The sequence below is a fragment of the Pocillopora verrucosa genome, chromosome 9 (assembly GCF_036669915.1).
Source record: "Pocillopora verrucosa isolate sample1 chromosome 9, ASM3666991v2, whole genome shotgun sequence".
Classification (NCBI taxonomy): Eukaryota; Metazoa; Cnidaria; class Anthozoa; order Scleractinia; family Pocilloporidae; genus Pocillopora; species Pocillopora verrucosa.
Window position 1 is genome coordinate 15,207,674 of NC_089320.1, and position 114,737 is coordinate 15,322,410.

The 114,737-nt window shown below is 37.7% G+C and overlaps 5 protein-coding genes across 6 annotated transcripts; 2 read left to right on the forward strand and 3 right to left on the reverse strand.

The window, feature by feature from the left end:
- Positions 1–16,872: 16,872 nt before the first annotated feature.
- LOC131779110 (runt-related transcription factor 1) lies at positions 16,873–25,063 on the reverse strand. The gene is made up of 4 exons (XM_059095646.2): positions 24,614–25,063; positions 24,239–24,343; positions 20,001–20,207; positions 16,873–18,403 (listed from the first exon to the last, which is right to left on the reverse strand). The coding sequence occupies exons 1-4, from the start codon at positions 24,942–24,944 to the stop codon at positions 17,526–17,528; spliced, it is 1,521 nt and encodes a 506-aa protein (XP_058951629.1). The 5' UTR covers positions 24,945–25,063; the 3' UTR covers positions 16,873–17,525.
- Positions 25,064–25,159: 96 nt separating this feature from the next.
- On the forward strand, positions 25,160–39,045 carry LOC131779121 (transcription initiation protein SPT3 homolog). The gene is given in 18 exon segments (XM_066172478.1): positions 25,160–25,955; positions 26,221–26,333; positions 32,970–33,003; positions 33,006–33,077; positions 33,779–33,811; positions 33,813–33,866; positions 34,546–34,605; positions 34,608–34,634; positions 34,780–34,835; positions 35,719–35,738; positions 35,741–35,782; positions 36,188–36,259; positions 36,522–36,566; positions 36,569–36,612; positions 36,614–36,640; positions 37,537–37,830; positions 38,269–38,379; positions 38,786–39,045. Coding segments are annotated over 18 exon segments (1,230 nt in total). The 5' UTR covers positions 25,160–25,874; the 3' UTR covers positions 38,831–39,045.
- A 362-nt stretch (positions 39,046–39,407) lies between these two features.
- Positions 39,408–44,967, reverse strand: LOC131779142 (dnaJ homolog subfamily B member 13). The gene is made up of 9 exons (XM_059095684.2): positions 44,854–44,967; positions 44,668–44,771; positions 44,251–44,316; positions 43,451–43,534; positions 43,028–43,179; positions 42,170–42,302; positions 41,793–41,887; positions 40,433–40,509; positions 39,408–39,818 (listed from the first exon to the last, which is right to left on the reverse strand). The coding sequence occupies exons 1-9, from the start codon at positions 44,919–44,921 to the stop codon at positions 39,659–39,661; spliced, it is 939 nt and encodes a 312-aa protein (XP_058951667.1). The 5' UTR covers positions 44,922–44,967; the 3' UTR covers positions 39,408–39,658.
- A 129-nt stretch (positions 44,968–45,096) lies between these two features.
- Positions 45,097–106,087, forward strand: LOC131780070 (midasin). 2 transcript variants are annotated; one of them, XM_059096689.2, is made up of 94 exons: positions 45,097–45,270; positions 46,746–47,687; positions 48,200–48,435; positions 48,547–48,664; positions 49,362–50,223; positions 50,461–50,710; positions 51,163–51,267; positions 51,749–51,862; positions 51,946–52,017; positions 52,304–52,379; positions 52,977–53,245; positions 54,135–54,313; positions 54,492–54,583; positions 55,091–55,207; positions 55,342–55,488; positions 55,851–55,998; positions 56,136–56,421; positions 57,011–57,152; positions 57,421–57,699; positions 58,346–58,472; positions 58,626–58,695; positions 59,036–59,436; positions 59,700–59,911; positions 60,160–60,282; positions 60,791–60,853; positions 60,955–61,089; positions 61,514–61,621; positions 61,839–61,946; positions 62,068–62,148; positions 62,642–62,740; positions 63,375–63,515; positions 63,889–64,017; positions 64,319–64,484; positions 65,000–65,116; positions 65,829–65,985; positions 66,221–66,337; positions 66,431–66,515; positions 66,967–67,075; positions 67,880–68,016; positions 68,897–69,314; positions 69,834–69,954; positions 70,669–70,784; positions 70,947–71,077; positions 71,897–72,054; positions 72,454–72,601; positions 73,377–73,557; positions 74,137–74,374; positions 74,915–75,044; positions 75,420–75,742; positions 76,258–76,562; positions 77,252–77,400; positions 77,648–77,881; positions 78,553–78,831; positions 79,392–79,487; positions 80,161–80,275; positions 80,423–80,486; positions 80,600–81,159; positions 81,415–81,503; positions 82,187–82,351; positions 82,782–82,877; positions 83,415–83,509; positions 84,038–84,162; positions 84,452–84,595; positions 84,935–85,044; positions 85,325–85,429; positions 85,799–85,936; positions 86,710–86,884; positions 87,733–87,785; positions 87,933–88,023; positions 88,523–88,646; positions 89,436–89,544; positions 90,150–90,265; positions 91,149–91,251; positions 91,942–92,130; positions 92,654–92,769; positions 93,450–93,542; positions 94,074–94,225; positions 94,510–94,662; positions 95,160–95,641; positions 96,228–96,503; positions 97,045–97,126; positions 97,524–97,769; positions 98,181–98,380; positions 98,970–99,032; positions 99,391–99,591; positions 99,936–100,055; positions 100,619–100,828; positions 101,391–101,591; positions 101,918–102,126; positions 102,782–102,956; positions 103,594–103,667; positions 104,040–104,154; positions 104,611–104,745; positions 105,221–106,087. In XM_059096689.2, the coding sequence occupies exons 1-94, from the start codon at positions 45,109–45,111 to the stop codon at positions 105,479–105,481; spliced, it is 16,638 nt and encodes a 5,545-aa protein (XP_058952672.2). In that variant the 5' UTR covers positions 45,097–45,108; the 3' UTR covers positions 105,482–106,087. The 2 variants fall into 2 exon arrangements, with proteins under 2 accessions (XP_058952672.2, XP_066027746.1); XM_066171649.1 differs by having other exon boundaries at positions 98,973–99,032.
- An 82-nt stretch (positions 106,088–106,169) lies between these two features.
- Positions 106,170–112,459, reverse strand: LOC136283512 (E3 UFM1-protein ligase 1 homolog). Its single transcript, XM_066172479.1, has 13 exons — positions 112,453–112,459; positions 111,968–112,111; positions 111,264–111,439; positions 110,911–111,087; positions 110,559–110,694; positions 110,451–110,527; positions 110,198–110,299; positions 109,647–109,723; positions 109,130–109,281; positions 108,627–108,757; positions 108,071–108,151; positions 107,868–107,963; positions 106,170–106,996 (listed from the first exon to the last, which is right to left on the reverse strand). Coding segments are annotated over exons 1-13 (1,731 nt in total). The 5' UTR covers positions 112,454–112,459; the 3' UTR covers positions 106,170–106,615.
- Between the last annotated feature and the right edge of the window lie 2,278 nt (positions 112,460–114,737).

The window sequence follows — 114,737 nt, forward strand, 5'->3', positions numbered from 1 at the left end:
AATGTAAGAAAAGGTGGTTCACTTGTAACCGAACTGTACCCCTGATGGAAATTTACAGGTTCAAGCCCTGGTCGGCTCATTGTGCAGTGTTCTTTGGCAAGACACTGTACTCACAGTGCCTCGCTCCATCCAGGAGTGTAAATGGCCTGGGTACGGAGCGAATTGTCTGGGAAGCGTGACGAAATCTTGGGGTGTTACACTGCGACGCAATGGCATCCCGTGTAAGGGGTAATACAGCTACTTCGAGTCGCTTCATGTTGAGACCGGGTTAAGCTCCAGCAAAATAAGTCATCTGGCTGATGAATATGGACCTAACTTTTCTTTTTAAAAGAAAGCTTTTTTAATTCTCCTCAGTAATTAAAAGTGTCATGTATTCTATGGTTATGCCTTATTGTCACATTTTAAGATTCTATCGTCGAAAACCTTTTCCATCTGTTAAATAATGCACAGTAAAAACCGAAGACTGTGAAACGAGACGAAAATATTTAAACTGAGAAATAAAAGGAAACATATTTTAGAAAATTGACACAATTTCGGAATTTTCGAGTGACATTTGAGGATGAAAATAACCTCCTTCCCCCCAAAGCTGTTTAGGCAAAGGGGTTTCTCATGAAAATTTTAGCTTAATCGTTGGCGAATCAAAAGCTGTGACGAAGATCATGATAATTACATTCAAGACAGAAAACAACCGCGATCGAAGCATAACACTTCTGGCTGTTTGTCGTGTCATTCAGCCGAGAGTTTATTGGGCGACTATTGCGTTTCACCATTGATTGAAAAGGAAGGTTATAGAGCTTGCTGTGACAATTTGTCGACTCTATAGACGACCTTAAACAGAAATAGTTGTCGCGAAAGTTTGTTTCGGTTCGATTGAGGGATAAATTTACAATTTAAATCTCCGGCAACGGTGAGTCTATTTTTTTTGCTGTGAACTGCCAGGATGGGTCAGACGGAAAGTCGTCGGTGCAGAATTTGTGCTACAAAGTTGAATCCGAAGAAGAAACAGGACATGGAACAATCACTGTGTTCAAAGTAAGTAGCTATTGTGACATGAATAAATCACTGTGAACGTGGAGAAATTTGTGATGTTTTGATTACCGTATATCTAAGCTTTGACACATGGATATTTTAAACCAAGATTGTCGTAAAAGCTTTTCTTTGCCCAATGTACTATGTAAATAAATATATTTTCCAACACTAGGCAAAAATATCTAGTTTCTAATGGCTATCAAGGAAGCACCTTTACTGCAAATTCGAACTTTACAAAATTTGTCTTTGATTCTGCTTGAGTTACCATTCATGCTAAAATTGATATGTCCAACAGAGAAAAAGCAAACAATGTAATCTTCGCAGCAAAGGCAGTCATTTTTACCTGAATGCATGACCAAATGGTCAAAAAACAGACGAGAAAGTTCAGATCTTTGCCAGTTGCCGTTCTTTTAACTGTAGTTCTAAATATCATGTATTTGTTGGGGAAGCATTGCAAGGAAAACGCGAACAGCCAAGTTGTCTCGTTTGTCGGTTTGCAATCGGCGAGAACATGTCGATAAAAAAAATTCATCAATTATCTTACAATATTGAAATATTTCGCCCTGGTTAGTTTTTAGCAAAACAACGAACCTGCTAATTTTGGAATGAAAATATTATGTGATAAGTTTTACGTCAGTATCTGAAACGAAGATTTTCGTTTTTTCTTCTGTGAATATTTGATAGTTTTACGTCATGCAGAACGAAACCATTGTTATAAACTGTGGTTGCGTTAAAAAGAAATACGTACTCTGTATTCAACCAAGACGAGATGATTTTTCGGTAGAATTTTTTAGAAAATTACAGATTTTTGGTGGGTTTGAGAGTTTGTTAACAAAAAAAATGCTTAAAATGCTTGGACCAAAATTTAACCATCAGAAGTCAATTCTTAAAACATTTAAAAGAGAAATACACAATCCGCAGGTGAAAAAGATCTTCGAGGCATTTTTCGAAGGTCGTGTTTCAAAATTCTGGCGGATTTCATGATTATGATTTCATTGAAAATTTGACAGAATTATGTCCCTTTTTGATTTTGATTTGCTTTGATATTTGCTCAATAATTAGAACACTAAATCTAATTTTTTTTTTGATTTGTTCTATTATAAGATAATAATTTTAGGTCAAAACCCATGACTGATTAATTTTTTATTTGAATAATTGTCGATAGCCATAGAATCGTCCTCAAGCGCCGTGTTTGAAGTGTTCCTATAACGTGGTCAACTTTGCGTGAGAAACATTCGTGATTCAAAACCGAAAAGGAAAACCAACCAGCCACTATTTAACCCTTTAGCTCCCAAGATCTCATTGGTAGTTCTCCTTACTGTCTGCCATATAGTTCTTGTGATGTTAGTTTGGAGAATTTGGTATTGGATCAACTAATAATCTCCTAATTAGTATCTATCTTTATTCTCATCATTTGTCTGCTTGATATTGTATTGTAAAGAGAAATTCTGTCTTGGTCACTCATGGGAGTTAAAGGATGAACAGATAAGACAGACCGAGAAACTGTCACCTGTTACCCCAAAAAATGACTTGTAGCTGTTTTGCCTTATAGTTATCGCGAGCGGGGGTTGCACTTCGTTTGCCTGTGTCTAGGTTTTCAGGAAACCATTTGGTGCCTTACTCATTTTTATGAAGTTAAAAAGAAATGCAACACTGAAAGGGTTGCTGCAACTACATAAGAAAGGGAAAAGAAACCTTTTTCGACGATTATTGCTCCAATTTTTTTTTAATAAAACAGACGCTTTCTCAGTGTCTGGACACCTTTGCCCAACCATCGTAGACTGAAATGCGTCCATTCAATAGATCATGTTGTAACAACTTAAAGTGAGAATATTATTTCTCTAATCAAGCTTATTCTTGTCAAGTATGAAACGGTGTTAAATTCAAAACTAGGCAAGCACGTACGAAAAACAGATGATGGCGCGTTTTGGACGCAATCCCTTCTGTAGTTCTGTTTTATGAGCATTATTTTGACTTAGCCACATTAACAAGAGCAAACTGTGGTTGGCAAATGTTAAGCAGTAATGAAAGGGTTAAATCCTTAGCGGTGTTCTAGGAGCGAATTCTTCGTAGGTTATCAACATCGGCAAATTTTGTCGCAGAGAGATCTCCTTTTTTTAGAAGTGGTTTATTATTTTTTTTGGTAGGGGAATTCTTGTCCCATCTTTTCAACCACTCTATCGGATAAATTGGTGAAGGATAAAGACATGGGGTTGTAAGTGCGATTTTTAAATCAAATTAAAATAAGACTTCGTTTACTGGTAGACTGCATGGTAAATTTAAAATGATTTACTTTGGTGTTTCAAAGGTGCAGGAAAAAGGGATCAAAGGCACTGTGGGAGAACAGGTCAACTCTAAAGTCAATTGTCTTTGGAAAAGGAAAAAAAGAAAAAAAGAAGAAAAAGAAAGGGAAAAAACAGAAGAAGAAGAACAAGAACAAGGGAGAATAAGAACGAGCGGCATTCTTGAACGAGTAGTAAACTACGGAAATGTTAGTCTTTCCTTGTTGATAACAGTTCATCATTAAGGTGACCTCATTGTAAATAGAATTCCCTCACAGTATTGTAACTGCGGTAAATCAGGGAAACTTCGTTATTTGCAATTTATGGATTTCAGATACCTTGTCGTGGCTTTTCACGGGAAAGTTTGCTTGTATTGGAAAGGCGTGGTTTCTTTTAAGTAATAGTCTCGATGACGTTTTCATTGCAAGATTTAATTGTGACGAATTAGCCAGAAAAAAGTCTGGTTGATTTTTTGTGGTTAAAGAAACAAATCAGATTTCCTGTACAGTAATCAACGGAATTTCCAATTAGAATTCTATGGATCTGTGCTTACATCTACTTGCAAAGTTACAATCCTCGTCACAATTGTTTAAACATTTCCTCCTTTTTCGTTTGTCATTGTTGGTAACAGAAGATTGGACCTCCTGAAAAAAATTAATCTTTTGGAGGAACTGGCGTGTTTCAATCAAACTTGACGAGGGTTGTATTTTTTATTGTAATTATAGTGTATTGTAATGTTGTGACGGATTCAAATGGCTCAGGGTCCCAATAATGTTAAATACTTTGCAACTGAAAATGAAAAACTAGACAAGAATTGGGATTAATTCTTGAATCAAGGCACTATCGGCATGGATCGCAAACTACCTCCCACTTCTTCGCGTCCCACGCTCGTGACAAGACAAAAAACATCTTTCTTTATTTCTTTACCGAGCTCAAAACTTACCATCTCTCTTATTCTATTTACAAACATGACGCTATCTACATTGCTGATCCTAACAGTATTCGTCATAAACTTCGCTCACTGCGGAGTCTCTGTGGCTCAGTGGTAGAGGATTGGAGCGCGAAATCTTAAGATCTGATATTCGATTCCACATGGGGACTCAGAATTTGTTATTTGTCCCACGTTCGTGACAAGACGAAAAACATCTTTCTCCTTTTCTTTACCAAGCTCAAAACTTACCATCTCTCTTATGCTGTTTACCTACCTCCAACTTGTTTCTCCATTCCGGCGTCACCAACTTGATGGCATGATGTACCCTATTGAGAGATACTGTGCGTCTATAGTTTTATTACTCACTGGACCCGTTATTTTAACAAAGTTTAGCCGTTTTTCAACAAACCACGTTCTAAACTTTCTTGAAATTGGGATTAATTCTTAAATCAAAACATTTATTTTTGAGAACAGCGCCAAGAGGGCCGAACGCTAGCAGTGGAAGAGTATTTATTTGATGACAGCAACCCTCTTGTAGAGAATACGTAAAACCCACTGTTTGCCTAAAACCTCAGTTTGGGTTAGACCCTGTGTAAATAACCGGCCCATTGTTTTCTTCAACGACGCCCTGCAATAGGTTCGTTGAGGAACGGTTGAAGAACATACCACTTTCGTGTAAAACCGTGTAAACAAATACTTGACAAATAACTGCAGCGTTCTACACGTACCCCTCTGTAAAATGGGAGGGTAAGTAATGGGGCCAAGTGGCTTACCTGGCTGGAGCCTATCCCACTTTCCGTAGCATGAAGCGGCCGTGGGTATTGTTACTCCCCCTGGATGAGATGATGGTCTATAGCATTTTACCTCCCAGCATTTCGTCAGGTTTTTCTTCCAGTTGGATGCCAGTCATTCTTACATCAGGGTGGATAGGGAAAGGCACTCTGAGAGTAAATTGAACACAACACGATGGCCCTGCCCAATCTCGAGCGCGGACCTCTCTAACTAGCTTCCAACCAATTTCTTCAGTTGAGAATTATCCTGGTTAAGTCTCTCAACGGGAACAAATCTCGTTCCACAAATCTCGTCTTCTCGACACTGTCGTGTCATATTTTAAACAGACGGAGACTTTTCGTATATTTTCCATCTCCAACGTCTAAGAAACCTTTTAAGGAAAACGTGTGGGTTGTGAAATAATTCAAAACGGAGAAGAAAAATTTCAAGTTTTCCTCAGCTTGGGGAAACGATTGTTTCACAGCTATGGGCAAGTAGGTGTCTTGTGCGTCTTTAGTGCCTCGCCCTATGGTTGATCAATAGACTGATCAAACCAAGGAGAACTCAAAATTAGGAAAAATAAGTTTGTAATCATTTGTGGGAGTTTAAGGATTTAAGTTTGGTTTACAAGTATGTTGCTACGAGGAGCAAAAGCTTGCGTTTTACAAGTATAGAAATAAGTTCCTAGGCTTATGCGTGCGCTTTAACATGTGGGCAGACTGGCAGAGCCAACATTTGCGTTTCAGTTGGTGGTTATTATCACAGAAATGAGCACTGGACTCTAAAATGATGCTAACCCCGATTCCTGTGCGTAAGCCACACCCATTTGCACATAGGTTTCTTGTTCTTATGCATGCTGACGTGAAACGCACCCCGGAATCAGAAGAAGCAATAAGAGGTCACACTGTTGGACGCACGAAGATCTTTTGCAGAAGCTCACTTTTGAGATATTTGAACGTAAAATTTGAAAACCATGACTGAGAGATATGACGCAGATTCTTATCAATAGTCAGGAAAAATATTACGACGCTACCAATCACTTGCATAGGAATATTGATTTCAAAGAGTGTTTTTGGGTTATTGTGCAACTTAAAACCCTATCTTGTAGGAACTTAAACAAAGCGCAGAAAACCCAAACGATATTGTTTTGTGCGTCTCAAAACGGAGAAGAAAAATTTCAAGTTTTCCTCAGCTTGCGATCAGGCATGTCAAGGTTGGGCTTGTGCATAATCTGGATTTTTGTGGGTGTGCTCGCCTTAGCAGTAACAATCAGCAGTGAAGGACCTTTGCTGATGCTTGCACTTATGCGTACCTATCATCAGATCCGTTTTTGCGGGGATTTCACGTGCTGATGCCAGCATTGATAGATGGATGAAGAGATAAATTTCTTTGATTTTGTGGAGCAACTATCATAGAATCACCGACTAGAATTAATGCCCACGATTGTTTCACAGCTACGGGAAAGTAGGTGTCTTGCGTGTCTTTAGTGCCTCGCCCTATGGTTGATCCATAGACTGATCAAACCAAGGAGAACTCAAAATTACTCCAAGTAAACTGCTTCGATCTCAAAGAAAATTAAACCAAATAAGAACTGTTCAGAATAACTTAAGCCTTCCAATTGAAAATTAATTTACAAATAAATTTTGCACAGTTGAGGTCCTAGCATGGCATTCGAGACCGATCATTCTATAGGAAGTTGTTTTGCGAACGGTTACGTTTCTGCTTCTCTTGTTTACGACTCTGATAAAGAAAACATCTTAAAATTCTGTATCTGAATGATAAATGCTGATTTTTTTTATTTTTTAGAATCAGGAGCACTGTAAATTAGAGAGCGGAGGACAAAACCTTTTTAGTGTTGATGTTGTCAGGATTTTTTCTTCTTGCTGTCGTTCAGATGAAGAGCTTAACCAGAATGGAATAAGCAGTAGAACCTTAATAACCCATAAATAATGACATTTCTGGAGCACATGATAAGGAGCAGAGACTGACACCACACCCTCCTTGAGAACTGTTCATTGAAAGTGTAAGTCACTACGCCCCGTACTTGACAATCTTTCGTTTTACCCTCTATCCTGAACACATGGACTAAAATAAGGAGAAAAAAAATACAACCTCTTTTCTACCTTCACATGGTTGCCTGAAAAGTTTAATTTGTTTACAATGCAGTGTCTGAAGGAATTTTTAGCAAATCATGTGTTTGAAGGCGAAATAAAAAATTCTAGTGGAAGAAGGAAAATCCTTTTTTTTTTTTTTTACCAATTCTATGTGTTACTCTGCGATATTTACAAAACTCACTTTTTCATAAAAAAAGTTTTTCCTTAGTCTGTCCTTTATAAAAGAGGCCACGAGGCTGAATGTTGGAATTCTCTAGGTAAATGCAATTGTTACGTTCAATAAAAGCAGCATTAACAACGATAATATAAATAGAATAAAAACTGGCTCCCAGCCCATGCAAATCTTCAACCCTTATGTACGCCATGTGTGTACAAACAAACCACATGTTATGAAATAAGTACGAAACAGACCGAGATTTTGGTATGAGGTTATTGTGGTATACCACAAAGAAGGGTGTTGTGAGAGCCATGCTCTTGACCCCGCCCGACACGATCTCTTTGTTACCAGGCTGCGAGAGATTAAGCGCTTCCCCCTCCATTCATCTCCTAAAACTTGCAAAGCAAACATGTGTGTAAACGTGCCATTTCCGACCAAAAAACCGCTACTAATCTGCGTTGATTCAATTACTTGCAGAATGAAGTTAACTAAGCCACTGTAGTCACGTAAACTCCCGTTGTGTCGGAATCCTTTTCTACTGAGCGTACATACAGCGGAGCTGTTAACAAGTATTTTAAGTTGCGGTACATTCCGAGCCTGCATGGGGTGTCACAAAGCGCGAAGACTGACTGAGCTGCAAGAGTTTAGACCAAAATTACTTCCTTAGCTCATTTGTGATTTTAATTAAAAGGAGATGTTTCCTGTAAGCTCGGCTTGAGTTTGATCAAAGTGAAAAATCGTTTGTTAAAGTGCGGGCTGTTATCGTGTGATCTAGTTTAAACATGAAAAATTAATATTGATCAATCTTAAGGAAATGAGCAGACCTTTGTCTGAGTCCATAATTAGGTTTTCTTAAGCTTTATTTTCTTTAAAACTAACAAAGGGAGTTGTTTATCTCGCTGAAGTTCGTGAAAGAATTACATATTTTTTTCGGTTTCACTTTATGATGTATTTGTTACACGTTTCGTTAGATTTTTCCGAATCAAATAATACTGTTTATTAGCCGAACCGATAAAAGCTTCTTATGATCTAAAAGAAGATATTGGGTTTTCAGTTGGCGCCTCAGGAATGTCTTCAACGGCCTTTTTTTACGATTTAAAAGCTTGCGCCTTTCTTGTGTCGGAAGCGCCACTTTTATACAAATGTGATATTTGTTCCGGAAAAGCAGATAGAGTGAAAGATAAAACTAACAAATCCGGTATAATATAATATAACCCGGCAGGTAACATGCTTTCAAATGGGTTCGTTTCCAAGTATTTGAGGAGTGTCGTTGAAATCGAATATACCATAGATTGCTTTGTATTGCATTAATCAGCGACATTCAAAACTAATTTATCTTTGAGAGACATGTGTTTAGACAATGATTAGTGTTCGCCAGCTATCAGCAAATGTTATTCTTTAGCATCGTTTCCTGGGAGTTAAAAATGAAAGAGAAGCTTCCGTTTTGGCGAGATCGCGTGTTTCTAAAAAAGCACGTCCGGCTTCACCGACTGTCGAGATGAAATTTGCTAATTTTTCGAAAAATAAATCCTTTGTTTTCTGAAGAAACCGGAAGGAAAACATCCTGTTAATTGCTAAGAAATAGTTTTCTTTTTTTTCTTTAGTAATGCGAATTGTTCTCTGGAATTTTTCGTCTCAGCTTCATCACGCGAGCGAAAAAGAAAAGACAAGTTTACTTCTTACATTATCTGGGACAATCTAAAGAAAAAAATATGCATTTTTTTAAAATATAAGTTTGTTTCATTTCTTGAGCTATCTTCAACATCAGTTAATCTTCTTGATTGCATTTCCCACATTTTTCAATTTGTGAAATGGTGCTTATGTCCAAATGAATTTCTTCAGCCGTGCTTCCTTTTCCTAGTTACAGAGAATTTCAGGTATTTTTCAATCTACATTTTCAAAAATTCGTACGTGCCGCAGTTCCTTTGATTCTACAGCTAACGATCAATTCAATCAATTTTTTTTAACGTAACTCGGCAATTATTATAAGGTGACTTTCGAACACTTGGTCCTTAAAACTTACCGCGCGTTTTACATGATCCCATATCAAACCTCAAATGCGTCATTAAGTTAATTTATGACCCATGATAACAATAAATGTATCATCATTTTCACGGTTAGTATAGTATGATATTGCTGAGTTCGACCGCAGGACATATTTGATGTATATATTCAATTATCAGTGATTGAAGACCACGAGGTCGGAGCGAATTCAATATGTGTAATAAAATTTAGCAAATACAAAATTCAAGTGTTTGAATTCGGGAAGAGAGTGGAATGAAGACTTTCCTCTGAAGCACGACAGAGATGTATTCATATAATAAAATTGTAAAACGGCATTTTAGTACTATGCTTGTTTCCCACTAAGTTTAGAAGCTTTGGAAGCGGTTTGCTCGTGTCAATAAGTCTCGGAAACCTAGTGGTAATGAATGTTTTCTTTTTTAAGTCAGCCTTTTCCCTTGTGGCTGGCGTTTGTTACTAGTTCATTCGTGTCCATGATCGTAGCGACACGGCGCCCACATTCGTACTTGTTTCTCTTAGGACGTTAAGTAGAAATGGAACTGTAGAAGCACAAAGGTTTTTCCAGTGAATTGTTCCAAATGCACCAAATTATAAATGAAAGGCATAGTCACACTGTAGGAGCTGAAACTGGTTAAACCAACTGAAAGCTGTGGAAACGGAAGTATATCCATTAATGAATCGAACCCTGAGACTAAGCAATTCAAGAGACGAGCCATACCATGTGAATGTAAAACATTTGAGTACAGAAATAAAACAACATTATTATATACCACTGATCTTGTTTTGATAAGCAGTGCTGCAATAAGGGCGTTGCTGAAAAAAGTGTTATCTTGCAGAATATTCTAGCAAGCTATCAGTAATAGGGGATTAAACTGCGCTTTAATTCGGTAAACAGGCTTCTTTGGCCTCAACCACTGAAGACTGAACAAAACGAACCAAATTTCGTGAACTTGGTCTCAACATCCGCACAGGTCTTTTCGGCAATGGGTTTTTTTAAATGTGGTAGATCACAACTTACTTAAATTGCTAAATAAGGGAAACGATGTGCAATTTGACTGTTTGGAGGTTCATATAAGTTAGCTTACGTAGACGGACTCAAAAATTAGGTTTGGATGAAAAGACTTTAAGTTCGAGTCAGCGTGAAGTCGAATTAACCGAGTTCAATTCGAAATAGAGAGTTCAGCTTGTGTCGTTAATGAAACACGAGGTGGTAGTACCAACAAATTTGTTAAATGTTATGTGCAGCTTTTTTCTTTGAAAGAGCCATTTTTAAATAACTAAGGGGACCAGATTTCTTGTTCCTTCAGCGTTAGGTCATAGATTAAGTTTCTCTTTAGAGACACGTTTTGGTAGCTGTATAGTAAGTGAATCCTAACTGATGATGTATTGGTCCCCGTGAAAGTTTATTGGATTTTTCTAATACTCCCGTCATTGACAAATACTCACGTTTCTTCCAGCCCATTAAAGACTCATTTGCTACTTTACGATTATTGACTTTACAATGCACCAAGTCAGTCAACGTACTTCAAAAGAGTTTCTTTTCCAAGCTACGTAGTCTCACTTTCAAAAAAATGTTTTTACGCATTTCAAAATGGTCATTAATGCGAAATCAAACGGTAAACATGTTTGTATGAATAGAAAATTCTTGCCTTTTCCGGCGTCCCTACGTCGTGCATTCAAGAGTTTAACGTACGCATGGAAACCTCTTAACTACTTCCTATGTCAAGATACATTCCTAATGCCTTAACATTCTCAACGCGTTTTACTACCTTCGTTACCGTTAATTCAGTCCTCTTGAAGGAGGAAAAATTGAGCCTTATTCAAATGCAAGGTATTATGCCTAAGGCTTATACTCCCTTTCGAACGAGAACGATCAGAATGTTCCAATTTTTTTGTTTTCTGAAAGCATCATCTAAAGGAAAACGTGAGTCTTTAACGGTTGCGTAGGCGTTCTCCGTCAGTAGCCTTGAAGTTCAAGGCCAATAGATTAGAATTACTATGGAAGGATCTGCCAAGTTACTCGTTATACTAGTTTGGTCGGCCAGTAAACGCGCTAGGTTTGAAAAGCTCTTTCAGTTCTGATGAGCCAAAAAAGGATTTTACACTCAAGCAAGGAAATTCGTAGAATGCTTTAGAATGCAGCTAAAGAAGAAAACGTTTGAGTTTGAAACGTGCCATGAAGTGGGTGTACAGCTCTGATAACTGAACGAACTTGTTGATTCCGTTATCACCGGAATATATGGGTCGTAAAAACTTCTGTCTTATATCAAATGTTTCACAGCGTAAATTGCAGTTTTTTAAAACATGACAGCGCAACTTTCCGGCGCCTCCATAACTGTATTGGCATACGAATTGCTTCCTAACTGAGTTCACGGTATGTGAGATGTAAACTTGTTCAGTGAAAGTATTTTGTATTAGCTTGAAGAGGATATTACTGATGTAATTTAGAAGCATCGCAGCCAAACTAAATGGTCAAGTCCAACCTAACGAAAATTTTCGAGACTACTTGGCGTGTTTTGCGTCCTTGTTTGGCGCCATGTAAAGTTTCGCAATCTTGAGAAGAACAAGGTTGTACTTTTGTGTTGATATAACTGTCACATAAAAACTATAGAACATAAAACGTTTTTGGGCCGTAAACTTCTTTTGTTGTCTTAAGATGAAGTAGCGCAAGTTTTTTCTCCGAGAAGAAAGAACATGGAACGTTTTTGACCGTCAACTTTGATTCAGTTGTCGTTTTGAGATGAATTAAGAGGTATAAGATTTTCTCACAAATTAAGTCATAGAACGTTTTTTGGTTGTATACTTTTATTGTCGTTTTAAAATGAAGTAGCGTAAGCTTTTCTCCGAATTTAAAGAATCAGGCCTTGCGAACTTACGTTTGAACACGTCAGTTCGTTTTCCAGAATCGAATGAGACGTGACTGGCTCCATCCTCCTTCGGCAACTTAAAGCGCAATATAGTAAGACCTAAGTATTTCTAATTATTTAAGCCTTTATATGAATCTTTGAGTTGATAGATACGGTGCGACACTTTTGACATAATCAAATACTGACATAAAATGCGCTTAATGATTTTATGTGCAAACAATTTTTCATTGAAGAGGCGTTTGACACGTTCACGTCGAAACCGCACCTAACAAACATGGCGGAACACGTATTGTGTTTGCTTTGTGTCGCACGGGGGATAATGCGTTTTGTTTAGGTTTGTGGAGGTGTTTTATTTATATAAACCACACACAGGCAGTTTAGGAATATTTTAATTTGAACGTTACCCGTCATTAGCACCAATTTGCTCTTTATTTTCTCTTTAGACGCTATCCTGGAAGGAAGGAATTCATTTTTACAGTGATCGTTGAAAGGTTTAGTTGACCATGAGGTGCACAACTGTGAGAAATTGCTAAAAATACCATTGTGTTTTGTTAGTCTATAAACTTGGAATGCCTACACTTGTTTTTTTTTCTTAAAGTATTGTTGTTTATGTGTCGTGAGACAAGAAAAATCAACTTAGTAACATATTTTCTTGATCGTCTGCGACTTTTTCTCTCTCGGCCAGATTCGAACTTTTGCACAGCGAAAGAAGGAAAGGAGAACAACATAACAAAGTTCAATTAAAACTCGACAAGTTGCAATTTTTTTGTCTACGATTATCAAATGAATAGCCTACAGTACAACGCCACATGGTTCAATGAAAAGGCTAAACTGATAATTGACGCGCAATGGTGGGTGCTACAGAGTAAACATTTTCCGCTTGTTTAATTGGCATCCTTCTGGCAAGTTCTCCAGCAAAAATAACATTTCATCAAAGTACGAAATCCTGTGTTTACTAATTTAGTTAATATGATTTTTCCGTTAAGAAAACAACTGTTGGTGCCGGGATCTGAGAGGTTCGATCTTAAATATGAATTGTGACTCGAGGACCATCATCAGCTCATTGAGTATTTCGCATATTTTCTTATCCATTACAGTTGTTGAGCTTCGTTCACTGATGACTGCTACTTAAAGAACTCTAACAAATCCTCCATTTTCGTAATTGCATGCTGTTAAAGATCTGTTTCATTCACTGATTTCGTGTGACATTTGTTGACCTTTTAAATACAGTTCGTGCCTGTATGCTCACGTGAATTAAAAAAAAAACTGTTAGAGCGTTGTTTTTGAAACATGCTAATTGTATATCTGTAGGCCAAATTCACGACAGTATTTCAAAGTAAGATCAACATACTAAATTGGGAATGAAGTTGTTATCACTGAGAAACTCAAAACTCAGACAGACTGCAAGTATGCCCAAACTTTGAGCGTCATTTAAGATTCCTGCCGAAAAGATCTCTGATTTCACAACTTACAGCACACGTTTTGATGTTTTATTGCCAACGACAGATGGAAATTGTAACTTAGTCTCAGTGTTATCAGTGAAAGAGTCATCTTGTTTGGACCCCATAACCATCCTGGCGGGAGACTCCTTTCAACGTCAACGCACCTATTTTTTTTCCCTCTTGTCAATGTTTAAACTTCTGTCTAAAAATACTGACCACGTCAGCTAAAATTATCTCAGTCTGCTCGCTGCGAAACAGAACAGTAATGCTGCTATTTAAACGTTTAGTCTACTGAATGGAAGATTAAAACCTTTGACAAATCAAAAGAGTTAAGTAAATCGATGACAATGTGTATAAATGCTTGATTTTATTGGAAAGGAAATCACTAGAACTCAAGAGCAAATTTAATTGTTCCATAGGTCTCTTGGCACTTTCGTCTGTCGTCAGAGCTGAAACGGAAAAAAGAAAACTTGACGAAACGTCCGCTTAGCAAAATGGTGATCAATATTAATCGTAGGACGAACTCGGAGAATCAGTCCTGAAACCCCCTCCCAACGATCGGCTTATGGGCTTAATGAGGTCCTCTTTCTACTTAAAAACAAAAGAGTATATAATTTACAACAAAGTATTGACCACATTTGGCCCCTATTTTTGTAACCAGATACAAATAACGAGAATGTTTTTGTGTCTAAAATAACAACTCTTGATAAGTCGTCCAAGCACACCGACCCCCTTTTAGCAAAGAATGTGCGTTATTCGGTCGAGATGCGCCAGGAATCCTTCGTAGAGATATAAACATTTTAATTCGACGCCTTTCATTCTTAAAGATAGCGTAGGCGCTTAAAGATAATTGACATTTCTCAATGGGGTGAGGCGATTTTTTGTCAAGGCGGTCAGCGACACTTTGTCTATCGTGTCAATAGCGGGTTGTTTACGGACTTCATGGGCACGTACGCTGTTTCAACGCAAACACGATTCTGCTACTACAGATTGTCGTGGTGGGTGGAGAGGGTATCTTTAGTCAGAGTCGGCAAAAGCGAGCATAATGACTCCGGTTCCCTGTTATTGTCCTTTGTTTTCCTTTAAGTATTATTTTTGTACCCGTCAGGACTTCCCGTGCACTTTTCTAGCGATATCGTTGTTATTTTTATTAAAGTGTGCATCTTTCTTTTTACGACAAAGACACCACTACCCCCTCCTCGCTATCCATAGGATTTAGTTGCCTATATCTTTTAATTGGCGGTTAGTTTTGTACTTAAAATCTCCCGCAAAAGCATAAGCTGCTTTGTATCCCTCTTTCAATCACTCGGTAATGCAATTTAGAAGCTTTGTAGTGAATTCAATCAGACACAGCGAAGTTCATCGATCGTTTTTAGAACATTTTGGTCTCGTGCTCAAAAGTTGCACGCGAAAGGACACGTAGCAGTCAAAGGGTCAGCAATGTTTTCATATCATGAACATCAACATTGAATAATCACAAAATTTGCCCGTGACTTGCCAACATTCAAGTCATTCCTTCCCGGAAAAAGTTTCTGTGGAGACAAAACAATTGTTAAAGGAAAAACCTAGAGGGATCCATTGAAGCGAGTGCGTCAAATAACAGCTATTACATAAGCACGTTAATTTAGATGCACAATCCTATTAATTCCTTGTTGAACACTTCCAAACATACCACACACTCTTGAAGGTTCATGAACTTATAAAACCCAAGTCACGTTTTCCTATCGCGATGAAAATCTGTTGTTATCATTACTCGTCAGGAATGAGAACTATGACAACTTCAAGACGATTGCATGTTAGTATTTAATAGCGCGATTTAATGCTACCAAAAGAAGGTCATGGCAATTGTGAATTTCACTTTTAATCTTCGTCGCAATTTTGCTACAGCAGTGGTGTTTGATGTTTCATAGCTCGCTTTCGGAGATTGTAGAAAACAATACTTCCGTGCTCCCGTAACGAACAATTTAGCATGGCCTGACGCCCAACTGAGAGACAATAATAATAGCCTTCTTTGTTAGTTTGGTGTTGCTGCAAGGACAGATTATAGATTTAACACCCTAGATCACGCACGGCTTAAACAAGCTCAAATCAGCTTATACAACGAAGAAAGTCATAGAATTCTCATAGAATTAAAAGTAAACACTAAGTTATATAACTTTCCTTGTGTTGTGAAAGCGACATGGGCAACATTTAATGCCTCGATCACGAGGGACGATATTTCAGAAACGATGGGAAAGATAGAACCTTTAACCTGTTATCAAGTGGTGGTTTTGGTTTTTTAAATAATTGGGAATGTTTTGTTGGTTTTCTCAATCATTTAAGTCGATCATCAAATGTTCGTGACTTACAAGTTCCACGTGAATGATTTTATCGCGTGATCAGTAATTTCGAACGAAAACAACTTCCGTTTAAAGTTGAAATCAACAATATCACCGCGCTTTTACTTACTTAACCACTAAGGGTGTTTTTATTCAAGATTCTGTTTCTTTAAATGGTCTCGAACAGTTTTATTTAGTTCACTAAGATTATAGATAAGTGCTTATGCATGACTTTTACAACAACGATCACCGCTAATGTTATGGTTGTCATTCTTTAATCGCAAACTTAATGATGCGAAGTTATTGCGGTGTCTGCGGCCGCCTCGATTAATTGTTGTCACTATTATCAACACTACAATAAGAATCCTGCATCTTAACTGCAATTAATCTTTCTTTCACAAGAACAATAATTAATAAATACCACTAGCAATCGAACATACTTTTTAAAAAATTATTAGATACTACAGTTTGTTTTTATATTTCAGTACACGATGAAAAATTGGCGTCACCTCGCCTAATTTAATAATTTATTCGCGGTTTAAATACGAAATATAGGGACTTAAGTTATCAGTAGGTCTTTATTTTTTAAATTTTTACTGTTTGTTTCATTATTGAGTTCGTTAACGGCCTAAATTTCAACGCAAATATGTAAACAGTAATATTGGGTGCGTTGCTTTGTCCGTTAATTGAAGTTGAATTTATGTAGTTTTCACGATTCTAGAACAAACGGCCAAGAAGCTGTCCAGTGGTACGAACAACAAACAGATCAATTTTGCCAAAAAAAATAAACGTTTAAGGACAAAAATAACACCAATTTACGGTCAAATGGAAATTGGTTGTACAGTTATACGAAATTCACATATAATAGATGTCATAATAATGTTAATAATGATGATGATAAAACAATAATACTACTAATAACAATGAGGTACAGCATCAGTAGCTTCTAACAATTTAATCATCAATTCACGCGCAGCATGTGAATAATTCTTGAAATCTTATTTCATTTCAAACATATTATTTCCGAAGGGTTTCAAATAATACTTGTGTATAAATATCAATACTATATTCTTTAGCTCTCTTTCCATATTATGGTACTCTTCCTCGCTTAGTTAATTATATTTTAATTTCATTATGGATTATGCCTCAAATGTTTTCACATATATTCACCGGAGGCAAGTGAGAAATAAATAAATCGGAAGAAAACGAAACAAATTTGCGAATATTAAAATCCGCACCCTAATTTTTAAGGACAAGAGTGCGTTGTCAATTTTGTCACGGATGCTTTCTACGATCTGAATTTGTGGGCCTATCAAACTCCGTGTTATATTTTCATTAAACTTTTACGAGCGATTGGAGTCTAAATGCAATGACTTGCAAGTTAAAAAAAAAACATGGCTAATTCGGTCCAAAATGAGTCAAGTTCAACGGCTTATGATATCGAAATCTATGTTTTAAAACAAAGGGGTTCTCGACCTAAAAATCTGCCTTAAAATTTGTAGATTTCCGCACATCTTGGCGTATGTTAAGTTAAATTTAAATACCAGTGGATGGTTTCCATTGTCTAGAATTTTCCTACAAACTCCTATTCGCTAATAAGGTCTCCACACTCCCTTTGGCGTTGTGGTACCGTTCCGTTCGTGAAGGACCGTGTCCGCGTGTGAAACCTCGAGTCCTGTGTGGTGATTTACAACGTGATTTGACATATTATCAATAGGCTCCTGCTTCAACGAGATCATTCCGTGCCCGTCGCTTCTGGGCAGACCGTTAAAGCTACCCACGCTGTTCAAATCCACGTTTCCAAGAGGTAGCGGTATCCTCTGTGTAACAGCGGGGCTTCCTACCCCCATGCTTTGTCCCACAAGGGGCATCACACCAGGTCTCGACATGGGGAATGTCACCCCCGCAGTGGTGTTCGCCTGCGTGATAGCTCCCACTGATGTAGTTTGAGTTATTGGCATGTTTACCTTAGTCATTGCTGTTTGTTGCATGAATGGTTGTGGACGAAAGGTGTATCCATTGTTCACCATGCCATTAGGCAAACTATTGTTGTTCAACATAGAGTTGTTAACAACGGAATTCGTTCCGGGAGACGTGTTCAGCTGCTGGCATTGTGAAGAGAACATGCTGTGAGCAGGATCCATGGGCGGTGCCGGGCACACTTGATTCATGCCTCCGCCGATACCGTCTGATACTGTTGTCAGAGTCGTGTTCGTTGTAGCTTGCGGCGATGAACGAAATGGAAACTGCGCTATGCCCTGAAATCTTGGTTCGGAGTAATGAGGAAGCATGGGTACATTACCACTCGAATTCTGCAAGTTCACTTGAGGTCTAGGCGCTGAGAGTGGGTTTAGTGCCGTTAAGTTTACTTGAGCATCTGGTGGAGCGTGAGGCGGCAAATTCGGGCCTAAAAATCCCGGAAAGCCAGCGTGGAAACCCCACGTGGACGGTGAACGGATTTGATTGCTATCTGTAAATAAAAGAAACAAAACATATTGCACTTGTTTTGAATAGCACAGCGAACTCCCCACAGGTTTATAATGATACTAAAGAGTGCCTCCAGAGGTTATTTTGATAACGAAATATGGGAGTAAAGCTTAGGAATTAGCAAAGAGCTGAATTCCTTCTTTGTTCACTACATCGAACAATGCTATCCGCGCGCACTCGAATAAAACATCGATACGTAGAGCTTTTTCCGGTTTTAAAAGAGATAAATTCTTTTGTTATGGCATCTTTAGATAAAGAATACTCCAAGATCATCGATATCGAGCTTTCCCATAATCATTGAATCTAGTAGATACAAACCACATAATAAGAGGTAACCAAAAACAATTAGTTTGCTAAGTCAACTCCAATTAAATGTAACAAAATTGGTTTACCGCACGTTATCGAGGGCACGTAGATCTCTCCTAAGTTTTGAAACAACATTTTCAAGGTAAAAAGAAACTACGACAGAAAAAAAAAGTAAAAAGCTTTCCTCGGCAGCTCAAGATACCCATTAAAGATCGTCGGCTGGCGCCATTTCCTATTTCCGATTCATTGTGGCACTGTTTCAATTCCAGAACATTTGAATTACAAAAAGCCACATTTGGTTTTGATTGAAATCTTTGATTTAGTCTCCTTGGATATTTTTAGGACACCATCGAAACCTCATTGTTTAAAATGAAGACTTGTATGCAGCCGAATCTCACGACTGAAAAGGGGAACATTCTTAATCCTGATTTAAGATCACTTAGATGGAAATGTCTTGCGAACGAAATGAGGAGTCCATCGCGACACTTATGAACGCAAACTAAGTCCGTCAAGTAAATATTGACCGAATACCCGATTTTGCACATTGTTCACTTGATGACACTATCTTTACAAAGGGTCTAAGATTCAACCATGCAACAGCCTTAAAGATTCCGTTTTTACGAATGATTATTGAGACGTTGGTATTAATGCTTTCGTTCTCCTCAACAGTTGTATCACTAGTCTATAGGAAAAGACCAGTAGAGAGTGTTAGTTTAATTATCGGTTTCCTAAAAGGAAATTAGGAAAAAAATTTAACACTGTGGAAAGGTGTGATCTTGAGGAGAGTTTTTCGTTGTCTAGACGGGAAAAAAGGGCGTTAATGTTTCCGTTTTGTACGAGTTGCATTAGGCAAGTCAGCCGACGTCAAATAAGAGTTTCAACTATTTCTTTAAAAGAACTATCGTAAAAAAAAACCTAGATGGCTGGGTGACCAGTATTAGAAAAATTGCTAAGTAAAGATGGCCTAGGATTTTAAACAAAAGTAAACAATATCAGCTTATTAACCGTGCCTGTACGAAAAAGAGTTGGGAAAAAACGAAAAATTGCAGTCTTGTCTCTCGCGATTTCAACTAAACAAAAACAGTGCTGTGCTTATGACGAAGCGGTTCCGGAAACCAGATTTTAAATGTTCCTTGTCTAACCATTTCCTCCACCCTTTCGCAACATTCCTCTTAAGCTGATAGCAGACGGAGAAACCAGAAAACTCCAAAAATGGCCTTTTTTCAAAGCTTCTTACAAAGTAAATGAAGGTTTTAACACATAGCTCTACTTACCGGGAGCGAGCGCGCTGAAGGCTGATGTACCGTCCGGGGGTAATTTGACGGGTTGCAAAGGACCTGGGTGAAGCTCTGTAAACGGGCCGAAGCTGTTGTCTCTAATAGAGCGACGGAGGCCTTCAAATCCCAACTCTGAGAGACGATCTGAAAAATGAAATTGGTCGTAGCCTGCTTGGTCTCTCTCGTCTGAACGGGTTCTGTGTCCTATCAAGGAAAAATGAATTTCCTGTCATAAGAGCAACTTGACGCCAGCCCAAGTTGTTGTAACTTTGGATGCGTGTAAAAAGCTCCCATTTGGGAAATATGCCAAGAGGCATCTTTCTATTCACAGAAGTCGAAATAAATCGTATCAAGGATTCCCACGTGTTATTATTCCTTAATCATGACTCGGTACTGAATTGGGACTAGGGTGAGATTTGTTATTAAATTCACGTCGAGTGCCATCTTGTATTTGCAACCGTTAGCAAGTAAATTGAGGGAAATTTAAACTGGAAAGAACGAACTGTATTTAGAATATTCGGACAATTTCACCCTTAACACAAGAACAAGCGCTCGTTTAATAAACACTGGCCGCGATTTCTCCCCTTCACGAAGGAAGCAATGAATAAAAAAAGACTATTAGGTTGCCTTCATTCGCTCAATAACTATCCTTGCGACAGAATTTGAATATGACCGCGATCCTAAATCCCTAACATTGCTTCATTTGGCTGAGAGGATATAAACGTCATGAGAAGATTAAAAAAGCTAAGTTTTCGAAGTACGGTTATTTATAGCTTTTGGAAAAGAAAGGGGTTATCGGAAGAACTTATACGGAAATTTACCATTTATAAAATGCTGCAGGCAAATGCGTCGTGTACAAAAAACGCTGAAGAGCTGAAAACTTTGTCGACAATCTACGTATAAAATCAAGGAATGTTTGCAAAGCGCTGGATATTGCTCGCTTAATTGAGAATTTGAATCAGTCACGATCGGTAGTTCCTTTTTGCTATGAAATTCTGGGTTAAAAAATCAGTGAAAAATTGGAAATGTAGCAGGGAAAGGCACGATGTTCAACCACAGGTTTGAACAGCTCTTTTTTTTCATCAATTTCGACAAAATGAAGCCTAAGTAGCAGCGTGGTTCTCTCTTGGAAAAATCCACAAGTTCGTTTCTCTCCTAGTGTGAACAGTTGGACGCTAAAAGAATTATCAACAGGCCAAGTTCGGGGACTCTTTGTACGACTATTAATTACATTAAAACTGCGGTATCGGAGAACCCAGTTCAGCTGAGAATCCACTAGCTTCGAATTATAACATTGCATGAGGTACACAGCAGAAGATCTGTAATCGTCTTTGCAAAAAATTCAAGCTCGATCTTGATAATTTACGTCACCATGAAGCAGAAGCGAGAAGATTTCTATACATCAGTTTACATTTTGAAATATCAAAATTAAATGCTCAGATCTTCTATCAGCTATATCATTATTATTGCTTTTAAATCAATGTTTGAATTTTCCTGCTTTAAAGGTCTGACAAGCTGCTCTTTGAATCTTGTTATTTTAATTTTTTTCTAACTATTTCCTTTGGAATTTAGAGTAAATGATGGATACTTCTTACATCAGAGACCTTAAATCATATGATTTTATGCTATTCACCGAGTTTTGCTGAGACTGAAAAGGTTTCTCGACAATTTGTGGATTTTCCGGTTTAAGAAAATTACATAATATCACTCAAAACTTATGGCCAATTATTCTATTGCAAGCCATTTAACAAGTAGGCCAAATGATTTTATGCCAAAGACGGTGGATTTAATAGGAAAGATAAGAGAAAGAGAAAATTTGGTTTTAGAAAGGTCGTGCTTTGAAGTGAGTCCTTTATCGCTGACTACCCACGCTTACATCAGATGCTAATGAGAAATAAAAAAATGATGTGGATGCAAATGAAGAAGAGTCGCATGTTCATCATTTGGAAAAAATTTTCAAGTCTTTGTAAAGACGGAGAAATCTTGCGATAAGAGTTGCTTGATGTTGGTTTCTTCGCGAAATTTAATGGTTTTAAAATTTTAGTGAATTCAATATAAAATTTGAGGTTACTTTTGGTAAAAAATGTATTGCTTGGTGAAGTAGGTTTATTGCTTGGGAGACAAAGTTCATGATTTTTTTTTAAATAGAGAGTTATAAGAGAATTCTCCAAGCTTGATCTCTCTGACAGAATAATTGCTATTTTGTGGTTTGAGGGTGAACTTCTATGATGGTGAGGCAAAATTGGGACTCCAAAAGATTCAATACAATGACTATATATGTGGTTATTACCAAACAAACTTCTTATATTTCACTTAAACCTTACCAAAAGAAACCACATTGAGGCCAGTTTTGGCAAGCAACTTCAATATGTTTGGAAAAAATTGATCTAATAAGATTTGCCCAAAAAAATTATTTAATGACTTGATTGATTTTAGAAAGGATTTATCCTTCTTTGAGCTTCACAAACTCCCTTCTTTATGGATGTAAATAATATTTTTTTTTTGTCAAAAGACATATTGAATTCCCTGAACATCTGGCTTTTAATTGAAATATTTTTGTCCAAAGGGGCTTCTGTGTTTGTCATAAAATATTAAAATGACACAATACCCAACAGTGACAAAAATCTTCATAATCAATAATGAATCTGTCATTTTCTAGTAGGCTTATATGCATAGCTATGGTCTAGTTTCAAATTACTTCTTTTGTTTATCTCGAACCAAAACCATGAATTTTGATTTTTGGACATCTATATGATTTTGGTGGTTTCAAGTTAAAAGTTTCATTTTGACCTTGCCACCATAAAATATAGATTTTGTTGACGCTGGTAGGGTTTTGGTTTATTTCCACAAAAATCTGGACAAGTTTTGGAAGAAAAAATTTTAATTGACTCATGAAGAGCTGAAAGTCACACTAAGGGATTTTGGTTTTGGATGAAATTATGTTCTATTTTTTTCTTAACTATCAATAATGACAATTAAAAGCAGATCAGCTAAAAATCCCATTTTGAGGCCTAGCCAAGAAATGTAGTATTATTGCCTTTCACCCAGTAAAAAAATCAGAAATAAATACACAGAAGAAGTAAATCAATTACTGTCCTAATTCAATTAAAAAGGAAAACCAAAAGTAAAATTGAACTTTCTTCATAGGGCAGGATCAGATAAAACTCAAAACTAAAAACTAATTAGTCAATTTTTACTTCAACATATGTTTCTCTCCAGAAATTAAAAATAAACTCTATTTATTTGACTACATAATTCTGTTTGCTGAAACCCTTAGCTGAACTGCACCAAAAGTACACTTGATTGTTTGCTTTCAATTTCTAGTCTTGCCTTGCTCTTTGTCTCTAAGACATCCAATTTCGGAGTATGTTTTATCTGATTTATTAGCCTGATTAAGACGAAAGAGAAATGCTATTAAATTAACAAATGCATTTCTAAAAGCCTCGCGAAGACAGGTGAAATGGCATTACAACCTATTTGCCACCTGCCCTGCCACCTGCATCTGTATTGTATGGATTCTTCAAAACATACGATAATAAATTCAATTAACGCAGCAACCAATGGGTTTCGCCCGTTTTATGAATCATTAATTGCAAATTAAACATTAATCATGTTCCCGCGTATCGCTTGAATCACTTGTCCCCGCTACGCGTGGCTTCGGCATAGAATGAGACAACGGGATGGCTGTATTTATCTAAACACAGCGTATGTTTATTTGCGGTAAGGCGGCCAGCATTCATGAATCTAAACAACATAGCAGCACCCGTTTCAAAATGAACCCGCAAATTTTTTATCTGTTTTAGGTTTCAACAGTATCGACAAAGTCAGGCCACTGCGGCAAAAACACTACAGACTTGTATGTTTCGGAATGGTCTTGTTGTGGCCGCGAATACCTCGAGATATTAAAAGCTACAAGGAATTATGAATTTGCCCATCGGAGAAGATGTTTATCTCTGATTGTACATCAATTTTCAAAATCAAATCAACGTCGGAATCAGAGTTTTAAATTCTTTGAAAATACACGAAATTTTTTTCTTTTCACTCAGAAGAATTTTTTTTATCCAAAAATTTTAAAGAGGAATAAAAAATAAAAATCAAAGGAATAAATGAAAAAATATGGAGACACTAAGCTTATTAAAAATTTCAAAACCTTCTGGGTTACGATGAGCTCGGGTGAACCACAAATACGTTTGTCAAACAACCCAAAAATGAGGAAAGATTTTGTGAGGACTTACTACGCGGTTCCCGCGGTCCGTCTACGGTGACTTTAATAGCTCTGCAATATGTGGCGACTTGAGGTGGATCTGTCTTCACCGTTATTGTCAATGTGAACGTTTTACCTGAGCACAGGTGGAAAAAAAGCAAAAATAAAATAAACTGGATGTAAACAAACCGGGCAAAAAATATTCAACTTACTACATGCTAAACCCATTCAAGCCTTTCACAAACAGACATTTGAAATTGACAACCAATGTGCAAGTCCCATATAACATATGACATGTTTTCATGAGTGCATGTCGTTTTCCAGATGGCTGATTCCATACCGAATGCAGTAAGTGAGTCAGTCTTTACAATACGCGTCAATGCGAACTGGTTGGCACGTATCTTACCTCTTCCGCTACGTCCTACGAATCTAAGATCGTTGAAGCGCGCGACTTGATTTTTCATGACGGCAGTCGCGTTTCGGAGTTCGGCCGAGAAGTTCTCGTCATTGCCTGCAGCGATCGAGACGAGAACTCCATCGGGAATATCACCGAGTGCAACAACCTTGAATGCAACCGGTAGCGTCTTATTACATCTCCAGTGCGATGGCAACACGCTACAAACAAAGTTCGGAGAATCCGTTTTTACGAGCTCGCCTGGGTATTCAGCCAGTGCTTCAATGAGCGATCGCTCCCCTCTAATTTTTCGTGGGACCGCATTTTCTGTGGCAGTGGTCATGGTTCTCCAATGTGTAAACCACAAGAGTGAGCCACCAGAATATGTGTGGCGAGTTTGGCACACTACCGGACGGTTGAATCAACTGAAATGCTTCTGGCCAACCACTCCCCTGAGATTTGACATCTGCTGAGCCTACTTGTTTTGCGTTTTTGTGATGTACAACAGATGAGCCAATAGCGGCGGGCGACTTAACTAGCTCACACGCCCACCGCTGGCATTTATCCAATGAGCTCACGTACTCCGCATTCCGATGAATTCTCTCTTGATTTCTCGAGCGTTCCTGTGGTTTAATGTCTTCGCGAGAATCATTGTTTGATGACATTGAAGAACTGAACTGCGGCGAACCTTCGCCAATTAGCGGACTCGTTGAAACACGTGGGAACTACAAACGAGGAACCCGTCCACTCAGTATTGTCTCAGCGATCGATCGTAAACGGCTGTGTGTTTAATGTTAAATCATGCCTAGGTGTGTAAAATTGCTCAATGTCAATGACTCTTTATGCGTAATCACGAGTTTCCCTTAGGCGAAAATTTGCTCCCACTCGACGGAAAGAAGGGAGATGACTAATATCGAAAAATAATGAAAATAATTTCGAGAACACTTGAACTGTGAGTCATTTCACGAAAGGAAATATCAAAGCTTCGAAAAATTTACAAATCGCCTATTCCACTGTTTACTCAGGAAGACTTAATTCCGGTTGTAATCCGAGATATCTAGTCATCATCAATCGATTTATTTTTGTAATCGACATGTCAATGCAGGTTTCAGCCGTGAAATCTACATCCCTCTTACCACGGCGCCTCTCTGTTGATTCGCTGTCAAGTTTCGCGCGCTTTTCGTCTAGGCATTATGGGAAAGGAAGGTCATTTCCGGATGGAGTGGGTTGAATCGCTGTCAGCTCTATTTTGGTAAAAAATTTTGAACTAAATATGACGAAATCTAAATCTAAGAGCAAGAAAAGCGAAAAGGGGAAGGAGGTCAACAATTCTGCCAACGCTGGCGACAGCAGAGTGAGTAAAACGTGTGAGGTTTGCTTACGAATTCGGTGGAAGCGATTTCTTTTAAAGCCGCCATTTTGTATGAGATTTTAGGTCGCAAAACCTACGGACAAATGAATTCAGTAAATCTCTTGTGGGTGGAAAGGAAGTTAAGCATTTCGTGACAAGTATAGCTAATAACATGATCTTGTAGCGCGTCGTAAGCATTTAATTCCATTTTGAACTCGATGAATACAACGGTTATTCAAAGAAATAACTGATTGATTTCCGGTTTCAGCCCCCTAGCGCTTGTGACATACGTCCTCCTACTCCGGCTGTTGTGCAAAGTCCGGTGACCCCAAGCTCCAGACTTCCAAAGCCATGGTTTCAGAGTGAAATTCTTAATATGATGTAAGTAAAGAGAGAAAAGTTATTTGGGATTGGTGTTATAATCCTTCTTCTGCTATGATTAAGACAAGTGTCTCAACTCGAAGGAAATTCAGTCTGTTCAAGTGACAATGACCTCGAAGCCGAGATAATTGTTTAGTAGCCGTGTCTTAGTTGAAGTTTAAACCGATGTAGATTCGATAATGACCTATCTATACAACCGCACGTCGAAAACAATGCTCTCGGTTTACAAACACATCATCGTTGGAGGTCGAACACTTCGCGTGTTTATGATCGCATTAAGAAGTTGATCTTCTGCATATCGGTCGGCTTTGCTGCTGTGTGTGTATGACTACGATGCGGTTCGTTTGTCGCACGTTTTTGTATCGTGTGCGAAAAAGGCTGCCGAAAATGTGCCGAATTGTTTGATAGTGGCGCATTACACGGCGGTTTTGTCACGATTTCCTGAGGCCAATTGTGTAGTTGAATAATAGCCTTTTCTCGTGTAATACTCCGCGACGCGATTTTTGACAGGTCGATGATAATAAGAAGCCCTTAGGCCAGGAAGTGTAGTGGCCTCGAGAGAGGTTACACAATTGACAAAATATTTTTCCCACGAAGAAGCCGCAAAGCGTTTATGACAAGTGTGATTAACACCACAATAATATCGTCGCGGTTTTACAGAGAATAGAGGTTATCGGTAAAAGCACCTTTTTATGTGAGAACACAATTGCGTGAGAAAGGTACTGTTTACTAAATCAATGAGCTGATTCGTGCAATTAGGGCCACGTGTAGAGGGGCACAATTTAAACGCCGCTAAAAAATTCCAAGGAGCAATTTCACTTGGCGTTATTGTCTGTTTCCGAGTTTGAATGTTATCTCTTTATCGCTCTTGAAGCGGGCCAAGTGCTTCTCCATGCTTCTTATCAACTGCGCTAGGTCGAAGGCTCTCCTGTTTGTTGACAAATGACGCAAATCTCGTGAAACATGTAAATTGAGGTCTATTAGAGAGTAATTTTAACTGCGAGTATATTTTTAGCCCTCTTAATACAGTGTTTGCGGATGAACAAAAGCAAATTTGCGGTAAGGTCATTGTTGACCAATTACTCTTTGTTGCTCAAATAACTAAGTGACCTCGCTGATGTTAAAACGTCGGTTTTTGAAAGAATTAAGTCTGTGTATTTTTAGTTCTTGAAGTATAGCCTTAAGTTCACACGTTAATAAGTTCATTAGGACGAAGTTGTAAATGATAGATTGTTATGACAAATGAGCACATGCTCAATATCATGGACATGCGAATGTTGTCCACTAAAGAAATCTTTGTTACAAGGAAAACAGAATATTTTTCATTAGACTAACTACATAACATACAAGGTGTTGCCAACTTGCCAAATCCCTTAGTCCAGGGTGTCTCATGAACTAAATTTTATGCTTGGCTTATTTTTTAAACAAATTCCAAAAAGATAATGAAAATTTAAAATAGTCCTGCTGTGTTACACAATCAGCCAAACTTTTCAATGATATGTTTTCAGTGAAAGTCACCTGGAGTTTTCTACGAAGTTGTTGGGGGTGTTTCATATGACATGAACTTCTGTTTGACATAAGGATAATGAAACAAATTATCATAAAGATCACCCAGGCTATTAGAAAACTAGCCTGGTTTTTTTTGTATTTTATGACATCTTTAAAGTAGTGTTTGGAATTCATTTTTAGTGATAACTATTTTTGTGGACAGGTGTGCATGCGATCAAGAGAACAGCTTTCATTTTAATGTTTTTGGTCCTTTAAAATGAGTGTTTGGTCCTTCAAAGGTTTTCCTGAATAAACCATGGCAGTGGTTTGGTGTTAACCATAATTTTCTCAAATTTGAGGTTAACCTTTGTGGTGTTTGCACTTTTCATCATACTACTAATATCTAAATATTTAATTGCTGTTAATTAGTAAACATTTGATAAAGTAAAGCATTACAACAAAAATTTAAAGGCCAAGGCTTAAATACATTTTTTGATTCTTCAAACCAATACCATGATAATTCTATCCATGTGAAATCTGATAGTTGTTTTCTTATGCTTGCTGAAAAACTGCTGTGTGTTGTTATGACACCACTCATGAATAAAGAAAGAACTCTTATTGGTTGGTATGACAAAACAAAAACACTCCTGAGTAGAAGTGGCTGTATACTTAAAGCCAATAAGAATTGGAACAGATTACTTATATACCTTTGCTTGAGAACCTCAAGTTACTATCCACTGAAAACTCCCTAGAGAAGTGTTAATCTTATATCTGTGACAATCAAGCAGAGAGGGTTTCCTATTTTGTTGTGGGAGTAGTTTGTAGATTGAGTTCTTAATTGCTGAGGTACCAAACAGGTTAATTTGCAAAGGTTGATCCTCTTTAACCTGTCTTTTCTCTTGCTAGGAGTCATAAATACAATAACATGTGGGATTGGCAGAAAATGTGTAAGATAGCAAGCAAAATAATCTTGAGCATGTGCAAATGACCTTCTTAATGACAGTGAATAAGTGAGGTGTGCTTAACAGGATAGCAGGGGAAGAAGAGTGGGGAAGTTGGGCTTACTCTGTAAAATGTTGAGACCCTCTTATCACTGCTTTTCATGTTAACAACAGGTATTGCCATCTATCTCAGGACAAAGGTCTCATCATTGTAGGTGGCCTTGGTCAAAGGTTTTTTTAAATTAGATTATGAACAATATAGCATGGTATTGAGAGATCAGCTTTCACTCATAGAAATCAAGAGCTAGCAATCCTATCATTTTAGTTTAAATCTACTACAAACTACTACTAAATCTACTAAGAAACAGGCTCAAGCCTTTAGTCATTACCCAGCTAAAAGTGGGAAATAACCAATTTTAAAGTCTTGTGTTCAATGCAAAAAAAGTCTTCCTTTGAAAGTTAAGGGAAGTTGGGAAAGTTCTGTGCATTTGTAACAGGAGAAGAGGAACTTGTTTGTTCATTATTTTGCTCTGAAAAGTCAACATCCATGCTGCAAAAAGTATTTGCAGGATAGTAAACACAATAGACTCCATTTAGCTTGAAAGTTATGCTTATATATTTGTCCTTGGAAGTAATCTGTTCCCTGAGCTTGGCTCTGAGAACAGTGATAGCTGTGGACAAATATGCCACCAAATAAGGGTTGCTGTTTGGGTGTCTATACCTGACCTATCCACAGTATTCATGATTGAATTAAGTTGTGGCTTAACAGATCACCCTCACACAAGATGCAATGCAATGAAACAAGTATCATATCTGAAGGAGTGATATACCTTGTTACTTAGCTATGTGTCATCCACCAATCAGGCTTTTCTGGGAGTAAATGCGATATCTCCCTGTACCTCACTGGTACAGGGAGTTGGCAGATTTTATCGCTAATGAATGTGTACAATTGAAATTGTATTGTGACTTGAGCTGCTGTGATATTTTACCTCACTGGTACAGGGAGTTGGCAGATTTTATCGCTAATGAATGTGTACCAATTGAAATTGTATTGTGACTTGAGCTGCTGTGTATATTTTACCCACTGGTACAGGGAGTGGCAGATTTTATCGCTAATGAATATGTACCAATTGAAATTGTATTGTGACTTGAGCTGCTGTGTATATTTTACAAATATACTGTAAGGTATGTCAGAAGGAATCTGGGTACAATACAACTCAAATATTTTTACTAATGTAGGAAATTTATATTTCCAAAGTATCACAATTTGAAGTATTTCCGTGTGCAGCTCGTGAGGTCAAATATTGTTCTTGTTGTTTTAAGATGGTACCCAGACCAGCTACAATTCCTATAGTTCTTCTCATAATTCGACTGATAATATTGTAACGTATCAATGGTGACTGTTGTTTAGGATTGATATTGATTGTAGTGTGTCTGTGCATGATGAAAAGAAGTACTCCAGAAATAAACACTGCACTATTTCAGAACTTTTTTGGCTTATTTCTCTAAGTTGCCTTTCAATATGATATTGAATATTTGTCAACATTTGTATTGTTATTAGTCAGGTTGAATCAGATACCTTGGGCATTTCTTCATTCCCCTTTGTTTGCTACATTGTATGTGTATTGCCTTAAGGTTTCTCTTAAAGAAACCTTTGAGTGCATGTAACAATATGTTACTCAATAAGGAGCCCTTATATCTTTTCATATATTTTGACCTTGATGTGGTTTTGATGGAAAACGTTGAGGAGGTACTTGAACTACACAATACACTCGCTAATGTGCCGCCTAGCTCTTGAATAGGTTAAAAGTGAATTTGTCTATTAGTATGTTGAAATAGATAAGGGGAGGAGGGACTGAAAATTTTTTTTCTCAATTAAAGTAATTCCTTGCTGAGGTTGATCAGTGGTAGTAATGATTGAGATGGGGCTGCAAAAAAGGGAAACTATAAATTTGAATAACATTGGTAATGACCCTTTCAAGTAGCAGTTAACGTCTTTCAATGACAAGTGTTGTTACTGTAACAACTCTGGGTGACGAAGAAGTGATATGATAATGAACTCTTGTGAAATTAATTTCCTTTGTACCTCTCACCAGTATTGTGGCTCAATACGGGTACTGCAAGTGACTTTATCAACTTAAAATTTTGTTTTAAAAAAACTCTTAAAGTATGCACATCATGGCATGTTTTTTTTAAAATATGTTTTGAGTGTTGAAGACATGTTACAGCTTGTGTATATCTTTGGTTCAACAATTACCAGTATTCTTTTTCCTTATGGTTTTGCACATGATAATAGTGTACAGCTCGATATTTTAATGAAATTTAACATGAGCCAAAGAGTTAACAAATCAGTAATCACTAGTGTTTCTTCTCTCATAATATTTCATTTATTACGATACCCCAGTTTATCTGTGGTTGTGACGGAGTCTCCATATCTCAGTGATCATTGGTAGATTGATACTGTATTTTTGTGGTTATTAAAGTGCATTTAAATGAAGTGTGTTGAAATCAGAACTGAAGTAACCACAAGAAACAGGAAAAACAAAAAAATATCAGTCTTAAAAACCCTATCGGAAATTAAAGAAGGAACTGTTGAATGGGTGGTAAACTGCAACTGATCAAGAATTCAATAAAAAGTCAGTCCAGAGGAATCTCTGTATTTTTTGTGTGCATATGAGGCACACAGCAACTTCCAGTCATAGCATGACTTAACATGACAGATTTAAATGTTCCCCAAACAATCCCATCAGCACTTGTGTGTCACCTTTGCATTCCCAGGGTATCACTCTTTTCCAAAAAGGAATATTGGTTTTTAGTTTGTCCTCTGATTGGTTGAGAGGGTGGTTTCTAGACCAATAATGAAGTGAGTTAAAGCCAAATGAATGCAATGGATTACTTTTAACGTTAAATTGAAACTAACTCAATTATTAAACTGTAATGTGGTTTAACTCTCCACTAACCTTCTATCTCTTAGATTTGTGTGCTTGCTCAATGCTTGTGGCAAATAAAGCAAGCACCTCTCGTTGTAGAAACAGGGAGACTTGATGGCTGCTATGGCGTGGTGCCTGGAACTATTAGGCAAAGTTGTTTGAAGGCAGATTAGCATAACCCAGGGTTATAGTCTTGATACTGGGTTCTTACTATTTCTTTGCAGAAGCCTTTTTCAGATAATTTCCTCTTACTATTCTTCTATAGGAGTGTCCAAGCATTTCAAATTGGTGGACAAAACAAAGTTACTATATTCTTTTTAAACTTAAAATTCTTTTTAAACTTTTAGATATAAGGTAGATTTCACACTAACCCTAGGTTGTGTTAACCCTTGAACCCCACATGAGTGATCAAGACAGAATTTCTCTTCACAATTATCGATACAAAAATCAAGAACGACAAGTGATGAGAACCAAGAACAAGTACTCAATTAGGGGATTATTAGTTGATCAATTACAAATTCTCAGATGTAACATCAGAAGACTTGTAGAGCAGGACAGTCAGGAGAATTACTAATGACATCTTAGGAGTTAAAGGGTTAACCTAGCTTTGAACAACCTTGCCCTGGAGTTGAAGGCTTCAGACGTAATCCCTGGCTTGTTTATTCATCTTTTGTTGTGTTTCAGGCAAGACACTTAACCCTGTTAGTCCCACTAGTGACCAAGACAGGATTCTCTCCTTACACTAATCAATACAATATCAAGCAGTTCCAAGTAATGAGAATAAAGAAAAATATCAAATTAGGGAATGTATTGGGTGATCCAATTCCAAATTCTCCACAACTAACATGTACGCATGGAATTGTTATAGCAGACAGTAAGGAGACTTGCTAATGAAAATCTTGGGAGTTAAGGGTTAATTCTCACAGTTTCTCTCTCCAACCAAGGGAGTATAAATGCAATGAACTAGGCATGCTGTGTAAGAGGAGAAAAAGATTTATACTGCATTATGTTGTTCCGCAAAAAAGATTGCCAATCATACAGTATTACTCTCATACCAGCGGAGTATCATGTGTGTTCCAGCAGACTCTCAGGGAAACAGGATGAATTTCATAGGGAGAACCGAGTTGTGGGAGGAGTGGGGAATTTGTGATAAATCAGCATCCTGTTTAGAGATGTAACTATACTCCTAGTGGATTCAGGCTATTGAAAACAGGCCAGTAGGCTTGTAATACTTAAACTCTAAACCTTTTCAAACAAAATGTGCCTTTTTTCACCAGGTATGCTTTTGGTGACTCAAGAAAACCATCAAACAGAAATCAGCTCTTCTTATTGAGAAAGAAATTGTCCATTCACAGATGGGCTAGCTTGGTATTTCATTTTTTATTGTTCTTGCTGTTTTTTTCTCCATTTGAACCTTCCTTTATTGAAAGTAGGGCAAAAGGCTCATATCTTACAATTATAAATTTAAAATAGTTGAAGGTGTGGTTAGAAGTAGCTTTTTTAATTTAGTTTTTGGTTATGAGTAAGGTTACGGTTATAGATAGAAGATTTTTGACTCTTATTGCATTGAAGTGCCTATCCTGATGTCCTTGATAGATGAAGTGACATCAACGAATTGCCTCCCTTTGTGAATGGGGTGCTAGTTCATTGCATGTTGTGCCCTTCAGTAATTCATCAGGTTTTCTCACCAAAATTGGTAACATCCATTTTATACTGACAGGAAAGATGGAGACTGGTTGTGAATGAAGTGCCCTATCTAAGAAAACAAGGAAACTGATGCCGTATGCACAATAACCACTCAAACCTCTTAAAACCTTTGAGTGAGAAGTCCACTGCATGACCCCTAGGCTGTTCTATCTCCTAAGTATTTTGTCACTCTTTTTTCTTTTCTTGTTTCAAGAATTATCTGGGTGAGGAGAGAGAGTTTACAGCCTCCTTGAGCTTTTAAGAAGGGGTATACTCTGAAGTTTTGATACTGTATGGCCATTTCACATTCCATACTAGCCCTGATCTTGACTATGAATACTTAAAAATGATGTATTGATTAAAAAATTGCTCTGAGTGGTGTATTACCCTTATTTTACAGGTTGTGCGGGCTGCAGAGGTCACAAATATGCGAGGGGGGAAGGGTCATGAGTGTGGAAGAACATTATATTTCTAATGAGAAGGACAAAGTAAGTGGAGGGAAGTGACGATGGATGGCATGGTTCTCTGGACACTACTTAAACCTCACAGGCTGCGCATTCTGTGCACTCAATTCTTGTGATCTTCTTGTTGTAATGAGATAGACAAATATTCTAGACTTTCATCCAGTTGATTAATATTTTGACTCAATAAGAGAAATGAAGACTTTCCCTACATATTGAGAACAGTACACAGTTTCAGCTCGCATGATGGGCTTATAATGCTCAGATTGGATTGAATTGAACTAGGACCTCCTCTGTCCAAGATCAACCCTTGCTATGTGTAGACAGGAACACTCTATCAGGAGCATTTATTTTTTTTGTTATAAAGGTAATGTGGTATTCATCAAGTGAGTATATAATGCCAAATTTGGCCACTGGTAAAGAGTTGCAAAGTGATGGTTCCAGCATTAGCCCCTCATCAGAGCAAACATGATGAATGGTTAACACTGAAAATGTCAAGCTTTGAAACTCTTTATTGGTAGCTAATTGAAGTCATCACTAATCAGTTGATAATACCAAATTACCTTGTTATACTCCCAACACATACAGTGCCACAGTTTCTTTGGAAACTTATGCCCTTTATTTATTTTTGTATAAGTTTGTTTGGCCTTATAGAAATTGTTACATGGTGTTGCTGGCAGGAAAAACTCAAAAGCACTGAATCAAGTACCTTCAATTTCAATAGGACGTGAACAGCAAAACCCAGAAAACACAACTTTCTCAAGAGATGACGATGAAGTCCTAGAAGCTGCACCGGTGAAACAGTATTGCAATACAAAAACCCCTTGAAAACTATAAGAAGGGATATCTGTGTTCTGCCTTTTTTAAAAACCTAGGGAGGGTAAGAATTGTTGATAAGAGTGTGTGCTGGATTAAGTGCTGTCATTTTTTGTTTTGACAGGCAAGGATGAAACCAAGGGTAGCAACAAAACCCGAAAAGGTGATTTCATATGACTTGTGAGCACGAATTAGACCCAAAATGGTAAGTGGATGTTGACATTTGTTTTTTTTATGGCTGGGAAACCGCCCGTTCCATGAAAATCGCCACATGTGTGAGCGTATAGCAGTGGGAGACAGTGGCTTATGGTATGGACACTGAACTCACAGGTAACCCTTTCAATCCCAATATTTCAACAGAGATTTTCTCCTTACTGTCTTCTGCCATATGATGTCTCATAAAAATTAGTTGGGGAATTTGGAATTGAATCAGTTAGTAATCCACTGATTGGATAGTTTGCTCTATTCTCATGACTTGTCTGCTTGATATTGTATTGATATTGGGGGAGAAATTCTGGTGTGTCACTTGTGGGAGGTTAAAGGTTTAGAGGTCCAGGTTCAGGACCTAGGCCAGGTCATGTGTTTTGTTCTTTGAGGAAGACAAATCAGCTATCATACTGCTTCTCTCGCCGTATGGCAATATAAATGTGGTACTGGCGTATTGGCAGGGGAACCTGATAAAATGGGGGGGGGGGGGGGGGGTAGGTAACCTTGGGATGGACTGGCATCCTATTCAGGGGAGAGTAGTAGTACTTTCTGGTCACTTCCTGCTAACATGGAAACTGGGAACAAGCTCCTGCTTGGGGGATCAATAGACTTAAGTCACAGACGGTCACCGTTCTTATGAGGACTATAGCAGTATTCTCCAGGAAGCTACCAATAGCCAGTATTTTTACTGGTTATTGTTCCGAAACAGTGTTGAGCTACTTTGATATAAACAGAGCAGCAAAATACTCCGTGCTTAATCTGCAAAAACTTTGTAAACTTAACAGTTCTATCTAACAGTCTTTTTTCCTAATCATACAATCTTGATAGTGAACAATTTTTTCAGGTGACCTTGTAGCTTTACCTGTGAGGATGATGACATGTGATTGAGCTGAAACAAGAGAGGAATGAGGTAGTTAGAGGTGGTATATTTTTCCCCACATTTACATTTACATCTTAAGCCAAAAGATGTTTCATAAACCGTAGCATGGAAGTTTTGACTCTTTTTTTTTGTTAGGGCGTCCCTGCTTAACCCTTGGACCGAAAGAGTGACTAGCATTAAGTTCTCCTTATGTTATTAACTGTGACTCACCAATGAAGGTCAAGAATATAGAAATGATCACCAACTTAAGGAGGCTCTTCATTGTTAAGAAAATCTTCTGTTAGCATCTTAGGAAATTTATAGAGGATTATGAAGAGTATTCATAATGATGGTAGGTGTAAGGGTTAAAATTCCAGTTTCACTTGATGTTTTGACTTTCAATGCCAGTGGTGTTCAACGTAATGGATTTAGAGGACAACTTGTTCCTTCTAATGTTCCATGAGAGCTGAACGTTTATCACGAATACTTGACCCTCAACAATATTTAGAGTTTACTGAATGCTCGACAGGCGAAATCAGTGAGTGTAACGTGTTTTTGTTGCATTTTCATAAGAAAAGAGCTTCCTGCAGAGAGAGGTATCAGATTACATATTTTCTTATCCAAATCATGGATCAACATGTGTTTCACGCATTGCTTCTAAATCCTGAAGCAATGCTTGGTAAATCTCTTCTGTGGGCAGCATACATGTTATGTCTTTATTTTGTTTCATTACATTTTATTGCCCATTTTTTCCTTTTTGTGTTGCAGAATGTTTATAGCTAATGTGATTTTTCTTAAAGATAAGAAAGCAGGAAAATTCAAAGAGTGGCGGGACTGTGCATCACTGCTGATATGAAACCCACTACACCTGGGATGGAAGTACTCAGCGTCCTTAGCTTATGAGACAGTGGGGCAGGGGGTTTCACGAGGAGTACAAGTCTTGATTTTCTCCATGGATACTGTCTTGACAGTTTCACCAGAGATCATTCACCAGTGGTATGGACACAACCATAGGAGGTTTTGGTGTATATCTCCAGTATAAAAAATTGTGGGAATCACATGAGAACCAGCCGTCATTTAATGACATTTTGCTCTTACTGAGGGCCATTGCTCGAAATGTCAGCTTCAGAAACTCCTTAAGGGGACCAATTTACATTTTCAAGCAGTTACTTAAAACCAAACTGTCTGTAATGACAGGGTAATAGTTTTATCAAAATGAGTTGATAACATAATTAGTCACGGTTAAAGAGTTCCACTGCTGATTGTTCAGCGGTTAGCCCTTCGTCAGAGTAAAATGGAGGAATGGTGGGCTTGTGAGGTTGTTTACATGCAGAAAATGGAGCCATGCTATTGGTGGGAATATGGCAACAAGAAAAAAACAAGAATAAATTAGTTGAATGAAAAGTTCTCTCTGATACTGTAGGGATTGAAAGTGTGGATTTGAAAGATAAATTTTTGTTCTAGAGTTTTGTGGCTTTCTAAACTGCCTAGATGTTGGGAAAGGCCACAAACTGCCATATGCTGGCAAGAGTGATTAGGAGAGATTAAAGTGTCTATTGATTTGGATGCGTCCTTGTCATTTCTTTCTATGATGCAAAGGTGTTCTTGGAATCAGTCACCAAATCGTCTTCCTGTTAATGACACTTGCACAATCAACCTGGCCCCCCCAGCTGGCCTTGTTCATGTCATTTGGACTTTCCTTGCCTAGGTTTATTTTAACTCAGATGATGAATGCCAACCCTTTTGTTTTTCCAAGTTATTTGTATGTTAAAGTTCCACTAGTACTCCATAACGACAGGTTTCTTATGTTGGTAGATAGTCGACTTGGCATTACTGGTAAAGAAAGATTTGGAGGCGTGTGATGTGTTGACTCAAGCTATGCCACCTGTATCTATCCTATCAGAGAGCCAATCATCCGTTGTTACACCTGGAAGTGCAACATCTACCCCCTCTACTCCCAACCACACCCCACCTGGAACCCCCACCACACCCACAACCCCTTTCCTTCCTAGTCCCACCCCAAGTGTATCTAGTGCCAGTGGAATTTCATCAGCTCCACAAAGTGCAACTGTGCCAGCAAAACCTAAGAGCAAAAAAAGGAAAATTAAAGTAAGTTTGGTGTATAATATGCTGGTGTCAATAACATTGCTAATTTTCAGTGTACTGTCCATTTCAAGACTTCACTAGGATTTCTGGTCACAACTGCATGTCATAATTGAGAAAAAAATTGTTGAAACCCTTGAAAAGGAGACAGAAATGTTGAACAGCAAGCTTCAAGGTTTGTTTATCATTGCCAAAGTGGTTTCCCAGGAAAGACATTAGCCTGAATATATAAATAGCTGCTTTTTGTTTGTGCCCCAGATTACACTGGTAATTTTTTTAATATGTAGGTGGAGATACAGACTGAAAAATATTTCTTTCAAACTTTTCTCACATCTGGGGATTTTAGATCTTTAGCTAAAGGTCAGAGTAGCTAATTTTAAATGGTCTACCTTTGTTTTTTTGTTTTAAAAAGTCTTTGCAGTAGTGGTGTCACTTGTATTTCAGGGATCAGCTGCAAGCCTTTCATACAGTAGTGATGATTGTATTCAACCTCAACACATTAGAGAAGCTATTAGGAGATATAATCATTACATTGGACCCATGGCTCCTTTCTCTGTAAGTTTGAATTGTTGCCAGGATTGTTGTTGCCTGAAATAGTAAGTTTAAAAAGAGACAATGGTTATGTTTATCACACATTTCCTTGTTAGAGGTCTATTGGACCTGACCATGTAAAATGTTAATAGTGTTACAATCATGGTGAACTAATATACTAATAATTGAATATACTTTGGATTTATTGAATTACAGTTTGAGAAAAATAAAGAAATATTGAGACAAAAATAGAAAACCAAAATGTGCATCATTTGGAAGCAACTAACCCAAATTTCACTGCTGACATTTTCATTTTTTGTCATCTTCCATCCTTCATAACCATCCTACCCTTCTATGGTCTAGCTACCTGTCAAGAAAAGGCTTCTGCAGCTTTCTGATAGTTATATGTATTTAAAACTTTTTTCCTCAGTCACACACAAAGCCATCACCTGGCTACAGAACATTGTGCTGCTAGATGGAAGACAATGAATCAGCTGTGGCATCTGAACCCAAAAAACACTTTGCACTGACTGGACACAGTTTTTCTTTAAGCTTCTTTCATACACTGTACAGTTGAAATGACAATCATTTATTTAATTTAAATTTCTATTGAGAAATATAGCTACAAGTTTGTGTATTATGTGAAAAGTTTATAAATGTTTTTGTTTCAATAAATAGAGCTCCAAGACATATTTGGCTTTTAATTCTTGTCTTAAAAAGTTATTATCTACTTCAGTTCTACGAGTATGAACAGTCTCATTGTACACAGAATTGTTCAAAGCACAAGTGGTCGGAAGGGAAAAACTAAGTTTATTTTCATCTTGGGTGGTTCTTGACTTTCCAATGGGAAAATTGAGAAAATCCAAAAAGGGGGAGATGATTGTAGAATGTAACAAACAAAGGTAGCAAACAGAGATGGCATGGGTAGCCTTTGATTATGAAATACATCAATTCCAGAATGATAAGAAGAACCCCTTTTTAGTTTTTTCCCTTTACCTCTAGGGTACAGGCGTTAAGATCAAGCTATATCAAGATTCAATTGACAACAACTATTTGAATTTTTGACAATGTTTAATTCTTTATTTTCAATTATTTACAAAATATAAAATTTCTAATGCTTGGTTTCAACCTCCAGATACTTCTTGTTTACTACTGATAGAGAGCAAGACCTACCAGTGTGACTATCTGATTAATAGTAATGAAATAGTTTGGAACATTATCAACTCTGAATAAATAATGTTCATGTCCTGTACTGTGTTTGTACAGTGAACAATTTTGTTATGATCAAGCGGAGAAGCACAGCTCATGGAGGAAGCAGTAGTGCTTCTTTCAGCATTCTCTTTTGTTCTGGGTTGAGTTGGTTTGGGAATTCAATGTTGAATTGAATTATTAGATCTCCTTTTGTGTTCGGATCCTTGGAGATTGGCATTCCCTCAGTAGGAACAACTTTTTGATAGCCAGGTCTGAAATCAAAGTAAAGCAACAGTATCAGTTTCAACATCATTAGTTTCATATTATCATTTTCATAAAAATCAATTGTTATGGGGTTAAGTCCTAGAACTGATGAACATGTAACCTGCCAGCATTTTGTCAGATTTCCCTGACAGTTTGCTGCCAATTATCAATACTCCTGATTGCAAAGGGGAATTGAGGGAGGAATTGTCTTTCTAAAGAACGCAACACAATGACCCAGCCAGGGTTTAAACCTGGACCTCTGAAATTTAAGAGATTGAAAAAGGCAGTAAATTTTAAGCTCGCTTGTTAAGAAAAGAGGATGTTATGCCCCAGTCACCAGCATGGTGTTCTATGGCAAAGTATCAGACTGAAAACTCAGCAAGTCTTGAGGTTCGAATCCTCAGGGAAACCCAGGTTTTCTACCTGCTCCTAGTGCTCATGTGAATGAATAAAATTTCTATTCAATCAATGAATATTTCTTTAAAAATCAACCTAATGCACATCAAAAAGTGTTTTTCTATTTCATAACTGGTAGGTAACTTGATCACAGTGTTATTTTTACTTATCCATGTGAGCATGATAAATGTATCATATTGGAAAAAAGTGAAGTTAAATTACTTACTTAACAATGTCATTGATTGGAATGCTTATGAGTCGACCATCCAGTGTTGGAACATCCACTACACAGCCAGTCAATGCCTGATGGTGAACAAAAGCATTTTGTCTTGAAATTTTAACGACTAGTACTCCGCTTCATCTGTGGTACCATGAGATAATAGTCCATTTTACAGTTGTATGCTTGGTTGCCAAGCCTTTGAACAGGAGTGAGGCTAAGGGTGACCTTGTTATGATACAAACATTGCTGCTTTTGAAATGCAAATTAATTTGTTATCATGCTAACTAGATTCTGGTCTCTAACACAACAAGGTCACCTTCAGCCTCACTCCAAATCAAAGGCTTGGCAACTAAGTACACAACTGTAAAATGGCCTATTGCCTAATAGTATCAGCTTTTAAAAGATGTACTTCGCTGGTTACCAAAACCACCATCACACAAATACCAAACCAGAAATCTAATCAGTTTGTTGCATATGGGTGGATAGCACATTGCATAAGGTAGATTAACCCTTAAACTCCCTTAAGTGATTAACATGTAACTTTCCTCTGTATTTTACCCATAAATCATCCAGCAAAATGTAAGAGAGTACCCAAATTTTGAGGTAGATGATGTCCTCTTGATCTAACACCAAATTCTCCTAACTAATTTACAGGGAAATGTGCAGCAGCTAGGGGAAAGAATTAACAATAATGTCTTGGGAGTTAAAGGGGTTAAGTAATAAGTGAAACCCTGCATCCCCTTAACTATTTACACTTCCTGATGTTCTGAAAACTTGTTTGCCTTTGGAATAGATCTGGGGGACCATGATTACTAACAAGGGCCTCAGTCCAGATTTTGGTTGAAATGTTGATGGATAGTTGATCTATATGTCAATATGGTTGACAGATGGTTTGAAATCAACTTAGAATTGGCTTTATCAAGATGTCCGCCGGCTGATTGATTGATTGATTTGATTGTCTTCAGGTTGGCAAGTTCTTGATCAGTTCTTAATCTGCAGATTATCAACCTAGTAATGATTGACTATTGACCTATACATCAATATTTACCACCAACTATGTTATTGACAGAGGCTGCCTAAATAGTACTCATCATGGGCTTTGGACTGAGGGTCAAGGAGTGACAAGGTGTATTCTTTTTAACCCTTTAACCCTTAGGAGTGACCAGCACCTAATTTCTCTTCAGAATACCACCCCTGAATCACACATTAAGGTCAGAAGAATAAAGGAAATGATCACTAACTAACAAAGCTCTGGATTTATTTTACAAATTCCCCATGTCAGCACCTTAGGAAATGTATAGAGAACAGTATGGAGAATAAACATACTGGTATTAGGGTGTAAATAATGATGAATATGTTGAGTTACCTTTCCAAGAGGAACAGTAGCAGTATAGACAAGGTTATCATTATCACGCTTGAAGACTGGATGAGGCTTGTCTTTCACAATGAACACAATGTCAGCTGGTGTAAAAGAAGATAGCACACAATAAGCCAAGGGAATAAAGTTGTATTATTGAACAGAATTATAACATCACATTCAGTTGCTTTATTTTGTGGAAATATTCTGTTTCGTGTAATCAATGAAGATAGTTCTGAGAGAACTGAACTAAAACACTGAACTCAGTTCGGTCATCTTATCACTGAGCTACACCTTGTATCATTTGAGATCATCTCATGGAGAAATTGATAATATTCATGTACAGTAACCTTATATCCTGCAGGAAAGGAATACACAGTATTTACCTGGAATGTTGTTTGGACCCTGATCTCCTTCCTTAGGAAATGTAATTTTTGTCCCTGCTCTCCAACCTGGTTTGACATTGATGGTCAATATTTTGTCACGAATGTTCGACGTGTGCCCATCTTCATTCATCACCTGTTAACACAAATTGTCTTTTAATTGTATATAGATAATTTGGTTTTATTGGCTGACTTGATAAATAAAGTAAATTGCCCAATGCTAAGAGTTTTTAGGCTGACAATTTGAGTGTTAACCCCTTTATCAGAGGGAAAAAAGGAAATGTGTGTTGTGTATGGTTTGTAGACAGGTACCAAGAAATAGAGCTATAGTATTGGTTGGAACATGGTAGTGTGAATAACACAAGAATAAATTAGTTGAATGAAGAGCATTCATTAATATGGAGGGGATCAAGAGTGCTGATTTGAAAGATAAATCAGAGTTTTGCAGCATTTTGTGGATGTCAACAGGACAGTCTAGTAGATAACCTAGGTGTGACAATGTGTGACCCCCTTGTTTGAAAAATCTTAGCTATATGACTGGTTGTGATAATTTTCTCTCAGATCTTGGAAGTGAGAGGGTCAAACACATGAAAAGCAGCTAACTGTTGTGCTAAATACCGTATATAGTGAATTGTAATACTAGATCCTCATATCAACACTGTAGCAGTTGAAATGTCACAATCAACAATTGGTAGTTTCACAATATACAGGACTCATTGTTTACAGATTTTTTTTCAGGGTTGAAGTAGATGCCCAGAGACACCCTTCACAAAAGAAACACCCTCCACTAAAGTATTTTCTTAAAATGATATTGACTCCTTCCTGCACAAGTAAATACTGGCCAACACTCTTATTTCTTACCCTTCTTGAAATTTTCATTTTTTTGACACATCCTTTATAAACTTCTTCCAGAGTGAGGTAAAGTTCTCTCTCAATGGGTGGATCTTGCTTACGACGACCTCGGCCATGAATTCCACCAAACCCAACTTCTGGATCATATGAGTCAAATAATTCTGAGAGTAAAAGCAGGGGTTATTTTCCAGGCCACTTCACTTTATGTATGAACATGTTCAATGAGATCATGCTTTTTATATTTTTTCAAATACTATGTTGTTTTAAATAACTCAACAAAACAGTAATTCAATCAAAATTTTATCCTCTACTGATTAAGATAAATCATGACCTCTGCCTTCAAAACTTGAAAAGTAAACAGATTTTTAAAAAAAAGTCATATTCAAAATGGCAAGTTTTTCTTCTCATGAACATATACAAAAACAAGCATACCAGCAAAAGGATTGTCTCCCCCAAAAAATTCTTTAAAAACTCGACCAGCATCTCCATGGAATGTGTACCCTGGAGTCCATCCATCTACAATGAAGAAGATATCACCACATCTTTAGGACAAATTATTATTTACTAATAAATTAAGTATTTTCTAAAGTTACACTCTTTAATTCCTAAGACCTGATAGCAATCCTCCCTACAATCTGTATTATATATGCATGACCAAGCGTGAAATTGGCTAAGTTCTTTCCTTGCACTTTTATGGATCTCATCCATCTTGCCCACCCAAGCCAACTAAAACTTTGTCTGGTCTCAGCATCTGTCAGCTAAATAGTACCATAGAATTGCAGTAGCAGTTACATGTTAATTTCTAGGGGTTATGAAATCGGCATAACTCAAATGAAAAGGTGCAGTGACATGTATATCGTACCATAAGTACAAAGTAAACATGTTTCATTGTTATTTTTGCACCATCTCTGTTATGTCAGTTCTTCTATTTTCCTTCTTAAATTTCCTTGCAGTTTAGATGCCCCATTCCCTTCAGCATTATTTCACAGGAATACACAGACATCTACAGTTTCCAAGTAAACCTAGATGTGCAAGTCATTCATACAACATTAATATGTCTTATTTCCACACATAAGATCATCATAACCTCTGCTAATGTGTGCCAATAAACCTAGATGTGCAAGTTATTAGTATATCATTAATATGTCTTGTTTCCATGCATGAGATCATCATAACCTCTGCTAATGTGTGCATGTTGAACTCTCATCTCAGTCTAGGTGTACGTAAGCTACCTTTATCAGGAACTCCGCCTTTAAGTCCTTCTTCTCCAAACTGGTCGTAAATTGCCCTCGTCTTAGCTGAAATAACAATTATATCTTGACTTGTTGAACACTTATGAGTACTGTCAGTAATTAATCCGTTACTATCAAATTCCAAGTCGGCTCCACTTAACTGTACAGAAGTAAGAAACATTCATTATGTTGAGCTGTTTAGTACTCAGAAAGAAATGAAGAATCTGGATGTGTGGGTCAAACACGAAATCAGTTACGCAATAATACTATTTAAAAGTGATCAGTGTTTTGCAATGAGCACTTATCAAGCCTTCATATTTACCTTTGAGTTCAATTAACAAAGAACGACCTAAACTTTTAACAGTTTTTTTTTTACATCGCAGTAAATCCAAAGAAGCATACTATTTTAATACTTACGATCCCTTAACACATCATACGCCTCTGCAACTTGTTTAAATCTCAGATCTGCCCCTGGCTCCTGGTTCTTGTCTGGGTGAAATTTCAGTGACAACTTGCGATAGCTGGCGATGGAAATTTTGACAAATCGTAAGTTCCCTTGGTGAATAAAATATAATTTTTAGATTTATAAGTCACTAAACTTACGATTTTTTTATATCTGCATCCGTAGCTTTTCTTGTTAGGCCTAAAACAGCGTAGTAATCTTGACCCATCGTGACAGCTGTGTAGAGTATTGCGAAAAATATGGCGATCTGTGAAACTGGTTGTCTTGGAAACGACACAAGCTAAGGGACGAGAAGGACTGAAACTAATGATGTAGAGTGCTGGTGATCTGTAAAGCGGGCTCGTTAACACACACGTGGTTGAAGAGTGAGAGATTTATCTGCATCTTTGCTCTTTATGCGAGTATGTTACGTGTGGAACATTTATCCACGAACACATTCATTTAACGGCATGATGGGTTGCAAGAACTTCCGCTTTGACTTTCTGAGCTCCTTGAAGTACCTATGTGACTGCGACGTTCGTTTTAAAAATGAACTTTCATACTTTTTGCAAGTTGAGGTTTGTAAATTTTGAATAGATCATTCGTGTTCGGTAGTTAGATAACGGCGTAATGGGTGACTAACACAGTTTATGGACCGTACGATTTTACGCCATTGTCTGCGTCGGTGTATACACTGGAGATTGACCAATGGTAGGTGTGGGTGAGAGTACAAGTCGTGTCGGTAACAGTTAACAATTAATGGTTAATAGTTTATATTTAATAATAATAATAATAGTACCACTACTTTTAATTAATTATTGTTAAGTATAGATTTTTTTGGTATAAATGAGTTGAATGAATTATGTATTAATTATGTGTAAGTGAGTCAATGAAACAGTAGTCTCACCGAGCTGATGCAATGATATTGGAATAAACAATATTTTACAGTTGGCAGGAGCCTATTACTGGCTCCTGACAGTTGGAGAAGGGTTGTCTGATTTTTATACATCATGTCATGTTAATTATGTCAACTTAGACATATGCATTGAGGATGGTAAAAGGAGGGGGGGTTTAGATCACTTTTCACGAAAAATAAAATGGCCATTCATGTTTCATGCAATATGAAATAGCCATTTCACAAAATGAAGATAAAAGGTTTTCAATTACCTGTTGGAATAAAGAGTCCTGGGGTCCAGAATGATGATTAGCTAGCCATAGTCATGCCTCTACATGTAGTCTGGTTTTGAGACACTTACTGGATAATTTTTAAAGGAAGAGAAAACAATGATGGTTTAAGTCACGTTTTGCATTAAAAAAATACAGTTGTTTTGCAATTTCCATGAAAAAAAGGTGATTCATCATTCACGGCTATTTAACCAAATCACATTTCACAGGAAAAAAAACTGTTCCCCTCTATAATAACAATAATTAGTTAAAAGTAGTAGTGCTATTAATATTATTATTATTAAATATGAATTATTAACCATAAATTGTTAACTATAATGGACACGACTTGTACCTACACCCACAACCCACAACTTGTACACACAACCCACAACCCACAACCCACAACCATTAGTCAAACTCCATAAACTGTAAGATTTTAAGCCGTTAACTAACAACGCAAAATCTTACAGTGTATAATATACTGACTGGAAGAAATAACGCCTTTAGTTACAGGCATAAAATCTTGCATACATACATCACTGACTGAAAGAAATTACACCATTAGTTACTGGCGTAAAATCTTACATATAAACACCACTGACTGGAAGAAATTACGCCCTTAGTTACTGGTGTAAAATCTTACTTATAATTATTACCAACTGGAAAAAATTGCACCGTTAGATGAGATGGTGGTGTAAAATCTTACAGTATATAAACTGTGTTAGTCACATATTACATTGTTATACATATTCCCATTTGTGTTTGCTGTATTGTTCTTAAATTGATGATTTGCCATGTTAAGTATAATTTTGCAAGTTTGGATCTTTTAGCTTTTTTTCCATCTAAATATTTTTTCTACTGTGTTTCTGTTATCATTTTATTTCAGAGCTGGTCTTCTGATGACAAGCAGCTATTATTGCAGAAGTTGGCTGAGGTGTTTCTAATCCAGGATTTGACTCCCTTTCTGGTAAAACACTGCAAACCAATACTGCTGGAAATTCTTGAACGTTGTGCTAAAAACCTTCAGCAAGAATCTTATAGGAATGGTTCTCACGTAGAAAGATTTTGTTACACTCTTAGTGAGCTGTTAACACTGTCTCATTTGAAAGACTTCATTTACAGATTTATTAAAACCTGCAGTTTGTTTTCAATAATTTCGGATGAGGAGCAGGTTAACGAGCAAGAAATAGAGAGAATTTTATGTGTATTGAAGACTTGCTACAATCTACTTAGTTATAATTTTGAAACATTTCACAGAATCTGGGAATGGAGTCCTATTTTTAAATTTCTGCAACATAATCATCCTGAAGTGAGATGGTATGCTTTACATATTATTTCAATTTTAACAGGTATATCAGAACAAATTAAGATTGGTCTGCTGGATAAACTTTTTACAATTTCAGAGAGAACCTCATTTTTAACACAAGAGTTTACACATAAGTTGCTTAGTCATGTAAAAGATTGTAGAGATATAAATGATCATCAGAAATTAACTTCAGATTCTATGGATGTCAGTGGTGATAACATCAATGGAGCATCTATCAATAAGGAAGATTTGATTGGCCAATATACAACCCTTTGTGGGGTTATGCTGCCATGCCTACCTGGAACATTGAATCTTGTGGACCATTCATATGTCATGGTACCATCAACTGTATATAATCTTCATTTACTAGTACTATCGGTAGCCACAGGAAATGGTGTATTATTAGAAGGACCTATAGGCTGTGGGAAAACAGCCCTGGTTGAATTTGTGGCCAGAGCAACAGGGAGAACACGCCCACCAGAATTTATGAAGATTCAACTTGGAGATCAGACAGACAGCAAGGTGAGCATGTACCATTACAATTGTACTTTTCTTCACATGAGGTTATAGTGTGGACTAGGAAATTGTATGGGAGATCTGCAGTAGGCTAACATCTTATCTTAAGAAAGTAGTGATATTCCTACAGTGTGTGGTTGCTTCATGCTTTATAAACCAGGATACTTGAACCTGTTCACTCCCAGTAATGATCAAAAGGAATTAATTATTTTATCTCTACCTTATTGTTGCATTATAATAAACATGTGTGACAAGAAGAGGTTAAAGGATGAATCAAGGGATTTTGTTCAAAATCAACACCAAATTCTCAGAGCTAATGTTATAAGAAATGTATATCAGACATTAAGGACAATTGAAATTGATATCTTGGCTACAGGGGTGTAATTCAATGGCTCATATACAGACTAAGTTACTATTGACCCTATAAAGCTCACTTGTGATTTGGTAAATTAATCATATTAATTTTTCTGGTAGCATGTGTTTCAGCACGCTCTAATGGTAAAGTTTTTCTTTTCAAGTCTTTGTTAGGTACATATGTGTGCACAGACACACCAGGAGAATTTGTATGGCAGGCTGGGCCACTGCTACAGGCTGTACAAGCTGGGTATTGGATTCTCTTGGAGGATATTGACCTGGCTCCTATGGATGTGATCTCAGTGTTAATACCATTGCTGGAATCTTGTACACTGTCCGTGCCAGCACATGGTAATGTTGTGAAGGCATCACCAGGGTTTCAGCTATTTGCCACTCAGAGGTAATATGTTTTGTATTTGTAGTAGGTCAATCTTTACTTGGTTTGAAATTTTTATAACCAGTGTGATTATTATTTTATTTTTATTGTATTTTGTATTAATTTTTTATCTAGGTCATACAGTGGTCATTGTGGATTCAGTTATCATGTTGCTAGTGCTAATTCTGCTATCTTGGAAAAGCTATGGTCAAGAGTTAAGATTGAACCCTTTTCCAAGGAAGAACTTACAGAGGTATCTTGAATGATAAAATGTATCTAACAAACATAATTTAATTTAGCTGTAGAATTTTCAATGTCATTTATAGGCATGAGCACTTCTCAAGGAACCTTGCAGAAATAAACCTTTTGAACCCTTAATATATTTCTTCTAAAAGTGATTTACCTTTTAACTCCCGGGTCAAATTTGTAATTCTCCTTACTGTCAACCATACATTTCTTATAATGTAAGTTCAGAGAATTTAGTATTGGATCAACTAATTATTCCCAAATTGTTATTTTCTTTATTCTCATTACTTATGTGGTTGATATTGTGATGATATTGTAAAGAGAAATTCTGTCCTGGTCACTCATGGGAGTTAAAGGATTAACAAACAACTTCTTAAATTGCTCTCTTCAAATTTATGCTAAATTGCAGAAAAACATTAACAATCAACCCTTTTACCCCTACAAGTGACTAGCATCTAATTTCTCCTTACAATATCAACCCTGAAATAAGCATTAGGTCATAAGAATAAAGGAAATGATCCTCAGCTAAAGAAGCTCTGAATTGTTAAGCAAATTCTCCTTACCAGTACCTTATGAAAGGTATGGAGAATGTGCATACTGATGTTAGGGTGTAAAGGGTTTAAAAGTAAATCGCTAACTAGTTTGCACTGTTCAAATTGAGTGTAAGGAAATTCTTATTAATCATTAACTTTAAATAATTTTAGGTGGTTGTCCAGAAGTACCCAGACCTTGAAAATATTGCAACAAAGCTGGTGGATATCTACTGCATGTTATCTGCAGATCCACACCTTGTTTCCAGTGAAGACACAGCAAAGTGCACCCTTCCTTATGATAAGCGGCAAAGCTCTAGTAGAGATTTAATGAAATGGTGTAGTAGAATAGCTGTAACAGCTTGTGGTGCACCTACGTTGCTTGATTCGAAAGAGGTTTTCCTTGAAGCTCATGACTGTTTCAGTGCTCCTTTACCAAAAACTTATGATCAAAATTTGATTGATTTAGCAGTTGGTGCCAAGTTAGGCTTGACCAAAGAAAAGATTGAATTTTTCTTCATGAATTACAAACCAAATGTTCATACCTCTCCACTGTCAATGACAGTTGGTAGGGTCACGCTGAAAAAGAAAGTTCATGAAAGCCTGGCAATTTCTTTTGGTCAAAATAACCTTTCAAAATTTGCTCATACAAGACATTCTTTAGTTTTGCTTGAGAAAGTTGCAGCTTGTATTAGAAACAGTGAGCCTGTTTTGCTGGTTGGGGAGACAGGAACTGGGAAAACATCAACAGTACAGTACTTAGCAACACAGTGTGCAGTCAGTTTAAAAGTTGTAAATATGAGCCAGCAAAGTGACAGCTCAGATCTACTTGGTGGTTACAAACCTGTGGAGATGAAACAGATTGTGGCTCCCGTGAGGGAAAAGTTTGAAATGTTGTTTTGCAAGACGTTCTCAAGGAAACAAAATGTGAAGTTCTTGAGTCATGTTCAGAGATGCTTTGCTCAACAACAGTGGGAGATCTTGTTTAAGTTAATGATTCATAGTCAAAAAAATGCCACAGAAAGAGTAAAGAAAGGTGAGCTTTGATTGAAATGTGTTCTTGAAATAATCAAACATCTAAGTATTTTATATAAATATAGTGACCTAAAAGGGAAACAAAACTGGACAGAGATTAAGTAGCTGTCAGTGAAAACTCACTATAAATTTATGTTGAGGGTGGCTTGTTGTGAGCTAGGATCCTATTTACTAGGCTCATAGCATTTAACTTTTTTTCAAACTTTTTTCTTTGTAAACTGCAACTGTGTATATGTAGATAAACAAATGGAGAAGCTTTTGGTTGAGTGGCAAGGTCTGATTCAGGACATCCAGCAGTTACAAAAACAGCAGAAAAATGCAGAGAGTGCATTGGCGTTTAGATTTGTGGAAGGAACACTTGTGCAGGCTTTACAAAATGGTGACTGGGTTTTACTGGATGAGATCAATTTGGCCACACCCGAGACACTGGAATGTCTTTGTGGTTTGTTGGAGAGTTCATCTGGATCAGTGGTGCTAATGGAAAGAGGGTGAGAACTTCAATTTGCATTCAGAAATAGAATTGATCTAACTTAAGATGGTTAATGCATTCAGTATATGAGTAGGGTGAAAGGGGGGTCCTGCATAATTTCACACACATCAAAAATAAAAAATAACAACACATCTCAAAATCGAATAAACAAGGGCTATTGAGCTTTGTCAAACTTTCATAACTATAACTATGTATCTTGGATGCTTTGCTTTTCAGCCAGGTCCTTTTTAATTAATTATCAGCACTAAGCTGTCTCTCTTTCTATATTTATTTTCCTATAGGTTTAAAGGATACATGGTAATAACAACTGAAAGTTTTTTTCTTCAGTGGAAGTTTTAATTTTAGCATTGAGAGGTTCCTATCCCTTTTGTTTCTGATCCAATTCATCACTTATGAGAAGTAGTTATCATTAAAATAACTGTGATCTTGAATATGGTTTGCTGATTTTAGGGATGTTACTCCTACTGTGAGACATGAAGACTTTCGCCTGTTTGCCTGCATGAATCCAGCTACTGATGTGGGGAAGAAAGATCTGCCTCCAGGAATTAGGAACAGGTTATTGATTTAGAGAGAAATAAAAATGCTTGATTTTATTTGAGCTGTTCATGTTTAAGATGGATAGTTATTTTTTTAGTCAAGATAACATCTTTCATAGTTGGAAATTTTTAATTCAATACAATGATTGATAAATTCTTTACATCTTTCATAGAATGACCCATGTTTTGGATGTGTCTGTTATCCTGGCAGATTCTGTCAGATTGTTTAACTTTTATATTGGGGATATCTCATAATTAACAGTTTCAAACACATACAAATATGGAAATTGTGATAGTTTAAAAGTTGTTGTTGTGGACTGCTCTCTTTCCTTGTTTTATGATTTCATGTACCCCACATGCATGTTTATGCGTTTGATGTCATTTCAATTGACTGTGTAGGCTGTTTCTGCTGGTCAAATCACCGATAAAATCAACATTTCTTTTAGTCTTGCTAAGGTGAACTCAGTTATATAATTATATTTGCTTTTTTCCTTTTCAAGGTTCACAGAAATCTTTGTCAGAGAATTAGAGAGTACAGCAGACCTGAAAACCCTGGTTGTGGATTACTTGCAAGGATTGTCACCCAATTCAGCCATTGTGGATGGAATTGTTAGGTTAGTATGTTAGATTTTGGGTAGCACTGTTACTGTAGTAAAGTATTTTACAGAGGAGTAAAGATATTGATCACTATTGCCAGATTTTACCTCACAGTCAAGCATGAAGCAGAAGACAAGCTGACTGATGGCACAGGACACAAGCCTCATTACAGGTCAGTATCAATCCAGTTTTTGATCAATAATCTCAAAGTTAAGCTTTTGCTATGTGTGTCTTTCACATGGAATCTTTTGATCTCTCAACCTTTTAAAAGTGTCCAATTTATCAATGTATTAACTGTTCAGGTGATTACTGTTCTAAGAACAATTGACCAACAAGTCAGAATCACTGCATGTTCAGTAACCTTACTATCAATAATTATTGCCTTGTTGTAGTGTAGTCCTTTCCCGATAATAATGTCACTCTTATATTGGACGTTACCCTTTCCATTTTTCTTTTAGTTTGCGAACTCTGTGCCGTGCTTTAAGATATGCAGCTATAAATCCCCATCAGAATGTTCTGAGGTCTATTTATGAGGTAAGCCACTTTTATCTTACTCTGAAACAAATTTTTGGTGACTGCAAGACTGTTATGAAGCCTTTTACTCTCACGTTAGATAAACATGAACTTCTTGTAACTTCTTATAACCATACACTATTCAGCAAACAGATGACGAGAATACTCAAACTTAGTATTAAATAAGTGGCTATCTTGGCCCATCACCAAATTCTCCTAACTAATGTACAAAGAAATGTGTCAGAACTGAAGGGGAGAATTAACAATCAGGTCTCGGCAGTTAAAGGGCTATTGTACTGTGACTTGATGTTTACTGTCATGGGCTTTCTATGTAGATTAAAGGAGGTGATTTGCAATACAAAATTTTGATTAGGAAGAGGTGGCCTATTCGTGAACACTTTTGGTACTCATACACAGCAACTCAAACCTGAGCTTTTTATCTTATCCCTTTCTCTCCAAGATCTCACTAGTAATTCTCCTTACTGTCTGCCATACAATTCTTAAGATGTTAGCTCCAAGAGTTTGGTATTGGATCAGTTAATAATGCCCTAATTAATATTTCCTTTTTTTCATCACTTGTCTGCTTGATTTTTCACATAATTTTTTACTCTTGTGCAGGGATTTTGTTTGAGTTTTTTGACACAATTGGATCGTTCATCACACCCCTCTGTCCAGTCTCTCATTAAGCATCACATCCTGGGCCATGTTAATGCTGCCAGTATGTTAAAGCAGCCCTTGCCTAAGCCACAAGATTCTGGACACTACTGTAATTTTGAAGGATTTTGGATTGCTTTGGGAAGCAAAGAACCTGTGATGTCAAATGAGTATGTCTTAACAGCTTCAGTGAAGGCTAACTTGAAGGATCTTGCTAGGGTTGTATCTGCCAGGTATTTGGTCCATTCTTTATCTAGATTGTTCTTATTAAAGGTACTAAAAGTGTCTGCAAAATAATTTGTTATTAATAGCAGAGGGACAAGAGGGGAGGTAAATAACTTTCAGTTACATGATACTGTTATTTTTTGCTGTAGCCACCATTTCCAATAAAAAAAATTCAATGGAGGAAGGGTGTGAATTTTACTGTATTAACAGGAGAATTTGTGCATCCATTTAGGGCTCCTTCAGCCAGTAATCACCCTAACTTGTGACATTAATGTTTAATTCAGTAGTGAAACTGTCAGGAGAAATTCTATGCAATGTACTATTAGGGGATAAAATACCAAAAAAGGTTGAGAGAATCCACTATTATATAACTATGTAGCAGTGCTACAGGGTAATCTAGCATTATCAACTGAGTTGATAACATAAATTGGCCACCATAAGTGTTAATGGCTGACATTTTGAGCATTACTCTTTGTCAGAGTGATAGATGAAGGGTTAATGCTTGAAATATCAGTGTTTAAACCCTTTATGGTGGCCAGTTTATGTAATCAACCCAGTTAATAATACTAATAAAATTACCCTGCTATACTTTCCTACTGAGGCAGCACCACAGTTTCTTTAGGAACTTGCCCCTTTATTAATCATGTAGCTGTGTTGTTGATGTTGAGTTCAGGGTGTCCAATTAAGGTAATGAGGATTTGGGAATTATAAGTCTTCTAGAAAGATGGCCCCACCTTCATTTCAGTGGCCAAGGCTACTTTTATTCTGTTCACCAGCTGTCACATTTTGTGGTGAAAATGTATTGGAAGTTAAATGGGCTCAAATGTCAGTAGGTTGATGGAATTGGGGTCAGGATCAGGATCAGCATTTTGATATTTGATACAATTTTGTTTCCAGGAAGCTTCCAGTTTTAATTCAGGGAGAAACCTCAGTGGGTAAAACCAGTTTGATTCAGTGGCTGGCTAAGGCATCTGGGAACCATTGTGTTAGAATAAATAATCATGAACACACTGATATCCAAGAATATCTTGGCTGTTACACTTCAGATGAGAATGGCAAATTGGTTTTTAAAGAAGGTAAGACTTGATTTTAACTCTTATCAGGAACCCATATTTTTCATAGTTCCCCACTTGTTATAAATGCGTATAACAAAAATTGATTTAACTGAAATATAGGCCAGCAGATTAAGTAGACATTAATGAGTACAAGAGTGAACATCACTGACAGTGCTAATAGGCCATATACTTTTTGTAGGTGTTTTAGTTGATGCCATGAGAAAGGGCCACTGGATCATTTTGGATGAGCTCAATCTAGCCCCTTCAGATGTCTTAGAGGCCCTTAATAGGGTAAGTATTCAATGTTTTAGTGTATGGTCAAGATACCAAACAAATTACTTTAAAACTGAAACAATTATATGAACATGTTCCTGTTTTATTCCAGTGATATACTTTCTGTGATTGTTGAACTGGGGATCATAGACACATAGTGAATTAAATACATTTTAAAGTAATAGCCTTCAAGTAATGTTTCTAAAGAGATTTTGGTGTGAAACTACCAACTTGTAGAAGAATGAACTGACTTACTAAAAAGTTGTTCTATAATGTCACGCCTGATTATAATAACAACATTGATAATAATAATAATTTTACATGCATAGGAAGTATTAATATTAATCATGGTAGTGCTCAGTCTTTGCAAGAGTATGCAACTTTGTCTGTTTTAATTGACTTGTAATACGTTGAAAGTTAATTGGTGGTCTTTGCAAACTTTCTTGAAGAGTCAGTGAGTGAAAATTTTGGCTGAAGTTTGCACTGTACTTATTTTTCATTTTTTTTCTTTTTATTATTCTGTAGCTGTTAGATGATAACAGAGAGCTGTTTATTCCAGAAACACAAGAAACAGTTGTAGCTCATCCAATGTTTATGCTCTTTGCTACACAAAATCCTCCTGGACATTATGGTGGAAGAAAGGTTTACACTAGAGTTGTTTAATCTGTTATTTAAACACCAAATTCACACATTTTGGAATCATGAAGATTTTGCATTGTTCTCTCTGTTGTGTATATTTCTTTCACCATTGAGAGTTAATTTATTTCATTTTACAGGTGTTATCAAGAGCTTTTCAAAATCGCTTCGTAGAACTTCATTTTGATGAGCTTCCCAGCCAGGAACTCGAGGTTATTCTTCACCAGCGCTGTAGATTACCACTGTCTTATGCTAAGAAACTGGTGTCAATAATGCTTGCCTTACAAGTATGTGTAATTAAAGAAGAAGTTATTTACAAAGGACAACCATTGACAGTCAGAGAAACACTGTTAAACCAGTGGCCCTTATTAAATAAACTTTAAGAAATAAACTAGATCAAACAGTAACATCACTTAATACCCTAACTAGTAGGAAGCAAACCAGTTGGATATGACAAGTGTCACAGAGGAGTTGAATCCAGGACCACTAAGAAAGAAATTCATCTGGTGGTCAGAGCAGGACTTGCACTTGGGACCTCCAGATTTCAATTCTGCTGTTTTCACCTCTTCATCATTGCCTCAATTTACATAATTAACAACAAGATTCTATTGACTTCAGGAGTATTAACTTCTATTTTGTACTTTTATAGGCACGGCGTAGGAGTACCAATGTATTTGCTGGTAAACAAGGCTTTATCACCCTACGAGATTTGTTTCGCTGGGCAGAGAGGTACAGCAAGACTCCTGATGTAGAAGGAAGTGGCTTTTATGACTGGGATCAGCACATTGCAGAGGATGGTAAATATTCATAACATCAAAACATGTAATTCATGAGATGTATATAGCCTCATCTGTGCTGTGGCAACTTTCTTTAAATTATTTTAGCTAGTTTTCTTTTTTTCTAATTACTAAAGACAGATGTGTTTTGTTTACAGGTTACATGCTACTTGCTGGTCGATGCAGAAATCCCTCAGAGTGCAAAGTCATCCAGGAAGTTATTGAAAAGCAAATGAAGCGAAGTTTTGATCCAGATTCTTTGTTTGGGTATCCTTCTTTGCAAAAGCATTCTCACAGGGTCTCTTGTCTCATGGAAGAAGTCACAACAGCACCATTGGAGGGATTCAAACACATTGTCTGGACTTACAGTATGCGTAGGCTTGCTGTCTTGGCTGGAAGAGCCCTTAAGTTTGGAGAACCAGTTTTGCTTGTTGGAGAAACAGGGTATTGTGATTTAGTAGGGGTTGGCTTTAAGTGAAACTGTTAGAGGAGTTGTGGATGCAATTAATAATAAAATGTGTAATCATTAATGCAGTAACATGAAAACAATTGATTTCCATATAATCAGTGACATGTGTCAAATTATGATCTTAGTACCTAAGTTGTATACATACAAACCATTAGACAAAAGCAGTGGTTAATTAAGAAGGCCAAGGTAACATATGAGACATGCTTCCATAGCTTTTTGAGTACATCCCATCTCTTGTGTATGGCTAGAGGAATTACTATCCCTGGATGTTACCATTCCATCATGGGCTCTTAAAAATGTTTTCAAATTTCCCTGATAACTTTCATGCCCTGATACCATTCATGCTCTACAGTGGAGAGATTTACTGTGAGAGTGAAATGACATGCATAAGAAAATGTTACAGTTATCGTGGTTGAGCTTCTAAATGCATCTTTTGATGAGTAGTCCTGCCTGCTGCATCTTGAGGAACAAATCCATGTTCAGTTGCACTCATCACTTTGTGCCAACATATCAAACTCATGGAATCCTTTTTATAGTATCAATGTGTTTACCATTGCCTTTTAGCTGTGGTAAGACCACCATTTGCCAACTGTTTGCTGCTCTGTGGAAACAGCAGTTATTTGCCGTCAACTGTCACATGCATTCTGAGTCTGCTGATTTCCTTGGAGGTCTGAGACCTGTGAGACACAGAGGCCAGGAGGAACAGGTTAGAGGCCCTGCTAGCCCCAGTAGTAATGGAAGAATCTACTGCTCTTTCCATATAGCCAAAGCCCATCCAAAGAATTTCTTTAATTTTATAAGTGGAGAATTGGAAGACATAGATGATTTATTTTGTTGGTCTTTACTCTTTGTTTTTTGATAATCTTAAGTTTCTTTCACCGGGTACAAGTTCATTTAAGCTGCATAAAAGTATATGCTTTGCACAGATGGATTTTTTTCATGAATAAGACAAGTTATGTTGTATCATTTCAAAGGATGAGCAAGTTACCAAGCTGTTTGAGTGGTGTGATGGACCTCTTGTACAAGCAATGAAAGATGGAGCAATGTTCTTGGTAGATGAGATTTCTTTAGCTGATGACTCAGTGTTGGAGAGACTCAACAGTGTGCTAGAACCTGAGAGGACTTTAGTTCTTGCTGAAAAAGGCAGTGATGGTGGAGATCCTGTTGGAGAAGATGTTGCCATGTTGGTTGCACACAAAGATTTCAAAATCATAGGAACCATGAACCCTGGTGGAGATTTTGGCAAGAAAGAGGTAAGGTGTGTTGGGTCCTTATCTGAGTATCTGAGCAAATACCCCTCCCGTAACCCAACAACAGTCAACTGATAATAAGTTAGGGTTCGTGTTGGGTGAGGGGAGGGGTAAGTGTGCAGTTGCTCAGATACTGACATTGATCTGATGTTTTTCCTGCAATTTGGCACTAAATATTGGCAATGTTCCTTGCTTGTGCTATGTGTTTATTAAGACATTTAATAATGCATCTTTGAGTGTAGATGTGGGAAGAATAATTCTTAGAAACACTGTCACTAAAATTGATGTTGGTGATAACAATTCAAAACAGTATTGTATGTCATGGAGGCAGGAACATGGCAGTACATGTGAACTATGCCATGTACATGTATATTCATTGATGACCTCCTAACAAAGTGAAAACTTACAACATAGAAGGAATCTCACAACTGCTTGTCATATCACCACAGCAAATGCCATCAATAGTACAATGGGTAATCTTACTTAAAAATTATCCTCAACTGGCTGTTTCTAGGAATCAGCATCAGGGAAAAACAGCACTAATTATAAAATTAGCGAAACAAAACAGCTAGTGAAGTTGTAAATATATAAGGCAGCTTTTACACGCTTGGAAAGTCAAACTATGTTTCTTTTTTTTTTTCTCTGGCAGCTATCTCCAGCCCTTAGGAACAGGTTCACTGAGATTTGGTGCCCACCTTCAGATGCCAGGGCAGACCTGGTACAGATTATAGAACACAACATCAAGCCTGGAGTTGTTCTGAAATCAGCCTGTCAAAGTAAGAAGGTCATACTGGATGCCTTCATTTGTGTCATATTTGGTGGCATGGTGCTATGAAGGCCTTCCTTAAGAGGTGCTAGAAAAACAAACACAAAATGTTTTCCTAGCATGCAAGTTGCCATCTTTAAGGAAAAGTATTCTTCTGTTATAGGTACATCAGGAATTGGAGAAGCCATGGTGGACTTCATAGAATGGTTTCATAGCTCAGACTTTGGAAAGAGGTAAGTTCAGTCTTTAATTGTGATCCCACATGTTCATTGCTGGTATTTCAGAAAGAATGAATGGATCACAGGGAAATGTTCAATAACAATTGCCTTGTGTGTTTCAAGAGCTGATAGACCTGTTTTATGGCCTTGTTTGATGGATGTGAAATAGTTGAGAATATCATATTACATTTAGAAAACGGCAATTACTGTAAGAATTATAATTCCATTTCACATGAGCTCTCAAGGATATGCTGCATAATATTATCAACAACCAAATATCACAGATTTTATCATGAGCTTGCAATATTGAAATTTTTTGTTATTAATAATAACAATGGTTTAACTTTTTCTCTAGATTTGTTGTGAGCATCAGAGATCTGTTGTCTTGGGTGAATTTTATAAATACATGCAGTTTCTCAACAACTCTGAATGGTGCAGATGAAAATACAGGTGACAAAGTCTTACTCTCATCAGCCTTAGCTTATGTCCATGGTGCCTGCCTTGTTTTTCTGGATGCCTTGGGTGCAGGGTCCAATATCTTGGTTTCATCATCGTTATCAACATCAGCCACAATTACATCTGCAACATCAAGTGGTGTAAAAGACGCGTACCAAGCTTGCCTTGAATTTCTGAAGAGACAGGTGGAACAAGATGTAGAGGAAATGCAGTGTTGTGGATATCCTAACAATGCACAAATGAAAAATATCAATGAAAGACCAGATTTTTTTGGTATATGGCCATTTTATATACAAAGAGGTACATATGGAAATGATTTTTAGTCAGCCTTTTATGTGGATGTGCATGAAAGTGCCATCCAGGTGTAGAAGTGATACTTCTTGGTTATGATGAGCTAAAGACACAGGGACAGTGATCAGTACAAGCAACCTGCATTTGAAGAGAATTTGGATCAATAATGTCTTCTTTTCCAATAAAGGACTTGTAATGGCCCTCTCATTTTATCTTCAGTCTGAATTATCTATATCATTTGATACTGAATATTGTAAATGAATCCTCCTTAGGACCACAACCTCTACCAGAAGATTTTGGTAGCACCTACACCCTCAGCTCACCAACAACTTCACAAAATGCACAGCGTATCTTGCGTGCCCTTCAGTTACCTCGCCCCATTTTGTTGGAAGGGTCTCCTGGAGTTGGCAAAACGAGTCTTGTCCATGCCATTGCTAAGGCATCTGGCCATGAATTGATTAGAATTAACCTTTCTGAGCAAACTGTAAGTAAATTGATTTATCATTGCTGTCTTTTACTAAGTTATTTTTGTGACCTTAATGTTTGATGCTGTTTGAAGAAGTAAGATGCTATTCATTTATATAGTGGTTAAGGGGTTGATAAGAAAAATGTGGGATACGTTCCTAACTTTGTTTGTTCAATCAGTATCAGCTTCAGGTAGGAAAGTAGTGGCAATTTACATGTAGATTTTTTTTCTGTATTCAACTTCATGCTCTTTCATTGTTGTTTAAGGATGTGACAGACTTATTTGGATGTGACTTGCCTGTTGAGGGTGGGGAAGCAGGACAGTTTGTATGGAGGGATGGTCCACTCTTGAAGGCACTGAAAGCAGGTTCCTGGATTGTCCTGGATGAGGTATTCTGTTTTGTAATTTTTTTGTCTTTTACCTCACGATGACTTCCTTCAGAGACCTAGATTTTCAAGAATTAGGTCTGCAAAGCAAGTCTGCAATTGGAAATAGGGAGGTGATGCAAGGATTGACTTGTAAGAATGAGCCAGCTACAGAGGTATCAGGGCATGATCCTGTTTGCAAATCTTTTATTTAATTCTATTTAAATGGCAGGAAGTGCATGTAAATATAGCAAACAAGATGTCTTCAAGCTAGCTTTCAGTGCCCTGACAAACAGGTGACCAATCTTCACTGACACTAGCTCTGTAGTTTTACAGATATAACTATTATTTAAATCAAAAATCTAATAGGTTGCATTACATTAATTAATTCAAGCTATATGTATGGTAGTGTTATGGTAGAACTTAAGAATAGATGAAACACATATCACCATTTACATAGTTGGTCACTTAGGTAAAAAGTGATGATTTTCCCTCAGGAACTATTAATGACGTCTTTGGTTTTGTGATTCAGCTCAATTTAGCATCACAGTCTGTTCTTGAGGGACTCAATGCATGTCTGGACCACAGAGCAGAGGTGATTCCTTTTTTGTGTTATTCTGTTCTCAACTCAGCCAGTCACTTTGTAAGTTTATCTCAGGAAAAAAATTCAATAACATTTAGTTTAATTTGTTACAGGTTTATATCCCTGAGCTGGGAATGACTTTCAAAGTCCAACCTGACCAGACAAGACTGTTTGCCTGTCAAAATCCTTTAAACCAGGGAGGAGGAAGAAAAGGATTGCCAAAGTCTTTCCTTAACAGGTTCACTCAGGTAAACTGATGTTATTCTGTGAAAGAGATTTAAATCTCTTCCATCAACTAAGGATTCTTTGTCATCTGCAACATTTTTAACTCAAATGATCAAAAATTAGTTTTCCATTACAGTTGTTTATCAAAATATTTCAAGCAGAAAAAGCAGTAAGAACAAAGAGAAGACAGAAAACATCAATGGAGGAATATGGTTTGATTTGAAACCAAATTCTGAGGACTAAAATTTTATCAAAATGTATGCAGAGATAGGAGATATAAAGACAATTGAAGAGACATCTAGATCTTGGGAGTGAAAGGGCTGTGGTTGTTTGTCATAACCACTCATGTTTCTCATTTCCTTCACAGCCCTGTGTCAAATGCCATTGGTTTCTATTATGTGTAAATGCTGGTACATATTAAATGACTTAATTATGGTTTTTTATCAGGTTTATGTTGAGGCACTCTCCAAAGCAGACTTGCTGTTCATCACACAAGCTCTTTATCCACAAATAAATCAGGACATCTTGGAAAAGATGGTGACATTCAATCAGCAGGTAAATGCACGGTGTATCACAATATTGTATTTTAAGTGAAAAAAATGGTGTCAGTTCTTCTTGTAAAAGGCTAATTGGCTGAGGGGATAGTCTTATTTACCAATCATTTCAAAATATCTACAGAGCCTGATTATTAGCTAAACTTTACCTTTCACTTTTTTGTTTTTGTTGTTGCTTCTTTGTTTAAGGAAGGTTTTATTATTTTCTTGTGGGCTAGATTCATGAGGAGACTGTTGTGGAAGGACACTGGGGAAGGAAAGGTGGCCCGTGGGAACTTAACTTAAGAGATGTGTTTAGGTGGTGTGATTTGCTCATAAAATACCAGGTATATTTTTGTAAGTTTTCTTTCTGTGACCTAATTATTGACACAAAATAGGTTATGTTGTTGGCAACATAGTTTGTATTGTTATTTCAAAAGGCCTGCATATAAATTCTTTGCTTCCTAGAATTGTGGCACTTGGAACCCTGGTCAGTTTGTGCATCTTATTTACTGTGACAGAATGAGGACGCTACAAGATAAACAGATGGTAAGACTGGTTTCTGTTTGCTTCTGATAAGAGTAAGTTTACCTTATTAAGCTAAAGTAGGCCTTTAAAAAAATTTCCTAAGTACATTAATTTAGGAGCAGCAGTATGTGTACATGTGTAGTAACTTCTTATTAAGTGTTTATGATAAGATTTACAAGCACGTACCAGAATTATATTTTTAGAATTGTTTTCCAGAGTTAGAATTGTTCTACTTGTGTTTCAGTTTTACGGATAGTTTTAAATGCTTTCCTATCCAAGAAGAAAAAGAAAGAGAAAAATGATGGGTTACCCCACTTGTCTCACTTCAGTGGCAAGCTCAAGCTATAGAGAAACAGCCCACATTTATTGGATAGGTGTTTATGTATAAGTGCAAATTACACAAAAAGTAGTGAAATTGTGAAGTTGTGAGAAAGAGGGTTGCATACCACAGAATGATCTTAAGAAAACCTACCATCTTTTCATCTGTTTTTGTATTTGCTTATGGATGGATTAGGTACTCAAGTTGTTTAAGTCCGTATTTGAGAATTCAAGACAGATTGATAAGATTGGTCCTGTGCAAAAATCATTTTACATCACACCAGGCTACGTTCAGGTGAGTCTGTAAGGCAAACTATCAACTTTGGTGCAGTACATGAGGATTAACTCAAAGTTCTCCAACAAAAATGATCTCAGATTTGTCTTCACATCTTATTAACAATCCTTTGCTCAAGGTGAAGTAAATGTTGTTGAATAATGCCCATGCTAGGTTGAAGGGATTATTCAACAATATTCACTGAGCCTGAGGGGAAGAATTGTTTCAGTATAATTGCATTATTACTTTTGAATTCTGTTGTAAATATATATTTTGATGCTAAAAACCATTCTGTTTTAGTTGTTCCGATTACTTGTATCAAAGAAAAGAGCCAGTTTCCACAATAATTTAACAGGTTCATTTAATTCAATCAGAAAAAACTTTATATCTCTCTTTTGAAAAGTGTTACTCCAAACTTAGTAGCATCTTTTGGGCTCCAGGGAATTGAATTTTTTTTTCACATTCATCAGTTCCCTAGTAACACTGATGAAACACAATTTTGAAATTTAGCACTCCTGATCCAATCACCCCATGCGAGGTGATTACAGTGAGGTATAATGCATTCCTTGACCAATCAGAGCATGTGTGAGCATCTCTATAATCACTGGTCGGAGCAATGTTATTATACTAATGATTATTACTGCTCTCTTGAAAGGGTGGCCATTCATGGCTTCCAAGGTGTTCCTTAATGAACCAGTCACCAAATGGTGGAAGGCCCTTACAATTGCTTCATCATTGTCTGCCAGCCATGGAGTCACTCATGACCTGTCTAGACATGAACTGGATGGCTGTACTGGTGAGTATCAATGCACCACATGGATAATCCTAAGAATAGTGTTCAGGAAAGTGCTTTATTTTGGGACAAGACTTTTAATTTGACATTCCATTTCATTTTTGTCCTACAATTTCGAGGCAGGTTCTCTTGTTTCTGCTTAATTTCAGTTGCCTTTTAGTACAGTAATGTTAAATTACTGAAATTTGGAAACTGAAAAAAGTCAGGGGAAAAAAGTATCACATACAATTCTATATTTGTTTGTCGCAGGACATTCTTGTGGTGGAAGTTTTCCATTCCCCAGTGATAAAAGATGTTTGTTGTATGTGATGTGTGAAACATGACTGTTTTTAAACATAACAAATTGTGCCCAAAATTTGTCTTTTTCATTAACTAGGTTGGTCCAAGATCTTGTGGAAAGACATCCCTAGTCCATCTAGTTGCCCAGCTGACAGGAAATAGACTTGAAGTGATGGCCATGAATAGTGCCATGGACACCACTGAACTTCTGGGGGGATTTGAACAGGTACAACATAGTGTTTAAAAATCTGGAATTCAGCATGCTATTTGCCCAGTAGGCAAGGTAGCATGAAAGTTGCTTGTCCAGCAGGGAGATATACTAACCTTTGACAACCATATGTTTTTTCAAACATCATCCTTTTGTTCCATTAAGTTAAATTGGTCCTAGATAAAAATAATGAAAGGTTGGCTGGGTGAAGATGTAACAACTATTAGTGTGTGTGGTTTTCTCCATTTATGAAGAGACATAAGAGGGAGTGATAGTAATTTTCATAATTTTTGCTCAGGCTTAATTTTTTTGCTCACAGGCTGATCTCGACAGACATTTGAGAGATATCATAGATGAAACCAAGCGGCTTATCCCTACCATAATAAAAGAGATTTTGATCTGCAATGATCAGATGAGTACATGTTTGCAAGAAATATCATCTCTATATAAGCTGTGGGTATCCTTCTCAAGTAACGACTCTGAAGGTATACATACAGAAATTATGTGACTACCAGGGAAATAAAACTCTTTGGAAAGGCTGTCATGCAAAGGTGTGAAAGGCTGCTGCACATTTCCAAATGGGGTTTGTGGGCAATGTTAAATTACTGTGGCTTGTATTTTTTTTGTCTTTTCCCAAATGAAGTAGAATCAGGCATGATTTTGCATTGTCATTTCTTCTCCCTTTATCCCACAAAGGTATCAAGAAGTCAACTTGTTCAACATTAAACTAACATAATATTACCCTTAAAGTATTATTGCCTTACATGAAGAATATTAATTGAGCTCACCATTCTGTGAAAAGTAATTTACTTCATATGGTATTGTCCAGGGGATCAAGGATGGAGATGGTAATGGAGAGGGATGTCTACTGGGACTGTGCAGAGATATAACAACTATACTTTGCCTACCACCTGTTTAAATAAAAGTTTTCCTATGGACTTTCTTTCTATATTGTAGTTACCTTTACTGAGGCTAATGGTATTTTTTGTTTTTTGCACAGTTTCTGAAGATGAAAACACTGCAATGCTATCTCACAAGAGACTGGATGACTTGCAACATCTCCTTACAAAAGTCAAGGAGATCTGTGATAACTATGAATTTGATTCTTTGGATGCAGGTTTGTTCTATCCCTTAGTAGATTCTTTTGATAGCTCTTGTTTATGGGGTCTCATCATGTACTCATTTGCTGGTTGCTCCAGGGCTTAGTTTAAATGCTCCCTGTTGGAACCTTTTAATCATGTTGCATGTAGACTAACACATAATGATGCTGATGATGTTTTGACTGCATTGCTTGTTGAGACAATTTTCTTGGAAACTTTTCTGGCCATGACAAGATGACAGGCTAGGTTTTTAATCCACTCTGAGTTTGCAAATGAAATCTAGTTAAATCATGGATGCTGTCTGCACACAATGAACATCTTGACACCAAATTACTAAAGATGAACAAACTTATATTCTGTGAAAACTGTACCAAATAATGTCACCCTTGGTTGTCAAGTTTCTCAAAGCTTTTGTGCTGGAACTTAAACTTACAAAGGCAAAGTCTTCTCTTGAACTAATAGGCTACATAGCCTGAGCTAACCTCTTCACTTTAGAGGAACTAGGAGTATTGTTAGTCCATGGCAGGTCTTCCCCCAGCATTTTGTCACATTCCTTGACAGAAGCTAATACTCTCTTATAGTCCTGGGTGTGGAGAGGCTCTGCATGAGGAAAGTATCTTGTCAAAAACACAATATAATGGTCAGGGGTGAATTGCACAGTGGGCTTATCTCTAGGCCAGTGGTCATGCAAGGTCTTAATAGTTGGTTAATATTTTCTTTTTTATGTAGTTAAAATCATGGAGATGGTTCAGTCCTTACAAAAGAAACTCAGAGCCAACAAGGACAGTTCCCACTGTGGTGGGCAGTTTGAATGGGTTGATGGACAACTTGTGGAGGCCCTCAAGTCTGGTTACTGGCTTCTGATAGACAATGTTAACTTCTGCAGGTAACAGAAATAATTGTATGAAAATAAGAATTTGGCTGTCCTTCACCTGCTAATCCCTAGGCAAATTGAAACATAGCATCCCTGGGTGTATATTCTGTTAAGCAACCACTAAATATCCTATCTAATGTTGATGGTTGGTGAATGTAAGGAAAGCCAGGAGTTGAACAATTTCACTTTCATGTTAACTTCAAGAGTTTTTTACTTTTGTTAACTTTCACTTGTTTTCTTGTTCCAGTCCATCTGTCCTGGACAGACTGAATGCTCTGTTGGAACCTGGAGGTGTCTTAACCATCGATGAAAGAGGGGTTATTGATGGCCAAATCCCCTCCATCAAGCCACATCCCAATTTCAGGTTAGATTGTATTTATCATACACATGCTTTGTATTTACCAGAAAGCTGTTGCATTTCTTGTGATTTGCCATGTGGGTTTTTGTCTCTTTTTAGGTTGATTCTTGCCATGGATCCAAGATATGGTGAGATCTCAAGAGCAATGCGCAATAGAGGAGTGGAAATTTTCATGTTGGGAGAGGTATGTTAAAAATGAGATTAAACATGATGACCAGTTGGAGGTGTGGTAGCCCATGGGTATGCCATGCAAGACATTTCAAATAAAGAGGTCCACTTTTTGGCCTTGTTTTGGGGTAGAATTCTTTTCTCCCACACATTACCTGCTACCTTGGAGTATGAATTGACTGGGCAGTCTTACAAAATTTCAGGGGTTATTTGTGATAGATTAACAACCCATCCAAGAGGTGGGGTAGCAATGTCTTGAATGGCTTGATGCAAACAGTTCCTGTAGTAAGACCAAATATCTAGTCTCAGACTAAATATGAGGCTGGACACAACAATAATCAGCAGGACTCTTTTAAAAAATGAATGGCTGTAAAACTTTTCTCCTTGAAAGCATGGAAAAAGTTTTCACAGCAGCACCACTACTGTTTTCTTGAAGTTTTCTGAAGTACACTCTTGCCTTTTGTAAGGAGGATGAGAAATATGATGACTGTGATTACCAAATGATGCTTAATGGCCTTGGTATTGAAGACAAAAGAATATGTGATTGTCTTGTAGCTTTTCACAGAGACAAAGGAGGTAGGCTTCATCACATATAATGTATAGTTTAAAAAAAGTAAAGCCTTTATACAGGCCCAAGTGGCCTATGGGGCCAGTGCTTAACTCTGGTTTCCTTAGCATGAAGCCGCTAGGAGTATTGCTACTCCCCCCTGGATGGGATGCTAGTCCATCGCAGGGTTACCCCCAGCATATTTGCTGGTACCCATTTGTACACCTGGGTGAAGAGAAGGACTGTGAGAGTAAAGTGTCTTGCCCAAGAACACAACACAATGACCCCGGCCAGGGATCAAACCCGAACCACTTGATCTGGAGTTGAGCACACTAACCATGAGGCCACCATGCCTCCACCAATGTATAGTTTAGCTCTACCTTAAATTTTAAGAGAATTATGTGTTGGTGATTCACATAAGTGAAGTTGGAAGGTCTGAGATATGGTACCTCATAGGCACTCAGAAGCTTCCCTCTGTCACTTGTTTGGGACATCAGTATTTAAAAACGCAGGAAGGTACATCAGTATTTAAAAACGCAGGAAGGTACATCAGTATTTAAAAACCCAGGGAGATGTCATTAACCCTTTAACTCCCAGGATCCAATTGTTAATTCTCCTCTCTGGCTGCAACACATTTCTTTGTAGGGTAGTTGTGAGGATTTGATGGTAGATCAAGATAACAACTTCTACCTGATAAGTTTGGGTATTCTCATCACCTGTTTGCTTAATAATGTATGGATATTATAGGGAGAAGTTACATGTTAATCACTTCTAGGAGTTCAAGGATTAAAAAGAACTGTCAAAGAACTTATTGGCCATGTTACTTTTTTCAGGTTCTTTCCTGGATATGCTTCATGCAGCCTCACTAACAAAGCAACTCCTTCAGGGAGGAAGTGAAGAATTATATGCTGTTGCAACTTCTCTGAATCAAGTTTATGCCAGAAATCAAACTTCTGTGCAAAGCAAACAGGTATTAATCTTTAAGAGGAATAAGTGCTAACTCTGTAGTATTTGATTAGGCAAATAACAATTTTTTGTGTGGTACATGAATTTTTCAGTGGCTTTTCATAAATATGACTCTCAATTTTGATCAATGTCTAGGTCGTTATCTTATCATCACTTTGGATTATAAATAATGGTAATTGAACTGAACTAATTTGGTCTGAAATCACATACGTGAAAATTGCACAACACAAAGTTCAATTACTACTTTGTTACATTGATTTTGAAATTGCAAAATTCAGTTGCTCAGATACAAGATTTTTTAGTCTGTACAAATGTTTTGTTGATCCTGTTGTTAGCTGGTTTGCAGAAAATTCTAAATGTGATTTTTCTTTTTCCTGGAATTTGATTGGTTTCTTTAGACAAGCAATTGGTTGTTGTATTTTAATTAAGCCTCACTGGCTGGGAAAAGGATACGATTTAGAGCAAGAAATGGTGCGTTTTGTGAACAAACTGGACTAATGAGAGCCAATCAGATTACAATGTTTACTAGTGATTTCAAAATGGGTGTAATTAATCTTGTAATCAAAAGATGTGAATCAAAGAAATTCCAAACCTATCAAACTATTGGCAGTTCCAAGTGGGTAAAGAAAATTGTTGATCGGCAGGAAGTCTTGAATTGGTAGACGAGTGTTATTATATTTCCAGGCACCTTAAATGGTCTCAGAAAGAAATTTATAGTCTACAGTGAGTGCTAATGGGTAAAAAGATACAGGCCTTCGCTTAGAAGCTTGCTGATGCTGATGAGGCAACTTATTAAACAATCTCGGTTGCTTGGATGTTTAGTTGTTTAGATAAAGTAATGAATATTGTGTCTTTCATCTGCGACAATGATTTGTTGTTTTCAGGATGTCAAAGACCTTATTAGCAAGCACACTAAAAATTTGGGAAGTGCCATCCAGTTTGAATCTACTATACTGCACTTTCCATCGGCCCAAGAATATCATGCAAACTCTGTTGTGTCAACAATCAAACAACAGTCCTTGCCATTGTTGCGCATTCTCCAGAATGGCACATCTGTGCATCAGCTGGAGTCTGCTGTGCTGTTGTTTTTGGAAAGAGCATCACATTATGACTGGACGTCTAGGCTGGGTTATTTGCAGTCAGTGGTGGATGTGCTTTGTGCTAAGAAGTTATGTTCCCATCATCTAGGAGATGTTGCCTCACTCTTGAAATCTTACCTTAAGAGTTTTGGTGTAATTTTTAGCAGTCAGCTTATGGATAAACTCAGAATTGGGTTCAACGATATCCAGTCCACACGATTTGGTAGGTAGCAAAATGAAGTATACATAAATCAGGGAGAATCAAGGCAAAAAGTATCAGTTCTAGAGGCTAGTTCTGTCACGGGGGTATCCCAGTTTCTGTGGAATGACTGTAAGAGCCATTGAGAATGACATGCACACAGGTCTCAGTCTCCATCGCAATCAATTGGCCATTTCCGATTTACCTTTGGCCTCATTTTCAGAGAGAGTCTTGAGGCTCATCCTTTGATATGATTATAACTTTTCATTCACTTGTAAATTAAACTCATTTTCATACGAATGGTCGAACACCAGGCCTCGTTTTCAAAAAGAGGCGAAAGGTAATTCGGAAATGGCCTATTGGAACTCAATGGATACCCCCCAATTATCTCTGGTTATTAAGAGTATAGTTCATCATATTTTCCTTGCAGACCTAAGTTGTAAAAAGTTCCTTTGACGTTTCCTTTTATGTATTTTTGTACGTATTATGCATCATGATTTGATTTGAACACGAGTTAAACAGTTATGATTGGGTACTTTACAGATTTCCGTATGCTTGAACATCTCCCTTATGACCTAAGACAGAACACATATCTTTTCAATCATCTGAGACAGTTTCCAGTTAATACTGCACCATTGGAAAGGGCTTCAGGCTTGGCAAACAGGTACCTCTATTCGCTTGAAATAAACTTTAACAGTAACTTACTTACTTACTTACAGCCCGTCGCACCTCTTGGCTTTTCTTTATCCTGAGCCCGCTTCTGGATCCTTCCCAACTTCTAGTGTATGGCTTTCATCTCCTCCTTGACTGTCCGCCGCTTAGTTTTTTTGTCCGGTCGGCCTGTCTTTCTCTTTCCCTCTGGGGTCTGGTGGATGGCCACTTAAACAGTGACATCCCCAATTATGACCACATCAGCTGGGCCATTAACTTAAAGTTGTCGGGATTGCCGCCACTACCAATAACAGTTTAATTTTCCCAAACAAGTCACTATTCAAAAGGTCTTTTTTTTTCACACTTTTGTACGATATGCTTGATTGGACTCACGTGCACAAGTCTGTCAATCAAAAGTCTTTGGTGTGTTCGGCCCCAGTCTCTGACCAAAAAAAACACTTGAATAATTATTGATTATCTGTGGCAACCTCACAAACCAACCTTTCAGTAGAAGTAGGATTATGGGCTTCCGTACATTTGCAGAGAGCTGGGAAGGTGTAATTTTATAACGTATTTGTTCATCACTATTGCTACTAGTTCATTCATGCAGCTACACTGTCTTGAGAGAAAATTGGTATATTTTAAGTTACAGTAAGAAAACATGTAGTGCATGTAAACTTGTGATGATTTATTTGTATAACTTCTTGTTGTGACGATCTTTTTGTAGGTTGTCTCTGTTAGAAGCTAAAGCCAGACAGTGTTATTCTTTTGAAGAAAAGATTCATTCATCTGGAACTTTACAGAGCGGGAATTTGATTCAGCTTTGCAACGCTTTTCATGCTGGTAGGAGTATTGATAATGAGAGATAACATTACCGTGGTCTCTATCGTAAGATTCTCTACCAACCTTTGGTTTAGTCTTTCATTTTAATTACAGTGTTATTATACGTTGCCAGATATCTTTCACCTATTCCCAAAGCTCTACTCACTGTTCGTGTCTTTGTAGGTCAGTTGCCGTTAGAATCGCTTCCTCACCCAGTTGTGGTACATCTGTTACCCTTCTTTAAATTGCTGGGCTCTGTTATGGACAGTTGTATCCATCAAGGAGAAACCTTCAGTGACAGCAACTACTGGATGGTAAATTTTTTTGTTAATTAAACTCAACAGAACAGTCCTTTTGATTCAACAAAGTGACTAACAGTAAGAAACCTGATTTACAGCAGTAGCGTTCTTCAGTCAATGTGCGTTGTATTTCTTCACCACAAGTGATGCTATCCCTGGTTATATTTTGCAAGAGGAAATCAAAGAGGGGAGGGTGGGGGGGTCCTAATTTCGTTTCACGCGTCACGAGCACTTTACACAGTATTTCACGCGTCACGAATTTAAAACGAAAAACTTCAAATCTCACCTTACCTTGCCTTTTGTTAACCCTTTAACTCCCAAGATCTGATTGTTAATTCTCCCCTGTAGCTGCCACACATCTCCTTGTAAATTAGTTATGAGAACTTGGTGCTAGACCAAGATAGCAGCTTCCACCTGATAAGTTTGAATATTCTCATTACCTGATTGCTGAAGAATGTATGGATACTGTAGGGAGAAGTTTTATGTTAATCACTTCTGGGAGTTAAAGGGTTAAAGTTCATGCGTCACGTATCAACTTTGAGCTTAATAACGCGTTACGTATAAACCCTTAGCCATCCTGTTGCAGTAACCACATGTTGCCAAGATAAAGATAACCATAACATGCAAAAATCATTTAGCGTAGGCTCCATGATCACTTTGACTGTAACAACTGTTGCTATCAGAACTGGATTGACACTACTTGACACAGTGTCATACATTGGATGTCTACAATGATATCCCTCTGTTAGGATGTTATGGTAGTGTTTATTAAGTTCTGTTTTCTGGTTCTTTAACCTCTGATTTACAGAAAATTTAATTCCTATTCTACCACAGGTGGTGGAAGGACTTACTTGGTTGGACAGGCTGTGGACCATGAGCGAGAAACAAACCAGACACAATTTCTCACTCTCGTTTCTCTCCCTTCATTGGGCCTGGGTTGAACAGTACACATTACACTCTGTTCAAACAGCATTTGACAAATTTACTGACAGGTAACGGCTATCACCTAACTTTCAAGGTTAGGGTTTTAAAGGGCAGTTGGAGAGTAGCACAATTATTTCCAATCACTGTTGCATTCATGATTTACTAGTTCGTTTAAGTTCTCTTTTTTCAAAAGCAAACAAAACTAAGTGATATGTTATGAACCGAAGACACGTGTTAACATTATCATCATAGATTGATTCTTCCCGTTGGTTGTTTATTTATTTATTATAAGGTTGGTGATTTGAGTGCTCTCTGAATAATTGTTGAAAATATTTGATTTGGCAAGAGGTACAGATTTTTTTTCTGGACTTAGTTTACCAAAGCTTGTGGCTGTAATGTGAACTTTGAAAGACAGAAAAATTGAATGGCCTGTTTTGCATGCAATTCTTTTTGTGATATACCTGCAGAGAATTACCAGAAGAGCTTGTTACAGTTGTAAATCACCTGCAAACGGTTCTAGCCACAGACAGGAGAGTGACTGAAGCCTACTTGCGAATCCTGGTTGCTTTTGGGCATCCTGCACCATTTAAATCAAGAAGTGCCTTTATGGTCTGGGTAAGCTATTTTGATTCGGTTTAAACATTTGCTAATTAACAATTAGATAACTCAGGCGATTCAAATATGGTGAGCGAGGCGCCAACCAAATTGTACCGTTTTGATGGAATGCTGGGAGATTTCTACTAATCACAAAGCGCTACGTCTGCCCAATAGCGAGTGCATCGGACTTGACATCTATCGAAAGGCTCAGGTCTTAGCTTCCATTGAGTTTTGCCGAGTGTTAGATCTCTCAGCTAGTACGTGCGCTATGACTGGTCAATTTGGCGGCCGCATTTCACTGTACAACCTGCAAAATTATTTGAACTGAAATCATGCCGCCCTATTTGAACCCAAGCTTGCAATAAATATCTTACTAATCTGGTTTTCTTGGTTTGTACCGTAAGTTATGGAACCTTGTTCTTCCGCTCGGATTTATGGCCTGTGCGCGTCGCGCTCCGTAACTTAGTGCACTGACCTTGAACCCGGTTAGTAAGAGGTCTGCATCCTTGGGTATCTGGTCGAGGTGCTCATGGCCTCTCAGGTTTTGCAAACTTCCAAGAAAAGCTGGAGAAATTGTAATCCGTAGGGGATTTGCGTCCTATCCAGGCGAAGTATCCATGCTTGCAGTCACTTTAAAGTAAATAAACGGGGATAAGCTGTGACATCTATGCAAGTTTGCATGTAGAACACTGTCATGTTAAGGCACAATTGTATATATGCTGTTGTCTCAATATGTTACCTGTTTCATGTTTTCAGTATTAAAACTGAACAAGCTATTGTTTTGACTATCTAGGAAAAAACGCAAAGTCTTTGTGAACGGTTTGACAATTACTGCAACAGATCATGGAATCGTCGGTTTGAAGAGGAGCAGCAAAGCTGCAAAAATGCAGAACTGAAAGGCAAGCTGGCAGAGGTTTTGAAAATAATGCTGGACAACACGATGAATTTGAGTGAAGAAGAATATTCACTATTTGGTGAGTATTTACTCTGTTTTGTATTGTGTAAACCACTTGTCTTCGTTGACAAGGCAGATATAACACATTGATAGATCAAAGAAAACTTCAGAAAATTGAGAGTTTAAAAATACATGCATCCAAGAACGCATCCTGTCTAGCAGGACTTAATTTCATCGATCAGACATGCAAAGAAAAGAAATCTGGTCTCCACGCAACGCTCAGCTAAATCTAAACTCCCAAGATCAGATTCTTAATTCTCCCCTCTAGCTGCCACATATTTCTTTGTAAATTAGTTATGAAAATTTGACGTTAGATCAAGATAACAACTTCTACCTAATAAGTTTGAGTATCCTTATGATCTGTGTGCAGGATAACGTATAGATATTATAGGGGGGAAGGTGCATGTTAATCACCTCTGGGAATTGAATATTACTGTTTGTGTTAGTCTTACTTTTCACTTCTCATGGGTTCGTATGAATTATAGAATTGAGCAATGAGTTTGACCATGATTTTTCCACCCAAGTCAACTGATAAGTGGATTTTATTTTTTATAATTCTACTGAACTAGTTGACGTCTACATTTCACTTTTGTTTTAGACTCAATCCTTTCCAGTGTGGAAGAGACAACTAGCAGAAACCTGGAATCTACACAAGAGATAATGACGTCAGATGACAACTCCTCTGAGCCAGACCAGGAAACGAGCGTCAATATAAGAATAAATGATGTGGCACTAAAAAAAATTATGTCGCTCATGTTTGGGGATGTTTGTTCTTTGCAAGAAGGTCGTGTCCTAGGGTCTTTGATGCTGGCGCTGGTAAATCAAATGGCTAGAGGGTTAGTTTTTGTGCAACAATATTTTCTTGTCTCATCTCATTGGTAGCACGTTAACGTTTTTTTTTTTCCTGAGCGTTGTAATTGTCTTCGGATCAAAGGTAGAATCTGAACAACTTGGCAACTACCCCTCCCCCCTAAACGAACAACAGCCAACTTATAAAAAGTTAGGGTTAGAGTTGGGTTTGGCGGGGGGGAGGGGGGCGACTAGGTGGGCAGTTGCTCCGATACTGACATTGATCCTTGTCTTTTAGGAGAGATTGATTTGTTTTAACTTCATTCTGCAAGTGTCTTTCATTTCTTTTTGGTTTCAACTTCCTTCGATTCTTCCCTCCTATTGTCGGTTTTAATTTAAAGAATATGTCTTGGAAATATCGATAATGAATGAACTTTTGTCAAGGCTTCACACCCATTCCTAAAGTTACTAATGAGAAATACTCTTCAAGAAAAGGTAAAACCAAGGCAACTATTCTTTATGCACTGGTAGCATGCTTGTCACAATACTTATTGCGTGGCTATGCAACTGAAATAGTTTCCTTACAGGGCAACTTCCTTGGACAGCGGAGCCTTAAGAGATGAGATAGAGGCACTCACAACATATCATTTGAAAAAGAGAATTAGAGATCCAGTAATACAGGCGATATTCTGTCACTTGGGAGATACTCTGAGCAAGGTATGAACGGTTGCTTAGATTCTATTCCACCCATCATGATTGTTCATTTTTAGAGTTGAGTTTTGTGTTTTAGCACAAGTCGCAAGCCTGAGCAAGGGACAAGGGACAAGGCGTTAATTATCGTCGGGGGGGGGGGGGTCAAAGGGTTTTTGGAGGGGTTGCATGGTTTTCAGAGGCAACGGAGGGGGATCAGTCGTCGCTGACAGAGTATTAAGGGCGGACTAAAGGAAATTAACTGTCAATTTTGGAGGATCGTTAGAATAATTAAGAGGTTTACGGGAGATCAGGTAAATTTTATTGTGAAATCCCCCCCCCCCCCCCTTCTGTCTATATATAATGACCAGTCCTAATACTGCTTTTTCACTGGCATTGCAGGGCAACAACTTAAACTCACATTTCTCGTCCATATTCCGTCTGGTGGAGTCTGAAATACTCACAGAGTGCTTCATGTTGGAGAGCCGTAAGCTTTGGGTGCATAGTAACGAAGGCAAAGAATCAAATGTTTTCTCTGTTTTGGGCGGAGCGCGAAATCTTTTGGATAGCGTTTCATCACGGAAGTTGGTTGAAGAGGGATATGGTAGCTCTCTCACTTCTTTGACAATTCACAACTACCACGAAAACCTCAAACACTTGGAAATATTATCATCACACTTTTGGGTCAATGGTGACTTGCTTGATTCCCACAATGAAGTGGATCGGTAAGTACCACAAGGGTGGGGTCTCTCTTGTGTACAATCTTGTTTCCATTTTATACTTAAAAATGTACCTCGTTTACATTTAATGGTCTCTGCTGGTAGTGGAAGCGTTTGTGTTTCAGAATTGTTTGGAGGTCAAGAGAAGATTGTAAATTTTGTCTCCTATTTTGGCTTTGGCAATCCAACTATTATTTCTTCACATTACGCTACAGTGGTACCTTATAAAATTGTAATGCGGACTGCGTTCATGTTCATTTGTATTCTCTGACGATTCTTCTCTGATTTTGATTTTACTATTTTATTTTCAACATAAGATCTCCTGGTTGCCCTGCTTACATTTTTATACTTCCCCAGTTGTGGACTTTATTAGGTATTGAAATGAATGAAGCACAAAACCATCAAAGTACTTCAGTTGAACCTAATAAGAGTTTTGTTTTACCTTGGGTGGAGACTTAGAAACGTCTGAAAGAAGGGTTGGTGTAGTTGTTACTTTCATCAATTTCTCTTTTTTTCTGTAGGAATTCAAGTATAAAGTTGTTCATCGCCAAATGGTTTCAAGTTCTTTTGTCAGTCAAAGAACCCCTCTTTCAAAGTAGAGATATGGGGATCGCTAGTGTCATTAACAGAATATTACCAAGTGTCTATGAAGAAGTAAGTCTTTTGCGTGGCATTAACTCTGTGGTGGATGTTTTGAAGGAAGTTGTGCAAATTGTGGCCAATGCTTACAAACACTGCACTGGCAACGTTAAACAAGCAGATTCGATGTGTAATCTTCTGACTGCGTGTCTCGAAGGAGTTTCTCGGCTTCCAGAAGAAGCTCGGGGTAAGTAATTGTGTCATGTAGCAGTAAGTTTTTACAATCACTGTTCATTCATTTGTCCGCAGTTCGTAACCGGATGGTATCATTAGTTAGAACAATCTGCTCTTTAGGTGTAGAATCAAACTTTCAACTGATCAGCCTTAAAAAGGTCAAATTGGTTTTAGAATTGAATTTTTGAATGGAGTCTTGCGTCAAATTTTCAATCCTTCGGCTTTAGAGTGTATTGAAGTCAATAACATTGTGAACATTACAGTGATCAGCTGAAGAGCTGGTTAAGGAGGGAAATGTTGAAATCAAAATTGCATTAAAGAGCCGAGATTTTATTTCATTGACTCATTTGGAGATCGTCCAGAAAGATAAGATGCACATCTGATCTCAGCGACCTGCAGGGCCCAGTTATTCAAAGGGTGGATAGCTCTATTCAACGGATAACTGTTAACTCTTTAGCACCCACGAAGGACCATGGTAGAACTTTTCTTTACAATGTCAATACAATATCAAGAAAGCAAGTGACGAGAACAAAGAAAAATATTAGTTAGGAGAAGTACTAGTGAGATCGTGGGAATGAAAGGTTTAACAACGTACTGCAGAGTGATAGATGGATAATGCAGAGCTATTCACCCTTTGAAAAACTGGAGCCAGCAGTTTATTTACAATTGCCATGTTCTCAAAAGACAAATTTTCTTTTGTAGCAGATGACACAGACATGTTTTGGGACTCCATTTGCCTTGGTGACATGTGGACTAAACTTGGCTTGGTTCAGTCATTGATTCTGTCTCCTGTCGGACCCGTGGATCCTGTTGAGAAAACTAGAATTGAACTTGAGTATGTTAATAGCGAGGTAAGTGTACGTGTTATGCGCAGTCGTATTTTTTTCAGAAAATAATTTTTATGTCCTTGTTCGTATTGTATCACGTAGTCGTTTATTCAATATGACTATTTCGCTCTTCTTCTTTGGCAAACTAATTCTTCCAAATCTTTGAAATTCCTACATCCCAAATGCCTTCATATGCAAATCTTTCAATTTTGAGCAGATTCTAGTTGACACAAGAGCATTCGGGTGTACACATTCCGCATTTTTTTAACAGATTCAAAGAATCGAAGAGGAGTTAAAAGTGAGATATTATGCAGAGGAAATATGGAGAGGAGTGAAGACTTCTGTTGATGATTTGGAAGCTCTTGTTTGTGATGAACACAGGAGTGAATCACAATTAACATCTAATCCAGTACGGGTGGGGCGATTGTTAACAAAACTTAAAGATCTCAGAGTGAAAGCGGAGAACCTGAGTAAGAATGCCGCTATCAGACCAGACATCTCGCAGGTATGAAAAAAAGGTGTTGAAAGAATGGACGGGAGATTAGCTTTTGATAGCAGAATGCTACTCTTGTAAACTTGCCAACTACAACAAAACTTATATGAATGCATGAACACTTTCTTGAAAAGAAATCAACCTGGTATGTGTGGTGGGGACAGCAGCCTGCAGTCAGTTTTTTGGGCAGATTGACGAAGTTTGTAGAAAAAGATAGCAAAGTACTTGTGATTAAATTTTTGTTGTTGATAACTTATCGTTCACGTTGTTTTGTGTAGACTTACAAGAAGTGCCCTTTTATTCTTAGCTGTCTTCGATGCTTGAGCATCTGTCGTTTTGTTGCATAACAAACGGGTGCCTCTGCTTCCTGCCAATTTTTGTTACAATGCTTCAAGGACCTTTGTTGATCACTCACGTTTTGCAATGTTTTTTGTTTTCAATCAGTTGTAATTAAGAAATTTGTGTCCTAAATAACTTGCATAGCTGACAATGTCATTGGCACTAGATGAAAATAAAGTCAATAGGTCGCGAAAAATTCTCGTCTCCACTCCTCTTTCGGGCTCGCCACTTCTTTTGGGGGCTCGGCTGCTAAAATCTTCCACTAAAAGGCCATAAACGTAGGCTTTAGTCTTAACGGTAGCTTGAGTTCACACATTTCTGTTTCAATTAATTTTATAATGCAGTTTGATGCTATTCTTGATGAAGTGAAACACTTCCTGCACACTGTTGGTGAGATTAACACTGTTACAGACCTAACAACATCTATGAGAGAGCTAGCATCACAGCTTTATGACTCACCGAAGAAAGGTGTTAATGGAAACGTTTTGGCCAATTCTGTCACCTCAGCTGTTCATAAGGCAAAAGCTTGGTATACTTCTGTGGAAAGGGTTATCCAAAAGCTGAGGAAGGACTATCCACTGTACTGTGATATTTTAGGACCCTTTATTGCTGGTGTATCTCAGGTAAAGGAGAATGATAATTTTTGTTTGTAACTCACATTAGTGTCTTTTGATAATTGGGAGAGTACGCCTTACCCTGGGTCACTCTGTTGTGCTCTTTGATAAGGAGACCATCATAACCACCAACCTTACCATACTCTACCCTACACTACCCAACCTACCTTGCCTTACCCTGCCTACCCTACCCTACTCTACTTTACCCTAACTTACCCTACCTGACCTACCCTACCCTACCCTACTCTGTTTTACCCTTCCTTACCCTACCCTACTCTACTTTACCACACCTACCCTACCCTATCCTACCACACCTACCCTACCCTATCCTACCACACCTACCCTACCCTATCCTACCCCACACTACCCTCACCTTACCCTGTTTGACCTACCCTACCCAACCTTTCACCACCTAGGAGTGGATTCGGCAATTGTGTTCTCCAGATTAAATTTTGGGGGAGTAAACTGGATTGAGTCAGCGTTCCATTCAGTGACATTACAAGCCCTGCTAGTTCAGGCTGCACTTGACTCATATACTGAGTTTCACTTTTCTGTTACGATCAATCTAGGTCATGTATGGTGTGTCCCTGATGTCATCAAACTTATCAACATTGTTTCAATATTACTTATTTCGGGCTCAGCTTACAGTGGGCACAAATATGCAGGTAAGTTCTGTTTATCAGTCTTCATGTTAACTCACCAGAAAAAGGGTTTTGGCTAACCCAAGCCACCAGTATTAATTTTTCATCAAACAGTTAAGAAATATTCCCGTAGCTCTCTCTGATACTTCTTTTGTTATTAAACTTTTCTCCCTTTTATGTAAATGGCTCGTTACTAGCATGCTTTTTAAATGTGCACAGATTGGACAAGATTAAAACTGTCTGCAAATAGGTGTTACTTGGTAAAACTGGAAAAAAATTGACCCACCATATCGCGTTGCTTTAGTTTCTATGAATAAATATTTGAGCAGATTTCATAAAGAGGCCTAAAAAAGCACTACGTAGCCCCTTCCCGCCCTCACTACACAAAAAGTTTGACATCGGATTATGATAGGGGGATACCCAGAGATCACCGTAAGGTCCGTCGTGGTCACAAATTGTGGGGTCAGTGTCTTGCCACACACTGATTGTGAAGGGGGGTCAGTAATCTCAGTATGCATGAAATAAAAAGTTAGACACCATCCTAAGCCATTATGTGGTTAAGATTTGCCAATAGAAGACTTTTCCCATACCCATTTAACGTTCAAATTTAATATTTGATTCAAATAAAAGGAACTGAACGATGTTAAAAATGGTTAAAACTGCAGTATTTTTCCATATTATCATTCAATCGTAACAGTGTAGTGGACCGGATGTGATATTGTCATTTTGTGAGTTTCCTTTGTCAAGTTCCTTGTCCTGTTTGGATGCTGCAGTTTCTTTAATGTCCCCTTCTGTCGATGCTTGCATACAAGGTAATGAATCGTTGGTGTTACTTTATTCTTTTATCAAGCTCTAAGTGTTTGGATCGTCAGCTGATGGCAATTGTACGACTAGGAAAGGCTTTTGTTTTAAGTTTTTGTTGTTTGTATAGTAAATAAAATGTTTTCTTTTGGTCGCAGGCTTGGTTAAATATCTTCAAGTTCGTGAAACAGCGGCTCGAACATCTGCATTTCTTTCCTTCAGGTACTATCAGTCGACCCTTTGCACCGTAATATCATTTTACATACAAAACTCACCATAGATGAAACTAAATCAAGAATAAACCGAGTCATATCGTCTGAATTTATCTGTCACAGGGCATTACGGCTATCAGTTCTCCATCTGCGTAACCACTCCATACAACATGGCTTCCTCGATGAAAAACTTTACCAAGCAGTGATTACAATTCTGGAGATTTTCCTAAACAAGTGGAAAATCTTCAAAGAGGAAGAACGGCAGCGAGAGGAAGAGGAAGGAAGTTTGTTCAAATTCAAGAACAAAACACACGGCGTGAGTCTCAGTGACGATGAGGAGAATAAAAGAGCCATAAGCAAGGCGTTCCCACGTTTTGATGACGACTTCAAGGATTTTATGGCTCCCCAGGATTTGAACGAGAATACTTTTGTCCCTCAGGATGAAAATGCTTCATCTTCCTGTGTAGTTAAGTCGGATGCTGAACTATTTATGGAGAACGTTCCTGATTTCTCAGAATTGAGGAGGCTGCATGAAGAAACTTTTTGTCGGCTTCGACCTAGTCGAGATTTCGCTTTACATGAAGCAGACTGTTACCGACCAAATGACTCCATGGAGTCGCTGTATTTGGAAGCCTTCAAGTGGGGTTACGAAACAGCGTCAGTGATGAATGCTCTTATACCATGTAAGGAACCCATAAAAATAGAGAACTTGAGAGAATTTTTTTTTGATTACATTGAATTTGTACTCAATTTCCCCTAAGACTTTTTTCATTGTAGGTTATAAGATTTGCCTTTGGCTTTTAAAATGTTTAGTTCATAGTCAGGTATTACTCATACTTCAAAACATCCTATTTGTTGTTTGTTTTACGTCAACTTATGTACTGTTAAATTTGTGACTGAGCAGATCAATTAACAAGGAATGTGTTATCTTGCTGCAGGGTCGCATGCGGACATGAAAACATCTCGATCACATCTCTTGCAAAGTTCCTTTTTGAAGGGTCAGTTCCAGTCAGACAGGACAGTGAAGGTAAAATGTTACAACAATCGGGCAATTTCCGATCGAGTGTCGAAAGCAATCCGTGATTGCTTTGGTTTTCCTTTATCTCTTGCTGTTATTAGTTTAGAAAACTCGCGCCAAACAATCGTGACTTTGTAACTCGCGGTTGTCACTCGCGGTTTTCTCACGTACTCCAGGCGGTTTTAGCGTTTTCATGGCTTATAACGGTGGTAACCTTTGTTCTGATTGGTCGTTGACTGGTGTTGGTTTTACGACGCTCGATCAAAAAGCTCTCTTTGTATTTTAAAATAAGGTAACGTTGGTAAAACATCTTTGTAGTGAGGCCGATACAGGTCTTGATTTTGTTGAAGTAAATTAACCTCTAGGAATGAAAAGAGAAGTTAAAACAGTAGAAGATGTTTAAGCCTTAAGAGGTTTTAATGTCATAATGAACTTTCATTTAGTTTCATTGTGTAGCAATTTATTTTAGTCTTTACTGTGTAGTGGATGATATCACTTAGTTCCTGCGCAAACACTGCGCTGCAAATATTGACCTGTTCTATCAGTATTTGTGTGCTTCTGGTTTAGAACTGGGTTATACTTTTGGGAAGTACCGACACACCAAATGTAAGAAGTGGTCTAGATTAGAAAGCTGCATCATAAATATTGCGTACTTTCCCCATGCTCAAAGTGAATATATTCTTATTCCACAGCAAGAAATGCTATACCAGAAAGGTTTGAGTGACAAAAAACCTTTTGATATCTACCATGACTCAAACATTCAAGAGGTTGTAAGAGTGAAACCAATTCTTGCGGATTTTGCTGCTCGTGTTCACGAGCTGTTGGCAGAATGGCCTCGGCATCCTGCTCTAATGCAGGTGAGACCACTTTATTTGTTTGTGTTGAAATTTATATCTATAAACACGAGAAATGGTGTCCCATCATATTTTTATTCATTAAGGAAAGAGTTGAACATTTGGCATGTAATGACTTTTTTTCCCAAGTTTTTTGAAACTTGAATGAAACATGTTCTCAAACGTGTGAAACATCCTCCAGAGAAACCAAATTTTAATATTTGACTGATATATTATCCAAAGGAACATCTTTAAAAGGGTACATTTGCAAAATGTCAAGTCTTCTTGTCATATTTGTTTCGTACAGCAACGTTTAATTTATTTGTTAAATTTCAGATGATGTACGAAAAGAGGACAGATTTTTAAGTCGACTTTCCGTCAACGCACGAAATGAAAAAATGCCTCTCGTTTGAACAGAAACAGTGTAATTTTTAAAACGTTTGCTCTCTTTCAGCTTTTGGTTGTGATAGAAAGGATATTATCTTTTCCCGTGACCAGTCCAGTGATGAAGATTTTGACTGGCCTTGAGGTTTTACTAAGAAAAGCCCAGGTAAGAAGTTCAGTAGCAGTGCACTTGTAATCAAAGACTCCCATGGTCCAGTCTCGTGAAGTTACGGTTGGAAGTAAGTGAACTCCTTAGATGTTGGGGGTATTTTAGTCTTGTCAACTGAGTTGATAACGTAAATTGGCCGCCGTAAAGAGTTAAAAATCTGATGTTTCGAACGTTATCCCTTCGTCAGCTTTTAAACTCTTTACGGTGGCCAATTTATGTTATTAATTCAGTTGATGATATTTAATTACACTGTTACATTCTCCCACCGACGTAGCACCACAGTTTCTTTAGTCATTGCCCCAGCGCGTTTTCTTTTGAAAGGTACCCAGTCCCTTTCCATGGTATTGGGACTGAGAGGCTCAGTATGAAAGTGATTTAACACCATCACTCCCAATAATTCATTTGTAATTCTTCTTACTATCCGCTGGACAGTTCTTACAGAATTTTGTATTGAATCAGTCAATAATCTCCTAATTAATAGTTTTTTTCATATTCTAAAAATTTTCCTGCTTGATATTGTGTTCATATTTTTAGGACTGGGAATCAAATGCTGCAAAACATGTCAGCCTAAGAGACCATTTGGATAATGTGACGCATCTGATCATTCAGTGGAGAAAAATGGAACTCAAGTATGCGGTTATATTTGTTCATAACTTTAAGATAAGCCGTGCGCACAACTTGTATGGGTATTTCTAAAGATTGACGTGAGGGTCCTTCTACCAAACTCAGTTTCTAGTTCCAATTCCAATATGTTCCTTCAATTTTGCAATCTTATTGTTCCAGAGTGGCATTGTGGAATCGTCGTCGAATCAATGCTTCAAAACCAGCTTTCACTCACGCGCTCCTTTTCGCCTGTTCAAGAGAGACGGTCAGCAACGTCGAGTTATTAATCCTGGCAGGGGTCCCGTTGGTGTGGCCGCTCTGATTTTGCAAATAGCATCTGATTTGCCATTATGTGCTGGGACAACGAGAAACATGACCAATTAATTTTTTCTCATTTCACCGATGCATTAACTCATGTTAAACGTTGCAGTGCTGTACAGTTAAAATCCCCACATTTTGGATAAAAAATTTTTCCCTACAATCTTTTATCATAATCAGGTAAAAGCGAAGTGTTGTGTTAATTCTGCAAAATCCATGCTCTCGTTCTGCTTCAGGTGCTGGTCGACACTTCTAGATGTGACCACCTTAAATTCAGCGGCAAAAGCCAGTCAATGGTGGTTTCACATTTATAGTTCTTTGGTGCAGTTTAGGATGACTGAGTATGCGCAGGAACCTAGAGGTAAATTTTGCTGGTTTATTGTCATGGTATAAATAAATATTTGGGACGCAACGCCCTTGGAGTGTTGCACTTAGCTGTTGTTAGTGTGATGATTTGAAGTAAAGTAAAAGCCATGAAAAGGGGTTGTGTAACAGATTCTTCCTCAGAAACGTCTATTAGCACAAGGTGGCCTTTCTAAATTTAAAAGCTACAGTATATAATACTCCGCTAACCATTATGAGCACTTGTATTTCATTAGTCAATTTACACACATCCAAAACTTTATCTGTCTTTCTCTTTCCATAAACAGAGGGTTTTCCTGATGGCAGTGAGGTAATCGAACCTTTACAAAGATTTATCGAAAGCTCAACACTTGGAGAGTTTGCTTCCCGGTTACAAATGCTGTTTGCATTTTACAAACAAATGTGCTACGAAGAGGCGAGCCCTGGAGAAGGTAATTAATCTTGGAAAAAGGTGTCATTTGATGGTATTGTAGAAAGTCAAACTGTACCCCTCTCTTGAGGGGTATTGCTTCAAACTTTTAGCAAATCCTTGAGCGACTTAAGGTTTGAGGAGACTGTCTAATTGCACAAGCATCAGACTCAAATACTTTGCCGCTGAAGTTCAGTCCCCGAGGTCTGTCCTATTCAGCACATCCCCCGTCAAACGATAAAACTTGGAGAATTGTAGTATTTAAAAAAAATGTGAAGACATTAATTTAGAGACCAATAAAATAATCCTTTTGCTGTGAGACATGGAAATTTTTCTAACAAAAGTGACTCCTTGTTTTTAGCTAAAGTATCAGATGTGCTATGGAACTTGTTCTGTTATTACAAGCAGTTTATTCCTTCTGTTGAGCAATCTCTACAAGAAATGAGGAAACCTATTGAAAAAGATCTGAAGGTGAGCTGCTTTATTTTAGTTTTGTCAAGAAGCAAGCAAATGTTTAATCAAATATGAGATAAAACGGAACTTTTAAACTTCGGAGTCCTTGTATGAGTTGTGATAACTTGATGCATGTGAGCTTTCTACTGTTGACTTGTTAATGCCCGGTAAATGCAGTCCTGGCAAGATTCCTTTCCATAATACTGAAACAGTGCTACCCTCTGTGAGAAGTTTTATTGTGACAAAATTTGAGTTTGGTTTCATATTCAATGTGTTAAAAAATGATTTTGTCTTGTAGGATTTTGTGAAAATTGCCAAGTGGAATGACTCCAACTTCTGGGCAATGAAACAAGCTGCTGACAAGTCTCATCACACATTGCACAAATTTGTGCGCAGATACGAGGTACTAAAGCAGGATAACGTCTCTACGATCTTTGCGTATTCAAAAATATTATCTCTCTGTGAAATATTTGCTATCTTAAATTCCTATTTATGTTATCTTGTGAGCAAATGTAAAATGGAACAAATAAATGATACAAAGCGTCCCTATGCAGGAGCTCAGATTACGATCACATATTGAAGACTGGATGCCTAAACCTGCTGCATCTGCGATCAACATTGAATTTGTTTTTTGCTTTATTTTGTTTTGTTTGTTTATTTGTTTTACATTCTACGCTCTTGCTGTAAATGAAATTTGATGAACTATCACCTTAATCTAATATTTTAACTACCAATCTTCTTATGAACTACAAATGTTTCTTCGTTTTCAAAGGCCTCTCTGAATGAGCCAGTCTCCAAGACCTTGAAAAATGTGGAGAAAGCTCTTTCTCCTTCTGAAAATAAAGAGAATTACACAAATGAAAGAAAAAGTGTACAAGCAGAGTGGTTCATATCATCAGAAGCATTGAAGGTCAGATGATCACAAGTATTTGTATCGCTAACATAAAATTTTGGTTTTATGGGTATTTTTGGTATTGTTGGCTCATCTGTCCTAACAGTATCACATAAAACCCTTTACCCCCAAGAGTAACCAGCACCCAATTTCTTCTTAAAATATCAGCCCTGAATCAAGCATCAAAGTCACGAGATTAAAGGAAATGATCACCAACTAAAGAAGCTCATGTTTTTTTTATTGTTAAACAAATTCTCCTCGTCAGTACCGCAATGAATGTGTAGAGAATAGAATGGAGAAAATGCGTACTGAATATTTATTGTAGAGGGTTTGAGGCACTTCTCTTCAAATTGCAAAGGGGGAGGGGGAGAGGGGTCCAGAAACGCTCTTTGAAAACCTTGATCAACACTTCATCCCGCTATGTAGAGAATTGTGGTTACTGCCGTTGGAATATGGTACAGAGGGCCCAAAGTTGGCCAGTTTGCGACCCAAAAGAACTCCAACCAACTAAGCAAATAATTGTCAACAATGATGGTGTTAAGAAAGTTAATGTTCATAGTGCGGTTTAAAAAGTTTTAGTTTCAGCTAAGTTTCGACTAGTGTGTTTTACATTAGCATAATTCTTCGGTCAAGGACTTCGGCAGTTACTTGGAGAAAAGGGAAAAACAAATTAAATTAGTTTAAATTATTATGACATGAAGTCCATTTTAAACTACAATTAACTCCTGAGATGTGACACCAGTTACCGGAAGGAAAAAATTGCTTATTCTAAAAATGTGTTTCCTCTTCAGGCACACTGTAACAGAAGTCTTCAATTTATATCAACGCACGAGAAATGGAGGTTGTGTCTTCCATCGAATCAGAATCGTCTCACAAAACTCTTTCAAAAAATGAGACAGCTGTCACACCAGATTATCAGTCGACAAGAGTATGAGCCACTAGTGACGTGCTTGGATGACTTTACAGGTACAAGTTTTATCAGATATTAAAGTATATGAAAAACAAGCTTACTCTTCCAGAGCTAACAGAATTTTTAATTGATTACTTAACACGACTTTTTTTTTCTACATCACCGCGGTATTTCATTGCCAGAACATGTTAAGGCAGTGTTTTCAATTTAAACCAAATCGTATGAGCGAAACGAAACAAAGTTCAAAATCTCAAAAAGAAGAAAAAGGAAATTCGGACAAATGGAATCTGGGGCGCGAAAATTTGGTTCACTAAGGGACGATCTGTTTTCTTTTTTCATCTTGTTAGCCAAAGGATGGTGAGAATTTTCTTAACAAATTACACTGAAATGAGTCAAAACCGATGAAACACCAGATTTATTCCTCTATTGGCTTTCTCATTAAAGCTGAGGGAGTTCTCTCTGTTTTAATGCAAAGAGCGTATTCCTATGTCAATGCTGAACAATTTAGGAACAAGAACGCGTTTGTTATATATTTTTCCATGTATCAGGACTGAAAGAGAAAAGCTTGTGCCAAACGGCCGAGCAAGTATATTTAACGAATCGACAGTGGTTTGGTGTGGTGTGTACTGTTATCGACAGCGATATTCATCATCACAGTGGTCAAAATGTTGTGGACCACGAGGCGCAGCCGACTGGCATTGTCGATTTTATTTTTTACCACGATATCGACGTCAAATAAGACGATTCTTTCAGTGCGTGACCATTGCGTGACACGTTGACGCGAGCAGCGTTGTCTGTATTCTTATGAACACGGCAAATTGGCCAATCAGATTGTGATATTACTGCAAATTGTAATAAAGATAGCTGTTGACGTTTAGGCAATTATTTGGTTTTTTTTTTTCAGCTGAAGTCATAACCACTTCAAAAGAGCTGCAAGCTTTGGATGTGTCCAGTCAGGTATAAGAAGAACTTCGAAATTATCACTGAATTTTTGGTCCTGTTACTACTTGTTATTTACATAATTCAATAAACATAGTCTATCATTTCATCTGTTACACATTTGACAAATTTTTTTATGTAACTCATTATATACTGTTTTTTCAGCCAAAAGAGAAACAAACAGATCTGCGGAAACATATTCAGCAACGGAAACGTAAAAGTTTGTCAGACCTGTTCAAGATATTGGCATTGCTTGGTATGATACAAATTGTCCTTTAAACTCAGGTTTATACAAATTGAATCTGTGTACAAGTGTCTTTGTTTTTTTTTATTCGTTTTTTTTTTCATTTTTTTTTAATTTTACGGTTACTTTTCTTTGTTTCCTTGTTTGTTTTATACACGGACTAGTTAAGAAGTTACTTGGGTCTTATCTAGAGAGGACAAAATTGTTGACGAGATGACCTTCAACCCCATATTACTTCAATTTTATATCTTTTGCCTTTGTTGAGGCTACCTATTCACCCCTCCCCCCCAAAACAATGTTCTATCGTGATTCCCCAAACTTTTAGCTATATACGGGCAACAATGATTGGGGGAGGGGGGGGGGGTGTTATCAATGATTTAGAGTGTGATAGAAGCAGGAGTGTTATTCTACACATCAATAGAATTCTTTAAGCATGATGTATCAACTAATTTTGTCGCAAATTGTAGGTTTTGAGGTTGTGTAGTCATTGTTAATAAATATACATTTCTAGGCGTGTCTTATCGTAAGGGGCTCAATCTCGAGCGCCAGTCCACGGGAAAAGAGGCCATGTTGGTTGCTGCAGTTGAGGAAGAGGCTGTAACAAGATCAGTCGAGCTGCTTTCTGACAGGTCACCGTAAGTATGCGAGAACGAATAACAGCTCGACAAATACTGCTGTTATAGCACTTCCGATGGTTTGCAATAATAAGTAAATTTTTGGAGAAATCGGAACTTTGAAAAAGATAAGAGTTCTCTTTCATTCTATAATGGCAGTGGCTCACCAACTTCATTTTGAAGTTATCAACAAGACATTCAAGATGGGTTTAAAGGATTTCAGTGTTAAAACAGTGCAATGGTTAATTAAGGCGACAGGATTTCAATATCTGTGTACGAACAATTTCAAAATTCTACAAGTTTTCCATTAAGTCAAAATATCATTTTTTTAGTAAAAATATTTAGGGAATTGTATAAATTTAAGTATAGACGGAAAACGTGCGAGGCTATACTAACGCAGTAATGTTTTAAAATTTTCAGTTTGAAAGGCAACAACCTTCGCTCCAGCTGATACATTCTATGTTGTACTGACACAGAGACAAAATAAACACAATCACCACATCCTTCATGATCAATATTGCTAGCTAACCTTGTGCTTTAATGAGTCAGATTGTTCTTGTAACTCCTTGGTGTTGGCTGAGTTTTTACCAAAACCACCTATCATGGCTGCACTGCAGCTTATTGTAGAGTGGTCATGGCTCTCAGCCTAAAGGAAAGTTCCTTGTTATATCCCTGGTTGGAGTTTTGTCTCCCATCAGGTCCCCAGAGAGGATACATCGAACAATGAATAAAAAATTGTACCTATAGTTAGTAAAAATTGTTGCTTATGATCTTCACTCCATCAACTCTTGTGAATTTTACTTCTTTCAGTGACTTGCTACATAATGTGAGGCAGCTCTTGGAGGGCTGTTGTCGTTATTACTATAAGTCACTTGCAAGGTCTTCTGCCTTAACTGCAGCCATGGTAACGCCGTCAAAGGTAAGTTAAAACTCGAAATGCCCGCTTTTTGTTTGGGTAACTGAGGAGGTGCCATTTAAAAAGTGACAAGATGCAATTTGAACTCGTAAGAAATGAATTAACTTTGACAGACCAGAAGCCACCAAGTAAAGTCTTTTTATGAACGGCTGCAACAAAATTTTTCATTCCATTGTGCCCGTCAAGTGTGGAGATTTACGGGTTATAATAATCATCACTCCTCCCTTAAACTGCTAAGACACAATCCTTCAAAAAGTTGCTTCTTATTTCCCTGAAAATTCGTCAGGACAACTCGGTAAGATACGCCGATAATGCCCTATAGCTGACGAGTATGAATGTTCTCGTCACCCAATAGCCTGGAAATGTACTGTTAATGAACGGAAAGTTTGGGGAGAGAATACGCGTCAATCACTTCTTAGAGTTAAAGGGTCAAATCTGTTGCATTCATTAACATTTAAAATTAACACTTTTTTCTTTGTCAATCAATTATTTTTTAGGTTGGATTTCTTTGAAGCAGTTTTTATCCTAGCATATTTTTATGCTATGACTGCTATGTTGATTTCTAGTGACCTAACGGTATTATGTTAATGTTTTGTTGGTTCCTATAGGAGCTCAGTGTTGGTGACATCGATCGTTGTAAAGGTTGTAGTAACCATTTGCTTCATGTTTGTTATGAACAAAGACAGGTCATCTCGCAGTTATCGAGAAACATTAGACGTACAAGGTAACCTGTCTTGATCACTCACCAGTTTCAGTTGCATATTTGTTAATAACACCCCCTTATGTGCCTCTACTAACGACTTGCAAGTTAAGGTATGCCGTGGGCCTTGCGTGTATTGAGAAATTATGGGTTGTGTTAGTTTGAAGTAGCGGTTTCTGATTCAATGACACTAGCAGTATACGGGGTTACTATGGTACACAGCCAATTTGTACGAAGTGGTACAAATGAACCAATCGCATAGCCGGATTGGCCTCCAAGATGGCGATTTGATGTAATGCAATTTCTTTATCACGCATAAATGTCGATCAATTAACAATGAGACTCGAATCCGTGTCTAAGCTGTCTGCTTAATACAGTTTTCTTGTAACAAAAGCGTTTAATTCCGTCGTTCGAATCCGCTTAACTGAGGTGTCTGCTAAAAACAGATTCTTTATACTCAAGACATGGATGCGTGGAGGGAAAATTTTTTTAATAAGTAAGGAACAATTTCGGACTGGGGGTAGTGTCCGCAAAATACAGGTTTTGCTTGACATTGTCTGTGACTGCCTTCTCTGATGTTTCAAGTGTAACTTATACCCCATTCACACCAGCAAAACATGTTTTGTTAAACTGGTTTTCATTGAATGAAAATTATAAACAGAGAACTGAAAAACTTGATTTTCCATTGGATTCAAGTACTTGCTAACTTGCATTTCCAATGTGCTACATTCAAGTCAAAAATATTCGGTTAAATAGTTTCTATGAAGAAAAAAAAAATTAAACTGTGTTTAACAAAACAACTTTTAAACATGTTTAAGCTTTGGTGTGAATGGGGCATTAGTTTAAGTATGTGGTGTAGGATCAGAATTAATTGTGTTTTGCCGTGTTCTCTTTGGCCTCACCTTAGTGTTGGCTTGAGGCAGTTGAGAGAATCTGTCACATCACCAGATGAAGATGCCAACAGCGGAATCTCGAGTCTTCCACCTCAGAAGGACCTTGAGAAGCACACTGTAAGTGTGATATAATGAGACCGATTGTTAATTGTGACGAAAATGATCCAGAAATACTTTGGTTTTGCTTACTTCGCTATGACTGGTCTAGAAACCTCGCGCCATCGTATCAACCAATCAGATGCAAAACGAAAATCAATATGACTTGACCGTTCGCATTTTTAAACAATCTTGGTGCATTGCTTCTTGTAACCCGTCTCAGTCTTCATCTTGACAGATGACACGGATATCAGCCTGTTCCTGGCGTTCAGTCACCACGAGGGAAGGTTGAGTCGGATTGCTTAAAGCGACTTAGAGCTTTAAGTTTCCTTTATTTTCAGCACCCCTGTGCGCCACTATCGCGTTGTTCGTTTATTTCGCTCCGCTTTATTCGCTGAACGTCTAGAACAGGCTTCACGGACCGCGGCCATAGCAATCAAGCTAACTTTCTCAAACTCCTCGGAGGATTACTGTAAATTTTTTGCGTCCTTGTTAGCCTGAATTTATGTTTATTTGTCCATTTGGGGATACTTCTCCGGGGATAAAATGTAGTGACTTTGTGTTTTAAAATGGATCAGCACCTTTTTCTCTTTTTTTATGTGCCCACAATACGCGGAGGGACGACATGAAATTTCAAACCCTTTAACATTTGTCATCCTATTTGTGGAAGGTTATTTAAGAGAGTTCTCTTTCCTTTTTCCTTTTTTGCAGATTCAAGTGATGGATCTTCTCACTAACACGGCCCATGTCCTACAGCAAATGTCCATATTGCTGAAATGTTGTCCCAATGAAAAAACGCCACTTCACAATTGGACTCCATTGCCACAAGCAATGCTTTCGTCTGTGGCAGTTTCGTCTGCAGAAGATCCTGACATTAAGGAGATGATTCAAACGTTGGAGGTACTTTCTGATGAGTTGAACAAAATACCTTTTCTTTTTTTTATATTTTTGACCACGAAACAATTAAGCAAGGTGAACTCTTTCACTCCCTTAATCTTACAATTCTTATGAAGTTAGTTCGGAGAATATAGTATTGGATCAACTAATAATCCCTGAATTGATATTTTCTCGATTCCCATCACTTGTCTGCTTGATACTGAATTGATGTTGTGAGAAGAAATTCTGTTTTGGTCACTCATAGGAGTTTGAAGAGTTAAGATATCAATAAGGAATACAGTAATTTATTTCACGAATTTGGAAATTTGACAGAAAGCGTGCTAGGCTTAATTCAATCGAGAAATATTTTGAAAATATTTCTTAAACGAAAGAGCCACAACCTGTATTTCAAGCGATTCTTTTTTTGCTGTATTGAATAGACAAATTGAACGTATCCAGGAAAGTGTAAATGATTTCTATTGACGCTAATTTTACTTAAAATAAACTTCTTCTGTTACATTAAGTACCGTATCTGTCAAAATTTCAGAACACTGTGACGAAGTTGCACCAAGTGGCCAATGAAGTCCGGCCCTATGCTGCTCTATCTGATCACGTGTTGAACAATACAAGCGGGAATGACAGGACAGCAACCATAGCATCTTGGTAATGTGACGGTAGCTTTGTTGAAAGTAGTTTTATTTGAGGGTTAAAAAACCCAAACCAAAGTAATCCCAGCGGCCAATCAGAATATATGTTTACATTGTCACTAGCCAATAAGAACTCACTTGAAAACAAGCAAACGGCTCGAAGCGCGGGAAAACGCGACTGTTTTGAATTTGGATATGATTTTTTTGAGAGGATGGTGCGAGTTTTCAGAATTAATCACAGAACAAAGTTAAATTAAACTAAAGCAATCCCAGGTCATTTCGACGTTCAGTTGAAAATTTCTCTATAGGTGGCAAATCACCTGTATTAGAACTTCACTGCTTATGTGAAAATTTAAATTAAACTTTTTTAAGATTCGCAGCAAAGGGCCTCGCCGCTATTTCTCGTTCTTCAATGATGCGGGTAAATTCATTGAGTTCGTCATTTCTAGTCTGTGTCAATCTTTTTCTAACCAGAAAAACCAGAAGCATCCTTGCTAATTTTTGGTTTATGATTCCCCTTATACGGTCGTCTACCCCTGAAAAATAGCTATTTCTTAGGACGTTTTTTCAAATCGAAAGAAGCACTCAGAATTCATCAGTACATGATGAAAAGTGTTTTACAAAGAGTATGATCCTTTCATGAATTAGTACGATTTGTTTTCTGAAGAACAGATCAATATGTCTTTTATTTTGTAGGCTACAGAACAAAGTAACAAGGGACGCTTTCTTCAAGCTGAAAGGAACAGCAGACTTGATTGATGAAATGTTGCCAAAGTTTAAATCAAAGTGGTGAGTTTGCTCTTTATCAAGAAGTTGATTAAAAGAAACAAAAGGAGGAATCACGTACTGATTAATTTTCTAGGGATGATCAGGACTGTCGTTGGCACGACCAACTTACAATCTTAGTGGTTGGTTAGAGCGCTTTTCAACTGAGTGTCTTGAAACTAGAACCAAATTAATCACAAAGGCTAATCAAAAGAAAGGAAAATTCCCTATGAACCAATCATAATTCGAAGTGAAAACAAGATAACTGCCTAAAGCCTGGGGAAAAATAGATGAACAAGTTTCGATTACCTGCCTTTTGGTTTCTGATTGGTTGAGAGGGTGGCGCGAGTTTTCTCGACCAATCATAGGGCTGGGAAAAGCAAAACCAATGGAATCCCGGATCACTTTCGACACTCATTTGATAATTTCTCCATACACCATATATAAGAAAGAAATACAATGCATTCTATCCTAATGTTCTAATCCCTATGACAGGCCTAAAATTTACATCTAGTTTTCAATTGTAGCGATTTATACAAATTTATATCATTACAGTTGTTCAGTTAACAAAGGCCTTGGTGGCCCACTAGTCCGCCTCAAAGACGAGATCTTAGAGAAATTTAACGATTTCCATTCATGGAGTACGGCTGTGTCTGGGAAGGAGGAGATTCAGACACCCTGGAGTGATGAAAACATTGATGACCAAGGTAAATATACAAGTAAACTGTAACTTTAAACAAATTTGGCTTTTTTACCCTTATCTGTTGTCATGGTGTAGTTGAGAATTTCAGCACATTTTCCGGTAGAATTGTACCACAATTTAGTAGTAGTATTTGTACTGCTGCTTCAGATCTCTTAAGCGTACTTTGTAAAGCTTTATGTTATTGAGTTTGTTCAGACAACATTAATCATCTTGGGGTTGAAACTGCCTTTTCCTAAGTGTAGTTGGTGTGTTAGAGTGGCCTGTTTAGAATATTTTCATTTTGTTTAGGAGTGGCGACTCTGAATGCATTTACCAGCGATGTGGACGCCCTGAACACCTCGCTTCTTCTGGCAGTTCAGCGTTTGGCTAAGGTGACAGAAAATAGCACCCAAGAAAGAAACGAAGAAGGTGAAGATAGCAAAAAGAACACAGCTGATCAAGGTAGTTATGGTTATTTTACATGTAGCGAAATACCTCACTCGAAATATGGGGGTCCATGTCAGTATCTGAGTAACTGCGCACCTACCCCTCCCCTAACCCAACATTAGCCCTAACTTGTTATTAGTTGACTGTTACTGGGTCAGGGGAGGGGTGGGTGTGCAGTTGCTCAGATACAGACATAAATTTAAATGTGGCGAAACAATCGACACTCTTTAACCCCAACCTATAGCTTATAGTACCGACCTATAGCTCCTCGCAGTGAACCAAACATGTATATCATGGCTGGGTAATCCCGAGAGTTTGGATCAATGTCTGTTTTACCATCACATTACTTAAATGATCACATATTACTTGTGTCGAAAGTGTTCATCTTAGTGAGACTTATTTGTGCTCCTTGCTGTGGAAAATTTAATATGACTTCTTAGTGATAACTCCCTCATGGCCTCTGGGGTGTGTGAACTTGTTAACTTAGCATCTTCTTTTACATATTAAATTAGATGGCAGTGAGAACTTACAGCTTCAAGATGGACACTTGGCAACTCGTTTACATCAGAACTTACTCAACGACATCAGCAGGCTCAAATTAAACGGCGTGACGAGGAGCATTTCTTCACTTCTGTCCCAGGTCAAAAACATGACTGATTCCTCATGGTCTTCTTCTAACATGTCAGTTCAATTTTCACTCAGTGGCTTTTGCGCTCATTTACTGGAAGGCTCCATCCCCCTACTCCATCAATACCTGAACCTCTCACAAAATCTACTCATCAATTTACTGGAAGCTCACCGCGCAACCAGCAAACTGTTGTCTGTGTTGCTGAGTATCTTCACCGATCTCGGCACAAGAGGATTCTGTGTCCCCCCGGAAATAGAGGAGGGTGAAGGCGACGGGTCTACAGAGTTTGAAGACATTGAAGGGGGAGGCATTGGAGAAGGAGAGGGAATGAAAGATGTCAGTGACCAGATAGAGAATGAGGATCAGGTTAATTTTGTTGTTTACCCTTCTTCTCCTGTTTTCCTTAAAACAAACAATTATTAGCTAAGGTCACCTCCCCTATATTTCTTTTTAATGTCAATGTACTAGTATACTTTGGTAATTTTGTTATTTCATACTGCCTTGGAAAATCGTTGCTTGCACTTTATAATATCAGACCCTAGATTTAAATTTTTTTTGCCCGTGGCTCTCGGTTTTTTTTTTTATTATTGTTTTCTGAAAATTTAACCAATAAGTCTTCCCTAAGCCTTCGAATTGAGGAATAGAAACAAACTTTTATGATTTAAAAAAGTCTTGTACCTTTTCATAACTTCATTTTAAAAACACAACATTTTTTCTCTGCATTTTGAAGATTTTCCATTCAGAATTGGAAAAGTTCTCTAAACGAGTTTTTTTCATGGAAATCGTGTTGACCAACTCCATAAGCAGCCTTACATCTACTTTAATTTAATCAAATTCGAAGCTAATCTATGAAGAAAGAGCTGAAAAATTGGTGTTATGGCTAAATAGAAAATTATAGCTTTTGTTTAAAGTGTTACCTGTTTTATTAAGTTATTTATTTGACATTTCCCAGCTTGAAGATGCTAAGCAAGAAGGACGAGACCAAGAAAAGAAAGAAGACGACTCCCAACAACAAATACCTGACGAAGAAAATGGTATTGAAATGAGTGAGAACTTTGAGGGGGCTTTACATGACTTGGAAGCTGGAAAGGAAGAGGACGAGGAGAACGAGGAAGGGAATGGGGACGAGGATGACGTTGATAAACAGATGGGAGAGGTTGATGGACAAGACACTGAAAAACTGGACGAGAAGATCTGGGGAGACTCAGATGACGAGGAGGAAAAAGAGGTAGATGAGGAACATCATCATTAAAGTAAAATTCGTTTTTCCCCTTAGAATGTTAGAAGAAATGGGAGAACTGATTGAATTCCAACTTCTCCCGTAAATATCCATACACTATCCAGCAAACAAGTAATGAGAATATTCAAACTCATCTGGTAGTTGTTTTCATGATATAAAACCAAATTCTTGTAACTAATTTGCGAGGAAATGTAAAGAAGCCAAATAGGAGAATTAGCAATCAGATCTTAGGAGTTAAAAGGTTAATGCAGGTTTGCAAGAATTACATTTTTGAGAAATCGTACCCATTCTGCATACCCTTCCTTTCGACAAACAGTCATAGTTCTAGAGTTTTTATCATGCATTTGATATTTAAACCATTTACAACAGCAGCACAGGTAGGAACTTGTCAGTTGTACCTCCTCATTTAATAGTAGACGCAAAGTGATTGCATGTGATCTTATGCGATTAGAATCTCAAAAAAGCAAACAAAGGGATGTGACAACATGAAATACATGAGATCATCTTTTTTCCTCTTGTATCGCTCCAGGAACACGAGATGAAAGAAGAGAAGGGAACAGGGGCTGAAGCCGAATCTCAGTCACAATTGGTCGCCAAGGAGGACAACAAAGGTAAGGTGACTAGGTTTCAACTGGGTCACTAGCTGCTTTAACCTTGAACTGGCTGTTGAAAGCGTCAGTTCAGATATAGCTGGTGCTATAGGCTAAAGCAAGTCTTGGTTGTCTTTTTGTCGCAAGTACCCGTGTGTTTTTTTTTTCTTTTCTTTTTTTGTGAGTAGTGTGAACCAAGACCCTACAGAGACGTACATGTTAAGAGATTTAATTATTTCTACAAGACAAGCCGTCTTTTTTGGAGGTCCTGCCGTTGAGCAGTTCTCATATTACTTTCTCTTAACCTTACATTTTTCAGCCTTTTGATTCATGCGTTCTCAAAGGAACAAGATGAACGTCGGTTTTTCACATAATGTTCGTAAATTTTCTCATGAATAGTTTTCCTTTTAAAATACAGGCTCTACAGATGAAAGAAAAGAGCAAACAGAGGGACAACCTGATGCTGATGAAGAACAAAGTGACGAAAATATCAATGAAGCCTTGCAAGGTGAAGAGGGAAACTTGAGTGACGAGGGGGAGGATGAGCAGGAAGGTACTGGACAGCAAGGTAAAGAAGAAGAGCCTGTTGATGCAGAGGAATCTTCTAAATTAGAGCTGCCTGATGATCTGCAGCTTGACGATGAAGGGAACGAAGGCGAAGGAGGTGAGTCGTTTATGTTACACTGCCAAAGATACTTGAACATAACAAGCTGGGTAAAACAAAGGCTGAATCGCGGAGATTGTGGAAGAAAAAATATTATAATTATGACAGTACCTGGACTCGACATGCAGCTTGATGAAGAAGGCCTTTGTTGGAATCTTAGGATTGAAAGAAAAATGTCCTTTTGTTCAAATCCCGTACGGGCCTGAATTTTTTTCAAGCTTTATTTCCACTACTTCCTAAATGGTGTTCATAAATGCGAGGATCGCTTCCATATTCGTTATGTCCTTTTGTTCCTGGAACAGAGTGGGTAAAGAAAACGATGAGCAAATGTTTAAACTTTACTGGGTGTTTCATCAAAATCTGGTTTTTAAAATGCAATCACATTTACTTATCCTCTCTTTGATGTTGAAGACCAACCAGAAGAAATGGAAACTGATGAATTTGAAGGAGATCAAATTGACACCGAAGAAACTGTAGACAAAACAACGGCACCAGATGATGAACAAATGGATACCGGCAACGATGAAGAGGAAGGGGAAGAACTGGGTGATGAAGAAGACGTGGAGGGAACTGAGGGTGATAAGAAACAAGATGTAGGAGAGGGTCCCGAGGTTAGTGATTAGGACCCTTTTTCCTTTTTTTTTTTTCTTTTTGATAGATTCGACTTAGTGCATAGAAATATTGCGATGATTGTTACCGCATACCGTTTCCCAAACAGACTCAGAGCATTAGGGACAAGTAATGATGTCAGTTTCTGAATTTAAAATGAATAAGTGGTGCTCGCGGAGGCTTCCTCTGCCACTGAACATGAATGTTCTCCCTTAACAGATACCCGTTTCAGAAATTGTTGGTTTTACAACAGTGTGTTGGCGTAGGTGGAGCATTGTCAAATTTCCAATTTAAGACATAATGAAGATCCGGTGCACTTCAGTAGTAATATTCTCCTTACTCCCGTTTCTACTTTTCCTATGGCACTGACAAGGAGAATTCGTTTAACAATCAAAGCTTATTAGGTTGGCGATCATTTCCTTTATTCTCATGAGCGTAATGAATGATTCAGCAGTATTACTATAAGGAGAAATTTGATTTTGGTCACTCTTTGGGTCAAAAGGGTGAAGAAGGTATAGCAACCATGAATTACTTGGCCATTTGAGTTCTTAGCATTTTCTTTCTTTCTCTCCTCTCCCCTCTTGCCTATAGCAGGATGAAGATGCTATTGATGAGACTGACCAGGAGGACTGGAGGACAAAAACAGATACTGAGGTCAGATGAACGTGTATGTTGATGTATATATCAGCATGACAGAAAAAAAAGACATGCTGCGTCCATTATTCCGCATCCAAATTCAAGAGGTCGCTCGACTAACTAGGAGCTAGATGAAAACGGAGGAGGGATTTTTCACTTTAAGCTCAGCGATTCAAATTTGCCCGCTTTGCTTTTTTCATCAGTAACGACACTTGGAGCTAAAATCTTTGCATCTCGTATTTTTCGTTACTGATTTTATACCGACGTCGTACCTTTGCCAAAATTTTGTTTGCGTTGATGGTCTGCGAGTGGGGTAACAGCAAGGCCACCAAGAGAATTTTAAACTGTCATATTTGACATTTGATTTATTTTTTAGCCTCAAGAAAATGTCCAGGCTGTGGAGGATTCTGGAGAAGGAGATGGGAATGGAGAACAAAGTGACGTTACTGCTGGCCAATCTGAATCGACAGAAGGTAATGAGGAGCGTGGAGTGGGGCGAGCTGAGGCACTTGATGACGGACACCTCGGAGAGTCAAGCCAAAGGATCGCTCAAACCACAACAGATGCCAGACAACAGGTCAGAGCGCGTAACGATTTACACTGCAATTTATAATAAACCACTTTTTGGGGACCTTGAAGGGGATTTTGCAGTGGAAAGGTGGAGGGGTACACAAGTATTGCATTAAATGCACATTTTTATTCGTGTGGTAAGATGCAAGACACCTTCATTTACCCTCGTCAGCTAAGAAGTATTTTTCTTGGTCGTTTGAGAAGCACACAAGAAGCACACAAACTATATTCGATCAAGAATGAGAACCTGAAATGCTAGGGTATGGATAAATCACTAAAGAAATTTGAAGTATAGAAATGAGTTGTAGCCCACTAAGTAGTTTCTCAAGTTGGTCTATATTTTTACATCAGTCTCGGCAAAGAAAGCAGATGAACCTTGCCAGGTCTGACCGAGCACTGGGTTCCATGGATGAAACAACTCACAAGAGACTGAAGACTGTTGATGAAACAGAGTTGGAGCCTGGAGCAGAGGTAGATTGGAAGTTATGAAATATTCTAACAAACACAATTGATAATCGGAAGAATGTATTTATTCCCCAAGTTTAATATTTTTGACAATTTTTGTGCAGCAACATCGACCCCAGGGCTGTGTTCTCTTGAGACGTTTTGAGCGTAACTCTGTGCATGCAACTTAACACTAAACTGGTCACTATGTTGTATTAGATATGAGTTAGTGACACCAATATTCTCGGTGGAAACAAGTATTAAATACTTCCACAGCACCTTTGAGGTTAAGCCCAAATACTGATTCTTCAAGATATCTTTACATAGCAGTCCTTGAAAGGAATTACAAGTAGAGAAAGCATAGCAGTGTGGGAGTTGTCCTAAATCTCGTGCTCCTCAGTGCATGCAGAACGCATGGTCTGGATTTAATTCCTCGAAGGGAACTCACTTTTTATTCTTTCTCCCACCCCTTCGACAAAGCAAATAATGTCTTTCTTTAATCCACGACCGACCTCAATAGTTACAATCTTTAACGTTCTAAGAAACTCATCATTATCTTGGCTTATATTTGCTATTTTTACCTGTGTCAGTTAAATGAGACGAGAACTGAAGATCTGTTCCAACATATGCGAAACGATGATCCAAGTTCACATGACGCACAGACTCTTGACAGTGCAACCGCTGATCAAGCCGAAACGCAAGATAAAGCAAACTTTCCCGAGATGCACAGTGACGGTGAAGACGACGAAGGGGACTCAAAAACGGAAACAGCTTTGCTTTACGATAACGAGGAACTTCCCGTAAGTACAATCATTATTAGGCCGGTAACAGTTTTATTGAGGGAGGGGGGGGTTTAGAAAGGGTTCCCAATCTGGTTAATGAAGGGTGGGAAATGTCAACATTGTATCGTGAGAAGTGCGAGGTGTTTCCGACAATAAAGATTTATTTCAACTGACTTCTTCAGGTGTCTTAGGCTATTTCGGTTAACGGTTTCGTAGTTGTTTCTGTGTATTGCACTTAACTTTGTGTGTTTCACCTGGATAGCGTAAAGTCAAAGAAGCTAATTGTAAAGTCGAATTTCTGATTGCCCAAGGGCAGCAGAGAAAACGGTGCCATTTTCAAGGAGAATGATGCTATCCTAGTTTGTTGAATGTATTTGGATTAATAATCCAGATGGACGTCCTTAGACTCACCTCACCCCTTATGTATGTTTAAGTACTGAGTCTCTCTGCACCCAAACGTAGATCTGCACTGGAGGTCGTCAATTTTAAGATGAGTCTCTCTACAAGTTGAATATTTCCTAACAGGGCTTGGAGAAAGGTAAGGTACTACATGGCCATTTACTGTTGTTTTTCCTATTAGACACCAGATAAGTCCCAGCCGTCCCGACTTCCTCCACCAATGAAACCCAAGCTGACAGCGGATAATGAAGATGGAAACGAGGCGCGCGAAAGTGAGGCTGTCGAGGAAGCCATGGAAACCAATGATGATGAAGGAATGACAGCTGAGCGTCTGCGCAGTACCTACCATTCATCCGACATGGCACTGGCCTTTGGAAGATTGGTAAGACTTAACAGTGTTGTTTAGAACTAGAACGCAGTTTACGTTGCTCGCTGTATTCAAAGAGATAGAATATCTGAGGGTCCTAACAGCAATTAGTTCTCAGGGAGTTTCGTTGTTGTCCAGAAGAAAGAAAAAAGAAACAAATACTGGCCTCTCTTTACTTGTTGATTTTTTTCTCAGATGTTCAACCATATTTTTAGTTGATGGCAATAGCCCAATGCTTGGTGCCCGTATTTTACTTTCTCGCTTTTTACTTAAGGGATAATTGTTTCATACAAAGAAATGTACACGCTTGTCTTTTACCGTTGGGCCCTTTTATTTCGAAGGATATATCATCACTGGATCCTGAGAAGGTGAGAGCTGATCTGGAACATCAGTTAGCAGAATGGAGCAGCATGGACCGAGGCACGGCCGAGAAGCAGCAAATGGCTCAAGAGGCCTGGCGCAAGTACGAGCTTCTCACGTCCAATCTGTCTCAGGATCTTTGCGAACAGTTGAGACTGGTCTTAGAACCGTCACTGGCCACCAAGCTTAAGTATGTTGAATATAGCTCGTGAAGCTTTTTATTGTAACCTACTGTTTTTGGTGGAGGTTAAAGAATTGCTTAATACTTAATTCGTCTCAGCCTGGAGTCTCTTCAGATACCTGTACCCTTTCAGAATATTGAGGAGGCTAGTGGGTAGAATTACGAAGTGTTTCTTGAGAGTCCGAGAGTCGAGTGATAAGAACTCAGCTGGTTTATCACTATTTATATCCAATGGCTGGTCTGTTCGTGTTAAAAAAGACTTCACTTTGTCTTGACCGTCCAAGAGTGTGCTAATTAATGCAGAATCGTATACATTCCCGAAGGTTGGGGACGGTCGGGGGTAATTCGGGAGAATGTGGAATTGGGGAAAGGGCGTCTCATTTTCCTTACGTATTCAAAATGTTAGCGTCAATTGGAAATTAATCGAGATATAAGAATGCTTAAGCTCGTTACCGATCACCAGTATTGTTTGCCTCCAAAACCGCCAAGTTAAATATTGAGAGGACCTGGGGCAGTGATGTCTGGAAATCGGAAACATTTTGAACAGTGAGAAAACTGTGAAACGATCCTCGATGGCCTGAAATTTTTCTTACATACGAAAAACAAGTAAGTCTGAGCGCCTTTCACTGTTTGATGACACAGTGACCTTACCATTTGTTTACAGGGGCGATTATCGATCAGGAAAACGGTTAAACATGAGGAAAGTGATCCCTTACATTGCTAGTCAGTTCCGTAAGGACAAAATCTGGCTGAGGAGGACGAAGCCGAGTAAGAGACAGTACCAGATCATGCTGGCTGTGGATGACTCTTCCAGCATGAATGACAATCGCTCTAAACAGGTAATCACGAGAAAGGCCTGGGGACTACTGAAAGTTGCTAACAGTTTCCCTTTGTCTCGATATGGATTGGGAACCCTTTTGTGATCGTGTGGGAGGAGATTGGGACAAGACTGATTGACAGGTCAGATCTTGCCCCAACGTCGATTTACGCAGGCTGCGATCAGTCTTGAACTATGAAAGAGTCCCTCCATTTTTATGGTTTTTAGGAAATAGCCTTTGTCATTGGCCGGCTGAAAGTTCAAGCTCAGTTGTGCGTTACCTTTTCGATACTGCTGAATTCTGGCAGCCTCAAATTGAGAATTTTATTGGTTTTCACCAAAATTAACATAGGTCGTCAGTCTGTTTATAGCCAACTGACTTTAGTTTGAGATGAAGAACTCTAACTTAAGGAAATTTTAAGTTCAAGTAGAAAACTTGACATTTGATTTAATGGTAAAGGTTTCTTATTCTATAGATTACACCCATTTGTTTACTAAAAGAAAACTCGTCGCCATTTCATACATGTCAGTCAGATTCCAAAAGGGAAGAACTACTTTACCAGTTTGTACCGTGGCGTGTTTAGTGCAGTTCCAGCGAATGTTTTTCTCAGATTGATACACTATAATGCTGAATTCTGTTTTTCATCACATCGCTCTAGCTGGCGTTTGAGTCGTTAGCTGTCATCAGCAATGCTTTAACCAGACTTGAAGCTGGGGATTTGGGTGTTTGTAGGTGAGTGCAATTTACAGCCTCAGCATATCGGTGTTGAACTCGAAGGAGCAGAAGCACAGCAAAGCATGTTGACACTGCAACTGTGGAGTGTTCATAGTCAGTAGGTCTTGTTAGAAGTTATAGGAACAAAAAGGTCATAATGAGAAACGTTTTCATCTGCGTGTGTGACTTACATTTGCGCGTATGTTCCTGTGGGAAATTTGAACTTATTCTGACCTTTTCGAATTTTTTTCTGTGTGCCCTGTAAAAATTACGTCAAGTGAAAGGGCTGAGAATTAGTGATCGATGGAATAGAAGTGTGTTAGGATGGTGAAATTGTGGATGAGTCTAACGTTACACTTGCTTTTGTGTGTGTGTGTTTTTATATTTTAGTTTTGGGGAAACTGTCTGCCTCTTGCATCCATTCCACGAACCCTTCACTGATAACTCAGGAGCTAGAATTCTACAGCAGTTCACTTTTGATCAGAAGAAAACCAAGATAGCCGAAGTAAGCCACGCCTCGGGACTTTAAACAATACATGCTTTGTATCCTATATCGCAAACAGACTAATCAATATATCGGATCGCGATTTTTATTTTGATACACGATCAAATTCTCCCAACAAATTTAAAGGGATTCTATGGTAACGGGAAGGGAGAGGTGCAAATTAGATCTTGTGAGGTAAAGGGTTAACTAGTGAAATTTCAATTAAATTATTGACCTCAATTATTGCATACTTTCCATTTGTGTTGTACTATTACTCTCAATCGTAAATATCCGTAGTCTTGGTTGCTGGTGAGATTGGTATGATATTTCGTGTTTCCTAAGGAAATGATGATGAAACTCTATCATCAAACTTTTTCGATGAGAACATTATCAGAGCAGGCAATGGTATTACAGCTATCCGAGATAATGCCATAGAAATCACTCTAAGTCTCTGCGTTTTTATACCTTTATATGTAGCTTTTAAGTACGTGTACAAGTTTAATGGTGGCGTCACATTCACGGTTACAAGTGTCTCCCCGGATGAGAAGAGAAACGAGCCAGTTATTGCTAATTGTGTCTGACGGCAGAGGAATATTTCTGGAGGGGATGGAGGTTAGTGAGCTAATCATGCGCAATTTTTATATGAATTTTCTGGAAGTTGATCTTCGAAAGTAGTCGAAGATTGCATTTGGTTTTACTTTAGAAAGCTCATTGATTTGAAAAGAAATCTCGCGCCACTCTCCCGACTTAACAAATTAAAAAGTGAAACTAATTGACAATTGCTCACTAGCGTTTCCTCGTTCATAAGATCATTAGCTTCTTGTTACTTGAGTTATCATTGGATCCTTGCGATATTTGTCTTCTTTTCCGATTGGCCATAGTGATAACTCAGGTTTTGGTGTTCGTCTCATACAACTGAAAAGCGCTCTGTTCAAGTATGGATAAGGGAGCAAGTCTCTCAAGAATTTGTGGTGCTGCGTCGGTGGGGGTATTACAACGTAATTTGGTTTACCAACTGAATTGATTTCGTAAATTGGCCACCGTAGAGATAATTTAATAACTGGCACGGCCTTATTTCTTCCCTTAGACTGTTCAAAAGGCTGTACGACTAGCAAGGGAGACAGATATCTTCATGGTATTTGTAATACTTGACAACCCAGCTAACAAAGACTCGGTTCTTGACATCAGAGTACCGATTTTCCGTCCAGGAAAGTTACCCGAGATCAAATCCTACATGGAACAATTTCCTTTTCCATTTTACATCATTCTAAGGGATATCAACGCATTACCAGTGACCTTAAGTGACGCGCTGAGGCAATGGTTTGAACTTGTGTCTAGTTTTGATTGACAGCAAGGAGCGCTAAGCACTCTGCGAAACAGGCACAGGGGTAGAAAAAAAGGCTCTTCCAAATGTGCTGGGGAAACAACAGTCGGACTAGAGAGATGAACAGAAGGATTGAGTCACGAATACGAGACTAAGGCAGTGATCCTCGGTAAAGTTGCATTTCTTAGAAACAAACCTTGACAGCAACCGCTGACAAGGTTTTCTATTTGAGATGTTCGTGGACCAAATGAGCAGAGCTTCGTAAACGATGGGAAGTTTGTGAGGTTCTTGAAGATTGAAGTAATGAAATGTTAAAGCTGTCTTTACCCAAATTCGATTTAAGAACAAAGAACAATTTGAGTCAAATATTTTTTGCAGATTATACGGCTGATAAATTGTTAAAAACGAAGCTACAAGGTTACTGAAATATCTCGTTTATCCTGTCTTCAGAGAAAAAAACTCACTGTTCACTTGGTATTTGTCTTTCATCAGGAAAAAGGTTGACCTTGAAATGTTGTACTGTTATTGAGCACCTTCTTCCCCCCCCCCCCCCCCCCCCACCTCCCATTACTCAAGTACTTTCCTCTCTTCTAGACTTAAGCATTATGAGATAATCAACCACAGCCTACAACCAACGGTCCAGTGTAACTTCTTTTTTTTACAGCAGTGGACAACGTGACTTCTGAACTTCTTCTAGCTAAACCTAGGATCCAATAATGTAACGATTTAATCTCTTAATCTCTTTTGTATGATAATGACCAAAATTCGACGCAGAATCATAAAACTACGTTGAAACTTGAAATGTTTGTGGATCTTATAGGCAGAAGGTACTAACAATACGCCACAAAAATTTTCAGAACGTTGCATGATTCCAATCTTTGGAGAAGTTGTCATGATACGAGCGTATATGACTACTTTTTCCTTAATTTTAAGTACAATTGCTATGTAAATTTAACATTTAAACTGTCGTTTTAGAATTTTGCCAAGTTCATAAGTAGATAGATAAATAAATGTATCTCAAATTTTACCATGAAGATTGAGGGCTAGTTTCACTGCTCTTTGTACGTGTACTTAAAGATGGTAGCGTGATACGACATTGCAAGATGTAACGCAACAAAATCGCTTCGTTTGCTCTTAAAAAAAATTGTTAATCTTAACTTAAGATTCGTCTTTGACTTTTTTTAACTCCAGTGCTATTCGCTTGATGTCTTCCAGTCCTTCTTCCAGTTGAGCTCCTATCGTTCTCTCTTCATGTTCATCCTCTTTTTCATGGTCGTCACCATTCTTCACTGCATTATCTTCGTTGCCGGACAGTTGCTTTATAACTAGTGTCATGTAGTGGTTTAATTTGTCGAAGTTTTCGGATGTTAACTTATCTTTGAGAAAGTTTATTATCTGAGGCACGCACCGACCTGGCGCATGTACCATGCAGTGAGTGTGGTGTTGGAATAACACCGCTGATGCTAGGTGAAGAGCCATGGCAGGCTCGTTTTCTTGACGTAACTGTTCCTGAAGAGCGCACCGATGCTCAACGGTCAGCTGCCTATAAAATTCAAATATAAATAAAAAAGGCCGCCACATCAGTAACAACATTTGATAAGAACGGCGTTAGACAAAAGTTTCTTCAGAAATTATATTATGATGATAGAGGGAGGCTTTTATTCCTGTTGGGCTAAATTTGTGATAAAGCTAGCTCTTGTTGAGGGAAATGTAATTGTTTGAACTGTGTAGGAAACACAGTAGCTCTCTGCTGCATCTACATGTAGATAGCATAATAATGGAAATGTACAAACGCTCTAGAAATAATATTATTTTATTAACATGTAGTTTCTCCCTATAATATCAATATAGTTAGTATCCAGCAAAAATCATGAGAATTCTTAAATTAATCCCGTTTGAGTTATCTTGATCTAAATGCCAAATTCTCATAACCAGATTAAAGAAAAATGTGTAGCAGTCAGAAGGGAGAATGAATGATAAGATCCTAGGCAATTATTGGATGAAGTTGAGCATGATATCATGAATTGTCAATGCTAAGGTCTGAGCTATCTGCTGTAGCCGAAGGATGAGTCAGATAAAAAAAGACATAGGGTTTGATAAATCATTATATGTGAAAACTGATATCAATAATTGTTTTAAAATATATTTTCAAAATAATCTGCAAAAGAAGACATTTCTTTCTGAGTTTGCACAAGTTTGATAATGCTACACCAAAGAGAGGCTTGGAAACTCAGCAGACTTTGAGCTAAACATGATAACCCAGTATCTGCTGCAGATGTTGAGTTATCATGTCAACTTCACTTGTTATTGTATATTGACTGTATGCTATTAACCAATCAGAATTTTCATAGTAAGTCTAATGTATACTAATTGGAGTTAAGGGTTAAGGCCCACAAGTGATACCCAAGACTTGCCTTTCTCTTTTCTTATCCAACTTCTTCAACATAAACTCGCAGTAGCCACTCCCACAAATTACATCAAACTGGTTAAAGAAATCTTCTGTTACCTGAAAAAAGTAGGATGTGAGAGACTTACTGTTTTGAAACCAGTAGACGACATATAAGTTTACAAAACAAGTACTGGTACTCGTCACACAAAATAAGGATGACAAACCTTTCCATTTAATGAAGAATTCAACTTGGCTACCTCAGCTTTTACTTTGTCAGGAAATTTTGAAATTACTTTCAGACGATCCTGTGTAAGAAAGAATCATCACTATTAATAATAGCTTAGTTCTTGTTAGCATACATACAGTGTAATCAAATGAATCAAACCAAGTGTAGTGAAAACTGAAAGCTTGCAAAGATGCACCTTTAAAAATCTGACAAAAACTAATAGATTATACCTAGTCTTGTGATGGAAAGTCTTATGAATATATAAGCAGTTATCATATTAAGTCTCGAAGATTTTCCTCTGATCTTAGCCAATCCAGAATAACTGTTCCACTTATGGAAATAATGAAATTCTCTATTTGAAAACAAGGGTGAGTGCAGAGCCTTCCCTATAAAAATATTTTTTTGACTCCCATGCAAACTATATGTATTTCCACAAGGAAATTTCAAATCTGGGATAATTCAGAAAGACAGGGTATTTTTAAGAGGGAAGTGTTCTGTTAAATTCTGACTAAACTGAACATGCATTAATGAAAGTAACATAATTACATCCATACCTCAGGAGTTAGAGTTGATTCATCATTGATTGTGATCATGTGGTCAGCAGCTAACAGACCCACTGCCTGGTTTACTATATCTGTACATACCGTTCGCAGAAGATGGCGGGACAACTGCACTTGTACATCATCTGTTAAAACCACACAAAACAAGACTCAATGTTGCTCACAGATCTGACCCAAATCTTGATAATAATCAGATCATCCTCGTGCAGTTGATGGAGGTAAATGAAATAATTCACATGACAAAGGTTTCTTAAGAGTTACAGAACCCACCACAGATTTGGAATGGTTTCACAGTGTCTGTTACCATTTACCCTTGACCCTGGGAGTGACTAGCATCTAATTTTCCTTACAGTGTCCCTTCCCTTCCCTTCCCCCCCCTAACTGATGTTAGGGTGGGAAAGGTTTAAAGTCCCCAGTCTGAGGTGGATCCATCAAAGCAAGAAAAAAATCAGCTGATCATGATTGGGAGTCAAAGAGTATTTTAAAAAGTCACTTACCAGAAAATAATTTGATTCCTTTGTCAAACAGTTTTGCATTTGCCCACAGCACACTGACTTTTTCTTGCACCTCTGAATGACTTTTACGTTTTTTGTCTCCTGTGGAAAGGAAGACCGACCGAGCCACCTCTTGGTAACATTGGGTCAGCGGTCTATTGGGTAAATAAAAAGCAACCAAACAATCACAAAAAAATACCTTCTAAAGAACAACTAAGCTGCATTATTCAGTATTACAGTGATGTTCTCAACACAAAGATGTGATTAAGAGATAGCCAGCATACAACAGTTCTTAGAGCATGGAATTCATAGCTTTCCTAAGCTAACAAAGCCCTGTTTTGTTAATTACAAGATTTCTGTGAAGTTTTTACCACCTCTGGAGTAATTGCTACAGTAAACAAAAGATGAAAATTGAAGATAGGAAATTAAAAAAAATTAAACTTCAAAAATTTAGTAAAGTTTAAGAAAGATCCAAATCCTAAAGAAAATCTTGCTCTCTTTATTCTAAGTGATTCTTCACCTAAACAGGTAAGAAGCTAATTCTTCAAAGAGTTCCTCTGGACAACTTGGAAATCTTTTCTGTAATTCTTCTGATATCTACATTGAAAGAGCAACAAAAACAGGCAATGATTCGCAAAAGTATGCTTGAGTCAACCTAGGTTCCCTCAACTTTATTTGACTGCTGTAGTTGAATTTACTTCACTGCTATAGTGAGCCAAGTAACCAACTGGGGCTGGTTGTTTGAAAGGGCGTTACCAACAATCCAGGATTAAAAGCTGGACTTGTCCATGATTTCTCTTGAAATAAAGCATATATTAGGGTTTATGTTTTTAAGGGTTTTACTTGGCGCAAGACAAAACTGAAGGAAAAATATAAACAAGATTTAAACTGTCTGCAAAGCTATAAAACAACTAAGCTCTGCTGGGGTTCAGTTATTCTTAAGTGAGGAGTTAAAAAAGACAAAGGAACTAAAGAAAAAGAGAAATTTGAGGAAACTTCTAAAACAAAGAAAACAAAGATCCAAACAAGAAACACACCCATGTAGAAACAGAAAAACAAAAACACTTTTACCTCTTCAGCTGTCATGAAGGGTATATCAGATGAGCTTTGTTTAGGTCTGATGTCTTCCTCCACATCTTCATCTCTAGCTCGGTCCTTTTTCTTATCACGTACCTAAGGATTTGAATTTTTTTTTTTTTTTAAGAGAAAATTAGAATTTACCACTAAAAGTTGTGAATCCCAACACAACAAGATGCAAGGAAGCTGTGTATATAACTGCAATGATTTAAATGAAGTAAAAACAATCCCCTATTACCACTCTCACCTTTTGAGTTTTACTTTCTCTTCCTCCTCTGCCTCCACCACCACCTCCACTACCACCACCCCCTCCTCCTCCGCCTCCTCCTCCTCCTCCGCCTCCTCCTCCTTTTACTACCTCCTGAGGCTGCCTTCTTCCGCCTCTCCTCTTTCTTGTTGTCCCGTCTGTCAGTACCTCCTTTGGAGGCACCCATAGAAGCCAAGTCTTTTCTGGTAAGCTCTGAGAACAATGCAGGAGCTTTAATTGCATCCTAAAAGAAAAAATTAACTAATCAGTTCATGACAGTATTCTAATAAACAGCTAACAAAAGGAAACCTTATAACTCAGAGTTCTCCAAGCATGAAAATACTAGGCAGTTAAAATGCAAAAAGACAAGAACAAGTTTGGAAGCAACTAACATTAGATGTAAATGGCAAATTTCTAAAATTGACTGTTGTAACATTAAGGTTAAAGCTTAAATATTTACCGCTTTGGCTTTGTCTTGCATCAGTTGTTGGAAGGGATCTTTACAATCTTGAAGGAACTTTTCACTGACCACAATGCTCTCACAGAACACATGAGCTGACGATCTACCAACAGCCTTAAGACAATCCTGTAACAGCTGAGAAGCATCCCCTGGAGTGAATGGCGATGGAAGGAGAGGCTAGGAAAGGAGAGAAACTCTTAATCACTGACATACAGTGCAAGAGAAATACTTGTTTACAATTACTGAGAGAAGTGCAAAAAACTACAAAGTTCCCACAAAGTGAAGAGACATGTTTTGGTATATTCCTTTAACTTATTAAAGAAAGAAAAATCCAAGGTAATCAAAAAACTGACCAGTATGTCAATCCATTCACCACTAGACAAAGCTTCATCAATAGCAGCCTCCACCTGGCCTTGTAAAGATTCACCCACACAACATGTGGGCAGAAATTTCACTGGTAACTTATGGAATCTTCTCTTTAGAAATTGTCTTCCATCAGTAATCCCAAGACGTGACAATGCATCATACTCTAAACAAAAAAAATTCTATTGAAGCATTTATTATTGCATAGAGAAAGAACTTCTAATTTCGAGGGAGAATCATTCTTAGTACTACTCTTGAAAGAACATGGCATTTATTTAGTACATTATATATTCCTCATAGCCTTCTACTTGGAATTATTAAGATCCAGAGTGGGTAATGAGCTACTGTTCAAAACAGACGTCTATTAATTTATTTTCACATGACAAGTTATTTTTGTTGTTTTTTACTTGGGATCTCAAATTTGTCACATTCCTTTGAGACTAATGCTTTAGTTATCTTTTCGAACAAAACAAAGGATCATAAGATTAAATTAAAAAGGAGTAATGTTATTTCTTGATGGGAAATTTTACATATTAACCACAATCCCACTTAAGAGCAACTTTTGAAGATGCACCACACCATGAGTGTGCTGACACTCTTTTAAGTACTGGCAAATATTATAGGGTACATGATTTCTTGGAGAATAACATAATAAGATGTCACTTGAATGAAAAGTGTTGCTACAGTTACTCACCTACATATCCATTCTGATTGAAGAAGTCGTCTATCCAAGAAGTCTGTGTCTTGGAGTAGATATCTGGAACAAATACAGCCTTGTCTTGTCTCCCTTGTATACTTCCTGATATACGACCATCAGAGCACAACTGGTCTATATCCACTGGGAGGGAAACACTGTTGTGGATGGCTTGTGCACAAACACATTTCAAACATTGTCATCTCAAACATCCAAAATATTCTGAGATACTGCTGCACTCAGAGCACACCACAGAAAGAGTGTACAGCTGACTTACTTTAAGGGGAGTGGGTGTGTTTAATATTCAGCTAGTATTGAAGCTACCATGCCCATTGCTGGATTGCTGAGAGTCAAAAACAATAAGGGGGTAGAGGTCACAGAAATAAAATGCCTGTGCCAAATCAAATGCTGGGGCTTCACTGAAAAGAATGTTTAGTTCTTACACCTACTAAGCAGGGTTATCACAAAGACAACTAACCACTTACTATAAAGTAGCTTTCTTGAAATCCATACTGAGCCATAAGACTGATATAGGTGTGGGCCTAAAAAAAACAAGGCTTGGTGAAATACCCATAACTAACATCACCCAGTTTACTAGTTTATCCATAACCTGATGAAGAAAAATTTAAAAACAAACAAAAGCAGAGAATGTATCGAGACTAAGTCATTAGGAAGATAACTTCTTCTCAACATCAGAGTTCACTAACTTTCCTGTCGTGCTTCTTTAATAAACAAAATCCAGATTTTATTCAACAAAGCAAGAGACTAAAAATTGTCCATCCCTCTTAAACTCATTCAATAATTTATCCAACATCTTTCTTTGAAAACTGATGAAATGACAAAATCTTTTGTCTAATGAATGCAAAACACACGAAAAAGGAACATTGGAATTCCTGCTATGCAAGACTGATAACATTTTGTAGGAACTCAATGCCATCAATTCTAAATTTTGTATTATTTACTCTTCACATAGTAAGACTTGTCTTTCAGATGTTGATCATGGAACTTTTGGTTAGTGAAATACTGAGTTAAAAATCAATAAAATTGTGTTAATTTTTCATTAAGTGACATACTTTGTGACAGCACTAAACACTACTCTGATGCAGGCCATCTGCCGTGCTACAAATGCATCAGTAAACAGGACACCTCTTTCCAATTGATCAAGTGTCCATGAATGATTGTCCCTAATCTGTTCTCAACAATCTAAGGTAATCGAAACAGAGTAATCTCTATTTTGGTGAGCTAAAAACACACTTAAACTACTTTTGACTCACGGGAAAGGGACAATTTCTGTAAATTTAATCCTTTTGACCTCATGAAATTTGTGATCAGTAACCTTCTGTTTGTAACCCTTCACTATTTTTGCAAATCTTAAAAACTCCAAGAGTATACCAGCAAAATCAGTTGATTAATGGATACATCAGACATAATTTTGTAATTGTTGTTTCTAACTTGAGGATAGGTTTCACAAGCTCAAACAAGCAAACAGAAAAGGCCCTCCTACACCCTCCTATATGTGCACATGACAGCTGGCACTCATAATTGTGTCACTATGAAATCCTGCCTCTTAAAAACACTTGATGACTCATAGTTGCTTACAAAATCACTTTATATTTTTGCAGCAATATGGATCTCATTTTCATTATGTTCATCAAATTTGTAGCACATCCATAGGAACTAATCTGTTGCATAGCTCACCTCAAGTAGGAAGTCAGTGGAGAGTGTAAATGTCTTGCTTAACTCTGAGATAACAACTTGTCCAGACTCTTGTAAAGTGTCGTGATCTCTTCTGCAACTTGGTCTAAGTAGTTACTGTAATCCAAGAAAATTACAGGTAAAAGAATGTTATTAAGCTGTTAGGATGGCTCCAATCTCAGAAAACAACTGTTTGAACACTTCCTCGTTTATGCAACATTTCTCTTGAAAAAACAATGTAAATAATGGTAACTTTTTCCCCCCTCCTTACGATCAACATGCTGGCTGGTAACATGCAGTTATAAACTGTGTAAGGGTTGGGGAGGGGAAGGGAAGGGACATTTGGAAGGGATGAAGGAGTTGGAAGTGATTTGAGGCTCCAAGATCTGTTTGGCAAAGGTGCTCTATGAAATGAAGAGTTGTCAAGTAAAGCAATGATCCTCACAGATGCTGCAATTTAAGCAATTGCTTCATAGCTCAGTTTGTAGCACCCAACTAAGTATCTGGGAAATTTAGTGTTATTAGCTGAGTTTATAAATTAAACTGGCCAATGTAAAGAGTTTAAAGGCTGACATTTCAAGCGTTAGCCTTCATCAAAGTGATAAGACGAATTGTGGGTTGTGTGTGGGTATATATGTAAAAAATGGAGCTACACTATTGGTGGGAATATGATGAAAAAAAATAAAATAAAGTAGTTGAATTAAAAGCGCTCATTGATGCTGTGGGGATTAAAAGAACTGATTTGCAAGATAAATTTTGTTCTAGAGTTTTTCGGCTTTCTGATATGGCTAGATGTAGGGAAAGACCAAGAATGCCATGTGCTGCTTAGAATGATTTGGGAGATTAAAGATTAAGTATCTGGGGGGTGTGCATTTGAATCATTTGAATCTGACAAAGCCTGAATTTTTTTCTTTTTTTCTTTTCTGCATTTCTTTCAGTAAATGCATCTCACCTGCAAGGATAATTGCTTTACTTGATTTTCATTTGGAGATCAAATGAAATTAATTTCTCCACAAATGAGGAAGTTCAGTGTTTGATAAAGTTTTTAAAATCCCATAGTCCAATATAGGGATCT

Bases quoted from the DNA above. Each gene is read 5' to 3' on its own strand.
- LOC136283512 (XM_066172479.1), bottom strand. The intron at 110,528-110,558 runs GTAAAAGGAGGA...GAGGAGGAGGAG, and splicing joins GAAGGCAGCCTCAGGAGGTA to GAGGCGGAGGAGGAGGGGGT. The intron at 108,152-108,626 runs GTATGGATGTAA...TTTCTTACACAG, and splicing joins AATCAACTCTAACTCCTGAG to GATCGTCTGAAAGTAATTTC.
- LOC131779110 (XM_059095646.2), bottom strand. From the start codon at position 24,944: ATGACCACTGCCACAGAAAATGCGGTCCCACGAAAAATTAGAGGGGAG. The intron at 24,344-24,613 runs GTAAGATACGTG...ACCTGTGCTCAG, and splicing joins CGTAGGACGTAGCGGAAGAG to GTAAAACGTTCACATTGACA. The intron at 20,208-24,238 runs GTAAGTCCTCAC...TTTCCTTGATAG, and splicing joins CGGACCGCGGGAACCGCGTA to GACACAGAACCCGTTCAGAC.
- LOC131779142 (XM_059095684.2), bottom strand. From the start codon at position 44,921: ATGGGTCAAGATTACTACGCTGTTTTAGGCCTAACAAGAAAAGCTACG. The intron at 44,317-44,667 runs GTAAGTATTAAA...TTGTTATTTCAG, and splicing joins GTATGATGTGTTAAGGGATC to CTAAGACGAGGGCAATTTAC. The intron at 40,510-41,792 runs GTAACTCAACAT...GTTCACCATCAG, and splicing joins CTACTGTTCCTCTTGGAAAG to GCATTGACTGGCTGTGTAGT.
- LOC131780070 (XM_059096689.2), top strand. From the start codon at position 45,109: ATGCGAGTATGTTACGTGTGGAACATTTATCCACGAACACATTCATTT. The intron at 50,711-51,162 runs GTGAGAACTTCA...TGCTGATTTTAG, and splicing joins GTGGTGCTAATGGAAAGAGG to GGATGTTACTCCTACTGTGA. The intron at 82,878-83,414 runs GTAAGAAGTTCA...TCATATTTTTAG, and splicing joins TTTTACTAAGAAAAGCCCAG to GACTGGGAATCAAATGCTGC.